The 143,044-nt window shown below is 33.9% G+C and overlaps 12 protein-coding genes, 1 long non-coding RNA gene and 1 other non-coding gene across 29 annotated transcripts; 9 read left to right on the top strand and 5 right to left on the bottom strand.

Moving 5' to 3' along the window:
- The first annotated feature begins 4,464 nt into the window (after window positions 1-4,464).
- Window positions 4,465-14,468, top strand: LOC146918790 (DNAJ heat shock N-terminal domain-containing protein). The gene is made up of 10 exons (XM_085712011.1): window positions 4,465-4,749; window positions 4,862-4,921; window positions 5,035-5,117; window positions 5,205-5,364; window positions 6,478-6,607; window positions 6,927-7,085; window positions 13,213-13,391; window positions 13,487-13,567; window positions 13,644-13,799; window positions 13,949-14,468. Exons 1-10 carry the CDS (start codon window positions 4,663-4,665, stop codon window positions 14,057-14,059), a joined length of 1,206 nt encoding a protein of 401 aa, XP_085568137.1. The 5' UTR covers window positions 4,465-4,662; the 3' UTR covers window positions 14,060-14,468.
- A 302-nt stretch (window positions 14,469-14,770) lies between these two features.
- On the top strand, window positions 14,771-17,805 carry LOC146918791 (protein FAR1-RELATED SEQUENCE 5-like). 2 transcript variants are annotated; one of them, XM_085712010.1, is made up of 3 exons: window positions 14,771-15,421; window positions 15,831-15,912; window positions 15,996-17,805. In XM_085712010.1, exons 2-3 carry the CDS (start codon window positions 15,841-15,843, stop codon window positions 17,202-17,204), a joined length of 1,281 nt encoding a protein of 426 aa, XP_085568136.1. In that variant the 5' UTR covers window positions 14,771-15,421; window positions 15,831-15,840; the 3' UTR covers window positions 17,205-17,805. The 2 variants fall into 2 exon arrangements, with proteins under 2 accessions (XP_085568136.1, XP_085568135.1); XM_085712009.1 differs by having other exon boundaries at window positions 15,193-15,421; window positions 15,828-15,912.
- A 7,070-nt stretch (window positions 17,806-24,875) lies between these two features.
- Window positions 24,876-26,000, bottom strand: LOC146918792 (uncharacterized). Its single transcript, XM_085710530.1, has 2 exons — window positions 25,351-26,000; window positions 24,876-25,206 (listed from the first exon to the last, which is right to left on the bottom strand). Exons 1-2 carry the CDS (start codon window positions 25,998-26,000, stop codon window positions 24,876-24,878), a joined length of 981 nt encoding a protein of 326 aa, XP_085566656.1.
- On the top strand, window positions 25,528-25,634 carry LOC146918793 (small nucleolar RNA R71). Its single transcript, XR_015013014.1, has one exon. It is a non-coding gene; the product is annotated as a small nucleolar RNA R71 (small nucleolar RNA).
- Window positions 26,001-30,622: 4,622 nt separating the features above from the next.
- Window positions 30,623-33,318, top strand: LOC146918794 (UDP-rhamnose/UDP-galactose transporter 2-like). 3 transcript variants are annotated; one of them, XM_085712013.1, is made up of 6 exons: window positions 30,623-30,824; window positions 30,922-31,300; window positions 31,435-31,622; window positions 31,899-32,099; window positions 32,446-32,607; window positions 32,686-33,318. In XM_085712013.1, the coding sequence occupies exons 2-6, from the start codon at window positions 31,165-31,167 to the stop codon at window positions 33,064-33,066; spliced, it is 1,068 nt and encodes a 355-aa protein (XP_085568139.1). In that variant the 5' UTR covers window positions 30,623-30,824; window positions 30,922-31,164; the 3' UTR covers window positions 33,067-33,318. The 3 variants fall into 3 exon arrangements, with proteins under 3 accessions (XP_085568139.1, XP_085568140.1, XP_085568138.1); XM_085712014.1 differs by having other exon boundaries at window positions 30,975-31,300; XM_085712012.1 differs by having other exon boundaries at window positions 30,623-31,300.
- Window positions 33,319-41,196: 7,878 nt separating this feature from the next.
- Window positions 41,197-44,695, top strand: LOC146918795 (neurofilament light protein). Its single transcript, XM_085712015.1, has 3 exons — window positions 41,197-42,185; window positions 42,654-43,340; window positions 43,994-44,695. Exons 1-3 carry the CDS (start codon window positions 41,268-41,270, stop codon window positions 44,567-44,569), a joined length of 2,181 nt encoding a protein of 726 aa, XP_085568141.1. The 5' UTR covers window positions 41,197-41,267; the 3' UTR covers window positions 44,570-44,695.
- Window positions 44,696-47,082: 2,387 nt separating this feature from the next.
- Window positions 47,083-53,452, bottom strand: LOC146918796 (histone deacetylase 19-like). 3 transcript variants are annotated; one of them, XM_085712018.1, is made up of 8 exons: window positions 53,317-53,452; window positions 51,718-52,259; window positions 50,345-50,785; window positions 49,411-49,641; window positions 48,574-48,641; window positions 48,444-48,501; window positions 47,813-47,884; window positions 47,083-47,595 (listed from the first exon to the last, which is right to left on the bottom strand). In XM_085712018.1, the coding sequence occupies exons 2-8, from the start codon at window positions 52,252-52,254 to the stop codon at window positions 47,503-47,505; spliced, it is 1,500 nt and encodes a 499-aa protein (XP_085568144.1). In that variant the 5' UTR covers window positions 52,255-52,259; window positions 53,317-53,452; the 3' UTR covers window positions 47,083-47,502. The 3 variants fall into 3 exon arrangements, with proteins under 3 accessions (XP_085568144.1, XP_085568143.1, XP_085568142.1); XM_085712017.1 differs by having other exon boundaries at window positions 51,718-52,268; XM_085712016.1 differs by lacking the exon at window positions 53,317-53,452 and adding an exon at window positions 52,452-52,659.
- Window positions 53,453-55,837: 2,385 nt separating this feature from the next.
- Window positions 55,838-61,615, top strand: LOC146918797 (uncharacterized). 8 transcript variants are annotated; one of them, XM_085712008.1, is made up of 8 exons: window positions 55,838-56,188; window positions 56,301-56,393; window positions 57,188-57,292; window positions 57,666-57,988; window positions 58,548-58,635; window positions 58,717-58,844; window positions 58,956-59,046; window positions 61,383-61,615. In XM_085712008.1, exons 4-8 carry the CDS (start codon window positions 57,796-57,798, stop codon window positions 61,399-61,401), a joined length of 519 nt encoding a protein of 172 aa, XP_085568134.1. In that variant the 5' UTR covers window positions 55,838-56,188; window positions 56,301-56,393; window positions 57,188-57,292; window positions 57,666-57,795; the 3' UTR covers window positions 61,402-61,615. The 8 variants fall into 8 exon arrangements, 5 of the variants coding, with proteins under 5 accessions (XP_085568134.1, XP_085568133.1, XP_085568130.1 ...); XM_085712007.1 differs by lacking the exon at window positions 61,383-61,615 and adding an exon at window positions 59,120-59,310; XR_015011216.1 differs by lacking the exon at window positions 61,383-61,615 and having other exon boundaries at window positions 57,666-57,737; window positions 57,872-57,988; window positions 58,548-58,844; window positions 58,956-59,310.
- Window positions 61,616-63,535: 1,920 nt separating this feature from the next.
- Window positions 63,536-66,031, bottom strand: LOC146918798 (uncharacterized). The gene is made up of 2 exons (XR_015011220.1): window positions 65,894-66,031; window positions 63,536-63,740 (listed from the first exon to the last, which is right to left on the bottom strand). It is a non-coding gene; the product is annotated as an uncharacterized LOC146918798 (long non-coding RNA).
- Window positions 66,032-67,499: 1,468 nt separating this feature from the next.
- LOC146918799 (Tetratricopeptide repeat (TPR)-like superfamily protein) lies at window positions 67,500-80,538 on the top strand. 4 transcript variants are annotated; one of them, XM_085712019.1, is made up of 20 exons: window positions 67,500-67,622; window positions 67,697-67,774; window positions 67,859-68,269; window positions 68,350-68,400; window positions 68,487-68,579; window positions 69,515-69,655; window positions 69,855-69,935; window positions 70,125-70,372; window positions 70,446-70,620; window positions 70,807-70,922; window positions 71,013-71,073; window positions 74,046-74,111; window positions 74,934-75,146; window positions 75,227-75,278; window positions 75,617-75,990; window positions 76,100-76,194; window positions 77,958-78,200; window positions 78,465-79,108; window positions 79,526-79,729; window positions 80,085-80,538. In XM_085712019.1, exons 1-20 carry the CDS (start codon window positions 67,596-67,598, stop codon window positions 80,264-80,266), a joined length of 3,555 nt encoding a protein of 1,184 aa, XP_085568145.1. In that variant the 5' UTR covers window positions 67,500-67,595; the 3' UTR covers window positions 80,267-80,538. The 4 variants fall into 4 exon arrangements, with proteins under 4 accessions (XP_085568145.1, XP_085568147.1, XP_085568146.1 ...); XM_085712021.1 differs by having other exon boundaries at window positions 71,016-71,073; XM_085712020.1 differs by having other exon boundaries at window positions 70,449-70,620.
- Window positions 80,539-83,015: 2,477 nt separating this feature from the next.
- LOC146918800 (presequence protease 2, chloroplastic/mitochondrial-like) lies at window positions 83,016-91,520 on the top strand. The gene is made up of 17 exons (XM_085712023.1): window positions 83,016-83,268; window positions 83,337-83,837; window positions 83,916-83,986; window positions 84,081-84,164; window positions 84,445-84,535; window positions 85,538-86,055; window positions 86,141-86,305; window positions 86,401-86,619; window positions 86,705-86,832; window positions 87,264-87,453; window positions 87,571-87,654; window positions 87,758-87,855; window positions 89,335-89,602; window positions 90,163-90,325; window positions 90,400-90,580; window positions 90,735-90,806; window positions 91,158-91,520. The coding sequence occupies exons 1-17, from the start codon at window positions 83,028-83,030 to the stop codon at window positions 91,297-91,299; spliced, it is 3,216 nt and encodes a 1,071-aa protein (XP_085568149.1). The 5' UTR covers window positions 83,016-83,027; the 3' UTR covers window positions 91,300-91,520.
- A 1,119-nt stretch (window positions 91,521-92,639) lies between these two features.
- Window positions 92,640-102,818, bottom strand: RAD54 (DNA repair/recombination protein). Its single transcript, XM_085712024.1, has 20 exons — window positions 102,248-102,818; window positions 101,949-102,035; window positions 101,610-101,850; window positions 101,410-101,535; window positions 101,278-101,334; window positions 101,093-101,179; window positions 100,717-100,812; window positions 100,462-100,512; window positions 99,334-99,408; window positions 99,149-99,235; window positions 98,724-98,815; window positions 98,509-98,641; window positions 96,000-96,119; window positions 95,777-95,890; window positions 95,582-95,665; window positions 95,388-95,465; window positions 95,243-95,301; window positions 93,608-93,785; window positions 93,313-93,411; window positions 92,640-93,138 (listed from the first exon to the last, which is right to left on the bottom strand). The coding sequence occupies exons 1-20, from the start codon at window positions 102,781-102,783 to the stop codon at window positions 92,731-92,733; spliced, it is 2,808 nt and encodes a 935-aa protein (XP_085568150.1). The 5' UTR covers window positions 102,784-102,818; the 3' UTR covers window positions 92,640-92,730.
- A 24,613-nt stretch (window positions 102,819-127,431) lies between these two features.
- On the top strand, window positions 127,432-131,069 carry LOC146918802 (wax ester synthase/diacylglycerol acyltransferase 11-like). The gene is made up of 6 exons (XM_085712025.1): window positions 127,432-128,171; window positions 129,591-129,663; window positions 130,056-130,123; window positions 130,258-130,473; window positions 130,569-130,706; window positions 130,831-131,069. The coding sequence occupies exons 1-6, from the start codon at window positions 127,464-127,466 to the stop codon at window positions 130,978-130,980; spliced, it is 1,353 nt and encodes a 450-aa protein (XP_085568151.1). The 5' UTR covers window positions 127,432-127,463; the 3' UTR covers window positions 130,981-131,069.
- Window positions 131,070-138,825: 7,756 nt separating this feature from the next.
- On the bottom strand, window positions 138,826-140,914 carry LOC146918803 (uncharacterized). The gene is made up of 7 exons (XM_085712026.1): window positions 140,757-140,914; window positions 140,568-140,672; window positions 140,377-140,503; window positions 140,214-140,285; window positions 139,590-139,647; window positions 139,193-139,490; window positions 138,826-139,105 (listed from the first exon to the last, which is right to left on the bottom strand). Exons 1-7 carry the CDS (start codon window positions 140,809-140,811, stop codon window positions 139,083-139,085), a joined length of 738 nt encoding a protein of 245 aa, XP_085568152.1. The 5' UTR covers window positions 140,812-140,914; the 3' UTR covers window positions 138,826-139,082.
- Window positions 140,915-143,044: the final 2,130 nt, after the last annotated feature.

Here is a 143,044-nt window from a genome sequence, read left to right on the forward strand (position 1 = left end):
CCCGGAACCCGAACCCGAAACCCGCACCCGGAACCCCGGAACCCGGAAACCCGGAACACGGAACCCCGGAACCCGGAACCCGAACCCGGAACCCGTAACACGGAACCCCGGAACCCGGAACCCCGAACCCCGGAACCCCGAACCCCGGAACCCGAAAACCCGCACCCCGGAACCCCGAAACCCGGAAACCCGGACCCCAGAACCCCGAAACCCGCACCCCGCACCCCGGACCACGGACCACGGACCCCGCACCCCGCACCCCGGAACCCGCACCACGGACCCCGGACCCCGCACCACGGACCCCAAACCCCGCACCACGAACCACGAACCCAAATCGCGAACCACGAACCCAAATCGCGAACCCCAAACCCAAACTCCTAAAACCAAACCCCAAACCCAAATCGCGAACCCCAAACCTAAACCCTAAACCCTAAGCTTGGCGGTAAGTGGACGGAATTCCTGCCATGGTAAGATACGAGATGTAACCTTCGACGAATCGGGAAATAGATGTCGGATAGAAAGCTACCAGGATTTAATAGACCGATGGGAGCATGGTATCAGAATCCTTTAATGGAATGTTGAAGACGCAGATAGGCTAACACTGGGATATAATAGATAAATAGGCTACAGATTAATCGGAAAGTTTTGTTGGGAATTATTTTCAAGATTCGGTTATACGAAAATCGTCTCTAGAGCGAAGAAGTTATGAATCTAGTTAAGTATTGTGGAGTTATGTATCCTGAACCGATGCATTTTCTTGTGCAATTATTTTTTGGAGACTAAAGGAGTGATTTCATCAATTGGAATAAATTATCGAATTGTGGAATTGAGGTTGTTCCTTTTGAGAGCGTAAGTGTGAATATAGCTACGGACAAGAATGGATTGGTTGGAAGTAAATCTCAAACAGCCAAGTGTGTAATAGTTAATGAATGATGTGGATATGGAATTATTTTAAAGGACGTCTTGCGAGAATAAGTATGCAGCGTATGACAAAAGGGAAATGTGATATCCATAACTGACACGTTAGTGATATAAGTTGGTGTTTCAAGGAGTATGTAGAATGAAGATAACCCCCTTGTTATTAGCATGTAAGTTGGGAGACTGAATTCTTTTGAAATCTTGACGAAAGTAAGTTTAAATAAGTAATGGTAATGGGATTAGGCATGCCAATGGCGCGGAGTGGGGACGGCTTTTACCTTCCCCATCCGCATACCCGATTCTTATATACTTACCTGCTACCCTACCCATGCCCAATGGGGATGAGAAATTAAATCTCATCCCCGTCCCCGACGGGTTCGAGTATCCCTGCCCCATCCCCGCAATGAATAATTTTTTTAATAAAAAATAGAAGTTTTTTTGCATCCCTAAGAGCAACGTTGTAATACATTATCCAACAATATGCTCACTTTAACATTTGTTAGACAGAATGATTTAGTTGATCCTTTAAATATCAATGGTAGTTTTTATTAACATGACAATTATCAAACAAAATAGCGACATATCAACATAAAGTAATTTTTTACATTTGGGACGGGTTTGGGTATGAGTTCGGGTTGGGTACTTATATACCCGTTACCCGTCCCATACCTGTGTTTTGAAAGCGGGAAAAACCCATACTCATACCCAAACCCAGTCAAAACGGGAAAAACCCAACAAATTGGGTTTGGTTCGGACGGGTAACCGCAGGTATGGGTTTTGTTGCCATGCCTAAATGGGATCGAAAATAAGTAACTTGTTATAAAGTGGTTTTCATCTTGATGAGTGTGAAATCATAACGAAATTGAGTTAATCGCGGAATCTTTTAGTATGCCGAGCAAAGTAAGTTGATACATCAGAGTTGCGCAGCAGAAATTAACTAAAAATTTTGAAAATAGTCATGAGTTTGCAAAATTTTAAACGGTGCTTACAATATTAACTAAAAATTCATTTAATAGACACACTACATTAATTAATGTTGATATTTTGAAAATAGTCATGAATTTGCAAAATTTTATCATATCGACTTTCGCAATATGTATATAAAAATTTGTTTATATATATATATATATATATATATATATATATATATATAAATATTTAAAATCTGCAACAGGAATGGTGCAAACATTGAACGGTGTTTTGCATATAAAATAAAAATTTAATTAATAGAAACATTGCATTAATGTTGATATTTTGAAAATAGTCACAATTTTATCATATCCATTATCACATATCGGTACATAATTTTTTTTCTCTGGATATATAAGCATATAAAATCTTCAACAAGTGCGGTTTAAATATTTAACGATGTTTTAAATATAAAATAAAAATTTATTTAATAGACACATTACATTAATGTTAATATTTTAAAAATAGTTGAGTTTTCAAAATTTTATCATATCGAATTTCTCATATATGTATAAAAAAAAAAAATTGTTTATGCAAATATAAGATCATAAATTCTGCAACGGGTATGGTGCAAACATTGAACATTGTTTTGCATATGAAATAAAAATTTATTTAATTTAAACACTACATTCATTTTGAATTTGAAAATAGTCATGAGTTTTTAAAATTTTATAATATCGACTTTCTCATATATGTATATAAAATCTTATATGCATATAAAAATTTGCATATGTAGATATAAGTACATAAAATCTGCAACGGGTGCGGTGCAAACATTAAATAGACTTTTTCATATAAAATAAAAAATTATTTAATAGAAACTTTACATTAATTTTTGATTTTGAAAATAGTCATGACTTTTTAAAATTTTATCATATCAACTTTTCATATATCTACATAAAAATTTGTTGTCGCATATATAAGTAAATAAAATCCATAACTGGTGTGACTCAACTATTTAACAAAATTTTGCATATATAAGAGATACAAAATATTTAATAGAAATATTATATTAATACCGATAATTTTTCATTTAATATTTATAAACATTATACAATATTAACAATTTAAGTATTTATTTTTATATAATTATCGCAATGTTACGTGACCCGTGCGAAAGCACGGGTTTTATACTAGGGGAAAGGATTGTCTCCAGTCAAATTTTCTCCTGTTTTCTCCTGTGAAGCAATCTGAGCCCTCCATTTCTTTTTAATGAAAATCAATGGCTATTAATTAAAGCAATTAAAATCAACATAAATTTTGTCTATTTCATTTCATTTCCTTCCTTCTTCCCTCGAGAGACCAGCTACTGTAAAACACAAAATTGTTTCATCTTCTTCAGTAATAACAACACAAGTTACAACCCAGTGAACACCATCTATATTGATGATGCTGTCTTTTGTTTGCTATGTTAGATTATGTATAACTCCAAGCAATTGTCATTACAAAATGAGAGATCACTGTTTGTATAACTCCAACCATTTGTCACGACAAAATCAGTGATTTTCAAGCAATTACCATGCCATAATCTGAACCCAAGCAATTGTCACTATTTCCAAGCATGTAAATTTGAAATTCAAATTGATAATGAACCCAACCATTTTGCATCAAGTAAATTCGAAATTAGGTTAATCTATTAATAAGAAATGAAAATCAACCTTAAACATCAGAAAATATACCCAGAGAATGAGAGAAGGAAAGAAGAGGGGAAAATAGAGAAGGATGAAGGAAGGACATCGCTGTTTTTTCGTATGAGAGAGGAAAGAAAAGGGGAAAATAGAGAACAAACTTCAATCGCAAAAATGGTTTGTGAAGAAGGAGATAAAGTGAGGATGTGTGAGAAAGGAAATAAACAAAATCCATCATAATTAATTGGTCTTGTTTTTAGCCGTTGATCTATCATTAAAAGAAATGGAGGGCTCAGATTGCTTCAAAGGAGAAAACATGAGAAAATTGGACGAGACAATCTATTCCCTTATACTAGTTCTGAGATAAAATAAAGGGTTAAATATGTTTTTAGTTCCTATAAATATACCAACTTTTCGTTTTAGTCCTTCTAAAATTTTCCTTCAACTTTTAGTCCCTATAAAATTTTCAATCGCTACTTTTGGTCCATATTTTTAAGTTAATTTTTGTATTTTTAAGTGAAATTATGCAGAAATGTGTAGAATATTGTAAAAAAAATAGAATTTTTTAACAAAACATGAATTAAATATGAATTTTTAACCATAAAAAATGTAAAAATTCATATTAAATTCATGTTGTGTTAAAAAATTCTAATTTTTTTTGGGAGAGATTCTTATAATATTATGAATTTTTTTGAAAATTTTTATTAAAAAATATGAATTCTACATATGGTTTTACTTTAAAAGAGGGACCAAAAGTGAAAATGGAAAAAATTTTAGGGACTAGAAGTTGAAGGAAAATTTTAGAGGGACTAAAACGAAAAGTTGGTATATTTATAGGGACCAAAAACATATTTAATAAATAAAAATATTCCAACAAAAAAAAAAATTGGCACGTGGCATGATTGATTCTTCAGATTTTCAATTGAGACCCTATCAGCTGGCTGGCTGGCTGAGTTGGTAAAAAGAGGGGAGCATCCCACCGAGAGAGGAGAGGCGAAAATTGCAGGCAGTAGTCAACTTATTCATTTGATTTTTGGTCCGTCCGTCGACTTGGAATTGGAATTGGAATAATAATAATTGATTTTGAGTATACATAGTGGAAACCTGATTAAATTTAATTGTAAATCGGAAATCGGAAAGATCAATCATGGTGAAGGAGAGCGAATACTATGACGTGCTTGGTGTGAGTCCAACCGCATCCGAATCTGAGATTAAGAAAGCTTATTACATCAAGGTAACAAACCTGCTTCTTTCTTTCTTTTTTAATTCATTTCAATAGATCCACCACACCCACCTGTTTGTGTGATATTGATGATGATGGATCTGTTCAATTATTTATTTAACAGGCAAGGCAAGTGCATCCGGATAAAAACCCAAATGACCCTCTTGCTGCCCAAAATTTTCAGGTCAATCAATCAATCTATCTTTTTCTTATACACCGTTCATCCTTACTCTCAAGGCTTTGTTTTGTTTTGTTTGACCCATCTATCTACCACTGCTTTGCTTTGCTTTGCTTTAGGTTTTGGGCGAGGCTTACCAAGTTCTCAGTGACCCAACTCAAAGGCAAGCTTATGATGCACATGGCAAATCTGGAATCTCAACGTTAGATATTTACTTACTTACCTCCTCTCTTTTTTTTAATTAATTATTCAATTCGGTTGTGCTGATTCCTTCTTCCTTTCTTTGCAGTGACGCCATTATTGATCCTGCTGCAATCTTTGCCATGCTTTTTGGTAGTGAGCTTTTTGAGGAATATATAGGCCAGTTAGCCATGGCATCAATGGCTTCCATGGACATTTTTACTGAAGGGGAACAATTTGATACTAAAAAATTGCAAGACAAAATGCGGGTATCATTCTCTTATCACTACTCTATCACTGCCATCAGCTTCTATTTTAGCTGAAGCCGATCTGTTAGTTTTTACTTTTGTAATGGTTTATTTGCCAACAAGAAATTTGAAGGAAAAAATGATAACGTGAATTAAGAAATTGATTAGTTAAAAAGAAATTAAGTTGATTTCATTAAATTTATCAATAGGGGAAAATACACTCACATTCTCTTTTTTATTATTATTTTATTTATCAATTTTTTTTTTACTCCCTCCGTCCCTTATTCAAATTACTAGATGCATTTATTATTATTTTCCTAAACATACCCCTAATTAATACTACCAACTTGTCTTGAAATGTGAAAAGTCAAATTTAATACAAATACAAACAAAGAACAATTTAGTACTCCCTCCGTCCCTTAATGTAACCACCCATTTGATTTTATTTTTGTCCCTAAATGTAACCCCCTTTTCAAATTACTAGATGCATTTATTACTTTTTTCCTAAAGATACCCCTAATTAATACTACTAACTTGTCTTGAAATATGAATAGTCAAATTTAATACACATACAAACAAAGGACAATTTGGTAATATTAATACACAAAACAGACACATTAATTACACTGATAACTTTTCTTAAGAAATGTGAAAAATGCAAAGGGGGGTTACATTAAGGGACGGAGGGAGTAATATTCACACAAAAAATAGACACATTAATTGCACTAGCAAATTTTCGTAATAAATGTGAAAAAGGTAAAGGGACTTATGAATAGGGACGGAGAGAGTATTAAATTTTAAATAAGATTTTCTGTAGTATAAGCAGGGCTTTTTAGTATTTTCGGTCAAAACATTAAATCTTTCTCATGTTTTCCGTCTATTCATGCTTTGATACATATTTGGTGTGGGGTCCATGTTCATGATTTCTTTCTCTTGCCTTTTTATACTGCACAAAATCGTGGAATGATATTTTTTTTCATGCTTCCTTTCCGCTTTCATACTTTCCTTTGAGTTTTTTCGCAAACAAACCATGTAAACTTTTGCCATTGTCGTCTCGAAGGTAGTTTATATTTATTCTGTCTTAGGTTCAAAAAAATTATTTTGCTGTTTAAAATAAATTTATTCTTCCGCCAGGTTGTTCAGAAGGAGAGAGAAGAAAGGCTTGTAGAGATACTAAAAGGCAGACTCAACCAGTATGTCCAGGGAAACAAAGAAGACTTTGTTAATCATGCAGAAGCTGAAGTAGCCCGGCTGTCCAATGCAGGTACGATGCCCTAAAATAATTTCTGATATGCATGGTACACGAGTGAATGCATTTTGTTGCCGTAAAATTACATTACAAGAATGCAATGTTAGTGGTTACAGCTCATTTGGATGCTTTTCTCATCACAAATATCAACCTGTGGTTGTAGCTTGTAAAAATTCATTGAGTTTATAGTTCTCATGTTTAAAAAATCATGAATGGTCAAAAGATTGTCTTTACATGACATTGGAAAATCCTTTACATGTTCTCAAGTATTTGAATAGTTAACTCTTACGATAATAAGGCACTTTTTCTGAATATATTAGTTGTCATTATACAGCTTATGGGGTTGATATGTTGAATACCATTGGCTACATATACGCAAGGCAGGCAGCAAAAGAGCTAGGGAAGAAAGCGATTTTTTTGGGTGTGCCTTTTATTGCTGAGTGGTTTAGAAACAAAGGGCACTTCATCAAATCCCAAGTTACAGCGGCAACAGGTGACTGAACTTTCTACTTGGAAACTTGAAAGCCTTTCCCGGTTCCGTTATGTTTTCATGATTTAACTTTCATATAAAAAAAAAATCTTACTCCATTTAATTTCCACATTGCATGTTTCTTGAGGCTTTGTGGATCGAATTGACCTTTGGTATTGTTGAGATATGCAATGATTCAATTCTTTATTATTAAAATATACTCTTCCTTGTATATATTAGTTTTTTCCATGTATATAATTATGATTTTATTAGGATTGATATATTATTTAGTCCAGATTAATGCCCTTAGTTAAGGGATTCTCCTTGTACAATTTTGATTATAAATAATATCAGGTTGAGAGCCAATCTCTTAAGGTATTCAGGACCAAAACTTTGTACTAGGAAACTTGAAAGCCTTTTCTGGTTCTGTTGTGTTTTCTTGATTCTAATTTTCTGATTAAATTTTCATATAAAAGAAATTTTAATCCTTTATTTTCCACATTGCATGTTCTCGAGGCTTGTGTAGATCGAACTGACCTTTGGTATATTTGCTTTGAGTGATGCACTTTACCTTTTCACTGTCAAGTATATCATATCCTTTAATTCCTTTGATGGCTGTGTATTTCTCGCTTTTTCTTAATAATTTATTGTACCAAGAAAATATTGACCTTGCCCCCTTTTTTGAGTTTATTCATGGTTGATTTATCAATATCAAGGGGCGGATTTATACTTTCTAGTCAAGACTACATTGTTGTGTGGGATTGAATAATAACACTGAAGTGCCAACAGGAAAATAGGTCCAGGGTTGAGAATTTGAGAATTTTCCAATGGATGAGTGGAATGAAAGTGTGAGAAAAAAAAAATTTATCAAAAAAGTGTGAGAAAGTTCGAATAACACCTGTTAGAATATGTGAAAATATCTTATAATATCTTTTTAGAGTATCTTAGCTTATCTTGTAGGATCGATTCATTATCATAGATTATCTCTTAAGTTATTATCATGATTTGTTTTTTTCTTATTTCTCAATTTATTTTGGATTTAGAGTCTTGTATTGGTATAAATATAAGAGTTAAAACTTAGTCTTTTGTATTAACTTAGTCATGAATCATAATACACTTTGATCATATTACATTGTAATCGTATTTCAAATGTCTTCATTCTTTCTCTTCTCCTTTTACCTAAAACTCACAACTTCAAGATGGTATCAGAATAGTACCATCCTCCATAACCAGTCTTGTAATTATTTATTCATACGCCGAGTTCCCCAAAGTATCACGTAACTTAAATCACATTTTCTGCCATACATAAATTCCTGCCTTTATTCTCTCCTCTGTTCTATCATCCTTTCGAAGTGTTTTGATGCTCCCATCTGCCATGTTTCTCTTTTTTGGTGTGTCCATTACCATTTCTAACCATCATCCTCCAATGTTGTCTGCTGCGTCCTTCAAACCTGCTGCTTTCAGCGTCGCCTCTTCATCCAGCCAATGTCTTCCTAGACATCATACAAGTTTTTTGCTGGGATTCATCATCAAGACCGCCTTCTCTTGATCTATGAAACTCAAGTTTCACGTCAAGAAGATATCCAGCAAGGCTAGGGGTGGTCTGCGCCCTCATGCGCAGTTCCTTTAAGATGTGATTTTTGCATCTGCCCATCATCTCAGTTGCGCAGCTTGCCACATTTCCGGTCTTCTCAACCTGTGCTTGGGTTGCCAGACCACCCCTAGCCTTGCTTTAATGTTTTGGACCGCAGTCACCTACTTGTTTCGGAAAGGCTCTTTCGTGTACTATATCTCTCTTGTTTTTTTTTTATTTTTATTTTTTTATGGCTGGTCTGCTTGTTGTCGATACTGTTCATAGAGGCTCTCTACAACAGCTCTGATTTTTCGTTTGTCGCCACGCTTTCGGCTTATCCTCGAGTTCTATTTGTCTTGGCTTCAACGTGGTATTCAAAATTGACACAATTTCTGGTTTGGTTTCCCTTCTGGTTGTTTTCTGGCTGTGGGTCCCCTTGTTTCCAGTGCATTTTTGGTGCCGATGTTTAGTTGTGCCATAGTTGTTTTTAGACTCCTACTTCTACTTTGTATTTTCAGCTTTGATTAGTATTGTCACACCTTCAAGCCAGGGCTTCAGCTGCTGTAAGCACCGGCCAATATTGTTTTGGTTTGATTTCAAATTGGGACTCCTTCCAATAAAGGCTTCAGGTTTTGAAAGCTTTGGCCTAGTATTGTGGTTTGGTTTGCTTGTTGTCGATGAAAGTTAGCTGTGATTGTCACTAGTTTTGTCTTGTATTTTCTTAGTTTTCTCTTTTAAAGGGTATATTTGTAACAAGTTTAAATTTGATAAGCTATAACATGAAGGTGAGTGTTAAGAGTATATAAAAATATCTTATAACATCTTAGAGCATCTTATCTCCTATGCTTGGTTATCATAGAGTATCTCTTAAGATTAGTTTTCATATTTTATAGTTATTATCGTGATTAGTTTATTGATTCCTCTGTTCATTTATGACTTGGAGTCCTTTTGTATCAAGTTAATTATTGTTACTTATTCTCTATTAATAAGCATTGATATAGTTTCTTTAATTTTCTATTTTTCCTTTCTTGAGAGATTCTCTCTTAAGAATAAGAAAGAATCATACCTCTTAGGGTCTCATCAGAAAGAGGTTAAAGGCACACTCTTCTAGGAGGGTAAAAGGTGGGACTTGTGGCAATGGATTCCAAGGGTAGTTAGTTGTTATTAGTGGCTGAGTGGGGGAATCTTTGTTGGTTTCGGGAGAGGGGGAAGCAGTTATAGAAAGAGAGAGGAGGAGTGGGGGAAGTAGGAAGAATTACCATTGTAGCGTTGGGCATGGTAACACCGGGGTTCCTTGAATTTCTCAGTCATTTTTCATTTTCAAATGTGATCCTGTAATTACTCATTGCATCTTTTAGTGAGAATATTGCGAACTATTTAATTTCCTCGAGTATTGTGGATTATTGTTCTTATTTTTCATTGTAGTTTCATATCATGTTCCATGTGTACGGCTTTTATAGTAGTTAAAAATATTACAAACATGTAAGCCGTATTCATATGATACAGCATACTAAAAAACAATAAAAAAAAAAAAAGAGTATAAATCGCATTTGAAAGATACAACTTCACACAAAATCTCGTTAAGGAATATTTTCATAGATCTCAATTACAATTTTGCTTTAGTATTTCATACATCAGATGTACGACCTACCCCACAATGGTAAAAAGATGTGTATTTTTCCTTGTTTTATTTGAAAGAGGAGAGTAGTTTGTCTTTATGTTTCTAGGAAGATGTCTTGTTCCAGGGTGCCAACCCTAAGGGTCCTTTTGGGAGTTTGGAGGGGAGGGAAGGGGATGGCTTTAGGTGGAGTTGAAGAGAGTGAAATAAAGATAAATCTTTCACTTTATTTGAGAGAGTGAGTGTGTAGATAACGACAAGAGAATGCTAATGATCAATATATTTTTAATCTTTAGAGTATTATAACAACATGGAAAGGATTTGAAGAATATATCTAAGCCCTCGGAAATCCTCCTCCAATACTCTTTTTTTAGTTCCCCAAAACTAGATGGATTTTGTATCATGAAGAAAAATAAACTCTCCAATGCCCCCTTCCTTCCATTTCCTCATTTCTTTTTCCCAAAGCCCTTTGTGAGGGACAAAGCCGCCCTTTGTGAGGGACAAAGCCAGGAATTTTAAGTGGTGGGGGAAATATATACATTTATATAAATATATAGAATTCAATATATATATATATATATATATATATATATATATATATATATATATATATATATATATATATATATATATAACACTTCATTTTTTGAAGAAAATTTTACATCATAAATGTTTTGTGATTTTTCATATTTTGGAAACATTGAATAGTTTTCTTCTTTTCAAGGTCAATAAAAACATTTTCTCTATATAAGTGATTAAACAACCATTTTACCTTTAATCTCTCATGTGATTTTGCATCCAATTCTTAATAATATCCATAACAGATAGAACAACATTTGTATATTTAGTATTCAAAAAAATTAAAAACAATATCTCGATTTCTATATACATCAAAAGTATTGAAAAAAAGAGTCAAAACTTAGTGGGAGCTAAGCACCCACGCCCTTCCATGTAGGTCTGTCCCAAACATTGTCTAAATATTTTTATCTTCGAGTAGCATGTCTCAACATTTTTCTGCTGAAGGCTTCTATTGAAAGTTTCACTGCTGAATTTGCTAGTGGAACCACAGGGTAGTCTTGGGCCAACTGGGCCTAATGCATTTCCCGAGGCGAGAGGTCAAACGCATTAAAAAGCCTCTTCTATGGATGACTGTTTTTTATTGAAGAGACCCGGCTCCTCCCTTGCATCAGCGCATGACATAAGAAAGTAGAATAATAGATACTCTTTCAGTTATTTCCATTACGTTTGCAATCGATCCATGTAAAAATGAAACTAAGCTAGAAGTTGAGCTCTTCGTCAGTGAATGACAGCAGAAAATTTAAAGCCTTAGGCTCCCTGCCAAGGGGACCCCGGGTAAAAGGACCAATCTCTATGCCCGGAAGCAACGCGTTGTATAGCTCGAGATCAATGTCAAATGAGCAAGGGCCGGTGCATCGTCAGCTGGATGCAGTAAGAAATAAGCAAGGGGTCCCACATCTTCGTGAACAGGTGCGGGTAAAGAAGTTAGTTTATGAGAATAAGGTTTGTTTTGTAACATGGAATATTGACACTCTTATAAGAAAATCTATGGAAGTAGTGGACACTATGACTTGGAGGAGGATTAGTTTTATGTGCATACAAGAAACTAAATGGGTAGGTGAAAAAGCGGAAAAATTTGATAGTTCAGGATTTAAGCTTTAGAGAAGAAGGGGGTTAGGATTACTTATATTAATCGACTAGTGTGAGGACGTATGAGGGACCTAGTGATGATTTTCCCATAACAATAGGATTGCATGAAGGATCAACCCTAAGCTCTTACCTTTTTATTTTTGTTTTGGATGTACTTGCGGACCACGTCCAAGAGTTAGCAACGATATGTTTGTTTTTTGTAGATGATGTAGTCCTGTTTGGAGAGATGAGGGAGGAATTGAATGGGAAGTTGGAGACATAGATACAAGCCTTATAAGCGTATGACTTCCGCTTGATTAAAAGCAAGACAAAAGTATATGGAATGTAACTTCAGCAATAGGCGAAGTAGTTATACCTTCGAGGTGAAAGTTGGAGATCATATCTTATCATAATACAGAATGACAGAGAAGTAGAATCATATGTAAATCATCGTATTCAAGTTGGGTGGTTGAAATGGAGAAGAGTCTCGAGTGTTTTAAGTGATAAGAAAGTAACACTTAAGTTGAAAGGAAAATTCTATCTGACAATAATCAGACAGACGATGTTGTATGGTACGGAGTGTTGGGCGGTTAAGAACCAACATGAGAATTAAGTAAGCATAGCGGAGATAAGGATGTTGCGTTAGATGAGTGGTAAAACTAGACGAGATAGGATTATGAATGACACCATTTGAAAAAGAGTTAGGGTAGCACCTATAGTAGAAAAGATGATGGAAAATAGGCTTAGGTGGTTTAGGCATGTAGGTAGGAGACTTGTAGTACGAAGAGTAGATCAGATGCATGAGAGTCGGATCAAAAGAGGTTGAGGAAGACATAGAAAAATTATAAGAAAAACTTGGGAAAGATTTAGAGGTTAATGAGTTGGATCCAAATATGGTTTATGATAGAACACTATGGCGTAATTTGATACATGTAGCTGGCCCCATTTAGCTAGATAAGACTTGGTTTTTGTTGTTGTTTCTTTCTATAATTCTGATCCTAATTTATAGAGCAACTCCTGCTCTAAAGGCCAAATCCTTGTGACATCTCTTGCCTTTGATATTGGTACTGAACTTTAGGTCCTTCAGCTACTTTTACCCATAAATTCGTTTTCCTTTTTTTTATTTTCTCCCCAATATCTAGCTGTCTAAATTTTTTCTGGGATTTGGCTGTGGCTTTTATTTAGACTGATAGATAATAGGTTGACACTTGCACTAATGATCTATTCATATTGGCTCTCTCCTTCCATACATTTGCTGTTGTGTAGAACTTTCGCATAGTAGGATGATAAATGCTTTTTCTTTATGGTTCAAGGGGCAATTGCATTGATCCAACTGCAGGAGGATATGAAGAAACAACTCAGTTCAGAAGGGAACTACACCGAAGAAGAGCTTGAAGAATACATGCAATCTCATAAGAAATTAATGATTGACTCTCTGTGGAAGCTTAATGTGGCTGACATTGAGGCCACTCTTTCCCGTGTCTGTCAAATGGTTGTTTTTGCTACTCCAGTGTCTCATTGATAGATAGCTTAATGTAGATTTTAGGGCCAGGTGTTTTTTAATTTATGTTGTGTGCTTCACTTTAGGTTCTTCAAGATAGCAGTGCCAAGAAAGAAGAACTACGTGCACGAGCAAAAGGGTTGAAAACTCTTGGTAAAATCTTCCAGGTGATATTTCATTCCCTACTCTTAATATAGTGTACACTAATGATTAAATGATGTTTAACTCGCAATTTGAATGTAGACGGTTAAGACAGCCAATGGGAATGAGAGCGAAAATATACCAAACAAAGCAGTACATAAATTGAATGGAAGTGAAACTAGCAATGATGTTTGTTCTCCTAGTACCTCACCCAAATCTTCAAGTACTGGTGTATCAACCCATGCTGTCGCATCGCAGGTGCAATATTTCTAGCCGACATCTATCATCTATTTTTTTCCAGCCATGTTCATGTCATTGTATTCTTTCATTGTTAAACAAGTTGAGGCTTTCTTGCTATATTGTTGAAATTAATGCAAGTTTATGTATTTTGATACAAATGAATGTAGAGCCCCTACGTGGAGGCCCCACACTTTGCAGGCATGCAATTTGACTACAACTTCCCTAGGCCAACCGCCCCCCCAGGTGCCCACAGACCTGCTCCAACCAGCAAGGATTGATGATGGTGTTTGTTGCCCATGTCCTTTTTTGTATGTATTGCTCTTGTGGTGTTCTGTTGAATATTTTTTTACAAATGTGTGCTGAAGATCGCATCTGGTCCGCCACATTGTGCCGTGTGGTTACTATGCATGTTTAATATTTTTATATGTAGATGAGGGATGATAGTTTGAAGTAGCGTTTTCGTTGCTAGAAGGCGTTGATTGGATGGCTGCCTTGTCACTTGAATTATGCATTTTATTAGGTGTTTGCATGTAGGTTCATTTATTCCTTTCTTGTGTTTTTTGTTTTTTCAGGGATAGTGGTATTACAATTTTAGTAGGGATTTGTGTATACTAATTGGCCAGCAACATTAAATGCAACATGAATGAACAAGCTATGGCATTGGCTAAGGAATTTATTGTGCTAAAATTTTGTATTAGATCTTAAGTGCTGGTAAAAATGCACGTAGTCTTTCTTGTCCTAGATGGTAGCTTTTGTATCTCACATAAGACGTACACTTGAAAGAGCAATTCCATGATTTTATGTTACATACTCACCTTTTCAATGTTATAAAATCATGGAATTGCTCTTTTTATACTATCTTTTTTTTAACAGAGGTCATTACCGTCTATTAGAATTTTATTTTCTTTTATAATTGTTAATAAATTTGACAAAAGAAAAGGTAGTAGTAGTGGTAAAGTTTATTCACATGCGTAGTATACTTTTTTCAGTTAAACACTTGAATACGGGCGAGTCTTGGATATACACCGAACCAACCCAACAATACCTAACAAATTTTCAATTTTGTCACCCGCCAGTATCGACCGACCCTCAGAACATATAAATATATGAAAATGCTACTTGTATTGAAAAAGGCAATCGCGAAAACTTCATGACATTGTAGTTGCTAAATATCCCTTATGGTGGCATTTACCATGGGAAGGGCTAATCCCTTCCCACCATGGGAAAGGTGGTATTTTACCTGCAACTGCCAGTAAAACAGGTTGACATGCTTTGTTTGGTATTTCAATTCAGCCAAAAAAATCATTAAATGACTTATTATACTAAATTGTGAACTACACCTCCCATTTAAAAAAAGTACTATCCACACCACAAAATCCACACAAAAAAACAGACTCCACTCTTCTCTCCTCCTTGTTCACACGAGTTCAGCAACAACACCCATGAAGAGAGGCTTGAAGAAAAATCATGAAAGAAAATCTCAGATCTTTACTTGTTTCCTAATTGCTTCTTGAAGAGAGACTTGTTATCTATCTTCTTCTGGTTGTCGAAAATTCCACACCTTCATCCACTTGCTTGCTGAAAATCTTCAGATCTGTTAAAGAGAACCCATTTTTGCGCTCATCAGATAGTTGTTGAAGGTAAAAATTCTCATTTATCTGTAGTATGCTGTCTATTGTGTAAATCATAGAAAATATTGATTTTTAGTTGGTTTGAAAATTATTAATTTTTTTTGCTTCGATTCTTTTTTTGGGTGGATTTTTTTGTGTGGATTCTTCTTCTTCAAATCGTGAGGCATTATTAATTCCAAGTTTGGGTGTTACTTAGATGCTCTTGGCTTAATAATACTTTGGCTGATTCAAAAAATAGGATTGAACCAACCATTATCCATTATAATTGATAATTTCCGGTTTAATCCACTGGTGCAAAAAAAAATATGTTTTTCTTCTATGTTTTTCTTCTATGCTTTGCCGGTAATAACAATTAATTTGACTAGCTGAATAAAAAATGGAATTCTAACTTTGACTTTTTTTTTTGTTATCTTAGTAGAAACTGCATTATGGATTTTGATGAAATCCTTAGTATTTTTGAAGTACCACGCCACAATGAAAATGCTCAGAGTGACTTTGAGGTATGTTTGTTATTGTGTAACGTATTTCTGGCTTTGGAGAAGTTGAATTGGTAACAAACATTATTTTGTATTGGTTTGTATAGGGCGTGGGTGATAATTCATTACCAGAGAGTGGTGCCAACTCTTCTGAAGATGATTATGAAGGCACCAATGACGAGGATGCAGGATGCAATTTTGAAGATGAAACCGCTGTGGATTCGGTTGCTGATTTAGAGAAGATTAACTTCAAAGAAATCAGTATTGAGGAAGTAATGAGATTTCATTTTCTAGATCTCGAAGTTGCCTTTATGTTCTATAACTGGTATGGTTGTTTTCATGGGTTTGCGGCTAGAAAGAGTAGAGTTATTAGAAACATCAAAGGTGAAGTGGTTCAGCAAATATTTCCGTGTCATAGGGAAGGCGTTTGGGAGGAAAAATACATCAATTCAACATCTCGTAAGAGAGAACACAGACCATTGAGCAGGTGTGGATGTCAAGCTAAAGTAGTCGTTCACATTGATGTGAGTTGCGACCGTTGGTACATTAAACTTTTTGATGATGAACATAACCATTCCTTTGTTGAAGAAAAGTTTGAGAGGATGCTTCCTGCACACAGAAAGATGAGTGAGTATGATAAATACCAGATGAACACAATGAGAAAAGCAGGAATTGGAACTAGTCGAATCCATGGTTATTTTGCGTCTCAAGCTGGTGGGTATGAAAATGTTGGTTACACTAGAAGATACATGTACAATGAGCAATTCAAGAGAAGTAGGTGCAGTATTTCTGATGCTGAACAAGCTGTTGACTTTCTGAAAGATATGTCATCGAGGGACGATATGTTGTTTTGGAGGCACGTGGTAAATGTTGATGGATCACTCCGACATTTGTTTTGGTGTGATGGTGTCAATCGCACGGACTACTCGGTTTTTGGTGACGTATTAGCCTTTGATGCAACGTATAGGAAAATAAAATACAATACACCGTTAGTCATATTTTCTGGAGTAAACCATCACAATCAGAGCGTTATTTTTGGCAGTGCAATTGTGGGTGATGAAACTGAAGACACGTATGTTTGGCTATTGGAGAATTTTGTTGAAGCAATGGGAGGGAAACTTCCGGTGTCAGTCATCACTGATGGAGATACGGCGATGAGAAATGCAATAGTAAAAATTTTTCCAGATGCCCATCATCGTCTTTGTGCTTGGCATCTGATACGAAACGCCACTAGCAACATAAAAAATCTACAATTTGTTCCAAAATTCAAAAATTGCATGTTAGGTGATGTAGATGTCGATGAGAAATTGCAATGATTTGTTGCTTGATTTGGTTAATGTCCTATGGTGGAATAGTTTGAAAACAATTCCTTGTATGAAGAATTAACCAGCAGAGACACAACTGTAACTTGTGTTACGCGCATAAAATGTTAGAGTAGTGGAGAGTGGAGTAGTGGTTCAACAACGACTCTTTTTGATGTGCTGACAATCATCAACGTCTCTTTCGCACCTCTGTATAAAGGAGTGAAAACTTGAAGATTGTAAGAGACTCAACACCAATTTACTAGATCCAAAACTCTGCTGAAATTGTTGCACATCAAAGTTCACTTAGAATTTCTTAACAACTTTCATATCTTAGAAATTCTAGAGTTTTAAGAGTCTGTATCAGATTTGTTTTGTGAACATCGCTGATTGTATATCAAGTGTTTAACCTCAAACATCTTTCTGTGTACTTCTGTTTGATTAGAAGTCTATTGCTTTTGTGCTTGAGCGTATGAAGTCTCTTGTGTGTGTGCTTGAGCATGGGAAACCTCTTGCTTTTGTGCTTGAGTAGTTTGAAGTCTCTTGCTTTTGTGCTTGAGCATTTGTAATCAGATATTGATTTTAGTGAACTCTCCTTGGAAGTGCAAGGGTGACAGAACTACTTCCGGACTATGAACTCTATTTGACTCTGAACATTGGACTTAGTTTAAAAAGAAGAAAAAGCTAACACAATTCAACCCCCCCTTTCTTGTGTTTTTCTCACCTTCATTATTGTCCTTCAGTGTCCTTTGTCTGTGGATAAGCATCAAATGTCTTCCAATTCTTCAGAAATATCCATTGCATCAGTCTTCTATTCCTTCTGCACATTTGTGTCTTAAAAAATAACTACCTTCAGGTTCTTCACTTCAGACTCTGACGATCAGCTTCCGATGGTCTTCAGACTATGATGTCTTCAGACTCAGACTTGCAACTACGCTTCTCTTCTAAATTCTAATGGGATAATTTGTTCTTCAATAACCAATATCTTTGAGACCTAATACATTGTGTAGCTCTCCAGTTCTCAAGGAGATGGGTTGTGATAGGGCCAAACCGCAAGTGCACGGCCTATCGAAGTAATAGTAGTAAGTAAAAGTATTGTTCCGCTAGGGAGTTGTTCAATTCAATTAACCTTTAGTGAATGATTAGAGGGAGAGAAAGTTTAGTAAAAAGGGGTTTTGATTGTTGAAGATAAAAACAATATTAATAAAAAGCCTCGGGATCATTGGTTCATCATAATGACAAATCCTTCACTAGACAAGACCTAAACATCTAATTTCATGGTTTACACACTAATTTCTAAAGACCGGTTTCCCTTAGCCCCTCACCTTTCCGATGAAAGTCCGGTGAGAGTTTACTTCTAGCAACCAAGCCTATTTCGCTGACATGATTACTAGAAGATGCATAGAGGATTGAAACTACTCTTTGTCTCAATAATTGCAAAGACTATTTCACTGTTTTGCAATTATTGTCTAGATTCACTTGCTCCAACATCAAAACTCCGCTCTCGCTTTATGAATTGATGTTTGGGATGATGGATTAACGATTATCAAACCCTCCGCTTTCGCTTCCACAGTTTGATAATTGTTAATCCACGTTAAGACGGTGAATCTAGATTAGAAATTAGGGTTACATAGAAATTAGGGTTTAGGCTTGTTTTGTTTAGGATTGAGTCATTAGACTCCCCAACAATCCCAAGACGAAGAAGTCTACTCACTCATGTTCATCGTAGACAAGGAGGAAGAAGAGAGAAAAACAGTAAAATAAATTGTAAAAGAAAGTAAAAAGGAAATAAAGACTTTTTATTGAAATAATGCTTGAAATAAACAAAGTAAAAGGTGAATGTTTATGGTGGAGAGCTACTCTATTTATAGGTTTACAATTGACTTAGAAACTAAGCAACTAAAGGGATAAAACGGTAAAGCTGCAACAGGGTAACTTGGGCCCAAAGAAAAGCAGCAAAAAGGATCCTGGGGACAGGCACGGGCCGTGCCAAGCTTCTGACTTTGGGGGAACATATTTTTGTCCCGTATCTTCATATTCTTGCGCTGTATTTGCTCCAGTCCTCTTTCTTTTGCTCCAAGGCACCTTCCACCATATATTCATTCCTAAAATAAAATAAAAGACAATTTAAAGTAAAATATCCTAAAAGGAAATAAAATGCAATAAAATCAAATCAAATCTTATTTAAAACTAAACTAAATAAAGCATTAAAATATACTAATCTATGACTCATCAAACTCCCCCACACTTAAATCTTTGCTTGTCCTCAAGCAAAAGGCAATAGACATAGCAGCAACAAAAGATTTATTCATGGCAATATTAAGAACACATGTCTCAAAAGAAAGGCTTTGCTTCAAGTACACTAGTTACAATTTCGAATGCTTCTCGTGAACCTATTCTGCCCAACATCAAGTCTTAAGTGAGTGTGTGTGTGTGTGAAGTCCAACCCTTTTCTTGCTCCTGTATAAGACAGATATTATGAGGAATAGGTTCTATCCTTAGTGCTAAAGTAACCGAGAAAAGTCCTTTCTTCATTTCATATAAGAGTGATAGGAATTCAAGTTAAAATTAGATTAGATTAACAATTAAGCACAAGGGGTTACAGATGCTTAGGGGCTATCTATCCTCGTAGGAAGTCTTCTCGGATGTAATTGTCCTTTCCCCCTAGATTCAAAATCACCCTAAGCAGTGCTGCAAAATTTTATTTGTTTCATCTCCGCGTAGGAAGTCTTTTTGGATGTAATTGTCCTTTCCCCCTAGCATTGATGAATTTGTTTCATTTTAAGTTCAAATTAGGGAGTCACCACCACAATTAGGAAGTTAGGGATTGTCCTTTCCCCCACATGTTGGTGCCATTCTCCCGCCCCATTACAACTTTTAACAATTCAAGAATATAGCAATTAAGAACATTGATTAATTTCCCACACAAACTTATACTACTTTTACTCTTACGACTTTAAAGGGTCTAAGTTAACACTAAAGCTAGAACGTGTTCCTTAAAATACCTATTCATACATTTGCTCAAGGATTGCAACCGGGTGCTTTTCTCATTGGAGAATTTCACAATAAAACAAGACATGGGTATAGCAAGAACATAAGAAACACAAGAAACTACTTTTATGTACAAGAAGCGACCTTTAAAGAAGAGACAAAACAAAAAATTTCATGCCATTTTTTACATTAAAAACAAGCTACTAGTCATGCCTCTTGCTATAAAAACAAAACAAAAAGAATAAAGTTCAAGGGAGTTTGGGACACTACGACTCTAGACGCTTTATTAGCCCCCCCCCCCCCCCCCCCCCCCCACACACACACACACACTTAGGGGAAGCATTGTCCTCAATGATTCAAAAAGAAAAGAAATTAAAAAGAAGAAGAAGAAGGGGGTGCAGAAAGCTCACAGTGTGCTATAAATAGCAAAAAATGTTGATTTTTGGAATCTGCAAGCTGGCACGGCCGTGCCAACCTCAGCACGGGCCGTGCCAACATTCTGTGGCAGCCCTCCTTTTTTTTTGCTTAAAAACCATGGCACGGCCGTGCCATCCTCAGCACGGGCCGTGCCAACATTCTGGTAAGGGGACTTCAAAAAATTTCAATTTATTGACTTCTTGTCAAATCATACTTGGACAATTACCTACAAAACAACTTAAAAGAAAAACAAAACAAAAGCAGTTAAATGCGTGGGTTGCCTCCCACAAAGCGCTCTTTTACCGTCATTAGCTTGACGAAAAGAAAAAAAAACAACTTTAAGGCGGGTCAATAAGTCTCCAAGCAGCCACTACTTCAGTCCCTTCTCCTACATTGTAAACTTTTAGCCTTTGTCCGTTAACTTTGAATGGTCCGGTTTTTTCAGAAAAGATTTCAATAGCCTCATAGGGATAGACCTTGCGGACTTGAAACGGACCAGACCACCTAGACCTTAGTTTTCCTGGAAAGAGCTTCATCCTAGAGTTAAAGAGCAGCACAAGGTCACCAATTTTGAAGTCCTTTTTAAGGATATGCTTATCATGCCATTTTTTAGTTCTTTCTTTATAAATGCGAGCATTCTCATAGGTATCTATCCTAATTTCTTCTAACTTACTTAGTTGAAGTTTCCTTTTTTGACCGGCTAAGTTGGGGTCCAAGTTAAGGTTCCTAATTGCCCAATAAGCCTTGTGCTCGAGTTCAACCGGGAGGTGACAAGATTTCCCATAAATTAGCTTAAAAGGAGTCATTCCAATGGGAGTTTTGTAAGCCGTTCGATAGGCCCAAAGAGCATCATCAAGCTTACTTGACCAATCTTTCCTAGAGATAGAAACTGTCTTTTCAAGAATGGCCTTTATTTGTCTATTTGAGACCTCGACTTGTCCACTAGTTTGTGGGTGATAGGGTGTTGCGACTTTATGTTTCACTCCATATTTTTGTAAAAGATTTTCAAAATGTTTAGAAATGAAGTGAGACCCTCCATCGCTTATGACAACCCTTGGCACCCCAAACCTTGGAAAGATAACTTTTTTGAACAATTTCATAACTACATGCGCATCATTGGTGGGGGAAGCAATGGCCTCAACCCATTTGGACACATAGTCAACAGCCACTAATATGTATTGATTACCAAAAGAGGAAGGAAATGGCCCCATGAAATCAACACCTCATACATCAAAAATTTCCACTTCAAGGATATTGTTCAAGGGCATTTCATTCCTTTTAGTAATATTACCGGTGCGTTGACAATTGTCACATTTAGAAACAAAGAGATGCACGTCCTTAAAAAGTGATGGCCACCAGAAACCAGATTGAAGGATTTTGAAAGAAGTTTTTTGACTACTGGCATGGCCACCATAGGAGGAGGAGTGACAATGGTGAAGAATACTACTTACCTCGCTTTCAGGGATGCATCTTCGAAAAACCCCATCCGAACCTCTTTTGAAGAGGTAAGGCTCATCCCAATAGTAGTGCTTGAGATCATGGAAGAATTTTTTCTTTTGCTGGTAGTTCAAGTTAGGCGGTAGTACTCCTGCTGCAAGAAAATTAACAAAGTCTGCATACCAAGGTGTGTTAGTTTGCGCCAATAAGAAGAGTTGGTCATCCGGAAAAGAATCATCCAAAGGCAACTCGTCTTCATTGGGTTCCCTAAGACGGGACAGGTGATCAGCCACAACATTTTCAGTGCCCTTTTTATCTTTTATTTCAATATCGAATTCTTGGAGGAGCAAAATCCATCGGATCAACCTCGGTTTGGCATCTTTTTTGTTTAACAAATATTTTGTTGCCGAGTGATCTGTGTAAATAATGATTTTTGATCCTACCAAGTATGGCCTGAATTTGTCAATAGCATAGACTACTGCTAACAGTTCCTTCTCAGTTGTAGCATAATTTACATGTGCCTCATCAAGGGTCTTACTTGCATAATAAATGGCGTGCATCTTCTTGTCTTTTCTTTGTCCCAACACAGCTCCAACTGCATAGTCACTTGCATCACACATTATTTCAAAAGGTAAGCTCCAATCTGGTGGTTGTATGATTGGGGCAGTGACCAGGGCTTCTTTTAACCTGCAGAATGCTTTTAGGCATGCATTATCAAACACAAAATCTGCATCCTTAAGGAGCAAGCTTGTTAGTGGCTTAGTGATTGAAGAAAAATCTTTAATGAAACGGCGGTAGAATCCCGCATGTCCTAGGAAGCTTCTAACTTCTTTGACCGAGGTAGGAGGAGACATTTTTTCAATAATTTCAATTTTTGCTTTATCTACCTCTATACCTCGTTCAGAGACTAAGTGTCCTAGGACAATTCCTTCTCTTACCATGAAGTGACATTTTTCCCAATTCAACACTAAGTTCACCTGTTCACATCTTTCCAAAACTTTTTCCAGGTTAGTCAAACAATTATCAAAACTAGATCCATGCACAGAAAAATCATCCATAAAAACTTCCATTATATCTTCAACAAAATCAGAAAAAATAGACATCATGCATCTTTGAAAGGTAGCGGGGGCATTGCAAAGACCAAAGGGCATTCTCCTATAGGCAAAGGTACCAAAGGGACATGTGAAAGTGGTTTTCTCTTGGTCATTAGGGTGAATGGGTATTTGGAAGAATCCAGAATAGCCATCTAAGTAACAAAAGTGTGAATGCTTAGCTAACCTTTCTAACATTTGGTCTATAAAGAGGAGTGGGAAGTGATCTTTACGGGTTGCTTTGTTAAGCTTCCTATAGTCAATGCACATCCTCCAACCGGTGACGGTTCTAGTTGCAATGGATTCATTTTTATCATTTTTAATAACTGTAAGACCACCCTTTATAGGTACTACTTGAACCGGGCTAACCCATTTAGAATCAGAAATTGGATAGATAACACCTGCATCTAGGAGCTTTAAGACTTCTTTTTTCACAACTTCTTTCATGTTAGGATTTAATCTTCTTTGGTGTTCAACGGAGGGCTTATAGTCCTCTTCAAGCAATATCCTATGTGTACATAATGAGGGATTTATTCCTTTAATGTCATCAATGGTATAACCTATGGCTTTAGGGTATTTCTTGAGAACATAAAGCAATTTTTCAGTTTCTACCTTATTCAAGCTTGCATTCACAATAACAGGGTAGGTTGAGTTAGGGCCTAAGAATTCATACCTCAAGCTTGGTGGAAGTGGCTTGAGCTCCACCTTTGGTGCCTCTTTTGGTAGAGGGGCTGCTTCCTCCCTTATTAATTCTTCCATTCCCAAACCTTGCATGGGAGGGTTTTCATTCAATAACTCCTCGTAGGTCTTGGCATCTCCTTCTAGCTTTGTACCTGCATCAATAACCAAGCACACCTCCAAGCCATCATGTGTAGTTGATGCTAAGGAGCACCCTTTCACACAATGGTCAATTATATCTAACATGCAACAAGAATCTTTAATGGAGGGATTTTTCATTAGTTTAGCAAGTTCAAATTCAACAGTATCTTCACCAACATTAAATTCCAACTTCCCATGTTTAACATCAATTATAGCCCCAGCGGTAGCAAGGAAAGGCCTTCCCAAAAGTATTGGTACTTGGTTATCCTCCTCTATTTCCATCACAACAAAGTCCGTAGGGACATAGATTTCTCCCACCTTGACAGGGACATCCTCTATGATTCCAGCTGGATACTTAAGGGAACGGTCCGCTAATTGTAGGGTCATCCTAGTTGACTTAAGTTCCCCCAACCCCAATCTTTCGTAAAGAGATAAAGGCATCAAACTGACACTGGCTCCTAAGTCACACATTGCCCTTTTTACTATTTCAGATCCTATGACACAAGGTATGGAGAAACTTCCTGGATCCTTAAGCTTGGGTGGCAACTTATTTTGGATGATGGCACTACATTCTTCCGTAAGGTTCACCGTTTCACTTTCCTCAATTTTCCTCTTTTTTGAAAGAATTTCTTTTAAAAATTTAGCATAGGTAGGCATTTGAGTTAGAACATCGGTGAAGGGAACATCAATGTAGATTTTATTCATCATTTCAATGAACTTTTTAAATTGCTCATCAAGCTTAGACTTGGCAAATCTTTGAGGGAAAGGAATTTTTGGTTTGAAGAGGGGTGGTGTAACTTCCTCATTTTGTGGTTTCTCACTCTCTTCCTTAGTCATCTCACCTTGTGGTTCACTAGTCTCTTCCTCACTAGGCTTGACTCTTAAGGGGTCTTCTAACTGCTTACCACTTCTAAGTGTAATAGCGTTCATTCTAGGTTGGCAAAATTGAACAACTAGAGAGCTGAGCCTCTAAGACTTTGTTGTGAGAGGAAATAGAGTCTACTTTTGATGTAAGTGAAACAAAAGAGTCATTCAAAAGTCTAGTTTGATTTGCAAGCTCCTTGAGCTGCTCGGATTGGTTAAGAAGATAGTTTTCCATTAAAAGTTCAAGATTAGACTTTTGAATAACCGTTTGATCATTAGCATAACTTGGTGGTGTTGTTCCGTGAGCCAGGGGATTTTCATTAGGGCTTTGGTCAAAACTTACCCCTTGGTTGTTTTGAATAAAGTTTATTTGCTCAACACTACCTAGTTTGCATTCACTACATGTTTTACAAGGAGATGTAGAAGTAGTATCACTAACATTAAGTTTTTCAAATTTGTGGGTTAGTGCATCAATCCTAGAAGCAAGGTGGTCATAGTTAGAGACTTCGTACATACCTGCCCTCTTTTTGGAGGGTGAAGACTTTGTAGAGAATTCTTCATCAGTCCATAGAAAGAGATTTCGAGCCATGTCTTCAATCAAGGCATAAGCTGTTTCGAAGTCCTTGTTCATTAGAGCACCACCTGCAGCTGTATCAACAAAGATTTTAGTGGCCTGAGATAAACCATTGTAGAAAGTGTGGATGATCAACCATTCCTCTAGTCCATGGAGGGGGCAAAGTTTAAGCATATCCTTAAAACGTCCCCATGAATCATGAAGGGATTCCCCCTCTTTTTGAGTGAATTGAAAAAGCTTGGCCCTTAGTTGGCCGATTTTTAAAGGGGGAAGGAAACGGATAAGAAATTCACGCTTCAATTGGTCCCATGAGGTGATGGAACCAACTCTTAGGGAATGGAACCAATTAAGGGCCTTGTTTTTTAGAGAAAAAGGGAAGAGATGCAGTCTCAAAGTTTCTTGGTTTTTCTTATATGTTACGGTGAGCCTCCAAAAAGTTGAGATATGGAGATTGGGATCCTCATCGGGGGATCCCGAAAAATAATTTTGCTGCACCATCTTAAGTTGGGCAGGCTTAATTTCAAAATCTTCATCTTCAACCGTTGGATACACAATAATAGCATATGGCTCTTCCGTTGAAGGAGTCACGTATTCTTTAAGAGCACGTATTTCAGCCATGTTTGGTATTATTTTTATGCTTTCCAAGAAGTTAATGATGAAGGAAAAAAATAAAAAGTTAAAAATAAAAAAAGAAAAGAGAAAGAAGAAGAGAGAATTCTAATCACTAAGAAAAAGCTAATTAAATTAGTTAACTCCCCGGCAACGGCGCCAAAAACTTGATAGGGCCAAACCGCAAGTGCACGGCCTATCGAAGTAATAGTAGTAGGTAAAAGTATCGTTCCGCTAGGGAGTTGTTCAATTCAATTAACCTTTAGTGAATGATTAGAGGGAGAGAAAGTTTAGTAAAAAGGGGTTTTGATTGCTGAAGATAAAAACAATATTATTAAAAAGCCTCGGGATCATTGGTTCATCATAATGACAAATCTTTCACTAGACAAGACCTAAACATCTAATTTCATGGTTTACACACTAATTTCTAAAGACCGGTTTCCCTTAGCCCCTCACTTTTCCGATGAAAGTCCGGTGAGAGTTTACTTCTAGCAACCAAGCCTATTTCGCTGACATGATTACTAGAAGATGCATAGAGGATTGAAACTACTCTTTGTCTCAATAATTGCAAAGACTATTTCACTGTTTTGCAATTATTGTCTAGATTCACTTGTTCCAACATCAAAACTCCACTCTCGCTTTATGAATTGATGTTTGGGATGATGGATTAACGATTATCAAACCCTCCGCTTTCGCTTCCACAGTTTGATAATTGTTAATCCACGTTAAGACGGTGAATCTAGATTAGAAATTAGGGTTACATAGAATTTAGGGTTTAGGCTTGTTTTGTTTAGGATTGAGTCATTAGACTCCCCAACAATCCCAAGACGAAGAAGTCTACTCACTCATGTTCATCGTAGACAAGGGGGAAGAAGAGAGAAAAACAGTAAAATAAATTGCAAAGAAAGTAAAAAGGAAATAAAGACTTTTTATTGAAATAATGCTTGAAATAAACAAAGTAAAAGGTGAATGTTTATGGTGGAGAGCTACTCTATTTATAGCTTTACAATTGACTTAGAAACTAAGCAACTAAAGGGATAAAACGGTAAAGCTGCAACAGGGTAACTTGGGCCCGAAGAAAAGCAGCAAAACAGGATCCTGGGGACGGGTACGGCCGTGCCACATGTTGGCACGGGCCGTGCCAAGCTTCTGACTTTGGGGGAACATATTTTTGTCCCATATCTTCATATTCTTGCGCTGTATTTGCTCCAGTCCTCTTTCTTTTGCTCCAAGGCACCTTCCACCATATATTCATTCCTAAAATAAAATAAAAGACAATTTAAAGTAAAATATCCTAAAAGGAAATAAAATGCAATAAAATCAAATCAAATCTTATTTAAAACTAAACTAAATAAAGCATTAAAATATACTAATATATGACTCATCAGGTTGCACGCTCCATAGCCTGCATGCTCGTCTCATTTCGTTGTTGCCACATTTTCAAACTCATGCGCTTCTCCACATAATTGTAACAAACAAGTCACTTTGGGCTGAGGGTAATTGTTGGAGAAGGTAAAAAATCAAGGCATCCATATTATAATTTGAGTTTCGTCAATCGTGTCCCATAAATTTGCATCACGCCCAACCTGAACAACCCCTGGACATTCTAACAACACATGAATGCTATCTTCATAATTACTGCCTCAAAGAACACAATCAATCGGACAATGTACTCGTCGACTACTAAGACGTGTACACGTGCAAAAGCAACCCCGATACACTCGCCACACATTTCTTTTTATCTTAGGCATAACCTTCAACTTCTAGATTAGGTTCCACCTAACCGAAATATGTAAATCAGAATTATCTATAATTTCATTCACACAAATTCGATATGCACTGCGTACATAATAATTACCATGCTTTTCATCCTTTCATATCAATTTATCTTCACCCACCAGAGGTTGGAGAGGAGTATTCAGAATAATTTGGACAATCTGGTGATAAAAAAAGATTAGAAATGAAAGAAATATTCCACACCTTTGCCGTTGGTTCAATGATATCCTTGACTTTGACATGAGATAGACTCACATACACGGGACTATTAGTTGTAAGAGAGCGCCCATCTTTGAGCCAAGGAAGGCCTAGCAAAGGAATGTTAGCGCCATACCCAATCCTCCTTCGTGCCCTCCGTTTTCACCACATTTTAGTACTAAAAATACTTCACCAGGCATAACTGGGATTAGCTCCAAGTCTAGAACTCAGGAAGTCACCATTAGAAAAATAATGTGTCTTATACGATGTGAATTATTAATTTTTCTTTTAAAACATAGAAAAATTATTATCAATTAAAATGACATTAATCACTACTCCCTCCGTCCCATAATATAAGCAAAAAAAACTCATTTTCTTTGTCCCAAAATATAAGCAAAAAAGACAAACTTTTATCATATTTAATCTTGTTTTTTTAAAAAATCTCTTTTCCAAGAAAAACTTTTGTTTATTCTCATAAAATTAAATGCAAGTTGCATTCAATTTTCTTTCTCTTTCATTTCTTCCATAACTAATAGCCAATTAAAATTGTTTTTACATTTTCCTATAAAACTTTTTCCAAAGAAAACACAAAAAATTATACTCCAAATTCTAATGTTTTACTTTTCTTAATAAGTGTGATTTTTTTTTCTTATAATTTGGGACGGAGGGAGTACTTAATAAGCATTAATTTTCTCCAACCCAGCACCTCAAAAGAAATTATTAGATATGTCTCACAAATAATTCTATATCATCACATTTCAACAAAATTTATTTAATTTATTAAGATTTATTAAATAGGACCAACAAAAAAATGAAGAGAGAAAGGGTGCTTCCATAGCCACCTTTCTCCATAGGCACCCATATAGTTTACGCCTATTTAATGTGGTGCTAAATAGGTTAAGCACCCACCATTGTAGATGGCCTAAGGACTTGTATCATGCACCGGTGAATATGTTATTTTCAAATTTATATTCTTTAAAAAAAATCAAAATTATAATATTTAATTACAAATTGTGATAAATGCTTTTAAAAAAAATAGAAAACTATTTGATAGGTTGAGTCTTTTGACGTTACAAGGTCAAACTATTTGACACGTCATAAATACGGTTTATAGGTAAGGATACCGATGAAGAATCTCTCTCTCCCCCCCCCCCCCCCCCCCCCCCCCCCCCCGTAATCTTAGCCGTCACAACTTTTTTTCTTCTTGATCTACCGAAGACGAAGGATTTATGGTCAAGTTTTACCCAAAATCACCATTCCAATTAATTTTTCTGTCTCTTTTAGTTAGATATGTGATTTTCCACATTTTTCCAGTCTTCGTTCATTTGTTTTTTGAATTTGTCACTCTATTTTTATTTTTGAACAAGCTTAGCACAACTCTGCCCTTTTTTATTCAAATTGAAAGATTACTTTTAATCAAATGTAGATTCAATCAATGATTTTGGTGTCGTCAACGTTGCAGATCAGTAGATATAAATATTTCGTAGAGTTGAATATAGTCTTTATAGGTAGGCATATGTACTCAATTGTTTTATGTTATTAACATGGTTGTCATGAGTTTGTTCGCAAATTCGTCCTTTTTTATTTTTAGTGATTTTGAATTTGTATTTTATCGATGTACTCTATCAATTTAAAAAAATGAATATCGTTTATTATTGTAAAAAAAATAAATACGAGGAATTTAAACAAATTCGACATTTATATCCATACATACATACATACATACATACATACATACATACATACATACATACATACATACATACATACAAAAAATAGGATACATAGTTTTTGTGTAGTACTTTTTTCTTTCAATTATATCCTTCACTTAAACTATTGTGTTTGCCATTTTATTATCTTTATAATTTTAAATTTTAATTATAAAAATATGTTAAATTTTATTAAAATAGGAAGAATCTTACTGCATTGGAACAATTTTTTTAAAAGGTATTGGAACAATAACAATTTATTAAAAAAATTGAACAATTGGAACTTTAAAGGAACCTTATTATTTGCCAAAATTATTTGGTTTAAACAAGTTTTTAATCCCTATAAATATTTTAAATTTAATTTTTAATTTGTCTAATTTTTCATCAAGTTTTGGTCCTACAAACATTTTAAGTCTTAACTTTTGGTCCATTTTATTAAATAAACTCATGTGTATTCTTTTTTGAAGAACTCATGTGTATTCTTAGAAGTTATGAATTAGTACTTTTTACAGTCATATATGTTTATTGAATTATATAAATCTCTCTTGCAATTTTTTTTTTTTTTAACAATGAATCAATTAATCAAAAATTAAATTTTCGTGGGAGAGATTTTTATAATATTATAAATATCTTTGTAAAAAAAAATTAATTGTTTGAAAAGGTATACATGAGTGGACATAAAAATAAGGACCAAAACAATGATGAAAAATGTTTGGGGCTGAAACTTGCTGAAATTATTTAAAGGGACTAAAATTTAATTTGAAATATTTCTGGATATTTTTTTGATGGGGACTTTTTATAATTTTGCTACTTATATAGTATATAAATGTATAAAAAATTAATAATATTCTATGTTTTTATTTTTATTAACAAAATTATATTTTATTCTTAAGTAATTTTCTTTTATTTTTCACTGTCTTTTCTTTCCTATATCTTTTTTACCATCAATCATATAAAATATAACTTTTGTGAAAAAGGCAATAATTTATCCTTTAATATCCATCCATTGAGCAAACACGGGCTTATTTTGCAAAATTTATTTACCCTTTACGCATACGGAGAGAATGGTGGCGTGAAGCGGTGAAGGAAGGAACGGCAAATATGCAGGGGGAAGAGAAAAGAAGTGTGGTGAGATGAAGAGGAATAAATGGTGTTCATCTCCTTCCCTCGGGTTTTCTTTTTTTTTTTTTCTAATTAATAATTCTGTCTAAAAAGAAAAGAAATCTTTGTTTTGATCCCAATCACAGACACAATTAAAGGTAGATTTGATTGGATTGGATTGGATTGGATGCATTTGCAGAGAGACAATGCACGCGTGCTGTGAATGAAGAGGAGGGAGCGGTTATCCTTCAAATTGATTATTATCATTAGAGAGAGAGAGAGAGAGAGAGAGAGAGAGAGAGAGAGAGAGAGAGAGAGAGAGAGAGAGAGAGAGAGAGAGAGAGAGAGAGAGAGAGAGAGAGAGAGAGAGAGAGAGAGAGAGAGATAGAATGGAGAACGTAGTAGTAAAGAAACAAGCATCTTTATCTAATGTTGGAGCATGGGGGATGAACATTGTCAGCTCCGTCGGAATTATCATCGCCAACAAACAACTCATGTCAAACAATGGCTATGTTTTCACTTTTGGTCAGCCACCTTCTCTCCCTCCCTTATCTCACACAACCATTCATTGCTGATATATATATATATATATATATATATATATATATATATATATATAGCCATCCATCTCAACAATATTTTCTTTTTTCTAATTTCAGCTAGCATGTTAACTGGCTTCCATTTTGCTGTTACCGCTCTCGTTGGTATACTCTCCAATGCTACCGGTTACTCGTCTTCATCAAAGCATGTCCCTATGTGGGAGCTTCTTTGGTTCTCTATGGTCGCCAATTTGTCTATCACTGCCATGAATTTTAGCCTAATGCTAAACTCTGTTGGATTCTACCAAGTATTTTTCTTTCTTTCTTCATCAACTACTTTCATTCACTTTTTATATGTATTTTGTAAGAGCCGTCATACTTGGATAACAACCGATATGCTATACACCTAGGATACAAAGTTGTTAATTATAACCTTTTATGATCACTTGATTGAAAAATGACAATTTGTCACATTCTTTGTCACTCACTTTTAATAATATGTCTTCAACACATAGATGATAGTCATATATTCATGTCTTCACTTCTTACCGCTTCTACCGATTTCACATTATGCATGTTCACAGATATCAAAATTGAGTATGATTCCCGTGGTTTGTGTCATGGAAAGGATTCTTCACAACAAGCACTTTTCAAGGAAAGTGAAAATTTCAGTGGTGGTTGTGGTTATTGGTGTTGGTGTTTGTACTGTAACTGATGTAAAAGTTAACCTCAAAGGTTTCACATGTGCATGCTTAGCAGTTTTCTCTACATCTTTGCAACAAATTGTAAGTATTATGTACTATTTGTGTTTTATATTAAAATTTCTGCTATTTCTGTTGCCACATTTTTAAGTTTTTACCATATATACACCATTTAATATATCATGAATTGGTGATAAGTTTAGATAATGGCTGAAAAGGACTTCACTAGCTAGATTTAGAATCATTAGTACCGAAAGCATTGTTTTTTACCTTTTAATCGTCATTATTAAATAATGAGTATGAGAGAATATGAGAACTCACGTTCTACTATTACATTTATATATGTTCTGTGGTTGTATTTATTTATACGATGCTTTTGGTATTTACTTTTTTTTTTATCATCGACTCTTTCTTCACCTTTGTGTTGCAGTCGATAGGTTCTCTTCAAAAGAAATATTCGATTGGATCTTTTGAATTGCTAAGTAAGACTGCCCCCATTCAAGCTCTTTTTCTTCTTACTCTTGGTCCATTTGTTGATTACTACCTGAGTGGCAAATTGATAACCAACTATAAGATGTCTTTCGGTGCCTTTGTAAGTTCCCATATTAACTCTAGTTGGCTATATATGTGTTAGATTACTCAATTAATCTTTTTTCTTTAACCTCTGCAGTTATGCATTCTTCTTTCATGCTCGCTAGCTGTATTCTGCAATGTGAGCCAGTACCTTTGCATCGGGCGCTTTTCTGCTGTTTCCTTCCAAGTTTTAGGCCACATGAAAACAGTATGTGTTCTAACGTTGGGATGGCTGCTATTTGATTCAGAGCTAACTTTTAAGAATATCATGGGAATGGGCGTCGCAGTTATTGGCATGATGATTTACAGTTGGGCGGCGGAAGTTGAGAAAAAGTCAAATGAAAAGACCTTTCATCATGCAAAAAATAGCCTAACTGAAGAAGAAATGAGATTATTGACAAGTGGAGTAGACAAGATTCCTTTGAAAGATGTTGAATTTGGTGAAGATCAAGAATTAAACTATGATGATAAAATTTGATGAAATGAGTGCATACAGTTATGTTATGACACACATTGCTTGTCTAGTCAAGTATCCGCATCTGCTTGCACTTGCACATATCCATTTATGCTGTGCTCATGTTAATATAAATGGTTGATTTATAACATTTCTTTTATGTTGAGCTTATTTATTTGGCTTGCCGAGAGATTTACAACTACGATGATAATACCATTAGGATGTAAATAGTTCAATAATACAATATATCAGCAGATACAATTTTTTGTAATTAAAGTCTTTTCATGTTGTCCACTTAACACTATTCATATGAAAATATGAACGAACAAACAATTGTATTGGCAATGGAGTAGTGGTGGGTCTTTGGCGCCCTTCGTGAAAAGATAATAAAACAGACACATTTGAAACACATACTAATAGATTTGGTGCATATTTCAGTCAGGGAATTGTTTTTCTAGTGAGATTTGGTAATAGAGTTGTCTTAAACAATTGCTTTCAGTGATATTATATGAGATTTGTGGTTTGTGTCTTTTGCATACCATATGGCCAGAGTTAGTCCTCTGGAGTGTCCTAAAAGAAATAAGCATACTATTATAGATGGTTCTTTTTTTGAACAAGGCTATAAATGATTCTTAATAGTGGCCTCAAAGCCAAAAGTAAATGTACCTATTTTTCATTAGAGGACTTATCATACCCTCTTTTTGGTATGTGTAAAATGTCAAGATGATACACCTCATGTCCATAAAGACTGCTTCCACAACAAGTAAGGGTAGTAACTAGTCTTTTTCCCTGCTCATTTTAGAAATACTTGCTCATGTGATCTTCGTGAATGGATGTTGGCGTTCTTAACTCTAAATCACGAAGAGGAGGGGAAAGGTTATTGATCATATTATCTTTAACCTTACAAATTTCATTGAGTTGACTGTTGAGTCTTGTTAAGAGTCTAAATGTCTGAGAAATATCAAGAGAGAACACGAGTGTCATTGTGTGAGAGAGTTTTGTCTTCAAGTATCGTGGTGAACTAATTATATGCCTAAGTATATGATCAGCAATATGTGTAAACGATGGAACTTTGGATTTTGAGGGGAGGAATCCCATAAGAAGTCCCTTATAGGGGAGTCTTGATCCTTATTTTTTTTTCTTCTGATTTTATGTGAAAGTTTCAGAGCAATCGGATCAAGTATCCCGAATATCGTATTTTTGAATACGAATAGCTAACAATGACCTAAAACATGAGGATGATAGTTAGGAAAATTAATATGGTCCTTGAAATGACTATCCGTGTTATAAGCATGTTCATAATTGGTGCCGATACAGTTTGGAATATATAATCCGAACTGTTTTTCCCTTGAAATGGGTGTTTAGGGGGTGTTCGGATTCTATAATCCGAAGAAAAAAAATCAAGGAACGTGCTATTTATTGAGGTTTTCGGATTATAAAATATGAATTGGTGAAAAACTCTTTTTTTACCTTGTAACAAAGGAAAAACTCAGTTCGGATTTTAAAATCCGAAAATCACAGGGGCATTTTTGGAAAATTAAAAGGGCACGCGAGAATGACATAGGGTGGAAAAAATAATAGTCTTACTTAAATAGGTCAGACTTGGGTATAAAAATAAGTCTATCAAGTCTAATAGGCCGGCCTACGTGTGTGTATATAATTAAAAATCAATATTAATATGTTCAATACTTCTATCCCTCAAAAAAAAATGTTCAATACTTCTATGCTATGAATATTTTCAATAAAGATGAAATTTTATGCCATAATAATACATTAATAAAATACTTTATATTAGCATTTTTTTAATATTAGTAAATTTTAGAAGAGAGTTGTATTGCATAGAAATCCTATAATTTAATTTTTTTTTTTCCCCTCGATTGCTTTTATCAAATATAAACTCCTTTAACTATGGCCACAATCATTTGAACTACTATTTTTTGCAACAATTTCATGTATACAACATTCTTGTCGTTTATTTGATGAAGATCATCTATAGAAGTTAATAAAAATGATCTACTTAAAATATTTGAGTTTAAACCTTAATAGAAAGTAGGCTTTTATATAGGTTTTTGGGTTTGATAGGCCTTAGAAAGGTCGGGTAGATCTACTTAACTCACGCACTTTATAAGTTCTGTGTGACTTACGTCACGCACCACTGGCCTGGGCGCGAGTTAACTCACGCACGTTGGCCGGTGGTCTGAGCTCATGAACAAACGTTTTTTGGACCGTGGTCAGTTTTTCAACATTCAATCTACACGTTTTTTTTTACTAGATTTACATGTTTTTTTGACCACAATTATGGTTGTTATAACCTATACTACCATTCCCACCTATAAATACCCCTCCATACTTCCCTATTTCCTCACATCATATCACTTTCTCTCCCTCCTCACTCTCTCCCTATTTCTCTTCTTTTTTCTTGTTCAATAGTCTCTAGTCACTTGCGGTAAATGGTGGTCAGTTTTGAGGTAAATGGTGAGTAGCCAACTTGGAGGAAGTGATCAACCCTTGGAATAAAATTAAATTTGCTTCTTTTTACCCCCAAAAACTTTTTACCGTGGGTAAAAAGAATCTTCTTAGGGTATAAAAAGAACCAGATTTAGATTTAGCCCAAAGGTTGATGATGTATTTCCCCTAAGAAGGCTGCTCACTATTTACGCCATGGCTGATCACTATTTACCCCAGAGGGTAAAAATAAATAGATTTAGTGAATTCGAATAAATGTATCAATTATTGTATGAATTCTATTAATAAAATGAGATGTTGTTATATGTATTAATTTTGTTCATTTTTTTATATTTATATTTGCTTTTATTTTCTGATTTTGTATTTAATGAATAAATTCGAATAAATATTAATTTAGTTCATTTCTTTTTATTTATATTTGTATTTATTTAATGAATAAATTCGAATAAATATTTATTTTGAGTGCATAAATAAATTAGAATAAAGGAAATAAATAATTTCGAATAAAGCAAATAAATAATTTAGAATAACGTAAATAACTTAATTTGAATAAAGTAAATAAATAAATTAGAATAAAGTGAACAAATAATTCAGAAAATAAATGAATTAGAATAAAGTACAAAAAATAAGGGTGTGGTTATGGTGCATAAGGAAATCCTTATACACCGTGCATAAATCCCAGCCCATTAACTGGTAGCCCAACATAATTGCTTTCTACACCCCAAGTGAAAGCTTAATTCTAATAACAATTAATATCTCCTTATCTCTACAATTTTTCTTGCTGAATTGATGCTAAATTCACCCTCCAACTTTGGATCAACAACTTTCTGTATCAACACAAATAGAATTATCCCAAAGTTGTAGATATCATTTTTTTATTTGTGTTTCTCGTTCGCTGATAACTATTAAGAAAACAAACAAATATACTGCATATGTACTCCTTAAGCTTATTATGTTTTGCTTCTTTTCAATTTATTCTTGGATTACACAAATGATTGACCAAGAACAACAAGAAGCACATTGGTAAATTTATTTCAGCTATTTAGCATCAATATTTTGCATCCAAATTCAATCACTAATAAATGTTTTAGCAAAAGAACTTTCTGCACACTATCTGTTACATAATTCTGGCCAATGAAATCTTTGTATAATCATCTTTTCACAACTCCAGGCACATAATTATGAGTATGGTTATTTTACATGACACAGAAGAGTTTAAAAGAGTTCAGAAATTTTTTACACTAACATGTAAAAACCTCAACATGTCTTAGATAAAATGAAAACATGTAATAAAAAATGAAAACCTGAAATTATGACAAAACCATTTTGTTGTGGAAATGGTTTCTGTGAATTGTTGTAACACCCCGTTGTCCCAACGTATAAATTTCTTAAATAAAAATCAGAGTTCAACAACTTAAACGGAATGCTACACTTCTTAAAAATTCATAAACTGAATAAATAACAATTTATTCTTCAAAGTCATTCAACATAAGTATTTCTAAACTTTGCAGCGGAATTAGTTCAACATCATAAAAATAGTCTTTGGCACGCAGGCCTCAACATAAAAATCTCATAAGTCTTGTTCAACATTTATTCATAAAAATCCATAAGTAATACGTAAGGAATAGAAATAGAAGACATAATCACATCCCGTTACGTATCAGAGCACCTAAGACACACTTGTGAGGAGTCCACTCACGACCGCAACTAATCCTGATTACCTGCAAGTTACACATACGAAGAGCAACATTTCCAAGCAGAGGGGTGAGATTTCTCAAACAATAATATTAAGCATATAAATCATATAAAGTACATTCAACAACTTAAACATCCTATAATTCATTAATCATATCTAGCAACTTAAACTTCCTTAACTAGTATCATTAATCTTCCTATATTAGTCATATACTTCCTATCATATCATCATATAAATATCATCACATATCTACAAATATTGGTCATAAGCATTATCATATAATCTTTTAATTATACTGTCATACATCATCTTAATCATAGACATAAACATCATCATATAACATCAAGTACTAATCATAACCATAATCATCAAATCATAATCATCAACTCATAAACAAACATCATCATCAAAACAATCATGAACATCAACAACAATAATCATGTAGCATCTTATAATCGTCATAACAGCTTCTTAATCAAACTCATAATCGACTTCATAATCATAGTCATAAACAACTTCATGATCGACTCGACTCTTGACTTGACAATGCGACTCAACTCGACCATGCAACTCTTATCAACTTAAATCATCTTGAATCATCATGAAAATGCAAATGCATGTGGTACCAATCTAGGGCATAAGCCCTCGTCGCTATTGAGCAAAAGCTCCTAGGGCATGAGCCCTCGTCTCTGGTTGAGCAAAAGCTCCATCGTCGTGGTTGAGCAAAAGCTCCAGGGCATGAGCCCTCATATTTAAATGAGTATGCATGGACTCAACATCTTACGTCTTAGAAACTTCATGAACATCTATGACATCTTAACAACTTGACGACTTCATAACGACTTGACGACTTAACAACTTCATATCATCTTAACGTCTTAACATCTTAACATCTCAGCATCATGACAACATATGGATCACATAAATAATTCATGTCATATCATAATATAATAATATCAAATAATTATAAACAACATCTTAAAACATCATATTCATCAATCATAAACAACATCATATAACATCATATTTAAACATCATCAATAATTCACTATGTATCTTTGTAAAAACATAATAAATTATCCACAACATATTTTCATGTCAAACCAAAGCTACTGGAAAGGTATCACAAATATCAACAGCTTTCATGTTTACAACAAAGATCAATTCAAAACAGAAACATATGAACAAAACGCAAAAACATGAAACAGAGAATGCTGTCACCGTACAATTTTGCTAAGACCTCCCTGTAGTATTTTCATCATAACACAAAGACCAAACATCATTTTCACGTCAAACCAAAGCCACTAGAAAGCTAACAAAATTATCTAAAACTTTCATGTTTACGCCTAAGACCAATTCTGTACCGATCAGTACCACTTTTTATTTTAAATTCGGAAAAGTTGTGCTGAAAGTCCATAAAAATTCACTATGACCTACGTGCAGTAATTTGACCATAACTCAAGTTCTATAAATCCTATTGACGTGAGACCAACGGCATTAGAAAGCTAACATCCATACCTACAACTTTCGTGTTTACACCTAAACTCAGTTCGGAACTTAAACTTGTCAAACTGAGACAATAAAAACACGTTTTGCACATTGACAGCAAAATCGCAGTTCAGCTGCGATTTCGCTTTGGGGAAATCTTTTCCACTTCGTATTCGATCCAATACTCTCCAAACTTGACCCTAATCATTACCCTATGATTACCCTATCATTAGAACACTAATTATTCATCAACTTACTGTATGCAAATTCAAAGGGTTCTCAAATCTATTAACAACCTATTACAATTATTAAACCCTAATTCTTAAACTCACCAACATCTCATCCAATTCCATGGTTCTAACCTCAAAACTACATCCAACGATCATCATATGGGTTATCTAAGGACTGTATACAATTTCTACATCAATTCAACAAGTTTTCATCATCTAATCATCAAATCTCTCTCAAAACCCTAATTCTCAAATTCTTTCAAACTTTCCCCAACTTGTTAGATGCAATCTAATGATTTAACAACTTAATATTAATGCAAGATAGTCTCACCCTCACCTTAGATTAATTCCTGAATCAGCAACAGCGTTCTTCTTTCCTAAGGTATTCTCCTCTTCTCTTGACTTTTCTCTTCTCTTCTCTTCTTGTTCTCCTCTTTTCCAAAAAGCGGTTTCAGGTAAACTCTTTCTAACCTAAGCTTCTCTATTTATAATACTAAAATATTCTTCCCAAATCTATTTAGGCCCAACAACTTATTCTTCTTTCTATTCTAACCCCCAAATCCACTCACACTAATAATCCTCATATTCTAATAAATAATATTTCTCTACTAAATATATAATAATACACCAAATAACAAATATATATTTATAACAAATTAACAAATATATTTCTGCACCAAATAACATATATATTTCCACACAAAATAACAAATATATTTCTACACTAAATAACATATATATCTCTTCATCAATTAACAAATATATTTCTACACAAAATAACCCCACAACTTAATTTTTATTTTATTTTCGAATCTTATTTTATTAAACAATAAAATAAGTCACAACGTCTCATAAATTTCTCTAAAATCATATAAATCACATAAATCTTATAAATCACACTAATCATATAAATATATAAATATATTCTAAAACTAATTAAAATAATTAAATAAAAAGGAGGGCGTTACAATTGTACTCCAAAATCATTGGATGTAATTAATGGTTTCCAGCAGGTGAAAAAAACTAAGGACCTAGAGTCATTGCCATCATTCAGTTTTGGACTGACACAATTGGAGGAGGGGGAAAGAAATTGTTTCTGTGAGTTGTACTTCAAAACCATTTTGATGTTTTTGTGAGTTGTACGTCAAAACCATTTTGCTGTGGAAATGGTTTCTGTGAGTTGTACTCCAAAACCATTTTGTTGTGGGAATGGTTTCCAGCAAGAACAATATGAACAATATTTTCCAGCAATTCATTTTTTGAGCTTTCACTACAAATCCATCAAACACTTTTCCAGCAAACAATCATCAGATAAAAATTTCCAGCAACAATCTTTTTCTTTTGATTTCAAGAACAACACTTATCTCCATCAATATTTTTTTCTTATCTCACAAATAACAACAACCTTTTCAAATCGTCATCATCTAGAATAACACAACAAATCCGAACTCAAGCAATCACAACACAATCCGAACCGGATCTGTACAAAACAAAGTCGGTTCTAGATCTAGAAGAAGAAGAAGAAGAAGAAGAAAGGAAAGGTAAAACCGTGATCTATTTTTCTAGATCTAGAACAAACCGTTGAGTTTTCGAAAAATCTAAGGTCATATTCATAACCAGCGCGAAAAAGGATGTCGGAAAGTGTCTTCAATTTTTAAAAAAAAAAGGAAGTAGAATTTTCCGGCGCGGTGGCGCCGCCCTGTTGGGCCGGCCACCACCGCGCCGGCGTTTTAATGTTGATCGAAGAAGATAACCTTTGTTGCAGAGCTTCTCTCTCTAAAATAATTTAGAGAGAGAAGCATTTTAACTTATGTTTCACTTTTCCTTGATTTGGTGTAGTTTGAGAGGAGAAGCTTAGGATTATTACACATATACACTAGATCTAATGGTTGTGAATGATTTATGCACGGTGCATATAACTTTTGCCAAAAAATAAATTAGAATAAAGTAAATAAAATAATTTGAATATAGTAAATAAATTTAAAAAAGTGAGTTAAGTCAATCTGCGTGACTTAACTCATGCCACATGACTTAACTTGCGTAAATTTTTACACTTGCGTTAGTTAACTAACGTAAGGGTAGTTTAGGTATTTCAGCAAGCGAAATTCACCGGCAGAATTCCGCTTTTTTAATAAGTGCTCAGGCCTTATAAAGCTTTGCCGCATGACTTATTTCCACCTGAATCTTAAAAAAGAGTTTTTTTTTTTTTTTTTTTTTCTCTTCCTATAATAAAACAAATAATTAATTAGTGAGAGAGAGAGCTAAAAACACTGTATTGATTGAGTTGGAATTGGAATTGGGGGATCGAATCTGAATGAACATGGAAGGTGGCGGAGATATCAGATATGGATTCACTGTTTGAAGGGATGGTTTTGTTCAACCCTGCTGCCCAAATTGAACAACCAGCGGAGGAGGAGAAGAATCAACAACTCAATCAAAGTGATGCTCCTCCTGCAGCAGCTGCATCAGCTTCGTGTACTCAGCCCCTTGACGAGAATATCTTCTCTGACCTCACCCTCGTCGTCGATCCGCTTCAAAACTACCATGATCTTCTTCAATCTCAATCTCAATCGCAATCTTCTTCTTCGCACCAACATCAGAGAAGGAGAAAACGATCTGGCTTGAGGATAGGTTATGGAAGAGATAGAGACACCACCGTTGATGTTGATCTGGATGTGGATCCTTCTCCTTCTCCTTCGCCGGCTCCTCCTCATATTCCCGATTCCCTCGTCGTTAGTACTGTTACCCAACAACCATCTAGTGATAGTACTAGTGAGTCAATCACCACCACCACCACCACCACCTCCATTGATGTTGCTCCTGCTGTTAGTGTTAGCGCTACTGAATTGAAAAATGAAAGCAGAGACGCAGCAAACGATGAAGAAGAAACGTTCCAGAAAATAAGGGAGACGATACATGAGAAGCTTAGCCATGCTCGTCAACTGCTCAACTCTGCATCTTCTGCTCGAAAGGATGCCATCAGGAGTAGAAGAAAGGCCTTTCAGAATTCTAATCTTGCTTCTCTTAAATACATGGAACTTGAGAACCAATTAGAACAAGCTTGTGAAGCTGAAGATTTTGAAACCGCTGAAATGGTTAGCCAACACCTTTCTGCCGCTGAGAAGGACAAACAAATCTGCGCCGAATCATTGAGACAAGCTGATGCCTTTATCGATGCTTTAGATTTGAAATTGCAGCATGCCCTCGACTCTCACATAGCTGCTGAGGAAGAATCTGCAACATTACTCCACCATTATGCAACGGTCAGTATATTCTATTCTTTTGAGACATCTATGTATGTCTACTCTAGCCTTGGGTGTGAGGGTGTCTACTCTAGGTTCATCTCATTCCAATTAGTATATGCCTTTGTCATCCCCGAGTGTCACAGTGCAACACGGTAGGAAAAATTGGTGTATGTTGCAAAATTAAAGATGACCAAGTGTAATTTTAGTTCCTCTAAAAGAATGGAGTGCATTTTACCCAATGATATAAATAAATTCCTTATGCATTTTAGCTTTGCTTCTCATAATGCCATTACTGGAAGACTTGTTGATACAAGTGTGTGCGTAATAGATAATCTTATTTAATTGCTCTATGGGGTTTTGCTCAAATGCTATTAAGTCTCATCCATCCTTTTGTATAATTTTGTATCTGTTTGCTGGCTTATTTCTCTAGGCTCTTTATTTAAGTCATGGTTAGAATTTGTAACATGTTTATATTCCCTTCTCTAGAATGCTGTAAATAATGCAGACTCTGCCATGAAGAAAGCAACATCATTGCATTCAAAAGAAATGGAACAATGGTTTTCATCATCAGAAGCCTTGGAGGTTAAAAAGATGGAGTTGGAGATTGAATCACATTTTATAAGTGAAGCTCATACAGAACTTAATAATAACATTGAGCTTTCAATAGAGGATGACAAAAAAGAAAAAGAGATCCTTTGTAAAAGAAAGAGTGTGCTAATGGATGAATTGGAAAAACTTCTTGCTTTAGTCAAACAGAAAGAAAAAGAGATAGCTGACAATGATTCTGATTTAAAAGCTGTAGAGCATAAGATAAATAATGTCGTCTCTGGATTTAAAGAGATTCAGTCAACCTATGAGGTGAAGTATGGCAAATTGCAATCTGTTCTTGCTCAAGTGAAATTAGAGACCGAAACTCTGTCACTGAAGAAGGACAAAATTGATAACCTTCTCGTTCAGGAAGAAAGAATGGGAGCAAAACTTAGGGAATTTGCTAGGGTTTCTGAGGAGGAAGCTAAAGGATACAGGGATATAATCAAATTAAGAAGAAGTTTGATGTCATCTATACTGAAGTCCGGGGAGGATAAACTGAGACTTACAAACAATGAGGAAAAGCTCTCTGGAGAAGTGAAATTGTTTCAGCAGGAAGTTTCTGCTGCCAGAGCTTCCTTGCAGGTTAATTCTTGTACTTATTTTTATGTGCTTGGTTTTGAATTGTGCAATTAGCTGAAATGTGATGAAACAAAGACTCCCTAGTTCCTACCTTTAATTTGACGTGACATCCAAGCTCAAGCTATGTTAGGTGAATATAGGTTGAGAGAATGCTATAACATATGTTCAAATGCAAGTAGCTTATTTTTGTGTTTTTATCTTAAACAAGCAATGTCTATTGATGTCTTTTTCCTCTGAAAGTAATAGTTTGGTCAATATCTCTAGATATAATGGAATTGTCAAAACTCCCAACACAAGTCAAGGAATGAGACAATTTTTTACCACCCATGGTTGCATTTCTTCTATTCCTATTTTTATTTATTACTATAGATAAAGCATTGTAGTTTATTATATATAAAACAATGACCAAAAAGTGGACACATGTCAAACACTTGTTCATTTCCTCAATGGGTTTTTACATAGGTTTGTGATTTTTTCCAGACCTGTGCTTAAGCACGGGTAAACACAGTTAGTTCTATTGTTAAAAACGTCTTAATGGCAGCTTTGTAGTTTTCATCAAACATTTAGACAATTAAATTGAATTGTTCCTGTTTGTTTTTTTCCATGCAAAAACACAGACTCTAGTTTTTTCACAAATGTCATCACATTGTTTTTAGGAACTATCTTCAAGAAAGTCGAGCATCCAGCAAGACATAGCATCCTTCAAGCAGAGGATTATTTTCATAGATAAGAGAGTTCCAGAACTTGAAGCGGAAAAAAAAGTTGCTACTGCTGCAAGGAATTTCAAGGAGGCTGCCCGAATAGCTAGTGAGGCTAAATCACTGTGTGTTGAGAAAGAGAATATCCAGATGGGAATGGATACAGCCGCTTCGAATCTTGAAAAGCTTGAGGAAGAAATTAAAGGCACCCTTGATAAATTGCAGGAGACTGAGGGAATGATCTTATTGAAGGAGAAAGAGTTAGCAATGGCTAGATATCAAAAGCTACTTTTGACAGCTGCTACTGCTAGAGCTGAAAAAGCAGCTGCCCAAGAAATGGGTGATGTCGAAGAAGCTAATCTCCTGCTTGCAGAAGCTGAGGCTGCAGACTGTGAAGCTGAGAGAATTCGATCAACATACAATTTCAAGGCGGAAGACATTTCAAATTTACGGAAAGATTTGATTTCAATGGACCTTGTATCAATTCTTGATAAAAAGCAATTGGAAAAATTAGTTGTCACTTCATCTATTTAGCTGATTATCCAAACAAAATTTTAGTGGATTTATTGATAATCCAGATGCGTGTGCTCCTAAAAATTACTGAATGCAGCATGAATGTCCAATTTTGTGATACGTGTTATGCATCTCTACATTTTGATATATATTGTGTACGATATTGGTGCAATTTACCACTTTTAATATTTGAGGTGCTCTGCGTAAACCCCCAACTTAAAAATGATATTAGTAACTTTGTTTAACCATGGAGGTATCATTTTGGTATGAAGCTTTTGATTATTTTCAGTGGTAGATTGAATTCTCTAGAAGTTTCCATGCAGTCATATGCTAAAAATATCGTCCTCGTGAGCTTAGCTCAGTTGGTAGGGACAATGCATAATATATGCAAGGTCCAGGGTTCAAACTTCGACCACCACCAAAAAAAAAAAGCTAAAAATATCATGACTTAAATGAATGAAATTTAAGAGAAAGAGGTTCGCTTATGCAATTCGGTAGAGATTTTTAACGATGAGACATATCCAAAAAGTTTTTCCTACACTTGAAAAGGATGCGTGAAACGACATACCTACTATTTGACAGTCGGAAAATTTTAAAGTTTTTCCTCTATGCGGAAATGATGTCATATCTACTTTTTAATGATGGGAAAAATTTAAAGAGTTTTTCATCCTTTCAAAAAGGATGACCGAGTTGTGCTGTCTATTATTTTAACTATGAAATTCAAGGTTTTTATTAGAAAAATTATGTTGATAGGCGTAGGTTGATAAAAGAAATTCAAACTACACAAAGCAGCATTCATACGTAAAAGATGTTTTGTGATACAAACACAAATTAGAAAATTTGTTTCTACTTGCAAAAGAAACAAAATATGTTAAATTCCATCATCACTATCTATCGATACTAAGGTTGACAAATCATTATTTCCTTCATCAATATGTTGCGACACTTTGTCTATTATGTTTTTCACAATTTTCTCGTTTGTTTGTTTTCCACGTAATTATTTTTAGGCTTAAATATGATATTGGTCCCTGCAAAATAGGCCAGTTTTGGTTTTAGTCCCTGCAAAAAAATTTTATAGGTTTTGATCCCTGCAAAAATAGGTCAGTTTTGGTTTTAGTCCCTGCAAAATATTTTTATAGTTTTTGGTCCCTGCAAAACAGGTCAATTTTGGTTTTAGTCCCTGCAAAATTTTTTTTTATAGTTTTGGTCCCTGCAAAAATTCTGGAAAAATAAAAAAATTAATACAAAAATATTAAAAAAATTTGGAAAAATAAAAATTGATAAAAACTATTAAAAAATTCGGGAAAAATGAAAAATTAATAAAAAAATTGAAAAAAAAATTTAAAAATTCTGGAAAATTGAAAAATTAATAAAAAAATTAAAAAATTCTGGAAAAATGAAAAATTGATAAAAAAATTAAAAAATTCTGGAAAAATGAAAAATTAATAAAAAAATTGAAAAAAATATTAAAAAATTCTGGAAAAATAAAAAATTCAAAAAAAATATTAAAAAATTCTGGAAAATTAAAAAATTAATAAAAATGAAAATAAAATTTTCGAAATTTTAACAAAAATTCTAAATAAAATTTTAATGAAAAATAAAAATTCTGGAAAATATCTAAAAAATTTTGAAATTTTCGAAAAAAATTAAAAAGATTAATCATTTTTAAAAAAATGAAATTTTTTAAATTTTCATTAGTATTTTTTGAAATTTTGATTAGTATATATTCGAAATTTCCCTTATTCTCGATTTATAAATACACAAAAGTTCCCGGTTTATAAATACACAAAAATTCCCTTATTTTCATTTTTATTAATTTTTCAATTTTCCAGAATTTTTTAATATTTTTTTTCAATTTTTTATTAATTTTTCATTTTTCCGGAATTTTTTAATATTTTTTTTAATTTTTCAATTTTTCAGAATTTTTTAATATTTTTTTCAATTTTTTTTAATTTTTCATTTTTCCAGAATTTCTTATTTTTTTTTATTAATTTTTCAATTTTCTAGAATTTTTTAATATTTTTTTCGATTTTTTTATTAATTTTTCATTTTTCCAGAATTTTTTAATATTTTTTTCAATTTTTTATTAGTTTTTAATTTTTCCAGAATTTTTTAATATTTTTTTAAATTTTTTTATTACATAATTGGGGTCAGGGACTATTTCCAAAAACAAAATATTTTGCAGGGACTAAAACCAAAACTGACCTATTTTTGCAGGGATCAAAACCTATAAAAAAATTTTGCAGGGACTAAAACCAAAACTGGCCTATTTTGCAGGGACCAATATCATATTTAAGCCTTATTTTTAAATGAGATTATCTTCATCTTTTCATATTCATCTTGTGTTTTCCAAAAAAGAATTATGAACTTTACCAGTCTCATCTTCCCTCTTTAAATTCATCTTCAAAATACTTTTTTATAACAAACTCGAATAATTTAATTATATATTGCCTACCTTAATATAATAACCACCATGGGGCGACCCGTGCAGATGCAAAGCTATTTTACAAATTTCAAACAAAAAGAAAACATAATTAGTAGCAAATAGAGTGGGTGCTAATAGTTGCACTCAATAATAACAAAGAACGCTGTTGTTTCATCGTTTTCACGAGAAACTCAAGATGGCTGATCACACCTTCATCCCAAAGATCCAACAAAGAGCTACTCAATTTTACAAGATAATTTAATAAAGTCTTGCAGCAAAACCATACCTAAAAAAAACGGAAGAACGCTAAGCACCGCCATTAGTTGTAATCCGGCTTAATATTACAGTTGGAATGACATCAAAAGCTAAAGCAAGTTTGCCCTATATCCCTTCATTTTCCAGATGAAGCAAAATTTTGAAACACGGTAAACATCAATGAATGACAGACAGCTGTAAGAGGAAACTATAATTTACAGGTCGACAGACACTAGTTGTCTAGGTGGGGGCTTGACCCGTGGATATTACGGCTTCATCTTGACTTGTGATCGTCGATTAAGCTCTCCTGCTCTTCTTTGATGAATGGTCCATCCACAGCCATTGAATCCACCCCGGACCCTGTCACCTGAAGACATGCAATTTTAACACCACTAGACTAGACAGGTCTTATAAAAAGACTAATTTTAGTTTAGTTTTTTTTTTTTTTTGTCAGGTAGCCTAGTGGCTAGAATTCACCTTTTTCAAGGTGAATAAGTGGGGTGTCCGGGGTTCGAACCCCGGCCCCTGCATATCACAATGCATGTCCCTGCCAAATTATAGTTTATTAACGGACAAAACATTACCTTGGAGCATGCAATCTCCTTGAAAGGTGTAGCAATATCTCTTCTACTCTCTAGATGATTACGATAGCTTTCCTGAAAATCAAAACAAGTTTCAACTTTGTCAGCCAAAAGGGATCAATTCTTCCCAACATTGTGCAACTATACAAACCATTGTGCCATCATTTAGTAAAATACAGATAAGGAGACAAGAAACAGAACTTGCGTCCGGTCCCAAAATAAATAAACCAAATAATGCCATTTATTTATCTTGATTAAGTTGGGGATTTTATACAACAGTAAGAACCAGTTCTGTTTTCCACTAGGTAGGGAGAGGCTACTACATTGACGATTTTATAAAATACATATTTGATTTGTTTGAAAAAAATGCATATCTCACTTTGATAGTACATTATAGAAAGTAATCTTTGATTAAGAGTCCAACCGAGGGTGGACTAATCCTTCATGGCTAAAAATTCTAAACTGCAGCAACAAAGCTATCAGGAAAAGTATTAAAATGAAATATCCATCCCACTATATTGTACTCATTACTTATTCTAATGCCTGGGTATTAGACCTGAGGTCATAATGTTGAGATGATTGTTTGGAAAGAATTTTTGTTGTTGCAAAGCAAAGAAAACAGGTTAGGACATACCATGTCTTTATGCTCAGCTTCAGCATATTCACTTTTCACCCTTCGTGCAAGAGAATTGCTGTAAAAAGAAAACTATTAAGAGCCTTGAAAGACAGACTATCAAGATGGGACTCCAGAAACACGAGAATACCTATCAACATCCATGTCAAAATCACGATCCCATCTTTCATCTCTATCATCTTCTTCGTCTTCATCTCTCTAAACAAGAAAAAATGTCAGAAGTTCTCAATTATTACACAATAGTCCTATTCATTCAGTTCAATAATTGTAAATGAAAAAAACCAAAACTAACTATGAAAATAAAAACAGAGTATGGATCATTTTAATGTTACATATTGATGAACAAGTGTTTTTGCTTTTAGCCATACAGTGTATAATTATCAAGACAGACTTCAGTATTTGCACTCCTCATACATGTTTATGGAATGCCCATGTTTGGTCTGCATGCCATGATTGATTTTTCCCAATAAGCTGTAGCGATTTTAACTATGAAAATATGCAGACTTATCTATGAATTATACCATAGAAACGATCTAAATGTTTCAAATGCAACTTTGACAGTTTGGATATTAAACAAAGTTAAACGTGTTCCATCCACCTGGATTAACAAAACGCAGTAATGGAGTGACTTTATAGTTTGCTCCTATAAGATTTTCATTTTACCATTGAAGAAAAATATATATTCCATGAACAGCAAAGTTTGCACCATAAATGATATTCAATCAATTTTCCATGTAAAAGGATATTCAAACACTATTTCAATGAATGATCACGTGAAGATGATCTACTTTAGCGAGTATAAGGTTGGCTCGGCAGTTGAGGTGGGGGAGTTAGGGATGGATATACGAAGGTCAATACTAACTATACAAACATTTTTCATTCAAAAATAATATATGATCTACTTAAGAGCAATGGAGTATTAAATTAAGTGTAAAAAAAACAATATATATATATATGCAAAAGCAACCTCTTGAAGCTCAGTATTTGGAGGTCTCTCTTGGAATGGAACACTTGGCGCATGTTGAAGCCTAGATAAATTCTCAAGAAGTTTTGCTCTTATATCATCCAATAAAGGGCGAGAGTTCTTGTTTTCCATGTTACTAGGAGCAACGTGAAGAGCATAGTCTGGACCAAAATATTCATAGTACTCATGCTGAGGCATCTTATCATCTAGTTCAATCCCGAGAGCAACACCTGTCTGATCAACATCCAATAGTGTTAATATAGAACGGTTGCCTCCTTAAAAAATAGAATACTGCATTATGCACGCATATTATGTATAAAGCAAATCAACACTCAAATGTGCTGCATATTGATTCCTAATATATTAGATTAATATATTAGATTTTAAAAGGACTGCTAAATGTTTAAAACCACCTGAAGGCATTAGTCCATTTGTAATTTATTGCTATGTTGCTTTGCTGTTTTTTTCACTAAGGAATACTCCAACTATACCACTCCTAATTATTGTTGTGATTTTGCCATTACTACAATTACTATTACTTGGTGAACATATGCTAGGTTGTCCATGACTGTATGTAAATTATAGGAATTCGAATAATTGTATCATTAGTGCCATTACTAGCTGTTGTACTATATATGGATGGAATCCAATCAATGAAAGGGCAATGGAACATAAACTGATGGTTTTCAGTAACTTTTTTTCACAATGCCGTAGAATTTAACATCTCCCGCTAATAGTCAGTTGTGAGAATCATGGCAGATTTTTCTCATGAGCTATTGTGTTATTTTCATCAACATTTCAGAGCCTCTATTGGTTATAAAACCAATGATTTCCAGGCATCAATACTCACTGTTTGGGATGAAGGTGGTCCGTAAATAAACCAGGAAAGTCAAATTTACCAACAATAAACTAGGAAAAGTGCAGAAGAACATAATACCTCATAACACCAACACCGTGCCACATTTCTTATTGTATAGCCACCTCCACCGAGCAACAGAAGAGGAACATTGAAGGATCTCATATATTTGACACACTCTGCATGACCTTTGATCGAAAGATTGAAACAACCTAACCTATCTCCAGATAAAGAGTCAGCACCACATTGCAATACCACAGCACCAGGTCTAAAAACCTCCATCACCTTTCCCATTAATGGCTTAAACAATGAATGGTAGCTCTCATCATCAATTCCATCATCCAAGGGAACATTCAGTGAATAATATTTTCCTTTACCATATCCAATATCACGAACATCTCCTGTTCCAGGAAAGTAATCCCCAAACTTATGAAATGAAACAGTCATGACCCTATCAGTTGTGTAAAAGGCCTCCTCTACACCATCACCATGGTGGATATCGATGTCCACATATAGAACACGCTGCCCAATCACAAAGGTAATGCAAATTTCAATCAAAGGCACTTAAGACAATATTTTAATATAAAACATCGGGTGTTAATAGAATTCTAGAACGCAGTGTCTTTCAGAAGCTGCATCATAAATAAGTTCCAAAGTAACCAGCCACAGTAAAGACTAATCGTCAAAATCTGTCTCATTGAAGAAAGAGCAGAAAATCACAAGTTTCCTTCAAAGATATAAGGGAAACTCTAGTTCAAATGCCATCAGCAACAAGGGAAAAATATTCATGTAAAATGTTGACATAAAAGTAGGACAAGTTCTTTTGGCAGTTGTATAAGAATAGTCAAAAGTTTCTTGAAATGAGCAACATGGAAAAATACCAAATAACTGTGTGATTAGCTTGAAATCATCTAAATATGTTTACGAAGAATCCCACAGAACAAACCCGCAACTCAGATATAAGTTGAAAATAGGTAGCAATTACGCGGCAAAAAATAAACTACTGGCTTGATATCTGATACTTATTAAGCACGATGAAGGAAACAGTTCACAAAAACCTTCATCTATTATGAGAACCCCAAAATTGTTTAAATTTTACGCCTCTTAAAATATGTATTAATTAATTCTTAAGATAAGATGTCAATGCTAAAAACAACATTCTGAATACAAAAATAGTAGCCATTTATGCGAACGACATATCAATACGATTCTCACATGATCGCATCACATATTAATGTGCAAGGGATTATAAAATTCACATTGATATCTAAAGCAAAGAAAATCAGTAAAGGTAAACCTCTAAAAATGGATTACAAATTACTGATGATGAAAAGGAATATCACGTGCAAGCCATAGAAATGTTGGTCAAGAAAAGAATAAAGTAAATCCAAATTAAAATCCTGTAGCACAACCATAAATCAACAAGATAATGCAGGAAAGGAAATTTGTAAAACCTCGTGTATCTTGAGAAGTTCCAAAATAGCCAGCACAATATCATTTACATAGCAAAACCCAGAAGCCTCGCACTTTTTGGCGTGATGTAGTCCACCAGACCAATTTATTGCAATATCACATATTCCATGGTTCAATTTAAGAGCACCGCCAACAGAACCCCCTGCATATGTCTGACAAAAAGAGTAAAGACCATCAAACACGGGACAGTCTTCACCAACATTAAACCTCTTCAACTGTCTAATCTGATCTTGCTGTGTTTCAGGGGTGATGCCCCTCAAAAAAGCCACGTAGTCATCAGCATGGAACTTGCAGAGGTCCCTGTCTTTAGCGGCAGTAGGTTTCACGACCTGCATGTGTTGAAGCAACCCATAGTGGGCTAAAAGAGCGTGTGTCATTCGAATTCTATGTGGTTTCATCGGGTGGCCCTGCCCATAATAATAGTTTCCAACCTCTGGATCGTAGAAATATGAAATCTTTCTCTTCACACCATCTGACCCTGATGGAAGCGAGTTCCCTCCACTAACACTTTCCATCATCCAACCTATAACAACTATATAGAATGTTGATCAAGAAGAAGAATATTATAATAAATAATAATAATAATAAATAATAATAATAATATAAACAAACATTCAGCAATTATTAAGCATAATGTTTGAGTATTTACGAAGAATATAAGACAACGGTGGAATGTAAAGATCCATAATAACTATAGTTGCCGACAAATTATTACCCTGACTGCTTAACACCAGCATAATTGAATACAAAACACCTAGCCTTTTATAATTTACAAATTGAGGATGATTAGCATCACAGTTAGCAGAAATATGAACCCATCATTATTGTTGTATTTGGCTGTCCGTTGAACTACTATAGTCGAATAGAACAATTCAAGCCGAACAACTTCAAAGATGCTTCAGAGCTCGGATATCGAGCATAAGCTACACATCAAAACATGTGTGGGCATGACAAAAGCATACATGCAAAACACGACAAAAGAACGGATGGTTTTTATTTACTATCAAAATAAAGGATGGTTTTGATTTGGTATATTTTCATCCTTTTAGCTATTCAAATTCCGTTGACAAGGATGAGCATATTCATGAAAGAGAAATAATAAATAAAACACCGCACCTGGATGTATATTAAAATATATGTTTTGAAAGAAGAATTAGATCATAAGTTGCTTTATATATGAAATGGTTAAACTAGCAAATCAAAAGGATAAACTAAACTACTTTAGGGTTAAAATATACGTTTTGAAGGAAGAATTCAAAACACACAACACAAGCATACTCAGAACATTTTATTGTTGTTGTCAGGTATCCAAGTGGGTGGACTCACACACCTTAAGTGTGGAGAAATAGGGAATCTATGGCCCTTGCAGTTCTGATTTGAGGGACAAAAATTATACAATCATTTCCTCAACAAATAAGTAAGTAAGTAATGAATGATATAGAGCGGTAATAATGATTTTTGAGAAAGAGTTAAAAGTATACATGAAATGAAAACATAGCAATGAAAAGCTATATCAACAACACAGACAGAACAACGAAAAACAAAACATTTAACATAGAAAATCTCGGTCGGTCGGTCACCTGAAAGGAAAGAGACCTAGATCCTTGCAACTTCTCTCTCTCTCTCTCGGCTGCTGTAAAATGTATGTAAGAGTCTCTCCTTTTTCTATCTCATTCTCACCGATTTCTTTCCACTCTTTTTCTCGAACGAGGGTTTCTTTTTCTTCTCTCAAACAACAATATATATGCAAGTGAAGTTGGGAAAGCTTCAATTTCTTCCTTCACCACGTCACCCTTCCTAAACTCCTCTTCTCTTTTCTCCCCCTTTCATTGGGCTCTTCCATTGGGTTGGGCCCATCAACACAATGTTAACCAAAATTTGAAGGTTACTCTTCACACTTTTAAAATTTCTCATTTCTATTGTTCTCATCTCCAGTGATAGTTAAGTGTTGTTCGGTGGTTTTTAGATAGTCATAGTATACATCACTTTTTAAATCAACTTCGAAAATTCTCTTGAACTTCCGATAAGTGCCACCGGAAGTATTTTGATATTTTCATGGTGGCTTAGAGAAAGAGTAGAAGTGAGAAGAGTAATTTTCCCAAAATTTTGATCAGTTCTTCAAACATAATTAGAAGAATGTTAACAAGACTTTTTTTATCACTTTCGCTAACTCACACTCCTTTATTTGATGAAATCCGTGTGGGTTCCACCATTTAATGTAAGACTCGTGTAAAAGGTGTGAGACTTGCATAGTTTTTACGCAATAAGAATGAGAATGTTAGAGAAATTGTTCCAAAAAAAAAATGTTAGCACTCCTCTTATAATTATTCATAATATTCTCAAATAGCAGCATTCATATGAGTAGTCATTCATGGGAACTAAACAAAAATACAACATTCAATGAGAAGCGTGGAATAAAAAGAAAAAAAATATACCATAATTTAAATGCAATGCATATATTGTGGAGCTTTTGGAAGGGAATGAATTTCCTCTTGTGAGACTCTCGACGGTTTTCTCTAGTGTGAGTATGCATTTATACCATTAAACAATTTATTTCTCCTAATCTCTGCATTTAATTCTCTATGTTTTTATTTTTTTTCAATGACCATGATTTTACTAGATTCTGAGAATCCAATCCCCCTTTGGGAATAATATGAAGGGTTAAGGTATGCAAGAAGGTTGGAATTTCAAGTTGTTTAGGTGGATTCTTTGTTGGTTGCATGTACTCCCAACAATGACAGGGATGGTAGTCTAATGGGAAGAGCCTTGGTTACAAAGATTTGTCTTTTTAGACATATTGGGAGGCGGCGGTGCATTACTCTTATCGGAAAACAATTCAACGTGTGGATGTCATATCTAATCTTGAATATTGATATTTGTTATTACGAGTGTTGTCCGAGTCAATTTAGTTATCTGGCAGCTGATGCCTTCGCGATTTTTGTCACTTGATCTATTTCATAGTATGTTATTTGGTAGCCTTCTTTGTAATTAAAAAAAAATGTGCTAAGTGATTAGTTCATGTTTTCACCAAAAATGTTCAATTTATGTTTTTTTTTTCTACCAAAATCATTTAATAGAAACACTAAATTAATGTTAATATTTTGAAAATATTTATAAGTTTTCAAAAAACGTATCGTACTGACTTCCTCATATTTGTATTTTTTTTCGCAGATATAAACAAATAAATTTTGCAACTAGCACAGTGGAGATATTTAACAGATTCTTACATAAAAAATACGTTTAATAAAAATATTACGTTCCCCTCCAAAAATATAAATATTACATTAATGTCGATGATTTTCATCTAATACCTTTAGGGCGTGTTTGGTTGTGAGAAGAAAGCGAGAAGAGAGAAATATGTGAGAGAGTATGAGAAAAGAGAATAGATGGGAAATAAAGTAGATTTGATGGGTTATTTGGTGTGAGAGAATGAAAAGAGAAATATAAGAGAAAGAGATGCTACTATTTTTTAAAAAGACAAAAATATCCTTCAATAAAAACAACATATAATTTATGATTAATTAATTTTTTTATAAAGATTAAATTAATTTATTAGCCAATTTAATTTAATCCATCAAATAACTATTATTTCCACTCAAAAATACTATTATTTTTATATCAGCTCCACATAGATATCTATAAAAAAAACTTAAAAAAGCATTTGATTTTTCACTATTAATTAAATTCAATAATTACTATTATTGTCACACCACAACCTTTCTCTATTATACACAGTCTAAGCAGTATATATGGAGATAATAGAAATAGTAGCAACCAGGAAAAGCATAACGAACAAAAAGATAACTTGCAAGACCATTTTCATTCATGTTTTTTTGTCTTGACACAATGAGAGGATAGAATTGGAAAAGCATAATAAGTTGCATCTTTCGTGTGTTTCTTCCCTCAAGTGGGAAGGCTCTAAAAATTGTGGTGGTCCACATGTTCTGACTCTCTCATCTCACTTTCTCACCCCTACCAAACAAGAGAAGTGTTGGATTTTTCTTCAACTTCTCTCTTTTCAACCTCTCTCTCCCCTTTTTATCCTCTACCAAACAGATTGTTAAAAATTTAATACTTGTTATGAAACTATCTATCTATCTATCTACTAACAATATATAAAAACAAAGTACTACCAAAATTACTTCTTACCCACACTTTAAGTTTTATTCTGCTTCACAATGCAGGGTTATTTTTGACAAATCCGCTGCCAAGAGTAATAGTTTTACTTAAGTACCCATACCTATTTTTTCACTATCATATTTCCTTCATTAATCACAGGGTTACTTTTGTCATTTTCAACCCTAAAAGTTGCTTTTCAGACAACACTGTCACACGTTCTCTTTCACTCTTCTTTTCTTCCTTATTTCATTTTCTCTCACTCTCTCCCATTTCTTCTCACTCTCAAAGTCAGATTCAAAAAAAATTGAATCCATCTTCATCTTTCTTTACCCAGTAACAATCACTTCTTTTTGTTTTCTGATTATGTGCTTATGATTTTGTTTATTTCTCTTTAAAGAAATTCAATTTACTTGCTTTGTTGTTTGCTTTTGTTGTTGTTGAAAAGGAAGGAAAGCACAAGAGAAGGAAATCAGGGGAACATATATTTGCACCCAACAAGGAGAAGGAAAGTATGTGAGAAGGAAGAACAAATTTATGGGTTAGTTCAACAAAATTAAACCTATTATTATTATTATTATTATTTTAATATGTTCATATTTCTAATAACCAAGTTGTAGGCTTGGAAAGTAATTTTGTTCATGTTTTTAATTATGTTCATGTTTCTAATAACAAAGTTGTAGGCTTGAAAAGTAATTTTGTTCATGTTTTTAATTATGTTCATGTTTCTAATAACAAAGTTGTAGACTTGGAAAGTAATTTTTTTTCATGTTTTAATAATGTTCTGTTCAATTTTAAATATGCACACCAAGTGTTTGATAAAATTTTCGTACTTGAAGGTTATTGGTTATTGCATATTTGCATGACTACTATTTGAAAATAAGTTTTCAACAAACCCAAAATAAATAAATAAATAGATAAAAAGCATAAACAACTCAGTTCTATGTTTCTCTTAAAGCTGCTTTGTGAAATTTCTGTTCAATTTTTTATAATCACAATGTTTTATTTAGGCGTCATTGAGATTATAGGAGTCATGCGATTGTTGATCTCAAATTTGAGATTAACATAAAACATTGTGATATAATCTCAAATTGAGATTATAATCACGATTGTAGGAGTCATGCGAGATTATAATCACGATTGTAGGAGTCAATCGTGATTATAATCACGATTGTAGGAGTCATTGAGATTATAATCACGATTGTTGATCTCAAATTTGTTTTATTTCAGTTCTACTGTTTGATAATCACAATGTTAAATTTGAGATTAACCTTGTTATTGATCAACTAAATTTGAGATTAACATATTTGGTTTTAATACATACTATGATTGTAGGAGTCATGCAAAATAGAGCTTTGCTAGATAGATGAAGAGGCAACCTCAAAAGTAGATATGATGTTTGCTTTAATATGAGTTCTAGAATAGTTGATCAATAACAAGGTACGCAATATTGATTACACTTTCATTTTCTTAACTCTCATTGTGATTGTTTGTATTGTGTTTTTTATTTCATTGTTGCAAGGGCAACAAAGAGTTGACATATTCCTTTTTTTATTTGTTGAGCCCAAATAACATGTAATTTTGAATCTTAAGCCCAAATAACATGTATGTTCTATTCTAAAAAAAAAATATGTGCACTATTTTTTTATGGTGTTTTGTTTGTTTTAATTTTTTGTTTCTATAATTTAAAAGAATTTTTTCAAATAAATAATGCATGTTAGTTGTTTGAATGTATTCTAGCTTTGAGAGACTGTTGTTGTTGATCAAAGGTGTGCATTTATTTGCAATTAACTTTATTTGATTTGCCTTGCAGGTTTTATGCTTAACCCGTGATGTTATATCAAAGATTTTGGAGAAGGCCATTTTCAAAAGATTATTCACATTGGTAACTGTTTTGTCTATTTTTTTTCTTTGAAATAGAAATTTCTTTACTCTCTTGAACCATGTCTTTTTGTGTTAAATGTCTCTTGAACCACGATGTTGTGGTCAAAGCTTCGACTCATCCTTTCAGACCTGCAGTTTCAGGAGCAACCATTATCACACCAGTTGATTTTCCTGTCATCCCTTTAGCCTCTTTCAGATTTAAAGACTTTGGAGAGATTCTAGCTGGAAACTACATGAATGATCTGCTCATAGGTTAATATTTTAGTTATTTCTCTGTTATTGTGCATATAGATGTATCAACACTTATATGGTGATGTGGTGGTGGATGATATGGTGGAGGAGATTAAAAGGTTATCTTGGAATTGGAGTTTAACATGGCTGAAAATTCAACCGTGTTTGTTCTATGAATGACGATGGAATCCGAACTGGTGCCTTGGAGTGTTACGCGGCTGATAGGTGTGTACCTGGAGCAGTTTTTTGCTACTGTGGGTGTTTGCAGCAGTTGATGCAGCTGTTGGGCTTATGCGGTTCTGGTTTTTTGGCACTTCTGCTGTGTTTTGGCTCTTGATGCAGCGGTTTCTGTGTTGTTTTAGGACAACAGCAGTAGTAGTTGTTGGTGTAGCTGCTTTTGTAGGCTTTGTGTTGTGTTTTTTAGGTCCTGTCTGGCTGTTGGATTTGGACTTTAAGGGGGTTTTTTATTGAGTTTTTCTTTGGTGGTGTGTTGTCGTTTGTTATAAGGCACTTAATAATTTTTGCTGGTTCAAAAAAGACTCACTAACACTTATATTTTGTGTGTGTGTGTGCTTACCAGATGTCATTGGAGCTTTCCAAGATATTACTAATATGAACGAGAAGGGAACAATCATAAGATCAATCACTTTTCTTCTTAAGGATGCTAGGTGGTTTTTAGTTAAACTTATTAATTTATTCATATTCTAAGTATAAACTAACTTTGTTTCATATCATGTATATAAATACAGTGGCCTAATGATTCATGCCACACTTTGGGATGAATTTGCAAAGCAATTCTTCGATGCTTTTAACCAGGTAAATGGACCTGAAACAATTTTCATTGTTCTCAAGCATGTGAGGGTTAGAGAGGCACAAGGTTCACATAATAATCCTTAATCTATTTATTGTTTTGCAAGGATAGTCTCATTTACTTTACACCATAATTATCATCGTAATACTGTGTCTTGATGTCTATTTTGTCTGTTAGGTATTTATCCTTTGTGTGTTACCAATACCTGGTCTGGAACTAAGGTCATAATCAATGCTGAGATTCCTGAAATTGCTGAGTTTAAGGCTAGGTATGTTTTACACAGTTTTTCCCCTATATTTTCTAGAACATTTGTTACTATGTTTTTAAATACTTCAACACAGATTTGCAGAACTTCCAATTGATGTAGTCAAAGGATAAAATGTTTGGTATTATTCAATTATAAAGAAGCCATTTATCTCCCTTTTGTATTTCTCTAAAAACTACAACCTCTGATTTGTTTCTTGTGAGTTTAAGACTGTTGAATTTCAGTCTCGGTTGTATATAAGTTGGATGAAAAGCTTAGGTACTCTAATTTATCTTTGATATTTCACACTACTGTAATATATTGCCTCCATTCCATGATGGAGCCAAATATTATGTTACTTTGGATTAGGACCCAAAAAAATAGTCATGAAGCAAACAATTTCTACTCTAATTAATTATTTGGTACACATATTTTAGAAACCGCATCAACACATAAGATAAAGCTGAAAACAAGATATAATAGATGAAATAGTAGCCTATCGAGAGTTTCTTTTGGTATGAATAAAATGTTTTTCATGTATTTCTTAGAATTGATTTATAATTCATAGCACAAGTAGATATAAATCCACAATGAATATGCGCTTGAAGAGAATGAGGAAAAAATGTTTCTAAATCAATGCTCAACATATGAATTTTGTCATTCACAAAGAAATTGAGTTTATACTCATACTAATGAAATTAATAGATCATGTATAACATGATTACAATTTTCTTTTATTCTTGGTTTTTTCCCTACTTTATATCATTTTTGAAAAAAAAAAATCAAATAACAATTTTAGTAACTACAACGAGTGATCAGTTTTAATTAGTATTTTTCAATATCTCTATTTAAACACCGTGACTGCCTAAGTTTTATTAATATATTATTAAAATATATGTGGGTGTATGGACTATATATTAATTTTTTGAGGAATGGACTATATATTAATAAAAATATATATGAGTATATGTTTGTTTTACGGGAATATATTAGTATATTCTTATTTCTGAAATCTAATGGGAACTATATATTGATAAAATATATACGAGTGTATGGACTATATATTAACAAAAATATATCTCACTGTATTTTTTTTTACGGGAATATGCTAGTATATGTTTATTTATGAAATATATTTTACGATAACGATAATATATAATACATTAATTATGATTTTTCACGGGATGCATATCAGTATTGTTCACACTAAAACTTATTAGTAAATAAAATCTATGATTATTTTTATTTATTAGATTTTTTAATATCATCAATACTAAAATTTAATATATATTTGTTCATATTAAAATTTAATTATTTTGTCATTTTTTATTACTACCGATCAATATATACATTATTATGCTTTAAATACTTTACATATTTTCACTATTGAAAAAAATCACTATGCCAAGCACAGCGGAGCCGCGACACGCGGCGAAGCCGCGCTACCCGTGATGTAGCACGGGTATCTCGACTAGTTAAAATAAGAACAAGAAAAACAAGATTAAAGAAGAGAGAATAAAGAGAGAAGAGAAAAGATTATATTATTCACTTGTGTTGTACAATTGTGTTACATGTCAACTCTATTTATATAGAAATATGTGCAACTTTATTTATATACCTAGGTATTTAACCCGTGCGTTGCATGAGTTTTATTAGAATGCATTCATATAATATTATTTATGTATTATTTGATTTTATCAAATTTGGGAATTATTGAAAATTGTGAATATTATTTATTTATAAAATAGAAGTTTTTTTTCTAATAAATAGAAGATTTTTTTGAATGGAACTTGTACAATGACACATTATACTTGAACAATTAAATATATTTGACTTTAACAACAAAATTTAACAATCCATGTAAAATGGTGTAAAAAATAACGCAACCTTATACAATCCACATTGTTATAAGTTTTTATTTAATTATACTCAATTTTTGTTTGAAAAAAATACTAATTCATTTATTTTATTTAATAATAAAAAGATATCACTCACAAAACTTTTTGTTCTTAAGCAAATATTGGTAAGGGTGTCAGACAGATACATGTTGAAATATCAAATTTATAGTGTAAAGAATGTGTTGATAGTTCTTCTTCGTGCTCGTTGGAAAAGCTACTGAAAAAAAGTTAAAATATGTGTAGAACTTATGCTTCCTTTGTAACTAAAAAAAAAACACATCTTATTTATGTGGAAAGACACTTAAATGACTCAAAACACAAAAGACAATCCTTTAAATTTTTCAAACAACTTGATCCCTAATATATATACAGTGCTTTAAATTAGGTTAAGCATATTTCTACTTTAATCTTTGTTTGAATTCATCTACGCCACTAATTGAATAGTGGGCTTTTAATTTCTAGGAGCCTCACAATAGATTGATGAAGGAGATGACAGTGCAGGTATACACAATGGAGAAGGAGATGATACACTGATACTGATATTGCAGATAGAACCATAGAATGAAGAGGGTGAGGGTTCACGTGCACACTTTAAGTGAGTTAATGACAGCCTTTAGATTAAATAAAATTGATGGTTGAGATTTGGTGTCAACGAATTCATTAACATCAGGTGTCAATGGATCCTGACTCATATATATAAAAGACAATTAACAATATTATATCAAAAGATGATTTTATATATATAACGTGTAAGTAGTATTTTATATTCGATAAAATAGTTTGTTAATCAAATAAAATTCATAAATATCACTCAACCATCAAGTTAGGTACATTTTTTTTTATAAAAGTTAGGTACATGATATTTAATAAAAGTATGAAAATAATGTATTAGAATAACCTTCAAGTGTAGTTTCATTGATATACTTCTTATATTACAACTACAACCCCCACATCTTGTTAGTAACTACAGTACACTTTAAAAAAACTAAATCATTTTTCGTTTTGTTTCTTCTCCTCCTTTTATTGATTGCCTCCAACATCAAATTTCTCTTGATTTACAATGAGCTGCGTGTCATTTGAAATAAATAAAAGCAAATGTTGAATAAATAAATTTAAATTATAGAGACACACGTATATTTGAATAAAAAATATATTTTAATTTATATTTAAAAATATTAAATTTATCTATGTCATCTTCCGCATAATAAAGTTTAATAAAAATTCAACAAACTCTTAAATTACTCTTTTAGTCATTCTTTGGCTTGAATTATGTCTATGTGTCAACTCTAAAACTCTTTTATTTAGTCAATATCATTTTCACCATCATCTCTATCAAACTTATCATTTGTTTTATTTAAATTAAATCTAACTGATGATAATAATAAGAAATTTGGGTTTAGCCAAATTTTATTACAAAGAACATCATCATAGCCATTAATCTAGGTTTACAAAAACATAACTAAACAAAATTCAAAGCCCTATTTTACAAAAAAGCCCTTTTTTTATTTCTCTCTCTAAACTCCATAGCTACAACCTTCGCTTTTCTTCTTCAATTTTCAGGACGGCGAAAAGCGAAGCAATTCCGCTGAATTTACGTGTGGTGCTGCTACTGAGTCGCCACCGCCGCTCCGGTAACCGCCGTTTCAACCACCACCGTATCAACTTTTAGATCCGCCGGCAAACTATCACCACCATAAACCAGCACCACTTACGTCGTTTCCGCCGTTGCATTTCCGGCGATCCCTGATCTTTCTCGGTTTCTCTCTCTCGATCCCTCCGGCGTTGTTGAAGAAAGCAACAACACATAGAAGGGAAACAATGAAACCAGAAAGGCATAAACCAAAGACGAGAGAAATCCCAGCAACCACCAATAACCCCAAAACCAACATCATCATCTTTCTCGAACCTAATTTGATGAAATCGAACCCAAAAATCAAAAGCTTCGATTTATTGTTTGAAATCGAATTTTTCCGTGTTCTTTAAATTTGCAATCTATCAAAGCTTTAATTTTGTGTTCGAATTGTATTTGGAATAGTTGGGATTTGATAGCTGTGGTTTTGTAATGGTGGAGGAGGCAATGGTGGTTGGGTGGGGGCGCTGGTGGGAGAGAAGAGAGAAGGACGAAAAAGGTACATAGAGAGAGTGAGAGAAAAATAGGAGTTATCATATGTTGTGAGTCCACAGTATGCCATGTGTGCTTTTCAAATCCAACCATTGATCACCAATCAAAACTGACATGTGGCAAAGGTTAACAGTTTTTACAAAAAAACTAACGAAGAGGACCATAATAGTAAACGGTGTAAGATTTAAGGGACCAATTTGAGACAGTTTAAAGTTAAGGGACCAAAATGAAACGCAAAAATAAGTTAAGGGACCAAAGTTTGTATTTACCCAAAAAAAAAAACTTCAACTATTTGCCATATTCCCTCTCTCTCGCTCACTAACTTCTTCATTGTAACACCCCGTTTTCTCAACATAAAAATTTCATAATAAATTATCAGAGTAATTCACATAAACGGAATGCTACATCTCTTTATCATAAAATCTTAACAAAATAGATAATAATTTATCCTTCAAAAATTCATCAAGATAACATTTAAAAACTTCGCAGCGGATTTAGTTTAACAATAGAAATAGTCTTGGCACGCAGGCCTCATCATAAAAGTCTCATAAATCTTAGTTCAATAATAATTCTTAAACTTCAAAAGCAATACGTAAAGGAACAGAAAATAGTATCAAAATCCCCATCCCGTTACGTATCAGAGCACCTAAGGACACAGTGAGAGATAGTCACCCACGACCGCAGCTAATCTTGATTACCTGTAAGTTACCCATACGAAGAGCAACATTTTCAAGCAGAAGGGGTGAGATTTCTCAAACAATAATATTAAGCTCATAAATCATAAATTACATTTAACAACATAAACATCTTATAATTTAACAACTATAATTAAACACATAAACATCATCATTTATCTTAGCAAAATATCATCATATAGCAGTCACAGTCATCGTCACATATCATCATACTAAAAGACATCACAAAGTAATTCGTTAAAACATCACAACTTAACAACTTGACTTGACAATGCATCTAAACTCGACTATGCAACTCTTAACGTCTTAAACCATCTTGAATCATCATGAAATGCAAATGCATGTGGTACCATTTTAGGGCATAAGCCCTCATCGTCGTGGTTGAGCAAAAGCTCCATCGTCGTGGTTGAGCAAAATCTCCATCGTCGTGGTTGAGCAAAAGCTTCAGGGCATGAGCCCTCATCTATAAATGAGTATGCATGGACTCAACATCTTACGTCTTAGAAACTTCACGAACCTCTATGACATCTTAACATTTGACAACATAACATCTTAACAACTTGATGACTTCATAACGACTCGACGACTTAACAAACTTTTTGACTTAGACCAACATTTACATCTTAAATAAGATCAACAACAACATATGCAACACTTATAAAGTCACATCATATCAGCATCATAACTTAACAGTATCAAATGATAAACATCAACATCTTAAACATCACATCAACATAAGCATCATAAATAACACATATTTAAATCACACATCTTAAATAATACATCTTTAAATATCATCAAATACTAATCTTAAACATCATTATATATTAATCAAAAGGACCATGAAGGCAATGTGAACTAAAATAGCACGGCAATGGTAAAAATAAGGAAAGAGCTGGATTTGAACACGGCACATGAATTAAAGTAGCAGCAATATGAGTTAAATGGCACTAGACATGGTTCAACAATTAATAAAGTCTTTCAAGTGATAGCTTAAGGTATAACAACAAGTAGTTAATCGTAATTTAAGGGAAGCTAATAATCAATATAAATTATAGCACATCATGCAAATTTACTAGTTGTAGATCACCGAAGCACATACACACAACAATAAAATCTAATAGCACATAGGAACAGGAACATCACTAATTGAATTCACCTATTGCTATACATGGACACCAAAAATCAATTACGAACATGCATATCATATACACGTCATGGAATTTGTTTGAAATAAATATGGTAATAATTCTTCCAATAGCCAAATTAAGTATTCATTGGGATGTATAATTTAGCGCTAACAGTAAGGCCTATAATTCCAAAAGCAAAAGAAAAATCATCTTTCAAAATTCATATGCAATTCAAAATCATGGTACTGTGCAAAACCTTTAGTTTAGAACGTGTACATAAAAGAAACAAGAATGTTCTTCCATGTGCAATTGAAATCACGGTACTGTGCATTTGAACCGTTTAATCATGAATTTAGCACATAAAAATAATGAATTCAGAGATAGAATATACACAAAATCAGAGCAGCAAATTAAAGCACAAATTTGACATGAATTCATTAAAAGATCATGAAAACAATAGAAAACAAAAACTCTTCACTACCCATATGTTCATACAACCCTTTATGGTGAATAGAGACTCTCCCCTTACATCAATTCAATGGTTTTTCATCACCTAATCATCAATTCTCACTCAACCCTAATTCTCATAATCTTACAAAACTCATCCTAAAACACGTTAGATGCAATCTAATGATCTACGGACTTAATATTAGTGAAAGATAGTCTCACCCTTACCTTATATAGTTTTTCTGAAATCAAAGCAGCGTTATTCGTTCCTAGGGTTCCCTCTCTTTCTGAGTTCTCCTCTTTCTCCTCTTTCTCCAAAAAGCGGTTTAACGTAAAACTCTTTTAATCTAAGCTTCTGTATTTATAATACTAATCACTCTTCCTAAATCTATTTAGGCCCAATAACTTATTCTTCTTTCTATTCTAACCTCCAATTCTACTTTCACTAAAAATTCTCATATTCTAATAAATAATAGAATAATGCCACTTAATAAAATACTAACACATCACATATTTAAATAAATCACATAAATAGACTCTAACTTAATAAAAATAATTAAATAAAAAGGAGGACGTTACATTCATCCTCACATTACTCCACTTTGCTCTTCTCGTCTCAAACAAGTTTTGGGTTCAAATGCGGTTTTGATTTAAGCGGATCTGGAGATGGGGTTATCTGATTTGGTTTGTTGCTACCCATTTTTCCACAAATCAAAAACACTCCTTACTTTTCATCCCTTTCTAAAATCCACCCACCATAAAAAAACCAAATCACACAAGAAGAGATACAAAAGTCGTTTTTTTTGGAGAGTTTCACAATCAAATAAAAAACCCTCAATTACCAAGAGAAGAATAAGGGAAGATGGGGAGGAATTAGGTTGTTTGGTGTTCGATGGTGATGAAAGGATAACAAGAGAAGAAAATGAGATTTTTCTCAAGTGGAACAAAAACATAAAGAGAATAAGTAGGTGTTCGATGGTGAAGAATAAGTAGGTGAAGAATAGTGAAGGATGAACATAATTTTCTGTGTTCTACTTTTGTGATATTTTTAGTTATAGTTTTTTAAACATTTAATTGTTTTTATATTTATTATTCTTTGCAATTTTTTTATTTTATTACTATTGTAATTGTTGTTTTTAAAAATTTGAATTTGCTGGCATGTTAATGTGTTTTTCATTTATGGTTTGATTTGTCAAGTAAGCACTTTTTGGTCAACTTATTAAAAAAACTGGACACATCAACGTTTTTTTGGAGGCTAAACAGGGAATAAGGACCAAAAGTGCAAAAAAAAAATAGGCTAAAGTGCACTTTTTCCCCCTTAACTTTCAATAACTTGCAATTTTGACCCCTTAAGTACAAAAACTACAATTTTGGCCCCCTAAGATTTAGCCCCATTGCAATTTTAATCCTTTTGGTCAATTTTGACCGGTCAATGCTTACGTGGCGTGCCACGTGTGTAATTATTTAATTTAAAAAAATTAAAAAAAAATATAAATAGAAAGGCAAGATTGTTTGATTTTAAAAAGGGGGACCAATTTCGTGAGTTGGATAAAATAAGGGGACCAAAAGTGAAATTAAACCTTAATAATTTTAAAGGGTTTATACGTAATTGTTTTTAAGGTTAAATATATTTTTGGTCCTTATGAATACGTCAACTTTTTGTTTTAGTCACTCTAAAAAATTTCTTCAACTTCTAGAACCTCAAAAGTTTTTCATCTTCACTTTTGGTATTTCTTTTAAAGTAAACTCACATGTAGAATTCGTATTTTTGAATAAAATTTTGCAGAAAAATTTATAATATCATAAGAATCTATCCAATAAAAAATATTAGATTTTTTTAAACAAAACATGAATTAAATATGAATTTTTATATTTTTTGTGGTTAAAGTTTCATATTTAATTTATGTTTTATTAAAAAATTCTAATTTTTGTTTTGAATTTTATTTTACAATATCATACATATTTATGTATAATTTCATTAAAAAAAATCCAAAAATTTACTTAAAGATAGGGAACAAAAATAGTAATTTAAAATTTTATTAGAACTAAAAGTTGAAGGAAAAATTTAAAAGGAATAAAATATTCATAGGGACTATCGAGGGTAGTTTTACAATGGGTACACCGTACACTAATCCTTATGTGGCTGGCAGCCATTAGATGAATCACATTTTCCACATGACATGACGTTTTATTTGTTTCTGAAAAACTGAAACGACAAGGCTCCGAGACCTCCTTCCTACTCCGCCACGGAAGCATCCGGTGAAGAAGACCTCACTCAGTCATGGACTACGAAACTCAGCAACATACAGTGCGTTCTTAATTCTACTTGTTCTATTTGTATCTTACTCTTAAGACTTAATTTGGTTCTTAATTCACTTGCAGGATGAAGAAGAAGAAGAAGAACATCTGTTCCGACGCTTGCAGGATTCCCCAGACGACGCCTCTCTACAGTTTGATATTGTATGTCTCCTTCTTCTTCTTCTTCGTTAATTCACTTCACTTATTATACTAATCAATCAATATCAATATTGAATTGCACTGTAGGGCTTATTCTTATGGAATAAACAACAAGATTCCAAGGAAAAAGCCGCTCAGCATTTTATTCTATCCGCCAAATTGAACCCTAATAATGGCGATTCTTTCAAATATCTCGGCCATTATTATGCACGCGTTTCCCATGATACTCAAAGAGCCATTAAGTGTTATCAGCGAGCCGTTTCTATCAACCCTCATGATTCCGCCTCTGGGGAACCTCTCTGCGATCTACTTGACCAAGCTGGGAAGGACACTTTGCAGCTTTCACTATGCCTTCAAGCTTCTCAAACCTCGCCCAGGGCTTTCTGGGCTTTCCGCAGATTGGGTTTCCTCCTCGTTCATCAAAACAAATGGTCTGAAGCTGTTCAAAGCCTTCAACATGCCATACGAGGCTATCCTACTTGTGCTGATTTGTGGGAAGTAATATCATCTCTCTTTCCTCTGTTATGTTTCCATTCTCATACATTTTTTAATAAATAACTTTTTGTTCAAATTGTTAGGCTCTGGGCCTTGCTTATCAACGGCTGGGAAGGTTTACTGCGGCTGTTAAGGTACAATTTTTTTGCTGGATTCCTTTTATATTAAAGTACTGATGATTGATCCCTAAACTACTTTTTTACTTTGGATTCTCCATCAGTCTTATGGTCGTGCAATCGAGTTGGATAATCAGATGGTCTTTGCTTTGGTTGAAAGTGGAAATATCTCGTTGACACTTGGTCAGTTTAAAAAGGTACATTTTGCTAATCATTAGTTGTTATTTTGATGTCTTTCTTTGTCCACACTTCTTGTTCTCAGTGGTTCTATTTATTGATAGTAAACAGTGATTCAAGAGAACATCAATTTGAGAAACGATAGTTAATTTATGAGAGTTAGGTCTTTATTAACAAAAAATGATCTCTACGTGATAAGTTAGGTCCATCCAATCCATTAAATGGACTAATAGATGGATTGGATATCTATCCATCAAAATGGGTAATTAATGAGTTGGATTTTTTTTTTTTAAAATTAATGGATCCAAATTCATAAATGATTGATGGTTTATTTTTTTATCCCTCCATTATTATCTAGTTCAAAATTCATCTATTCCATCCATTGCCACTTTGGAGTATAAAAGCAAACTACTTCAATATTGGACTATGTTTGGTTAAAAACCAAGTCAAAATAGATTCTAAATATTCAAAATTTTGACAGATTCTAAGTATTCAAAAAAATTCTACGATAAACATTTTCCTTCTCTAGAAATGGCAAGTTGACCCAGTCCTCAAGAGCCACGATTGCGTAACTTCCCTGTTAATCCTCTAATTCCTTACAGAAAGTGATTGTGATTCAGGAAACATCAACCCTCACTATCTTGAGAGCCATATATGGCTTAAAACAGGCACCAAGAGTTGGTTTAAGAGGCTAAGGGTTTAAAGCAAGTTGGTGTGTATCCTTCGCTTCTCATTTAACTAATCATCCTCACATTGTTTATCTACTTGGTCATGTAGATCATATTTTATTATAATCACATGCAATTCATCTCAGGTTTTTCAGTAGCCAATCACAAGCTACACTTATCAACCAACTATATAGACCTCCGTTATATGATGTTGTTTGATTAGTGTCGATCTGTTTCTATATATTAAAGAAATATGTAAAATTGCCTCCCTGTCTTTCTTCATGAAGGGGGTTGAACAATATAAACAAGCTTTGGAGATTTTGCCAGACTGCGTGCCTGCACAATATGGACTTGCTTTGGGGCTGCTTAGTTTGGCAAAAGATTGCATTAACTTAGGAGCATATCAGTGGGGCGCTTCATTGTTAGAGGTTTTTTCTCTTCCGTTCTTTTTAATAATTGTACAACATTTGAATATTGCCTGAACACGTGTTTATAAGTGGGTGCAATCCTCACCTCACAAGCCGGTTTTGTGGGGTTATGTTTGGCCCAACCACGATTTCTAAGAGCTATCAAGTTGAACTCTTCTATTTTGGCAACATTGAGTTAACCTCGTTGAACTGATTGCAGGAAGCATCGGAGGTTGCCAGAAAGAGTGCTCATTCTTTCAGGAATATCTCGTGTATTTGGAAACTACATGCGGATATTCAGGTATCATTTTCTTTTTCATTTTTTAAAGGTTTCCATTTTTTTTTTTTAAATCTCAGTAATATTGGCTGCAGCAGTCCTTTAATATGTCAATAAGTTAGTATCACAACATGGATTTTTCTTCGCTGCTTTTTTAGGTATTATTTGTTGCTCATGTATTATTATATGCTATTTTATTTTGATCTATGGTAGCTTGCATATGCAAGATGTAATCCTTGGATTGAGGAGGTCCAAAAATTGGAATCTAATAAGGAAGCCTTCAGTGCTTCTATCATTTCATGGAGGAAGACCTGCCTTTTGGCTGCAAGACATGCTAGGTTTTCGTACCAACGAGCATTACACTTGTCTCCATGGCAAGCAAACATTTATAGTGACATTGCAGTAACTTCAGATCTTATTACCTCATTGACCCAAAATTACAAACAAGACTTAACTGCACGGTATAATCTACGTAATATGGTTATTTTTAAAGATCTTCTCGACTATTGTGCTCCCTCAACCTAGTTGTTTCAGCAGGCAGCTAGGAGAAAAGATGTCTATCGGAGCCTTGGTACTTGAGGGCGACAATTATGAGTTCTGGGTGGCATTGGGGTGTTTGTCTGATCATAATGCACTAAATCAGCATGCTTTGATCAGAGGACTGCAATTAAATGTGTCTCTAGCTGTTGCTTGGGGATATCTTGGGAAGGTACTGTCTCATGTCATCAGTAAATAGTAAAAATCCAATTTGATAGCTATTTGTTGCTAAGTAATGTATAAAGAACTCTTTTTTGACATAATAGCTGTATATTCCAGCAATATTATTATTTTTCTTATTTTTTACATTGAAAATTCTTTATGTGGAGATTTCAGCATGGTTTTGCCTAAATTTCAGTTGTATTTTAAAGCGGGCGAAAAGCAATTGGCAAGGCAAGTGTTTGACCGTGCGCGGAGTATCGATCCTGGCCTTGCATTGCCATGGGCAAGCATGTCAGCTGAGTCTTGCGTGAGGTATTTATCTTGACATTATCATGTAGCATGTAAATGGTAATTTAGTCTATTAGTTCACTGGTTTTCTAACTATTTGCCATCTTTATATAGCAGGGAGCCTGCACCAGATGAGGCGTTTGAAAGCTGTTCCCGAGCCGTGCAGATAATGCCCGTAAAGTTCTAATTTCTGTGACTTAACATGCATGAAGTTGGAAATGTGTTTATATTTCCCTGCTGTTGGTGTTTGCTGTTTATTTATCACCACCCTTAAGTTTAGCCAAATATATATATATATATATATATATATATAGAGAGAGAGAGAGAGAGAGAGAGAGAGAGAGAGAGAGAGAGAGAGAGAGAGCATATACTATGAGAATGACATTCTTATATGAGAATAGTGAGAATGAATAAGAGTCATGAGATTAAAAAGCATTGGTTGAGATTAAAACATTCCTAAATGAGTCATTTGTATATCATTATATAATTATGTTGTGTCATTAGTATTCCTTTTTTAAACATTCCTAAAATATAATTCGGAATCCTCATTAATCAAACTTCATAGAACATTTGCTTTAAAAAAAAAACGCTTCTTAGAACATATTTTTTATAAAAAAAAACTTCGAACAGTGAAATGAGTATCAAGCTTCTTCCTCGTGGATCAAACTGGATCACGACAAAATAGAATAAAAAAATGGTTGCAATTTAGAAGGAAAAAAAAATTGAAATCAAAGAAAGGGATGAATGTGTGTTTCTATGGTGTGATAAGAACCGAATTCTAAAGGAAACCAATCAAGCATTGATATCTTGAAATGGAAATTAGGAATTTTTCAATGGAGGAGATGAAGACCATGGAGAGAGATGATGACCGAAATAAATGAATATTAATGACATCCTTTTTTAAAAAAGAATATTATTGATACAATAAAAATCACAATTATATCATGATGTTAATGACAAATGACTCATTTAGGAATGTTTTAATCTCAACCAATGTTTTTTAATCTCATGGCTCTTATTCATTCTCACTATTCTCATATAAAAATGTCATTCTCATAGTATATGCTCTCTCTCTCTCTCTCTCTCTCTCTCTATATATATATATATATATATATATATAGGGGTTTGCTAGGATACACCCACTAGTTTTTATTAAGGTGTGTTTTAGCAAAGATATAACTAAAAAGTTGTTAAATACACCTTAAGGTGAATGTTGCTAAAACACACCTTCTAAAAAATAAGTGGGTGTATGTTAGCAACTCCTATAGGCATTTGCTAGGATACACCCACTTATTTTTTAGAAGGTGTGTTTTAGCAAGTTATAACTAAAAAGTAGTTAAATACACCTTAAGGTGTAGCTTGCTAAAACACTCCCACATAAAAACTAGTGGGTGTGTTCTAGCAAATCCCATATATATATATATATATATATATAGGCAGGATCCGTTGACACCAGGTGAAAGTCAAAAGACTTGCACCGAATCTCAACCGTTAAATTTAATTGATCGCACGGCTAAAATTATATAACATAATAACAAATAAAAAGACAACACACCAGATCCCGTTCCTTCTTTCTTCTTTCTATTGCTTTTCTTTGCCACAACAAATCTGATCTGAAAGAAAATCCCATCGGTGCCATGAGAATAAACTAGGATTTTGTCAATTGTTTTAGGCTAAAAAGCTACCGTAACAATTGGCTACCTCAATTATTTTAGGTTTGCTTCCTCAATTAAATGAGTGTTGGCCAAAATCTCAAAGTGGCACTCAGAATATTATAGTAAATCAAAATTGAAGATGATTGCTTGATTATCGGTGTCGATTACCTTGTTGTATTTGAAAGCTTCTTCCTTTTTGCTCTAACGCAAATGATGACAAACAAAAGGACTTTACGAATGAGATTGACTGTGCTGTGTTTTAGATTTTTCATGGAACCGATGGGATTTTCTTTCAGATCAGTTTTGTTGTGGCAAAGAAAAGCAATAGAAAGAAGAAAGAAGGAACGGGATCTAGTGTGTTGTGTTTTTATTTGTTATTATGTTAAATAATTTGAGCCGCGCGATCAATTAAATTTAACGGTTGAGATTTGGTGCAAGTCTTTTGACTTACACCTGGTGTCAACGGATCCTGCCTCATATATATATATATATATATATATATATATATATATATATATATATATATATATATATATATATATATTATTTCAATTCTTGAATTGTTTCAACTTGTTATCACAAAAGAGTTTCCAGATCTTTTTATCACAGTATATACATGAGAATGAAGTTATTGGAATCTAAACTAAAATTAACCAAAGAAGTACATCTTTGGGATCTATCGGAAGTTTTCAAAAACACTTATATAGAATAAAAAATTGAGACACTCTAAAGATTACTATGATTTGAAAATTGATTTATATCCATCATGATGATCATGAGTGTATGTTTTCTGCCGTTTTGTCATGATAAGGTTTTGCAGTATTCCAGTGGAGAAAATAATTAAACCTCACATTACTATTATTCAACCCTAATCATTAATTGATATTGAAATTAAAGGTCATGATTTGGAGTAAGTTTATAGACATATATATATATATATATAGGGTTATGATAGAAGACACCTTTTATGAAGGTGTTCTTTTATCAAGTTACTCTATGAGCATTTGCGAAAAGACACCAACTTACTTTTATGAAGGTGTCTTTTAGCAAAGTTATAACTAAAAAGTGAAAATCACACCTTAAGGTGTGACTTGTTAAAAGACACCACCAAAGGGTGGCTTGTAACAAAACCCATATATATATATATATATATATATATATATGGGTTTTGTTAGAAGCCACCCATGAAGGTGTGATTTCCACTTTTTAGCTATAACTTTGCTAAAAGACACCTTCATAAAAATTAGTTGGTGTCTTTTATCAAATGCTCATAGAATAACTTGCTAAAAGACACCTTCATAAAAGGTGTCTTCTAGCAAAACCCTATATATATATATATATATATATATATATATATATATATATATATATATATATATATCAATGCCTGTTTTGTAGATTTGTGGCACATTATTTTAGCCAAATAATTTTCTCTGGTTTGTTAAATTTTTTATTACCTGCTTTGAAATATTTGTTGGTTACTACTGTGCAGTTAGCTGAATTCCAAATTGGGCTAACTAAGCTTGCTTTGCTGAGTGGCCATCTTTTATCGTCACAGGTTAGATTATATGGTAGATTAATGATTTGCTGTGCTGATTACACATTTTCTTTTGCCTCTTGTTAGTTTGTGATGACTGGGAAGATACAGAAACTGTGAGAAAGTTTGCTCTGAATTTTGTTCTGTATTTTCTAATTCAACCTATGGTTATAGCAGGACATCTAACCCTACTTTTACAACAACTAACTAATAACAGAATGATGTTTGTTGTCAGCAGTTATGAACTCTACAAGATTCTAGTCAAACTTCAGAGACCAACCTAGTGAGTTTGAGCGGCACATCCTACACATTACCTGAAACTTGGGGTGGGGGGGCTAGAGGCTTTGCACTCCTAGTGGTCACTGATCTTAAGGTGTCACATGAATAACCTTCAGCTGTTTCCTATGTCCAATTCTATGTTTACTTCAGGCATTCATGGCGAATTGGATCATGACAAAGAGTTATGGTGTTCTACTGTCACAATAAAACTAGGTCAGCAAAGGGAACTGAAGGCTTTGAAAGGAGTCTGTAGCCAGAGTTTCTGTTGTTGCTTGAGCCGAACTTGCATATTCCACAGGAGCATTTTGCAAACTGTACCGTAACAGAGCTAATTCTAGATCTTGTAGAACCTCTTCTTTAAACTTAGAAAATCCACCGAAAAAGGGCTCATAGAACCTGCATTAACACGTATACTCCAGATTTCTCAAGAAACTGAAGCCTAGAGACTAAACTATATTGATTTTGAGCTCTAAAATCTGCACTAAATGATACTCCCTGTTACACCTCTTATGAAACAGCTGCCTACCCAGAAATCCATGCTGATGCTACATCTAACTGTCACAGGTTTTTGGAGCTATTCAGCAGGCTGTTCAGCATTCCCCTCACTATCCTGAATCCCATAACTTACATGGACTGGTATGTGAGGCTCGAAAAGATTACAAGTCTGCTGCTACGTTTTATAGGTTAGCACGTCATGCCTTTAGCATCGGTTCAGAGAGTAATCAAAACTCACATATCAGGGATATTTCTATCAATTTGGCTAGATCACTTTCCAAGGTAGATATACTAGAGATCTTAGTCCTATTTATTTTATAAAATCCTGTGATTATGTTCATTAACTTGACACTTTTATTTAGGCAGGGAATACTGCTGATGCTTTGCAGGAATGTGAAAATTTGAAGAAAGAAGGTTTGGGTTCAAATTTTTTTTTTTTCCAAAGTTTTAAAGCCTTATTGTTGGGATTGTATGTTAAATTAATGTTACTATTTTGCCAGTTAATTAATGTTACTATAATTATTCCTGTTCAGTCTAAATTTTCTAACCGATTTTTGCTCATAATTCCTGAGAATGAATTATGAAGTAAATAAAAGCTGTGTATTAATGACACATGTTAAGCACGTGATTCGGGCATGCTACGCTCGTGTTATAGCCTGTGATTTAGTTTTTTTTTTTTTTTTGAGTATGGTGTGAAAATTAGTTGAACTTTTGTCACCCTCTTTACACATTTGTTTGGTATGCTGTTCAAGGGGTGCTTGATGAAGAAGGTTTGCATGTGTATGCTTTCTCGTTATGGCAACATGGTCAGAATGATTTGGCTCTCTCTGTAGCAGGGAGTCTTGCTGCAAGTCTTTCTTCTATGAAAAAAGCATCTGTGGCGGCATCCATTTGTTTCATCAGTAGATTAGTGTACTTCATATGTGGACTGGATGCCGTCATCACTAGCATTGCCAAGATGCCAAAGGAGCTATTTCAGAGTTCAAAAGTTAGTTTTGTTATGTCAGCTATCAATGCTCTTGATGGACAAAATCGTCTCAGATTGGTTGTCTCAAGTACCCGATGTTTTCTCAAATATCAAGAAGAAATTTCTAGGATGCACTTTTTAATAGCGCTTGGGAAATTGGTATTTTTTTAGGCTCTTGACTTTGATTCTCCATGTCTCCTCGATTCCCCAGTAAAAATGTTTTAAAAAGAAGATGAGAGGGCAAAATGTAATGGTATGATTTTGACAGGTGAAAAATGAATCTGATGGCTGCCTTGACATTAAAAGCGGAGTTGCATACCTCAGGAAAGCACTGCACATGTTTCCTAACTGTAATTTGATGAGGTAGTTTTTTTTATAAAAAGTTTTGTACAAAAATAGTAGTAATTTGATTTAACCGATTTTTAGTTTAAGTTAATCATTTAGTCGCTTGATTCTTTATTTTGGTCCATGTTAAGGGGATTATGGGTTGAGCGGTTTAGGATTAGGAAAGAAGGAAAAGAGAGAAAAGTTATGTTTGGAACTCAAATAAAGTGATGGAAAACCGGATAAAAAGAACCAAAAGATTAGAGTTGTGTTGCTGAAAGCTGAATAAAAAGAAGGGGATGAATTTTTTCCTAGGGTTTCCCCTTCATAAATGAACTCTCCTTCCCCTTCACAACTATCAAAATATGCTCAATGTGTTTCCCCTAATATGATTTCCCATTATTCATTTAGATCTAATCAATCCCCTTTCAGTCCCTTCTAACCAAACTAGTATTGAGTAACTAACAAAACAGTTGTCCTTATTTTACACTAATGATAGATCCTAACAAGTTAAGGGTAATATACTGAAAATATTATTGATAGGATGTAAATATGATATAATAGATGAAACCTTATACTCCTATATACAGTATTCATTAGGTCTAGTATCATGATAGGTGGACTCTTTAGTTAGTTATAGGATTAGGCTGTGATATGTGGGCATGGTTCAGTTCGGTATGAAAACTGAACTGAACCCTGTTTGCATTTCGAACTGAACTGTTTCAAACCGAACTGAACTGTTCAGATTTGAACTGAACTGTTATTATTGATACCTTTGAAAAAAAAATATGAAAAAAAACAAATGAAATCGAATTTTAGTTTCCGAACTGAGATGAACTGTTCCGAACTGAACTGAACTGTTTCGAATCGAACTGAATTGTTTTGAACCGAACTGAACTGTTTCAGTTCTGTTTCAGAACTGTTAGTAATAGTGCAGTTTTTTTTGGTTCAGTTCAGCTGAGCAGTTCAGTTCGTTTTTTTGGTTTTTTTGCCCACCTCTAGATATATATGTATTTAAAAGGAAGATCATGAGAGAGAGGGCATCTTGTCATTTGAAAGAGTTAAGGCCTTTGGCTGGTGAAGTGAGGACTCGCAATTCGCACCATAACACAGTTTTTTCTCCCTCCCTATTCCAGTCTAATACATTTTAGTTTGTAATTGTTTCAATTAGTATCAGAGCACAAATCGAGAAATGGTCCTTACACCTCACTTAGTGGTATAAGGCTAGGTTGATGTTGAATTGTATCAATTAGTATCGGTACTCTTATCTTGGAGCTGTGGGGATCGCTCTTGAAAATGATTCCGACATTTGATGAAAGGAGGCTTATTGGTGGCTGATCAAGATAGAGCTGTATTTTGGGGATAGGGGAACATCGGAGGTGATAAAGTTACTTTTGGTGGTGGCATTAGAAAATTGTTAGGGAGGAATAAGTTAAAAAGGAGAGGCTTGATTAATTATAGTAGCTTGTGTTTTAGACTCGTTTGTAAGAGTGATAACGTGTAGTGATTCAGATAGATTCTTTGTATCTTAGGAAATAATACTTCCTTTAGTTTCTTTACTTGTAAATTGTATTCATCTTGTATAAAAATAGCATTATGCTGAGTGTGTTGCTTACTGAAGTGTATTAAAAAGTTTTTATCTTTTATCTTCATACTCGATAATACCCCTTAGCTTTCAAGTTTCAGGGAAGTTTTTTGGTCAGTACTCTCTGACCTAATTTTTTAACCATGCATGTTTTGACCTTGCTTGCTTTGTGTGGAGTTCGCTAACATCTTTTCTGTTGCACATTTCACTGGGACAGGAATCTTCTGGGATATCTCTTGCTATACTGTGAAGAGCTAAATAGTTATCATGTGGCAACTAGGTGTTGTAAACTAGACCATCCTGATATGTCTGATCAAGAAGGTTTAAAATCAGCTTATGATATTCATGGCGCTGGAGCAGTTGCATGCTATGCCACTGACAACAATAATCCAAAGTTTACTTTTCCAACTTGTTCAAAGAAGTGTTCTAGTCAACCACGAGCTGTCAAATACCTGCAGAAGTACTGCTTTTATTTCCCCTTGTGCTTTATCACCTTTAACTGCCCAGAAATTTGATCCCTTTTTGTTATTGTTTAAAATTCCTTCAAGCTAGGCTATGAATATATCACTGCTAGGTCAAATTGTTTTTTGTTAAATCAGGAAAATAAACATTCTTTTACGTTAAATTTTAGTATTGTTGTAGAGCTTTCTATTTAAAGATATTGAAGCACTAATAACCCCACAACAAGGATGATCATATTGCATTTTCCCCCTCAAAATTGCAGATACATTCATCAGAAACCATGGAGTCATGATGCCTGCTTCTTACTTGTTCTTAACTATCTTCAGAAGGCACGTGAACAGAGATTTCCTCATCATCTATGTAGCATACTAAATCGTCTAATCCAAACTGCTCTTTCAAACGAATTGTATAGCGAGACAGAAATACGTCATCAATATAGGCACTTCCAACTTCTACTTTGTGCTTCTGAGATCAGTTTACAATGTGGGAATCACATGAGCTGTATCACTGATGCCAAAAAAGCTTCTCAACTAGTGCTTCCTAATGATTATTTATTCTTTGCACATCTACTACTGTGCCGTTTGTATGTCCTGAAAGGTGATCGTCTAAATTTTCGGAAAGAGTATGCAAAGTGTTTGGAGCTCAGGACAGATTGCCATATTGGTTGGATCTGTCTCAAACTTATGGAATGCCAATATGAACTGGAAATAGATTCAAATGCCATAGACTTGAACTTCGAAGAATGCATTAAAAGGGACGGAAATTCACGGAATATGTGGATGGCTGCATATAACTTAGCGAGAGGAATGAATTTGTTGCAAAAAAGGGATTTAGTCTCAGCCGAAGAGTTCGTGGCACAGGCTTGTTCGTTGGCAGGTTTTGAAAGCTGCCTCTATTTATGTCATGGTATGTATTTGCTTTGGGTGAGAGCTTCAAAAAACTATCTTGCATGAATTCTAAGTGGTATTACATTACCACTTGAAATACTCGGTCAATTACTTAAATTTGAAATCGACACCAAAGGTTTTTTTAGAGGATAAGAAATGTTACGGGTATGATAATTGTTCTTAAGTCTTGTCTTATAAATATTTCTTGACAAGTATTTTTGTTATTAGCTAATTTATCGCCCCCAAATCCCAAAAATAATTTATATTATTTTATTAGAATAAAACTCATTGATCTCCTTTTTTGCGTGAATGGATACTGTCAATTGGCAGTTAGTTGTCTCTCGATCCTTTTTGCCCTCATCTCTACCTCCTGTGCATCAATGATGAACATTTTGTATTAATATCCATAGGATCATATTGTTTTATTTTATGTCAGGTGCCATCTGTATGGAGCTTGTCAGGCAGCACAATAGTCCTCACTTCCTATCACGGGCTATCAATAGCCTTACCAAAGTTCATGAGCTTTCGCTGATTCCCTTACCTTTTGCCTCCATATTGTTGGCTCAAGCAGAAGGAAACCTCGGTTCTAAGGAGAGATGGGACAGAAACCTTCGCCTTGAATGGTACAATTGGTCAACAGGTTTGATTTCTATGCTTTTTCCAAAAATTATAATTTTTTAAGTTGCGAGTGAGGAATGGAAGAACTAAGTATAGTTCAGTTTCTGTTGCCTTCTTCCTTATAAGAGTGTCACTATCATTGAATGTTGGGGCTGTGATGCGGGATTATTTCTTTCAGCCAATTCAAATGAATCAATTCGTTAACGGGTATTTGCAAGGTTGAGTTGGAATGCCTTTTGATTTATGAGTGGACTCCCAATAGATCAGCAGAATCTCATGCAATAATTGATCAGCAGAATCTCATGCAATAATTGATATTGGTTTTTATTATTCAATAATTGCTAACCTCTAGATGAATGTCTGCTACTTTTGTGTAGAAATGAGGCCTGCAGAGGTTTACTTTCAAATGCATTTGGTTGCACGACAGTTGAAAGTTGGGCCAAGCTCTATCTCTAGGATGGAGTCCTCTCAAAGTCCTGAGAGATGGGTTATCCGGGCAATACACATGAATCCTTCTTGCATGCGATATTGGAGGGTTTTACAGAAGCTAATGGAATAATCTTGAAAACAAAAGGAACAAGTTTCACGATAGGGAGTGATCTGTTTCTTTGTATGTTTAACTTTTATTGTCTTCTATTTGAGAAATAGGTTGTTTGATAAGTGGAAATGTGGAATTTCATATCTTGATCAAAGCAAGAGTTAAATGATAACAGTTTGACTTGATAGGAGTACTTTCATACCCGAGCAAACAAAAAAACATTAAATGTGCATTATAGAAGGAAAAAAAGACGATTACTTGCATATTAATTAAACTGATTTCTTGTTAGCAAATGAATCTTGCATGGTGGTTAGTTTTTTTTTTTTTTTTATTGATGTTTGTATTAGTATTTTTATTTTTATGGGTTTTCTTTTGGGTATTCCGTCTATATATGATGCTTTTATTTTGTAATTTCTATTCGCCGGTCTCTGTTCATCTCGTGCAGGACTTTGTGTTAATAATAAATTATGTTATTAAAAAAATATGAGTCACGTTAACAAGTGTCAGTGTCAAGGGCAATTGTTAAGGACCCCAACTAAATGAAGTTTTGCATTGAAAAATATACTTTTTAGCCTGAGAATTTATCATACAAATTCCAAGATATTATTATATTAAATCTTTAACAAATGTCCCTATAATATTTGTTAGCATTTTCCTACAAATGTTGGTGACACTATATATATACTATATATTACTCCCTCCGGTCTTATATATAAGAAAATTTCTCCAAATTTTTTTTGGTCCTAACCATAAGAAAATATTACAACTTGTAAGGTGTAATTATTGTTTGAAAGACTTTTCTACCTTTATCTCAATAGAGTATATTTGTAAAAATATTTAAAAAGTTACACTAATGATTGCATTGGTTTTTATGTGTTTTGGTTTTTCTTCTTATAATAAGGACCGGATGGAGTAATAAAAGCACAGTCAATAAGTTAAAGTTATGCACTGGTTAAACATTTGAGAATTGGTCGGTAAAGCACAGTCAATAAGTTAAAGTTATGCACTGGTTGAACATTTGAGAATTGGTCGGTACGACGTCGATTGCTATTTCCCATAACTTGAATACGAAGCACTTGACAAAAGTTTCTCGCTTGTATGGTGGCCTAGTCTTTTGGAGCTATATATTGAGATTTTCATTTGTTGCAATTGCAATCAAATGACATGCTCTACATCTTGTTGAGGGTATCACTCTTTTTGCCACTGCACCCTTTAATTTTTTTTAATTATTACTGCAAAAAAGCTGTTGTGTAACAATCATCGGTTAACTATTAAGATTAAGTTCTTTGTCAAGTTGGGAATATGTTTCACATATTTGTCCACAATATCGTTAAATTGCTCATTACCAAGATTGTCGAGGACATAATTCTAGATTTTTTTCATGCTTAGTGGCATGAAAGGATGTTGCAAAATTTAACACCCAAGACTCTTCCTTTCTCACCAAACAACATATCAGGGCATCACATTCCCCTAAGGTGGAAGCAAGTTTGCCTCATCCTTCGCCTCCTTATTCATTGGTGGATTCTAACACTTATTTTTTTGTGTACATCGTCTTTTCACAATTCCAACACTCGGTAGTTTTTGAGAGACCGTCTATCCTTTGATTTACAACATCCATTTTATTTGGTTGAATTTCTTCCTCTTGACTATGTATGCAATATTGAAGAACATGAAGATTCACTCAACTATTCATTTGATTTTTTCATTAAGAACCATATCACGAACATCATCAAATTTTAACTTTTTTTTTGTTTTTCGACGAACTACTCACAATTGTTGCACTCCAGTCTTTGTCAAAATCGATTCCAACTGAACTAAACTGGGTTGTGATGATGTTGAGTTCATTGAGATATTGAGCTGTTGGGACTTCTGTCATCCGTAACATAAATAATCGCCTCAACAAATGAAAGATATTTGAGGTTGACTACTTTTCATACATACTTGTAAGAGCCGCCATAAGACTTGAAGTGGTCTTTTCCTTTGCAAAGTTAAAAGCAACGTTAAGAGCCTACAATAAACGAATAACACTTTGAGCTTGTACGTTGATAAGCTTTCACTCGCCATCCTTCATATCAGTTGATTTCTTTCTTGAGTGGGGTTGATATAGCTTTTTCTTATACAAGTAATCCTTGATTTGCATCTTTTAAAAGTCAAAGTCTGCACTGTTGAACTTTTTCAGTTGTCATATTTTCTTCGTTTACAACCATCACTCCCAGTCGAATTTGACTTTTTCTTGATTATTTATTATGATGAACCAAAGCTCTGATACTAGTTGTTAGGAAACAACGACAAATTCTTTGTAGTCAGATTAGTTTTTTTTTTTTTAGGGAATCAGACTAGTGAAAAACAATAAATGCATAATAATAAAACACAAATTGATAATGGGTGAGCAATGCTCTAGCTAAGTTTACTTCATGGTCGGACTTTATTTCTTGGTGGATAAGTAAACTTGACCACTAAGTTAATTTTAACAAAACTACCACTCAAATGATAAAAAGTTACCGTGAGTATGATGACTTGAGCACACAACCTTTCACTTCTAGAGCTTTCTCTTCAAGAGAGAAAAACTGTGTGTTTTTTTGTTAAGTAAAAAAGAAAATAAGTGAGTAAAATATAGGTGAGGTTTTGTCTAAGTAATTTTGATTATTTGTGGTTGCGATAAAAGGAAATTGAGAATTATTATATTATTGTAGGGGAGATGTATACACGATGGAGGCAGTATAAACGAGTTGTCGGAAATATAATGGAGATAGGAGGAAGTTGTAGGATTAATTCAACTTCAATGGAAAGAGCGGCACTCGTTCGTTCTCTATCTACCACCAGATATTTCTCTCGCACCCCCTCCGTTCTATCCCCATTCACTCCCACCGCCGCAAGGTTCTCTCCTCCGACTCTCCTCCGCCGCCGCTGCAGCCTCTCCACTTCCACTGCAAGATTGCTTTCTTCTTCTACTTCTCGTCCGCTCTTTTACTTTCGTAACCGCAACCATTTCTCCACCAGAGCTTCCCTCGTTTCTTCTCCAGGTATGTATCTCTATCTATTTCTCGATTAATTAATTGATTATCCATAATAATAATGATGATTTTGGTAGATATTGGTGGTGGCGAAGTAGTGAAGGATGAAGTTGCGCGTGAACTAGGGTTTGAGAAAGTTTCAGAAGAATTCATTCCAGAATGCAAATCAAAAGCAGTACTTTTCAAACACGTCAAGACAGGTGCACAAGTCATGTCTGTTTCAAACAACGATGAGAACAAAGTCTTTGGCATTGTTTTCCGAACTCCTCCCAATGATTCCACTGGTATTCCTCACATTTTAGAGCACAGTGTTTTGTGTGGTTCAAGAAAATATCCTCTCAAAGAACCATTTGTTGAGTTACTCAAAGGAAGCTTGCACACTTTCCTCAATGCATTCACTTATCCTGATAGGACTTGTTACCCTGTCGCCTCCACCAATACCAAGGATTTTTATAATTTGGTTGATGTCTATCTTGATGCCGTTTTCTTTCCTAAATGTGTCGAGGATGTTCAGACTTTTCAACAGGAGGGTTGGCATTATGAGCTCAATCATCCTTCTGAAGATATCACTTATAAAGGTTGCTTTTTACTATTCTATATAGATCCATCTTTGCATTTTTCACTTACTTATAATCAATGCTTTTCACTCATTCCAGGTGTTGTGTTTAATGAGATGAAGGGTGTCTACTCTCAACCAGATAATATACTTGGACGAGCTTCTCAACAGGTGAGGCCAGTTTATATTTCAATTACCAACTGCGACATTTTTTTGTAACTTAAGCTCTGTGCATTCATTATTGGTGTATGTAACTTTGTTGCAGGCTCTTTTCCCAGATAACACATATGGCGTTGACAGCGGAGGTGATCCTCAAGTTATTCCTAAGTTGACTTTTGAGGAATTTAAGGTATGTTTTTAAGAATAATGTTGAAAAATTATTATTGCGTTATATAGAGATAACTAATTTGAACAAGGAGGGAATTCTGTTTAGTTGTTAGGTGTTTGTGTCTACTAAGTCTAACATTGATTTTTGTAGTATGCTGGGTAAAATCGTACATCTTTGTAGGAACTCGTACCTTGTAACTTTTTTACCTTCGTATAGTCTACTGTAGATCTCAATAATACCAGCTATTTCAAAGATTTAATTGTTTTATTTAAGAAATTTTCATTTTAAACTCAATTGACAGGAATTTCACCGCAAGTATTACCATCCCAGCAATTCACGGATTTGGTTTTATGGAGACGATGATCCAACTGAGCGCCTCCGCATCCTGAGTGGTAATAAGATTTGGTTTAAATTGCTCTTTAAATGTTGAGACTGAGAATTGGGGAGAGCCATTTGTGATGCCCTTGTAGATCTAAGCCCAGACTCCTGATTAAAATGAATGACTAAAGCATTTGGCCTGACTTGCTGTGCAACCCATTCTACGACAATGTTCAGGATATTTTTGGTAGCCAAGTTAGGTCTTTATAGTTATATGCCAAGCCTAGTAGCTCCCTCCCGCATTCTTTCTCAAATATAAATAACAAAGATAGCTTTATGGATAAATTTCATGAGTTATTTTGTATCTTTTTTTGGGGGAATGTCTTATCCTACTTCTAGTTGCACTTCCCATTCTCTATTATAAAGAATTGAACACATAGTTTTGACAGTCTAAAAATGATTGATGTTTATGTTCTTTGAAATATTGAGGCAGGTAGAGAGAGAGAGAGAGAGAGAGAGAGAGAGAGAGAGAGAGTGAGGGAGGGAGGGAGGGAGGGAGGGGGGGGGGGGGGGGGGGGGGGGGAGGGAGGGAGGGAGGGAAACAGACTTAGGTGGTTCTGACATGTAGAGAGAAGACCTATAGATTCCGTAGTAAGGAGAGTAGATCAAATGGAGGATGGTCAGATCACAAGAGGCAGAGGAAGACCTAGAAAAACTATTAGGAAAGATTTGGAAATTAATGAGTTGGACCAAAATATGGTGCATGATAGACCATTATGGGAAAAGACTTGGTTGTTGTTGTTATTATTGTTGTACACTTATTTTAGAAATTAGAATGAGCGCGAAACTGTATTGAATTCCCTGTTGAAGATCCTGAATTGTCCAACAGCTTCCTCTTATGTTCCTAGATTTATCTTCCTCTTATGTTCCTGAATTGAGAATATTATTGGCATCATGGCATGGTTGCTCTGTTTTCCTAATAATGTTCAATATCTCAAATCAGTTATGAAAGATGATTTCAGAATTCTTACCAGCAGCAATTAACCGCTAACTTAAGTCTCTTATCTGTTTTTCAGAGTATTTAGACATGTTTGATGCAAGCTCATCCCCAAACGAATCAAAGGTTGAACCACAGAAACTGTTTTCAAAGCCAGTCCGGATTGTTGAGACTTACCCTGCAGGGGAAGGGGGTGATTTGAAGAAGCATATGGTTTCCCTTAACTGGTTGCTCTCTGATAAGCCCTTAGACTTGGAAACTGAGCTAGCACTTAGTTTTCTGAATCATCTTCTACTGGGCACTCCTGCTTCGCCACTCAGAAAAATTTTGCTAGAAAGCAGGCTGGGTGATGCCATTGTTGGTGGTGGGTTAGAAGATGAACTACTCCAGCCTCAATTTAGCATTGGAATGAAGGGTGTTTCTGAAGATGATATTCCTAAGGTAGAAGAACTGATTGTGAATACACTTAAAAAGTTGGTTGAAGAAGGTTTTGATACAGATGCCATTGAGGCCTCTATGAATACAATTGAATTTTCTCTGAGAGAGAACAATACCGGGTCATTTCCTCGTGGCTTGTCCCTCATGCTCCAGTCCATTGTAAGATCAGCTAAAGTTTTTTGGTGTGTGAAATGGCTATCTTTTGTTGATTGATATTTACAATTGTTTTGGTTTGCATATTTAGGGTAAATGGATTTATGATATGAATCCCCTTGAGCCACTGAAGTATGAGAAACCTCTCCAAGACCTGAAATCTAAAATAGCAAAGGAAGGCTCTAAATCTGTTTTTTCTCCATTAATAGAGAAATTCATCTTGAACAACCTTCATAAAGTAACTGTGCAAATGCAGGTACTTATTTATTTTAGCCTTGAAAACCTGTGTTTGTGTGAGAAGCCATTTTGCACTCAATATGTTAATAATTGATGAAAACTTTTCATTGTCAGCCGGACCCGGAGAAAGCTGCTCGTGAAGAAGCAACGGAGAAACAGATATTGCAGGAAGTTAAAGCAAGTATGACAACAGAAGATCTGGCAGAATTGACTCGTGCTACTCAAGAGCTTAGGCTTAAGCAGGAGACCCCTGATCCACCAGAAGCTTTAAAAACTGTTCCTAGTCTTTCTCTTCAAGATATCCCTAAAGAACCTATTCATGTTCCCACTGAGGTTATCATTGCTTTCCCTTGGGTGAGAGTTGTGTGTTTTCCTAGTAGCCTGTACAGATTCACGACTACTTGAATGTTAAATGTAGGTTGGGGATATCAACGGAGTAAAAGTTTTGCAGCATGATCTCTTCACCAATGATGTCCTTTACACCGACATAGTGTTCGACATGAGTTCATTGAAGCAAGAGCTTCTTCCTTTGGTACCACTGTTTTGGTAATCATGCAACCTCTTAAAGATGTTTTACATTTTGTTTCCATGGTTCCTAACATTACATGCATATTTAATTTCTAGGATAGCAATTTAATCGGTACTTATTTTGTTATTCGAAACATGGAATTTCATTTTTCATATTTAATTTCAATTCAGAATATGCTTTGTCTCCTTATAGGTTTCATGCTATTGTGATTCTTCAAAACATTAGATTTTGTCATATACTCCTAGCCAAATTCTTTACTGGATTGTCTTAGTTCTCAACATGTTTTAGTAGTATTGATAGCTATAATTCTATTTATTTTTCCTTTTGGTGTTTTTATTCTTCTATTCCTCATCACGTGTATATTGGAAGCACCTTCTTGATAGATAAATGACAAATCTTTATGTTCTCACATCAAGCTCTGTACCTCTCTTATGTTATTTTTTTATAGCCAATCATTGCTGGAGATGGGCACAAAGGACTTGACTTTTGTCCAACTAAACCAATTAATTGGGAGAAAAACTGGAGGAATTTCAGTTTATCCATTCACATCATCAGTGCAGGGCAAGGAAGATCCATGTAGTCACATGATTGTTCGAGGCAAAGCCATGGCTGGACGTGCTGAAGACCTTTATGACTTGGTACATTTTTTTGTCCAAACTTCAAACATTTCATCTTTCAACACTCAATACTTTGCATTATTGGCCTAAAATATTCCATCATGTAAATCCTAATTTCACACTGCTACTGAACTCCAGGTTAATTCTGTTCTTCAAGACGTTCAATTTACAGACCAACGGCGTTTCAAACAATTTGTTTCCCAGAGTAGAGCAAGAATGGAGGTAATTACCAAAATGTTTTATGTAAAGGACCAAAATTATAAATGCTCATTGTGCAGAACCTCCATGCTGATTATCAATTTTGTGCTTTTTTGTCTTTTGTTAGAACCGGCTAAGAGGCAGTGGTCATGGAATTGCAGCTGCAAGGATGGATGCAAAACTTAATGCAGCAGGCTGGATGTCAGAAAAGATGGGTGGTCTCAGGTTGGAATTTTAAGATGCCTTTATGGTTTAATATGAGGATACATTTGCATACATTTTTTTCATCCATTCATAGTTGTTAGGCGCGCGAGTTAGATCATGAGATTGTATGATCTCACTCGTCATCATCCCTCAACAGTGTTGGATCGGTGTGAAGATCGCTGTATACGGCGGCGCGGCTGGCATGCGGTAGAAGAGCGTGAGATGAGCTTTTCTCCTGCGCCGGTGATGAACGTTTACGACACCGTCTGCCAATTTTATTGTTCACAAAGTTGTGGTTTCCGGGTCAAGTTTGCGACCTGGTTCGTTGAAGACGACAACTTAGCATTAAAAAATACCCTAAAAACTGTTATTGATACGTTGCATTTCACTTTGGCATTTTACATTTTTTCGCTTTGCTTTCTTCATTCTTTCTTTTTACTCTATTTAATACACATATAACTTGATTTCCGTTTTTTTATTCTGTAATTTGCTTTCTTCTTAATTTTAATATAACATTTTTACCAAAAATGTTAGTGGTTAATTGCTAATGTGATTTAAAATATTCAGGAAATTAATAATAATAATATAAAATGAAATATGTTATGCTAAATTATTTTTTAATTGATAAGTATAAAATTATTTAAATTTTTTAAACATGATATATTTTTTTTATAATCAATAAGTATATTGTGTTTTTTTGAAGTTATATATATATATATATATATATATATATATATATATATATATATATATTCCAGCTCTCTGTGTGTGTGTGTGTGTGTGTGTGCATGTATGGTTGATTTTATATGCATATACATGTGAATTTGATAGGATCTTACGACTCGTGTTACGATCCCACAATTTACGATTTTCCTATAAACGATCTTAGGTCAAAAGAGACTTATTTAGGCGATTGTGACTGGAATATTTTTTTCCCCTTCTTCTGGGCTTGTCCTCAACGAGGTCGGGCCTCTGATACCAATTGGATTATGGCACATGGCCAATTGGAGTATTGGAACATAGTTCATATTTAGTGATCCTATGTGCGTATTCTTTAATTTGCAACAATTTATAATAGTCAAATAAAAAATAATATAATTTTTAATATTATTATTAACTATTTATAGTTCTTTTTGCAGAAAAGAAAAAAAAACTATTTATAGGTTTAATTATAAAATAAAACGTTAATTTTTGCATTTATAGATACGAGGTCATTAAATATTTAAGAAATATTATTTTTACTAAGAATTATAAATAGAATAGCGGTCATCCCTCACCATGCTATCCCGCTATCTGGGATTGACAACATAAATCCATTCTTGTCATAATAAGGGCTTCTGACATAAGTCAACTTATTATGACACCTAGGCATGACATTATCTGTGCAAGGTTTTAAAGTTTCACGATTTTCCTTTTTAATCTAATTTTATGTTTAATGCTGAAATGGAAGTGTCATTCCTGTTGTATGCATTGATTATATTTCTGGTATATACTTTCTAGCTACCTTGAATTCCTTCAAACTCTTGAAAAGAGAATTGATCAAGATTGGGCTGATATCTCATCATCTCTTGAGGAAATTCGCAAAACTGTATTTTCCAAGCAAGGGTGCTTGATAAATATCACCGCTGATGGGAAAAACCTTGCGAATACGGACAAATTTGTGAGCAAATTTGTTGATATGCTCCCTACTAGCTCACCCATTGCTACACCAAATATTTGGAACGTTAGACTTCCGTTGACAAATGAAGCTATTGTGATTCCTACTCAGGTAAGGATTATTTCAGTTGTCATTCTTGTGTACATAATTTTAAAGGAAATATCCAAATCGGTTGTACATAATTTTGAAGTAAATATCCAAATTGTCCGGAAAAAACTAGAGACCTATTGGTCTACAAGAAATGAAAATTAATTATTTGGTACATAAGAATGTCAAATGTAAAATGGCTTGGGATCTGGGAGTGTGCTCTTCCTCAAGGTCTCAGGTTCAATTCTCCCCAGTGCCAATTTGGGTGGGCTAATTTAGCTTCTTAAAAAAAAGAATGTCAAATGTAGGTAAAATTAGTTATTTTTTGGGGACATATTAGTCCTTGAGAATAATTTGACCCACATTAGACATTCTTAAGTATCAAATTGGTATTTTTCATTTCTTAGAAACATATAGGTCTCCATGTTTTTTGTCAGGGATCAATTTGAGTGTTTACCTACAATTTAGTTTATGTTATGCACTTTGTACAGGCAGTGCAGTTACCTAAAGCCCAAATTTTATTTTATTTTATTTGCTGCATTTATTTTTTTTTCCCTATCTATAACTCATGTTTCTTTCTACAGGTTAATTATGTTGGGAAAGCAACCAACGTTTATGATGCTGGTTATAAGCTTAATGGTAGTGCATATGTTATTTCCAAATACATTAGCAATACATGGTTGTGGGATCGTGTACGTGTTAGTGGTGGAGCTTATGGAGGTTTCTGTGATTTTGATACACATTCAGGTAACTTCTATTATACTTGGGTGTAATTATTGAGTAGCATGCTTGCAATCTTACCTTTTCGCTTCTTTTTCTAGGAGTGTTCTCCTTTTTGTCTTATCGTGATCCCAACTTGCTAAAAACACTTGAGGTATATGATGGAACTGGTGACTTCTTAAGAGAATTGGAAATAGATGATGATACTCTTACAAAAGCCATAATCGGGACCATTGGGGATGTAGACTCCTATCAACTTCCTGATGCCAAAGGTTATAGTAGGTATGAATGAGCTAATTGATGCTTTTGTAGTTTGTTTACTGTAGATTTTTTTTTAGTTCTTCGTTAAATTATTAGTGATTCCTTCTAAATTTCCAAATCATGCTGCTTTTTTATTATAGTTGCAAATTATGCTTGCTTTTCATTTCATTTTCAGTATGTTGCGGTATATACTGGGTATCACAGAGGAAGAAAGGCAAAAGAGACGTGGAGAGATATTATCTACGAGGTAAATATTCTGATTGAATGATAATCCATGCATGATACATGACCTTTTGATCCACTGCTATTGATAAAGCAAAATAATGCAGTCTGCTTTCGATGCCAGTGTTTATTGCATGGTAGTGCGCTATTAACTATCCTGAAACGACTTTCTGATTACAGAATAAATTTAAATTTTCAGTTGATTTTGTGTAAAGATTGTATCATTTTACATTTAGTGTTTCTGCTCCTAAAGATAATTTTCCAGAATGTGATGGTGTTAGACAGCTTGATAGATATATTTTGCAAGAGGGCTGTAAAGATTGTATCATTTTACATCTAGTTGTTCTTATTCAGTTTAATTATTTTATTCCCTCAGCTTGAAGGACTTCAAACAATTCATTGATGCAATGGAAGCAGTTAAGGATAAAGGGGTTGTGGTTGCAGTGGCATCTCCAGATGATGTAGATGCGGCAAACAAGGAGATTTCCAACTTCTTTCAAATAAAGAAAGCCCTTTAAATTCAGGATTTACTTTGCAAGGATTGATAATTGCATCTTTTCTTGTTATAGATTTTTCCTATTTTGAGATAATTATTTTATTCATAATAAATTATTATAGCTGCTTGTAGATTTTTTTTAATTTTTTAAAGGCGTAGATTGCAAAATAGTTTATTATCTAGAAACTTTCTTGTATAATACTCATTGAATATACGTCAATAATTAAAAAATATTTGATATAAGATTGGCGGCTTCTTTTATTTTTTTGACGGTTATAAAAATGTTGGTGGCTTCTTCTATAATACTCTGCCCCTTATTTTACAAAATTCATTGTTATTAAGAAAAGTTATTGGAGTAATAAATTTGTCTGAATTGTATGTAATTATACTAAATTGTCTTTAATTTATAAATATATTCGATGTTGATTTTCATATTCTAAGACAATCGATAGTATTAACAAATGGTATAGTTAGAAAAAGAGTAACGAATGCATCTAGAAATTTATAGATGATCATAAATTTAGAGACTGATGGAGTATTTTATTTTATTTTTCTCTTCATCGGAGAAATTTGACATGGCAAAGTGGGTAGCATATAAAAATAGTAAAAGCAACTTAAATATGGGAAAACATATCATCATTATTACAAGGTACCTTAACTTTTTGGGAAATGTTAACTTGTGCCCTCAAGGCACAAGTTTAGAAGCTAAATGTAGAAACTTAATTTTGAAAATCGTGCATTCAATGTCTTGAAAGTTTAAAAACTTATTTTTTTCAATACAAACTTTATGTTTTAATTCCTTTTTTAGATTCTTAACTTAGGGCACAAGTTAACATGACCCTAACTTTTTTAATGAAGTAACTTAAATATGGTACACTAAGTACACTATCCTTTTTGAGGAATAAATATGGTACAATATCAGCATTAATGTTTGCTTGCAAAGTGGCCGTCATATCATCTTATTACAAGGTAACTTCACTTTTTACTATTAGAGCAAAATGTATATGAATTGCTTAAATATGATGTAGCGTTGTAGAACCCGTTTACTAGTAGCGTATGAAACTAATTAGATTCCTTAAAACAAGACCATAAACTTATGTGTTTGAACTTATGTGTTTGAACGAGAGATTATAAGCCCATCACCAATTACTACATCACTAGAGATCAAACTTATATGTCAGCCAAATTCATTCTTTTAGATAGAGCAAATTAACCAATTGGAACCAAACTCGTGGCTACATTGTATGATTCCTGAAAGAACAAGACAAACATTAGTTCTTGTGGGAACAAAAGTGTTTGTCCATTTTTTGTTGAGGTAAATTTGGCATTCTATAAGAAAAAATAAAATTAAATGCAGTTAAATTCCGTAAACATATGCTGCCAATATTACGTTAATGTCCAAAATAGATGAGTGTGAATACATCAAACCAAACCTGGGCAAAAACATGAAGTATTACTCAAAATTTTCATCATTGTTATCAACATGACATGCTTTTTTCGGTGATATTTCATTTACAAGAGAGTGGCCATCATTGGAATCAGCAGGGTATGATCTTTTCTGTCTTGGTAATTCATTTACAAGAGAGTGTTTGGTGTTTAATGCTACACTCATGGCGATATTTTGAGTAATTCTTTCACAATTCTTTGCCTTCTTCGTCCAAGCAATCGAAGATGAGCATGACACATTGGCAATATTGGATGCAGAACGTAGTGGCACTAGCTTATTGCGTAAAGCAAAAGGGGTGGATTTTCGCTCGACGTTGCGGCTTGGCTTGTGTAATTCCTTTTTCTGTAGCTTGGGACTTATGGAGTCAACCGGTACCAGCTTTCCATCAACTTGGTTTGTGAAGACAAAAGTCACCTAATAAATATAGAAAAGCAGTCAAATTCAATTATGCATCAAATGGATTTTTTTTTTTTTTTTTGTGGTGACATTAAATGGAATATGGTTATTGAGTTAAATTACTTTTCTATAAATAATTAAAAAAGGGAAGGGGGTGGGAATGAAAATGTGTAAAAAAGCTATGGCACATACCTCATCACCAGCTGAAGCCTGAAAGACACCGTCTGGTACAGAGGTTGGGAAAAAATGATGTCCCCAACTACTTAAATCTTCTTCTAATGGATTCCCTACCTGCAAAAAGAATATTTACAAGAGTCAAAACCACAATAATTTGTTCTTTTTGTGTATTGTATAGTTGTATTCCTTTAAATCAAGAGGTGAGATAGACAGGAAAGCTAGTAGGTGGTAGATGAAACGAAGAGTTGAAAAGAAGACCTCCCACTCAAAAGAGTAAAACAACTTTTATCCAACAAAATACAAAAGCAACCTGCTTTTCTGATGTTTTCAAATTCCCTAAGCAGCCTGCAATCTCAGCAAATCCACCTATATCAGCGGTTTCATCATCACCACATTCGCTATTAATCATTGATGATAAGACATCAGTGTCTTGCAGCCCATCATTGTTTTGGCAACGACTGCATCCCATATTTTCATGAATCTCTGACCTAAAGAAATATAAACAAGCAGACATTAGACTGAGAGAGTGAGAGGTTATGATAGACAGTCGTGAATATTGGAGTGCCTTTTAACCCTACCAGACGATCAATATCAACATTACTAACATCACAAAATGACCAGCTTCTTTTATGATTATCTTATGTGTTTCCAAGTTGATTCAATCAACTACATTTATTAACTAATTGAATTGGTAGAGGATACAGACGCAAAAACAGATATTCAAATGTATAATCCCATCTCATGGAAATAGTACATCAGAAAACCAGATCCCTATCGGATGTTAGTTTCAATAGAGAATCCTCATCGTTGTCAATGATTATAATTAATGTAATTAGTAGAAATTAGTCTGTATTAGTTGTCACAGGCTCATTTGTCCAGCCCATGTATTAGTATTGGCTTATAAATATAGATTAGCGTTTGAACTTTGATTACAACAGCAATTTTAAATAACACTCATAAATATTTTCTACATGGTATCATGAGCTCCTGACTTTGGGGGTCTTGCTTCCGAGTAAAAACCCTAGCCGCGTTCTTTGCAGCCCTTTGGGCTTTAGTGCCCATTTGTTTCCTGTTGGTTGTCTCCCACAGCAACAAGTTCCCATTCGTTATCATTCTTTGCACACAACCAATGTTCGCTTGCCGTCAGTCGCCGCCTTCGCACCGACCACCTTACCCAGATTTTTTCCGCCCAGAGATTGGCCGGAACCAAGAAGCATGTAACCAGGGACATCAGACGGGCCCACATGTGCCACTACAGCAGCAGTCGGTTTCTAGTGCGTGATAGTCACACACAGCTCTCGATTTTGGGGTCAGTTTTCTCATCGGCACCTCGCCTTAACATTTTGGGGTCAAAATCACGATTTGAGATTATTTAAGGAATAGCTTAGCATTATAGATAACTAGCGATCATTGTGATCACCATAGAGGTTCTGCACTAGATTATGTTCCCTGTAACTGAGTAACTGTTTAAACTGGCAACTGCCAGTCATCTAGAGAGTGTGACTGACACGTGTCGGTCACTTAGAGGTCATTAGCTTTATAAATAGACTCTTCATCCTCTTGTAACTGCAACCAAAAATCATTCTAACAGAATTGAATAGAAAAGTTAGTTACTACAGAGAAGCAAAAGCTCTCTGGAATCTTCCATTTACAGTTTTCTATTAGAGAGTTTTTTCGTGGGGATTCTTGAAGCCCGTCATTTGTTCTCCATTGTCGTTGTTTCGCTGGTTGTGGTGGTTAGTACGTTGTAGAGCCTCTTGTTGAGAATAATATGTCTAAAAATCTTGAGAAAATTATGTAGATTTAGATTTTGGAGCCTCGTGTTGAGAATAATATGGCTAAAAATCTTATTTCAACATCACAAGAACTTTGATAATTTGACCGAAAATTTCAGATATCATAACACCAATAGTATATATAGATCAAAAGGAAAAGAATGCATTACTTGATGTTCTCATCGAAAGTAAACAAATTGCGAAGATCCTCTGTCGAGAGAAAGTTACCCTGAAAACCATAAACAAATTATGACATGAGTAGGATTTTAAAACATGGAATAGGCAGCATTAACTTGAACACAGGGTAGAAGCAACCTGTGCCGCGACGCTGTCGTTTTGCTCCCTCTGAATGACCTTTTGCAGCCCTTCTTTTGCCATCTGACGCTGGTAGACCTACAAATAACTTAATAGATTCAGTGACAGAAATAGCTCAATGAAGGAACTGATTCCAAATCAATAAAATGCACAAGATACATTTCTATTCACTCAATTATCACAATAATGCAAACCTTTTCTTCTATTGTTCCGGCACTCAAAAATCTATAAATGTAAACTCTTTTCTTCTGTCCATCCCTCCAAACTCTTGCTGCGGCCTGTTAATGGTTAGGAATGGTAAACAAATGAAGATCAGTTAGAGAGAGAGAGAGAGAGAGAGAGGTGCATGTAAAGATTTCAGCTGTTACAATTGAAGCCAGTGTATTTACTTGTTTATCATTTGCTGGATTCCAATCAGGATCAAACAAGACGAGTCGATTTGCCCCAATCAAATTGAGTCCACAACCACCAGCCTTGCTGCTTAAGAGAAAAACAAATTCGTCCTGCAAATAAGTCAAAATGTTTTTATCAAAGGATAATCGCATGTATTGGTGAAATTTCAAGAAGAAGAAACAACATTAGAATTTAGAAATTTCAAGGTGACCCATTTACCTTAGACGGGTCGTTCAAGCAGTTGACCAACTTTTGCCTTTTACTGATTGATGTAGCGCCATCAAGCCTCAAGTGAGGGTACTTTCGTTCCCGGCACAATTGAGCAAAAAGATCAAGAGTCTGTTACATGGGAGATAGTTTAGTGTAGCACCAAAGAAGTAGAACAGCAATAAAGGTTAGCATGAAAGATTCAATTAGTCATGAGGAAGATTGAGAAATGTGAATACGCATCTAATTGTAAGGTTGTGAGCTTGAACCCATATATACCGGGTAGAAAAATATGATTGTCACTGTTGGGTTTCAATATTCTAGTTGCTATTCCTTTAATTAAATATTCCTTTTAGTAGTATTCAGTGCTATAACTGAAAAATATTACCCAGCAAGCTTTTGTCTGATAAAACCAGAGAACAGTCAAGAGAAAATATCACATATTTCATTTTCCCTCATTGAGTTTATTTACTTTCTTCTCTAATAACATGATAGTCAAACTTGGGCTCCATTGTAGGTTGTAGCTGTGATCAAACACGATTTTTCCTTCATGATCAATTGCATGTGGTGCCTTGATTCAACTCAGAATCTACTGATCGAAAACATAAAGGAACCCCACAAACACAACAACAACAACAACAACCAAGCCTTATCCCACTAAGTGGGGTCGGCTACATGGATCAAATGACGCCATAGTGTTCTATCATAAACCAAATTTGGATCCAACTCATTGACCTCTAAATCTTTTCTAATGGTTTCTCTAATAGTTTTCCTAGGTTTTCCTCTACCTCTTTTAACTTGAATCTCCTCCATTTGATCTACTCTTCTTACCACGGCATCTACGGGTCTTCTCTCTACATGCCCAAATCATCTAAGCCTATTTTCTACCAACTTTTCTACTATAGGTGCTACCCCCACTCTCTCCCTAATGGTGTCATTCCTAATCCTATCATGTAGAGTCTTACCACTCATCCAGCGCAACATCCTCATCTCTACTACACTTACTTGATTCTCGTGTTGACTCTTAACCGCCCAACACTCCGTACCATACAACATCGCCGGTCTGATTGTTGTCCGATAGAACTTTCCTTTCAGCTTAAGTGGTACTCTCTTATCGCACAAAACCCCTGAGGCTCTTCTCCATTTCAACCACCCAGCTTGAATATGATGGCTTACATTTGCTTCTCTTTCGCCGTCATTTTGTACTATGGACCCAAGATATTTAAACCGTGTAACTTGGGGTATGATATGATCTCCAACTTTCACCTCCGAGGTAGACCTACTTCTCCTTCCGCTGAAGTTACATTCCATATACTTCGTCTTGCTTCTACTCAAGCGGAAACCATATGCTTCTAAGGCTTGCCTCCAGGTCTCTAGCCTCCCGTTCAATTCCTCCCTCAACTCACCAAGCAAGACTACATCATCTGCAAAAAGCATACATCTCGGTGCTAACTCTTGGATGTGTTCCGTCAGTACATCCAAAACTAAAGTAAAAAGATAAGGACTTAGGGTTGACCCTTGGTGCAATCCTATTGTTATGGGAAAATCTTCGGTAGCCCCATCCTGCGTCCTCACACTAGTCGAAGCTCCCTCAAACATATCCTTGATAGCCCTAATATAGGCAATCCTAACCCCTTTCTTCTCCAGGGCTTTCCACAAAATCTCTCTCGGAACCCCACAAACCAACTGAATTTTTATTGAGATGAAAAGAGATTGGGTATCATAAAATTAAAAAGAAGCATATGAATTTGTAAATCCCAATGATTGGAAAAAGAAAAAAAAAAGTGTTCTATTTTGTTTTGCAAGCCATGCTGACTAACTAAACTATGCAACCAACATGCTTTTCATGTTCATTATCATTAGAACTTAGAGAGCAGAATTACCTCACCAGTATATGTTAAGAAGAAATAAGGATGGCTTAAAGAGCCAAGTGTGCCGCTTCTTTTCAATTGTTAGTTAGACCTTGAAGGTTAAAACTATTAGTGGTAAAGTTGTTGGATTCAGTTAGCACTCTGACTGCTGTGGCAGAGGATGGAAGGAGAAAATTAGGAAAAAGCAATTGGCAAATTGGGTAGTTTTGGGTGGGAGGTCAGGTACTCAAATCAATGGAGGTACTGTTGTAAGCCATTTGCATCTCTGCATTTTGGACTTCCATAATGCAGAGTAAGAGGAGTCAGTTCAATAAAATTATTTTCTTTTCTGTTAATTCCTATTGTCGAAAACAGTATCGTTCACATTACCATTAACAGCTTTTCAATTTGGGGGAGACACTATCAACACTTAATGCGATCTAGATTCACCCAGGTAGAATAGAATAATAGATGTGATTTATATCTGTCAAGTTAGATTAAAAAAAAGGCATATGTGTTGTATGAACAGAAATCCTAGCAATATACAATAAACTTGCTAAGGTAAGTTCTAACCAGCCTGATATGGATACAGCACATTGACAAATATATGTGATATAAGGGTGTCATTGCTGGTTCATCATCAATTAAATATCCAGATTGTTACCATATACCTGAGTATAGTTTGAGACAAGGACAATGCGATCATTTGTTCTCTGGCGTAATTGATGAAGTAACCTTGCCAAGACTTGCATTTTACCGGAAAGCTCAACCCAGCCTCCATCCCCTCCTGTCCATGATCCAGACCTACAAAGAATATCCCCCTTAGAATGACTAAATTGTGGCACCAAATGTATAAGTCTAACTGAAACAAAAACTAAACATCTACCGTCCAGATAACATATTTGGAGGGAAGAATCGGATGCAGTCCTCAAAACCTGAAGTTCCTGGGCTCCCACTTCGTATGGTATCATATATGAGCTGCAAGACATTATTATTGTGAGGATGAAAGTGTGTCAACAACCAACCAGAAGTGTAAGGAGAAGATGGTTTCCTTCACAATTATTTTTCTTTAACAAAGGATCATAAGTTGAGAGAAGGAAATGAATGAAAATAAATGGTTATAAATAGTCTACTTGCTAATTTAAATGACACCTATAGAAGAGCTTCACGAACTATTTCTAACATATAAGGGGAAAATTAACTTAGTTTACAAAGTGAATTTCATCCAAGCAAACAAAATGTAATGTCTAGTTTACAAAAGCAATAGAAACTCCTTCCATCATCCAAAAAACAAAATAGTCTAAATCATACCTTTGGATGATTGCATAACTTTTTTAGAGCCGTAATGTAGGCCAAAATCTTCGATTGCTTCAGTTCTTCAGTAATCGCCCGTTTAACCTGCGTTTGAGGAAACAGATTTATCTATGCAGGCTCGACAACTTTGTTACTGTCAATCTTATGAAAAATGTGTTTGCTCAATCAAAACTAGACATTACATTTTTGGACTGTATAAAATGTTTATATAGATCTGATTGTAGCGGAGTCAACTTGCAGCAAACAACTTCAATTATCTGTACCACAAAAGTAAAAGGCCACGGTTACGAGATTAAGAGGAGCAGATAATTATCAATTACCAATACAGTTTCTTTTCATGTGCTTTAAGGACCTTGTATTCAGTCCAGGTGATAATATATATATATATATATATATATATATATATATATATATATATATATTAAAGGGTTTTGTTACAAGCCACCCTTTGGTGGTGTCTTTTAACAAGTCACACCTTCAGGTGTGATTTTCACTTTTTAGTTATAACTTTGCTAAAAGACACCTTCATAAAAGTAAGTTGGTGTCTTTTCGCAAATGCTCATAGAGTAACTTGATAAAAGACACCTTCATAAAAGGTGTCTTCTATCATAACCCTATATTAAATACTAGACATTGGCTGAAACCTACCTTCTCATGGAATCAGATGTCGTTACCAAATCCTAAAGATTTCTCCATGTGTAAAAACTATTTTACTTAATCTAGCTACTGGGAATCAACACCAATTCAATACTAGACATTGGCTGAAACCTACCTTCTCATGGAATCAGATGTCATTACCAAATCCTAAAGATTTCTCCATGTGTAAAAACTATTTTACTTAATCTAGCTACTGGGAATCAACAAAAGCCCAAAATCAGCATAATTATCTCTAATGAGATTTTATATTGGATGAGAAACTTCCGCGGGATAAGAATAAGATTAGGCTTTGACTTCTACTTGTGTATAAGTATAGCACATGGTATTTTTACTAGATGTTCTCATGCAGATATCTTGAGGGATTGGACAGCTTGGATTCGTCGATTTTTGTTCACTTTTGTTTTTGTTTTTTTTTTTTTGTCTTAATGAAATTTATTTTGTCATATCAAAAAAATGTGTATAGTTTTGAATCTTTCGATTATCTAATGTATGGCGTAGGGAAAGAGACTTCTGTTTTTTAAGGACACTGCAATTGAAAATGCAGAAGATAAGATTGGATGTATATAATTATCATAATATTTTAAAGAAAGAGTGAGTGATAGAATAATGCAATATTTCAGACAGTATGGCAGACAGAAAGTAAAATACACTACCTTCGGTGGTAAGTGATTTGATAGCAATGCATTAGTCCTTCTTAATATGAACTGCAAAAGCATATTAGCAAGTCAACTTCAGGAGAGTAAACACGGTAGCACTGCATTGTCATTTAGCTACTAGTTCTACATAACACCCTTTCCAGTTTACCAGCAGGGTTACAACATCAAGGACTAGTGATGGATATTAATACAGCTTTCTGAAAGTACACAGTGGAATCTAATTCACACGCTCAGGCCAAGAAAAAATATTACCTGATTAACTTTGGCACTTAATTCTGCAGTGCGTTCAGCACCGAGTTTCTTCTCTTCTGCAGTAGCAGCAGGTTCTCTTCCGCAAATTATTGGAGCCTTTATGATGCAGAGCAAGTAGGCCACAATCAAAATCAGAAACACAAGAGAAGGGTAAACTCGTTCTAGCATCATATATTCTGGAAGCTTTTTGAAGTTGGTTTGACTTGTCGTAGTAATAACAGTAAAAATATGCGGTACATACTATTGAATATTGACTATTGTTTGACAACTGAATAACTCCTTAATTTCTAGTATATTCTGACATTATATGAATTAAGAGCTTAAAGCTTTTGGAACAATGTGCAATTAAAATCTAAAGTGTGATGTCTAAATGTACCTCAAAGTAACGTCGAAAATGTGCAATGCCGCCCAATATTCCAGGATTAGTAAAATTAACCATTGCAAAGAATTCTTCCAAGTCATTCTGCAAGTGGCACATGCCATATACATTTAAAATAAAATAAACAACGATTTGAGATTGTAACTCACAACACAGACAGGTAATTGTGGATAGATCCTCACCTGCAAAGGAGTTCCTGACAGCAAAACTCTACGTTTACACGGGAGAGCAGCCAATGCCTAATCCAGGAAGTATTTGTGAATGACTCAGAAATATGCCTGTAAAGAGGAAGGAGAGAGGAGATTTAATAGTACCTTGTTTGTTATTGTCTGATCATTTTTCAGTCTGTGAGCCTCGTCACAGATGAGGAGATCACAGGAGCCACTAGAGCTAAACTTCTCTGAATGCATTCGGAATGTCTCGTATGAAACAACGAGCACCTGTAAATCGGGAGTTGTTTTTATTTTCCTAAGTACGTAAGTAGCTCGTAATTAAGAACGGTTGAGAATTTAACCTGGAATTTGCCTTGGGGACTTGTAAAACTGTTAATCCCGGAGATAACATCTTGTCTTGTGGTTTCACAAAGAGCAACAAGGCGAACTCTATCTCCAACCCACTTCTTAATTTCTGCTTCCCAATTGCTAACGAGACTGGTAGGAGTGACGATGATGGCCTTTCTAACCATAGGCTTCCCATCGAAACCTTGACAAATAAGAGTATATAGTAATGTGATGGACTGCAGTGTCTTCCCCAAACTGTGCAGCGAGGATCAAAGGCAGGCAGCCCTAGGTAAGTGCGCAGAAATTGAAAACAAAACAAAAGATTTCTTTGTAAAGAATAAGAAGTTACCCACCCCATATCATCTGCCAAAATGCATCCATTGATATTGGGTGTCTCACATAGTCCAGCGACACAATCAAACATGAATTGAACCCCTTCTCTGCATCAAATAAGTAGAAAGGAATAAATAGTTATTAGTATGATTGAAGATATTGTTTATGCAGTTTGGCCAAGTGTGCCTGCCTCTGCAACTACATAGCAGTTGAGTGAATTAGGGTTTATAGTGTAACAAGACATATGTATAATACTACAGTCTAGATTACAACGATACACTGTAGTCAATAAAAGGAATTGATTGAGAAGGATTAGTACCTCTGATGTGGACGAAGGAAACGAACAAGCAAAGGATCAACGGCTATTGTTGTGAAATTAGAATTAGAAGGAAGAGGTTGCCAGAGTATTAGAGGATCAATTCCAGGGGGCAGGGGCGGCGAGGGTTTCACAGCCTCCTCTTTGTGATCGGAGATATTCAAATCCAACTCAGTCAAAGGTGTGGCGGAGGTGGGAATAGAAATAGGAGTGGTAGAACCCCATGGGACAAACCTTTTGCGAGCAGAAAGCCTACGAGCAAGATCTTGTTTACTGTTATCGTTGTAAGCATCAGATGGTGGTTTAAACGGTTTTCTGCAAATAGCGGCAGCTCCATTGGTGGAATATACTCTCGGCAGCAACGATTGTCTCTTGACGATAAGGTTACCTTTGATTAGGGCTTCTACATTCTGAGATTTCCGTTGTGAAACTTGTTCAATTTCGGAATCAGAAGAAGACGATGACACTTCAACTTCTTCATCGGAATCAGATGAAGACGACGATGACAACAACACTACGTCTTCGTCTTCCTCCAACATTCTCTCTCTTCCCCCGCACCGCCACTTTTCAATTTAATTTTCCTTTACCGCCAAACCAATCAATATACTCTTTCTCTCCCTCAAAATCAATCAAACTTTTCATACCATTTAATTTAATTTAATAATACTGTTTTATTTTAATTTATTAACTACACCCTCCGGTCACTAATATAAGCAAAAATCCATTTTCTAGATTCATTCAATAAATGATGTATGTAGCCTATAATAAAGACTACATACATCAGATGTATGTAGCCTATAATAAAGACTACATACATCATTAATTGAATGAATCTAAAAAATGAATTTTTACTTATATTAGTGACCGGAGGGTGTAGTATTTGGACCCGTGCGATGCACGGGAAGTTGTTTATATCATTGACTAATAAATGTGGTAGTTGATCATGAAATGAAATAATAGTTGTTGTTGAGCATGAGTTAATACTTCCAAAAGACGACGACAACAACAACCAAACATTATCCCATTAAATGGGGTTGACTACATGGATCGAAATATGTCATATTGTTTTATCATAAACAATATTTAGATCTAACTCATTAATCTATAAATCTTTCCAAATAGTTTCTCTTATGGGGCGTTTGTTTTGGGGAAACACAAATTATTCCCAAGAATAACATACCTGGGAATGAAAATATGAAAATTTGATTCCTGGGTATTTGTTAAAAAAAGTGTTTGGCAAATAACTTGACATTCCTGGGAAAATTGGAAGTTACAATTTTTTTTTTCTTCAAATCAATGCAGAATATCATGGGAATGCACATTCCCATCTCTTTAGATGGGAATAATGGAAGTTATGGGAAGTTACTTCATTCCCAGGAACCTTTATACACATGAATATTTTTTTCTCAACCTCATAACAAACATGAGTATAATCATTCCCTAGCCATGTTTTCCCGGGAATATCATCCTTAACCTTGAAACAAACACCCCCTTATGGTTCTTCTAGGTTTTCCTTTACCTCTTGTAATATGACTATCCTCTATTTGATCTACTCTTCTTACTATTGAATCTACAGGTTTTCTCTCTAATTGTCCAAACCACCTAAACCTATTTTCCACAATATTTATACTATAGGTGCTACCCCAATTATCTTTATAATGTTGCCATTTCTAATCTTATCCCATCTAGTCTTACCACACATCCAACACAACATTCCCATCTCCGCACACTTGCTTTATTCTCGTGTTGGTTCTTAACCGCCAATACTATGTTCCATAAAACATCGTTGTTCTAACAACTTTCCGGCATTTTTGCACTTCAACTTAAACGGCACGTTTGTATCACAAAAAACACATGATGCTCTTCTCCATTTCAACCACCCAACTTGAATACAATAATTTACAGTTTCTTTCATTTCTCCGTCATTTTGTACTATGAACCAAATATTTTTTTTGTTGAAAGAATGAACCCAAGATATTTAAACTGTGTAACTTGAATGATATGATCTCTAACTCTCACCTCTAAGGTCAAACTACTTCGTCTTTTGCTAAAATTACATTACATATACTATGTCTTGCTTCTACTCAAATGAAATTCTTACGCTTCTAAAACTTGTCTCCAAGTCTCCAACATCCCATTCAATCCCTCCCTCGACTCTCCAATTAAGACTATATCATGTACAAAATCCATACATCTTGGTGCAAGCTATTGAATATGTTTTGTAAGTACATCATAAACTAATGTAAAAAAATATAGGATTAGGGTTGACCCTTGGTCCAATCCTTGTTATGAAAAAATCATTCATATGCATTAGGGTTGACCCTTGGCCCAATCCTTGTTATGAAAAAACCACTGACAATGCTTCCAAAAGACAAATAACCAATCCCCCAAAGTAATTTAGACTTCAACAACATTTTTGGCTACAAAAAGTTGTCTAAGACACTTAAGAACTTTTACAAATAATATATAAGATACACAATCATTTTCTAAAAAATAGAGAAACGGCAAAAAATTAGAAAGGAAACGTGCAACAACATTTTAGACTTAAGAACTTCTAAAAAAAATAAGATATTTAAACTGTGTAACTTGAATGATATGATCTCTAACTCTCACCTCTAAGGTCAAACTGCTTCGTCTTTTGCTAAAATTACATTACATATACCATGTCTTGTTTCTACTCAAATGAAATTATTACGCTTCTAAAACTTGTCTCAAGTCTCCAACATCCCATTCAATCCCTCCCCCGACTCTCCAATTAAGACTACATCATGTACCAAATCCATACATCTTGGTGCAAGCTATTGAATATGTTTTGTAAGTACATCATAAACTAATGTAAAAAAATATAGGATTAGGGTTGACCCTTGGTGCAATCCTTGTTATAAAAAAATCATTCATATGCATTAGGGTTGACCCCTGGTCCAATCCTTGTTATGAAATAACCGCTAACAATCCTTCCAAAAGACAAATAACTAATCCCCCGAAGTAATTTAGACTTCAATTAAGAACTTTTACAAATAAGATATAAGATACACAATCATTTTCTAAAAAATAGAGAAACGGAAAAAAATTAGAAAGGAAACGTGCAACAACATTTTAGACTTAAGAACTTCTAAAAAAAATAAGATATTTAAACTGCGTAACTTGAATGATATGATCTCTAACTCTCACCTCGAAGGTCAAACTACTTCATCTTTTGCTAAAATTACATTACATATACTATGTCTTGCTTCTACTCAAATGAAATTATTACGCTTCTAAAACTTGTCTCAAGTCTCCAACATCCCATTCAATCCCTCCCTCGACTCTCCAATTAAGACTACATCATGTACCAAATCCATACATCTTGGTGCAAGCTATTGAATATGTTTTGTAAGTACATCATAAACTAATGTAAAAAAATATAGGATTAGGGTTGACCCTTGGTCCAATCCTTGTTATGAAAAAATCATTCATATGCATTAGGGTTGACCCTTGGCCCAATCCTTGTTATGAAAAAACCACTGACAATGCTTCCAAAAGACAAATAACCAATCCCCCAAAGTAATTTAGACTTCAACAACATTTTTGGCTACAAAAAGTTGTCTAAGAGACTTAAGAACTTTTACAAATAATATATAAGATACACAATCATTTTCTAAAAAATAGAGAAACGGCAAAAAATTAGAAAGGAAACGTGCAACAACATTTTAGACTTAAGAACTTCTAAAAAAATAAGATATTTAAACTGTGTAACTTGAATGATATGATCTCTAACTCTCACCTCTAAGGTCAAACTGCTTCGTCTTTTGCTAAAATTACATTACATATACTATGTCTTGTTTCTACTCAAATGAAATTATTACGCTTCTAAAACTTGTCTCAAGTCTCCAACATCCCATTCAATCCTTCCCCCGACTCTCCAATTAAGACTACATCATGTACCAAATCCATACATCTTGGTGCAAGCTATTGAATATGTTTTGTAAGTACATCATAAACTAATGTAAAAAAATATAGGATTAGGGTTGACCCTTGGTGCAATCCTTGTTATGAAAAAATCATTCATATGCATTAGGGTTGACCCCTGGTCCAATCCTTGTTATGAAATAACCGCTAACAATCCTTCCAAAAGACAAATAACTAATCCCCCGAAGTAATTTAGACTTCAATTAAGAACTTTTACAAATAAGATATAAGATACACAATCATTTTCTAAAAAATAGAGAAACGGAAAAAAATTAGAAAGGAAACGTGCAACAACATTTTAGACTTAAGAACTTCTAAAAAAAATAAGATATTTAAACTGCGTAACTTGAATGATATGATCTCTAACTGTAACACCCCGTTTTTCCAACGTGAAAATTTCGTAAATAAATCAGAGTATTCATCGTAAACGGAATGTCACATTTCATAAAAATCATAAATTGAATAAATAAATATTTATCCTTCAAAATTATTCAACTTAATCTTTAAAACTTCGCAGCGGAATTAGTTCAACAACATAAAAGTCTTTGGCACGCAGGCCTCATCATAAAAGTCTCATAAATCTTAGTTCAAAAATAATTCTTAAACTTCAACCTCATCATAAAAGTTTCATAAATCTTAGTTCAAAAATAATTCTTAAACTTCAAAAGCAATACGTAAAGGAACAGAAAATAGTATTAAAATCCCCATCCCGTTACGTATCAGAGCATCCTAGACACGATGTGAGGAGTCTACTCACGAACACAGCTAATCTTTATTACCTGCACATTACCCACGGTCGAGGCAACATATACGCAGAAGGGGTGAGATTTCTCAAACAATAATATTAAGCTTATAAATCATAAATTACATTTAACAACATAAACATCTTATAATTTAACAATTATAATTAAATACATAAACATCATCACTCATCTTAGCAAAATATCATCATATAGCAGTCACAGTCATCGTCACATATCATCATACTAAAAGACATCACAAGGTAATTCGTTAAAACATCACAACTTAACGACTTGACTTGACAATGCATCTAGACTCGACTATGCAACTCTTAACGTCTTAAACCATCTCGAATCATCATGAAATGCAAATGCATGTGGTACCATTTTAGGGCATAAGCCCTCATCGTCGTGGTTGAGCATAAGCTCTCATCGTCGTGGTTGAGCATAAGCTCTCATCGTCGTGGTTGAGCATAAGCTCTCATCGTCGTGGTTGAGCAAAAGCTCCATCGTCGTGGTTGAGCAAAAGCTCCAGGGCATGAGCCCTCATCTATAAATGAGTATGCATGGACTCAACATCTTACGTCTTAGAACTTCATGAACATCTTAGACTTAGACCGACACTTACATCTTAAATAAGACTCAACAGTATATGCAACACTTATAAAGTCACATCATATCAGCATCATAACTTAACAGTATCAAATGATAAACATCAACATCTTAAACATCGCATCAACATAAACATCATAAATAACACATGTTTAAATCACACATCTTCCAAATAGCACTTCATTATATAACACATCTTTTTCACATTATCATTAAATCATACATCTTCAAATAACACATCTTTAAATATTCTCATCTTCATATAGCACATATTTAAATCACACATCTTCAAATAACAGATCAATACACATCGTCAAAAATTCATCATTAAAACTTATTATTTCAAACACATTTAAATAATAGTAGGAATAATTTTCATTATAACAATTACCTCAATAAAGTAACTTAAAAATAATATATATAATTTTGAGCTGATAGTGACAAGTCTCGACTGAACATATCCAAGTAAGCTTATGCTACATATAATAAGCTTATAAGGGTAGTTTAAACTAATAGTAGGTGGCAGATATTTCAACGTCTTTGCAACTTTGGTGAAATTAGACCATGGGCTATGAAGCTAAATAGGAATTGAGCCTCATCTAAATTCTACTTTTGAATAAGGATAATTTAATAATTTGCCTAAATAAATTTCGAATAATAGGTCGTATGTTATCAGGTAAGGAATTTCATATTAACTAATCTCATGAACAATTATGAGAAAATCTATCTCTGGTCTTTTAGAAAACATGCCAAATAACTATAATTCTTAGGGCATGTTGTCATCTAGTCAATGGCCATTCTATCACTAAGTGTACATGGCTATCGAGATTCAACAAATAAAAAGGGACTAAATACAGAGGTGCCTATTTGGTCTTATAATTTTATCAAATAAAGGACATAAATGATGATCAAGAGGGACGAAACAAATCTGTTAGTCGCGAGAGAGGAGAACAATGAGAAAAATTGATGAAGGCTTTGAAAACTCACAAACGGGATTAAACAAGCTTCTGCGAGTGATTCAAGTGGTGGATAAGGGAAAAGAAAAACACTTTGAGGCATTACTAGTAACAACCATGATATTTTAAACAGCCCTAGGATATGATCCGCTTGGCAGAGACATCATTGAGGTTCTTTTTCAAGTATCACAAATTTATATTCCTAAAGACAATCATACAAAACCTGCCGATCCAAATCATGAAGGAGATGACTCAAAATAATTCATAATAGTAATACCAAATATCGATCATGAATTTAACACGAAACATCACAATTTAGAAAAGAAAATCAAACATATAATTACAGTGACATAAAAGAACAGAAATTTAATCATAGATTCATCAAAAGAATTAGATAACAACGAAAATTAACCCTTCACTATCCATATGATCATGCAACCCTTACCGATGAATAAAACACCCCCCTTAAAAACTCATCCTAAAGCATGTTAGATGCAATCTAATGATTCACAGACCTAATATTAGTGAAAGATAGTCTCACCCTTACCTTAGATTGTTTTTCTGAAATCAAAAGCAGCGTTTTTTGTTCCTAGGGTTCTCTCTCTGAGTTCTCCTCTTTCTCCTCTTTCTCCAAAACGCGGTTTAACGAAAAAACTCTTTCTAACCTAAGCTTCCTTATTTATAATATTAATCACTCTTCCTAAATCTATTTAGGCCCAATAACTTATTCTTATTTCTATTCTAACCTCCAATTCTACTTACACTAATAATTCTCGTATTCTAATAAATAATAAAATAATGCCACATAATAAAATACTAACACCTCATATATATAAATAAATCACATAAATAGAGTCTAACTTAATAAAAATAATTCCTTTCAAAAAAAAACTTAATAAAAATAATTAAATAAAAAGGAGGGCGTTACAACTCTCCCCAACTTAAAAGAATTTCGTCCTCGAAATTCAAAGCACAAGAGAAAATAAATTTAGTTATTGCTTCTTCAACAAAACACAAAAAACCACATCAAAGTTAGTCAGTTAAACACGATCACATAATAAAACATAACTATTAACTAGAAAACATGACGAAACGACTCATCTACTTGGCCGGACGGACCAACCAGGCTCTGATACCAATTGTAACACCCCGTTTTTCCAACGTGAAAATTTCGTAAATAAATCAGAGTATTCATCGTAAACGGAATGTCACATTTCATAAAAATCATAAATTGAATAAATAAATATTTATCCTTCAAAATTATTCAACTTAATCTTTAAAACTTCGCAGCGGAATTAGTTCAACAACATAAAAGTCTTTGGCACGCAGGCCTCATCATAAAAGTCTCATAAATCTTAGTTCAAAAATAATTCTTAAACTTCAACCTCATCATAAAAGTTTCATAAATCTTAGTTCAAAAATAATTCTTAAACTTCAAAAGCAATACGTAAAGGAACAGAAAATAGTATTAAAATCCCCATCCCGTTACGTATCAGAGCATCCTAGACACGATGTGAGGAGTCTACTCACGAACACAGCTAATCTTTATTACCTGCACATTACCCACGGTCGAGGCAACATATACGCAGAAGGGGTGAGATTTCTCAAACAATAATATTAAGCTTATAAATCATAAATTACATTTAACAACATAAACATCTTATAATTTAACAATTATAATTAAATACATAAACATCATCACTCATCTTAGCAAAATATCATCATATAGCAGTCACAGTCATCGTCACATATCATCATACTAAAAGACATCACAAGGTAATTCGTTAAAACATCACAACTTAACGACTTGACTTGACAATGCATCTAGACTCGACTATGCAACTCTTAACGTCTTAAACCATCTCGAATCATCATGAAATGCAAATGCATGTGGTACCATTTTAGGGCATAAGCCCTCATCGTCGTGGTTGAGCATAAGCTCTCATCGTCGTGGTTGAGCATAAGCTCTCATCGTCGTGGTTGAGCAAAAGCTCCATCGTCGTGGTTGAGCAAAAGCTCCAGGGCATGAGCCCTCATCTATAAATGAGTATGCATGGACTCAACATCTTACGTCTTAGAACTTCATGAACATCTTAGACTTAGACCGACACTTACATCTTAAATAAGATTCAACAGTATATGCAACACTTATAAAGTCACATCATATCAGCATCATAACTTAACAGTATCAAATGATAAACATCAACATCTTAAACATCGCATCAACATAAACATCATAAATAACACATGTTTAAATCACACATCTTCCAAATAGCACTTCATTATATAACACATCTTTTTCACATTATCATTAAATCATACATCTTCAAATAACACATCTTTAAATATTCTCATCTTCATATAGCACATATTTAAATCACACATCTTCAAATAACAGATCAATACACATCGTCAAAAATTCATCATTAAAACTTATTATTTCAAACACATTTAAATAATAGTAGGAATAATTTTCATTATAACAATTACCTCAATAAAGTAACTTAAAAATAATATATATAATTTTGAGCTGATAGTGACAAGTCTCGACTGAACATATCCAAGTAAGCTTATGCTACATATAATAAGCTTATAAGGGTAGTTTAAACTAATAGTAGGTGGCAGATATTTCAACGTCTTTGCAACTTTGGTGAAATTAGACCATGGGCTATGAAGCTAAATAGGAATTGAGCCTCATCTAAATTCTACTTTTGAATAAGGATAATTTAATAATTTGCCTAAATAAATTTCGAATAATAGGTCGTATGTTATCAGGTAAGGAATTTCATATTAACTAATCTCATGAACAATTATGAGAAAATCTATCTCTGGTCTTTTAGAAAACATGCCAAATAACTATAATTCTTAGGGCATGTTGTCATCTAGTCAATGGCCATTCTATCACTAAGTGTACATGGCTATCGAGATTCAACAAATAAAAAGGGACTAAATACAGAGGTGCCTATTTGGTCTTATAATTTTATCAAATAAAGGACATAAATGATGATCAAGAGGGACGAAACAAATCTGTTAGTCGCGAGAGAGGAGAACAATGAGAAAAATTGATGAAGGCTTTGAAAACTCACAAACGGGATTAAACAAGCTTCTGCGAGTGATTCAAGTGGTGGATAAGGGAAAAGAAAAACACTTTGAGGCATTACTAGTAACAACCATGATATTTTAAACAGCCCTAGGATATGATCCGCTTGGCAGAGACATCATTGAGGTTCTTTTTCAAGTATCACAAATTTATATTCCTAAAGACAATCATACAAAACCTGCCGATCCAAATCATGAAGGAGATGACTCAAAATAATTCATAATAGTAATACCAAATATCGATCATGAATTTAACACGAAACATCACAATTTAGAAAAGAAAATCAAACATATAATTACAGTGACATAAAAGAACAGAAATTTAATCATAGATTCATCAAAAGAATTAGATAACAACGAAAATTAACCCTTCACTATCCATATGATCATGCAACCCTTACCGATGAATAAAACACCCCCCTTAAAAACTCATCCTAAAGCATGTTAGATGCAATCTAATGATTCACAGACCTAATATTAGTGAAAGATAGTCTCACCCTTACCTTAGATTGTTTTTCTGAAATCAAAAGCAGCGTTTTTTGTTCCTAGGGTTCTCTCTCTGAGTTCTCCTCTTTCTCCTCTTTCTCCAAAAAGCGGTTTAACGAAAAAACTCTTTCTAACCTAAGCTTCCTTATTTATAATATTAATCACTCTTCCTAAATCTATTTAGGCCCAATAACTTATTCTTATTTCTATTCTAACCTCCAATTCTACTTACACTAATAATTCTCGTATTCTAATAAATAATAAAATAATGCCACATAATAAAATACTAACACCTCATATATATAAATAAATCACATAAATAGAGTCTAACTTAATAAAAATAATTCCTTTAAAAAAAAAACTTAATAAAAATAATTAAATAAAAAGGAGGGCGTTACACTAACTCTCACCTCGAAGGTCAAACTACTTCATCTTTTGCTAAAATTACATTACATATACTATGTCTTGCTTCTACTCAATTGAAATTATTATGCTTCTAAAACTTGTCTCAAGTCTCCAACATCCCATTCAATCCCTCCCTCGACTCTCCAATTAAGACTACATCATGTACCAAATCCATACATCTTGGTGCAAGCTATTGAATATGTTTTGTAAGTACATCATAAACTAATTTAAAAAAATATAGGATTAGGGTTGACCCTTGGTGCATTCCTTGTTATGAAAAAATCATTCATATGCATTAGGGTTGACCCTTGGTCCAACCCTTGTTATGAAAAAATCACTGACAATCCTTCCAAAAGACAAATAACTAATCCCCCGAAGTAATTTAGACTTCAATTAAGAACTTTTACAAATAAGATATAAGATACACAATCATTTTCTAAAAAATAGAGAAACAGAAAAAAATTAGAAAGGAAACGTGCAACAACATTTTAGACTTAAGAACTTCTAAAAAAATAAGATATTTAAACTGTGTAAATTGAATGATATGATCTCTAACTCTCACCTCTAAGGTCAAACTGCTTCGTCTTTTGCTAAAATTACATTACATATACTATGTCTTGCTTCTACTCAAATGAAATTACTACGCTTCTAAAACTTGTCTCAAGTCTCCAACATCCCATTCAATCCCTCCCTCGACTCTCCAATTAAGACTACATCATGTACCAAATCCATACATCTTGGTGCAAGCTATTGAATATGTTTTGTAAGTACATCATAAACTAATGTAAAAAAATATAGGATTAGGGTTGACCCTTGGTGCAATCCTTGTTATGAAAAAATCATTCATATGCATTAGGGTTGACCCTTGGTCCAATCCTTGTTATGAAAAAACCACTTACAATCCTTCCAAAAGACAAATAACTAATCCCCCGAAGTAATTTAGTCTTCAACAACATTTTTGGCAAAAAGTTGTCTAAGAGACTTAAGAACTTTTACAAATAAGATATAAGATACGCGATCATTTTCTAAAAAATAGAGAAACGGCAAAAAATTAGAAAGGAAATGTGCAACAACATTTTTGGCTCCCAAAAGTTGTCCAAGAGACTTAAGAACTTTTATAAATAACATACGTATAAAAGGACCATCACGACTTTTTTTTGACGTTAAAAGACAATTTCATTAATGATAGTCTGGCAATAAATGAAATGCCAAGACTGCATAAATACAAGGCGGAGTTTCTTCAATCCATATGCAATCTAAATTCTTAAGAGCATATTTAGCTAAATAATGAGCAGCTTGGTTGGCTTCACGCCTAACATGCAGAAAATTTAAACTACGAAAGCTACCCTTAAAGCTAATACAATCTCGAATAATAGAGTCAACATAGTTGGGAGGTTGTTGATGAGCATTTAATGCTAAAACCACATTAGAAGCATCTGATTCTGCTATAAGATTCAGAAAACACGTCTTTTGCAAATTCCAAACTGTTTCTCATAGCTAAAGCTTCTGCAACCTCTAAATCTGGTAATGAAAAGACTTGCCAGGAACCAGCACCAACGACAACACCTTCATTATCTCTCACCACAACACCAATACCCCACTTATCACCCTCTATCGGACCTGCTGCATCAACATTTAACTTATAGAAATCACTAAAAGGAGGTGTCTAATGAACGTTAGATATTGGCAAAATTGGACCTCCACTTAGTGTCTCCACCAACATTGTACCAGCACTCTTAAAATTCACAATAAATCTATGCGCCCTTTGAATAGTGGCAGTCACATCAACATCAGTCCCCTCAAAACATTTCTTATTTCTAGCACACCATATCTCATAACACAAGGCCAAAACATGGACTATAATATCCTCATCGACATCAATAATATTTTCCTCCAACCACTTATTAAAAGGAATGTACTTGGGATCATGCGAATTAAATACCACGCCTAACGAGGAAGCAAACCATATATGCTTTGACCAATGACACTCCATAAAGAGGTGTGAAATTGTCTCATTATGTTCCCCACAAAGAACACATAATGGATCGCTACTTATTCCTTTTTTAAAAAGATCATTTTTTACTGGTAGTTTTTCATGTAGAATCCTCCAGAAAAGTGGATGTGTCTTGGAATACTTTTTATTTTCCTTCATTTTTTCCACACTTGGTGATTATTGTCCTGCGTTGAGCTATGTGAATCATCTGCTTCACGCCCTGCCTTTAAGAAATGGTATGAACTTTTTACAGAAAAAATAGCTGGCCGTGAAGCACCCCACACAAATTGATCTTGCAATTGAGAGAAAGAAATTGGCAATTGAAGAATTTGTTGAGCCTCAAAAGGGAGAAAAATTTCATTAATTAAATGAGCATTCCAACATCGAATATCATGAGGAATGAGATCTGAGACAAACATAATATCACAGTTAGGGGGTTTAGGGGACCAAATCTTGTGCCTATTTTGATAAGGAAGCGAATTATCCTCTCATACATTAATTAGACGACCATCTCCTACTTTCCAAATACCAGCTTTCTCAATAACATCCACTCGTGCTTGCAAAATACTTCTCCATGTATAACATGGGCAGTAACTAGTTGAAGCTTTTAATAAATTGCTTTTAGGAAAATACCTTGCTTTCAAACATTGTGAGATCAATAAGTCATCGTTGTGCATAATACGCCAACCTTGTTTAGATAACATTGCAAGGTTAAACTCATGAAATGTTCGAAATCCTATTCCACCTTTCTTTTTTTCCTTACATAATGTCTCCCATTTAATCCAATGAATTTTACGCTCACCTTGTTTGCTACCCCACCAGAACTTACTAATCATACTTTCAATATGCTCACATAAACCCATCGGAAGTAGAAAACAACTCATCGCATGTGTAGGAATAGCTTGAACCACTGATTTGATTAGAACTTCTCTCCCATAAGTTGATAAAAACTTTTCTTTCCAACCTTTCAGCTTCTTCCACACCCTATCTTGGACAAAATTGAAAACTTGTTTCTTAGACCTACCAACAAAAGCAGGCAGCCTAGGTACTTTGAATGACACTCAACAACCTTAATTTGCATCCAACCTTGGAACAAGATTTTACGATCACCGGGTACATTTTGGCTAAAAGAGATTTCAGATTTATCCAAATTAATATGTTGACCAGAAGCATATTGGTAAGTATTAAGAATTTCTTGAATGGTCTAAGAGGACCATAACGACTTATAATTTAAGATGAATGAAGTTTTAACTTCTATCGACTTAAAGGACTGGTCTCTACAATTACATGTAGTGATATCTTATTCACGCACAAATATATATATATATATATATATATATATATATATATATATATATATATATATATATATATATCTGTGTGTGTGTGTGTGTGTGTGTGTGTGTGTGTGTGTGGGTTTCGCTAGAAGACACCTTTTATGAAGGTGTCTTTTAGCAAGTTTATAACTAAAAAGTGGATAATCTCACCTTGATGTGTGGGTTGCTAAAAGACACATTTATGGGTGGCTTCTAGCAAAACCCTATATATATAGTAACTTGTTTATATCTCACACCAACAAATATTTATTTTTCTTCTAATTGGGTTTAGTGTTTAATACTTCTTCCTCTCTAACATGGGATCCTTTATATATGGACCTCCAAAATAAGGGTCCGTTGGTGGACCTGTGCAGATTACCTACTACAACCCCATCATCAATTTGGTTCTTTTTATAAGGAATCGTCAATTTAGTTTTTTTTTTTTTTTAGGAAGGAAGGGATCGTCAATTTAGTTAAAAAGTTTAATTTAATTAATTATCCCTGAGTGTATCCTCTCCAATCCATCACTATCTTTCTTTCATTGCACAACCACTTTACATCGTTTCACCTTTCTCATTGTAAGTTCATCCAACTCTACCTCACCCTTCTTCAAGCACTCGCTAGCGTGAAACAATTCTCCATGGAAATCGATTTATTTAGTTTTTTTATACATTGGCAATCTTGAGCTACTTCCACACCAATACAGTTTTTTTCATGAAACAATCTTGAGCTATTGGACAAGAAGAAAAAAAGAAAGGTTCAACACAGAATAATGACTATGAAGTCCAATCACAACATATTTGAGTAGGAAAATATTTCATGGTTATTTTTTACTCTAGAGATCTGGATGCAAAAACCCATTCCCTTTCCTTACCACTAACCCTCGCAAGTAGATTCTTCAATGTTATGTCCTCGTGAGCTTAACTCAGTTGGTATGGAAAATGCATAATATATGCAAGGTCTGGGGTTCAAATTTCGGCCATCACAAAAAAAAAAAGATTCTTTAGTGCTCTGCAGGTTGAGAAGATTAGAAGCACAGGAATTTTTTGTTGTTTCTGATGTTCTCGTGGGGGCCGCGTCGAAGGAACCAGGATAAGATAAGTACTGGTATTTCTAGTAACTAAAGTGACGGTAACCGGTTGCAGTAGGTCATTTGGACAGGTCCACCGATGGACCCTAATTTTGAGGACCATATTAGGGGCTCCCCTCTAACCTAACTTGATTATATAAATTCATCTCATTTTTTTTAAAGTTAACTGATGACACAACATCATATAATATTTTGGCTATGTTTTTAATACTGTTTCTTTGCATTTGAAGACAAATAAAATGAGAGTTAGAGAAGTTGTTAATGATTTTAGGAACATATTATATTGTTTTCACTCGAGTCGTTGTAATTCAGCTTTATCTTAGATCATGCAACTCCATAGGTGTTTTGAGTGTTTTGTAGCGAGGAAACATGTAAATCATAAAATCAAGACACCATGTGAAGGATCAAGGATGAAGAAATGGGGTGTGGTTATGGTGCATAAGGAGATCCTCATGCACCTTGCATAATTGCTTTTTACACCCAACATAATTGCTTTTTACACCCCAAGTGAACGTTTTTTTTATTTTTTTATTTTTTATTTTTTTATTTTTTTTATTTTTTTTTCAAGTGAAACCATAAAACATGAAGAACATTAATAATTTATTATAATTAAAAAAACATTTTTCATTGATTTAGTTGCTGATGATGTAAAACAAAATACCTTCAAAACCAAAATAATTGTCTAATGGTTTTGCTATGAGTATGGTTTCTGTGAGTTGTACTTCAAAACCATTTTGCTGTGGGAATGGTTTCCGTGAGTTGGACTCCAAAACCATTTTGCTGTCGAAATGGTTTCTGTGAGTTGTACTCCAAAACCATTAGATGTACTTAATGGTTTTGAATTTGGGGTCCGACATCTTTAAGGCCGCACTGAAACCCATATAAACACCATTGAATAAAACGGCAGCCTCAAAATTAAATCAAAATCTCTTTTCTCTCCAAAATTTCTTCTAGAACTTTGAAGAACACTTTCCCAGATTATGAAAATACAAACACAACATACTTAAGAATCAATTTCCAGATCGCAACAAACTCTTTCATGATCCAAAACGAATATGAGCTTCAATCATTCTTGAATTCGGATCTGATCTGAAGCTCAAGAACAATCCAAAGCCACAACCGAACCTGCAAGCAACAAATCTTTCACCAACACACGCATACAAACACACAAAGTCATCATCCTTTTAAATTGAACCTAACAGTCACCAAACTGAGCTTCATTCGTCAACAACACAGAACCGGCGTGAACAGTACAACAACGTATTTTGAACCATAGCAACAAATTCGCGAGGAAGAAGAAATTCAGAAGCGAAACAGATCGTGAAAGCAAGTGAACGAAGCTGAGACATAAAAGGAGCGGATCAGAGATCGGCGGTGGAGGAATGGAAGTGACGGCGATGGGGTGGACGGAGGATGGAGGGTGTGGTGGAGGTGGTCGGTTGAGAGAGGAAGAGCTGAAGCTGCAATCTGAATGTTTGTAATGTCCCTGATCTGACGGTTGTGATTAACTTATGCATGGTGCATAAGTTATGGCTTATGCACCATAACTTTTGCCGAAGAAATGAATATCAAAGTTTCTTAAAAGGTTGTTGAAGACAATACAAAGTTAAGAAAATTAATTTCAAGTTCCTAAAAGTTTTCAGACGGAAGAATGACCGAAAGCGGGAAGAAAACACAATAAATCGCACCCGAGGGGATGTACCTGGGCGCCCTCCGCCTAAGAGTGGCATGGGGAAACATTTCAATGCTGCCCTAGGCGCCCTGCGCCTAGTACCGGGTCAGAAGTCACTTTTTCCTTGTTTTCCAAGCTGGATCGGCGGAAAAAGCACAATTTTCTCGACTTGAACCCCAAGCAACCTTATGATATAAATAGAGACCCTTGGACATTGTTTTATTCGTTCATAAACATTGACGGTTCAGATCAAGGATCAAGCATCAGAGATTCAAAGCGGAATTTGTCCTTCTTTTATTCTTGCTAGGGTATGTTTTTCTTTTGTTTTGTTACGATGTTTGTTGCCATGAGCAACCAAACCTCTTAATTAGGGTTTCGAGATGAATCCCTTCTTCTTTGTTGGAGTTTATTAATAATTTTTTTATTCAATTTATTTCTTTTATTGTGCTGAGATTTAAATTAAATTGTTGCATTTCTTAATGCTTTTTGCAATTGGTTAACTACGAGAGTAACTGTGTAAATCGATCTGTAGGGTAAAAGTAAGCATTGACAACTCGAAATATCCAAGCTCATTGGCCTTTTTAATGACTTTGCACTTTTTTAGGTTAAATTTGTGTTGTCTCGGTATGCTTTTCCTTTGTCAGCATAGTACACGACTCCGGTTGGTCCTACACAAGTTAACCTAGAAACTTAAAATGAGTAGTATCGTCGTGGCACATTAAATCAATGATCACGAAATAAATTATTTAATTTCTCGAACGGTAAATTCCATTCAAAGACGAAGGGAGGATTCTAGGAAACCATAATCTCCGTTAGTCATCTGAATCTGGAAAACCTAATCTCGCATTGGGCAAGACAATTAAACTCTGCAATTCTAATCATCTTTTATTATTTTCCTTTTTAAAATAATTTTTTCTAATTATTGAGTTGAACGAAAATCTCTATGGAGTACGGAAGGAAAATCGAATTACAGAATAAACAGCGGAATAAAAAAATTTGATTTTCTTTTCATAGATCATCACAAATTTGTCATGAATCAGTGGTTCAATTGTTACCTCGAAGTGTGCAGTTTGGAATCTCGATCACAGCTCAGCAAGCAGCAGAGCCTTTAGCAAGTCCACACGAACAGTGCCCCTCCAAGTCTCGGTGCTAGTCAAGGAATGAGAATTTTCAGAGAACTAGGGTTTCTCAAAAACGTGTAACAAAGATTTCAGCACAAGGGTTCTATTTATAGAACTCCTAGTGTGCTCTGCAAGTCAGAAGTCACTAATGGACTTCCGTAAGCCCAATAACCAGTTTAGTCGTTTGCTAACTAATTAACGTTATTTACTAAATGCACCCATCATATAAGTCTTACTTATATTTCTCTTTTGACCGTTCTTTTTTGTGTGACTCCATAGGTTCTAGTCACGTTGGCAATAATATTAAATCTAATATTTAATATTATAAACAATGAGCGGTATCTAGCAACACATCATTGCTACTCAAGTGACAAGAGTGTCAAGTGATCTGACGAAACAGTTTCCATGATAATATTCATGTGTACAATTACTCATTTGTCCTAATATCTATATTGATCACAAGACATAGATTTTGTCACCCTTGTATAGATCAATATTTATATTTCTTTATCCCGAAATATACTGAACAACGAATAAGTTCAATATCTCATATTGACTTAGTTCGGCATGGTCATGCAACTTTACAATCATATTTCATCAAGAGGCCTAAAGATATATCTTCTGTTAGGAGGAGGGACAAATCCCATCTAGGACAGTCATGTCCCTCAGCATGATTTATCAAGTACCCATTGACCAACGTTATGGTTATCTTTTTACAGACAACGTTAGAATGACAACAAAGCACTTGAGTCCACATCTAGGGATCATAGTGGTTTCAGGTCTAAGAGTGATATACACCATTATCATTGTAAGAATATCTTATGACATTTTCATAGGATAATATGTAGTATTCTCACGGTGGACCAATCCAGTATAAATCATTATAAATAGGGTTAATTATGTTTCTAGTCCCTATAAAATAGCGACCTTGTAAGTTTAGTCCCTACTTAACTTTAATAGCATTTTTAGTCCCTATAAAAAAAATTACTTATAATTTTAGTCCCTGCTAAAACAAAGTTTGATTAATTATCCTTAAACTCTTAAATTTTTGAACGATTTTTTTGAGACAAGAACACTATGAAAGGTTCGTTTACTAAAATTTAGAATTTTCTGACATGAAATGAATTAAATATGAATTTTTTAAAACGACAAAAGTTAAAGATAAAAAGTAATAAAATCTGGATGTAGAAATCAAATTTTGCGATAATTTTTTGCGGACGAACTTTTAGTAATGTTCTAAACATGTCTGCAAAAAATTGTTCAAAAATTTAAGAGTTTAAGCATAAATTAAACAAATTTGAATTGAGTAGGGACTAATACTCAGTGCAGAAAAACAAAATTAGGGACTAAAAATGGTATTAAAATTAAGTAGGGACTAAACTTACAAGGTCGCTATTTTATTGGGACTAGAAACATAATTAACCCTTATAAATATTACTCCTAATATTTATACATATGTATATACTTAATATCTCATATTTATGACTCATGAGATGTGATCATCTGTCTACATACATAATAGTTTCTACGCTTTATTATTATCTCAATTCATATTAAAGCTTGACTACGGATACATTTAAGAATATCGTTATTTATGTCAATGTAATCTCATGATTAAGTCAGACTTAATATACCATTACACGAACTATCTATTCCAGAGACTTTATTAACATTATAACCAATACAATAAAGATTGTCATATATTATTTAATAATAAAAGTCATGATACATAACATAAGTTTAACATAAACCATTGACCTCTAAGACTTACACCAACAAGAACAATACACCTTACTATTTTACGACTTGTTGCTAGGTGCACTTGTCAACTCCGTCTATCATTAACCATAATGTTCTAAAGAAGAGAAAAAAATGTTTGATAAAGATGAAATATTTTCAGAAATAACAAAAAATGAAAGCACTGTTCAATTCAACAATCGTTTAGAACATCTTTGATGGTCTAACTTGTTTAAGGTTCTTTAGATGACCTCAACAATGTCGTGTCACTACCAAGCAACTCTCTAGTTTTTTTATTTTCATGATAGAACTCTAAAACCTAAACTTGATGAAAGAAGTTTTTTGGATGATCAATATTTAAAGAAAATATCCAGATGGACTAAAAAAAGTTGATAGTTTTATAGTAAAGAAACACATGTTTAATTATTATTTTCTTACACGAACGTGTTTAACTTTTAATTAGTTATGTAATGTGATGACAAATCATTTTACGTTATTCTTAACATGTTTTTCACTCATTTTTAATAGGTTTTTCATCCACAATAGAGGAGTATTAGAACAATTGCTTACGATTTTAGGACATTTGTAATGTTTTCTATATTTGAGTCATGTAGTTGTATTTTTCCTGAAACATAGAAATTCTAGGGTGTTTTGATGTAATTCAAGAAGAAATCGTGCAAATTGCAAAGCAAGATATCTAAAGACTTGTGAAAACTTTGGGAAGATCATGAATGAAGATTCAAGAGACATCGTAAGACATTACAAATGGAGGAATTATGTTCCCAAGTTCCAAGACATCTTACATGAAAGCAAACACCTAAAAAGACGAAGAAACATGCATTTAGGCATGGGAATGCACTCTCATGCGCCCCGAGCATGGGCTAGGCTCCCTGAGCATGAAAATCTTCACACTCATGCGCCCTAAATATGAAGAAAATCGGACAGAACTGTTTTTTGCTAATTTAGTGGAAAAACTCAGTTTTTAAGCCTAACTTTAGGTGGAAACTCTCCCTATGAATACCATTACTCTCATTCATAGTTTATCGTTCAGAACAAAATGGTTCAAGAGAAAGTCAAGCACGAGGAGCCCCTATGAAGGAGTTTCTCTCCTCACTTTGAGTCTCTAGGGTATGTTTTGTTTCTTTTGTAATTTGTGTTTAATTACCATGAATAACCAAGTCTTTTTAGGCTAGGGTTATAAGATGAACCCATATTCTGTTTGTTGGATGTTTTATTTAATTTAAAGTCTTTATTAAGCTATTTTTCAAATCCTATTTAATTTTACTGTCATGCGTAAGATCTGTCTCCTCTAAAGCGAATCACCCTAAGATATAAGTACTTAGAGAGGTGACATAACTAATATTGGTGAATACCTGCCTAAATCTGGAAGTAACTAAGGTAACAAATACAATAATTAGCGAAACACAATGCCTTCATGACTTAAATTAGCCCAATAACTTCACTCTTCTTTCATCCTTGGTAAGGTAGACGAGATATGGCTACCCGTTTGAAGAATTACCGAGAGAGAGAGAGAGAGAGAGATTCAATAGATGATGGTACCTTTAAGACATTGGAATTTAGGAACCATAATATCCATTATTGATTCAAATACCTTTGAGAAAGTAAGAACATACACATACCTCTATGCACGTAAGTGATGTAGTAAATCCGCAAGTGCACGGTTTACCGATGTAGTAATAAGAGAGTATCGTTCCAACAGGGAGTTGTTTAATTCAATTAAATTTTATGAATGATTAGAAGAGAGTTTAGTTGAAAAGTTGGGATGTTTAACGGTTTAAAAGTAATAATAAAAAGCGCCTTGGGATTATTGGTTCATCTTGGTGGCAAACCCTTCACAAACCAAACCCTAAACCTAAAACTTTATGTTGGACCTATTTTCTAAAGACAAGATTCTCTTTAGCCTATCACATCTCCTTTCAGTTTCAGTGAGTGTGTTCCTCTAGCAACCAAGCCTATTCTCATGGTTGATTACTATTGGAATCCTTGAAGAACGAAACTTTATTGTCTCAAGGTTTGCTAGACTATTCTCATGTTTCACAATCCTTGTTTAATTTCACTTGTTCCAATATAAAAACTTTTTCTTTCGATGCTTCGCTTTGATATTTGTGATGATGAATTAACAAGTACTAACCCTCCGCTGTGTCATTATGAGTTTGATACTTGTTAATTCATTATAAAAACGGTGAAATTAGATTAGAAAGTAGATTTACATAAAATTAGGGTTCGAGGCTTGGTTTGATTAGGATTATGTCATTAGACTCATCCAACAATCCCAAGACAAGAAGAGTCTACTCACTCATGTTCATTGTAGACATAGAAGAGAAGAAGGAGAATAACATAAAATAAAATAATAAAAAGAAGAACTTTTATTCAAAGAAACAATTGTCACTATTAATTTCAGAGAAAAAAAGATGATTATACAAGCTTGATGGCTGCTCTATTTATAGTCTAACAATGACTTAAGCCCTAAGAAGTAAATCACTAAAGTGTTGCACAAGAAACCACGGGCTTTAGGTCAAAAATAAACTAATAGGCAGCTTGTCCGGGAAACCAAAAGCAGCAAAAGGGACTCTGGGGTGTTGGCACGACCGTGTGGCTGGTGGCACGGGTCGTGTGAAGCTTCTGACTTGGGGGCTTCATATTTTTGCATTCAATCTTCGTATTTTTAGCCCGAATCAGCTCCAAATCTCCTTTCTTTTGCTCCAAGACTCAATCTTTAGAATATTCGTTCCTGAAATTAAATAACTTACAATTGAAGTAAAATAGTTCTAAAAAAGGAAATAAAAACAAATAAAATAGACTCAAATAATATATTAAAAACACTAAATTATTGACTAATCAGTACGTGTATCTCCCTATAGAACTGACAACCTTAAACACTGAAACTCGTAGAAACTTCGGTGGAAGGTTGCAACTGACAACTGGAGGGAAATGAACCCATACACGTACGTACCCGTGTGATCAGCAGGTGCAAGCTGATAGCTGATAGGTAGTAAAACCTCACGAACTCATCACTTAGATAAAAAAACTCTAAAAGCTGAATAAGACTTGGCTGTTAAATAATTCCAACAAAAAAATAGAAGGAATTCGAAAAATCCTAACCGCCGTTAACATTCTGCAATCAAAACAAGTAAATCTTACACTGTTGCAAACATATCAAATTGCAAAGTCCACTGACCTTTATCTTTTATTGTTTTATATTATTTTATTGTTCCTAAATATGTAACGCGAATTGCTAGTTGAAACGACAATCTTTGTGAATACGGTACTTTACTTACACTTTATTGCTTGGTAAATGATTTGGTATACCTTGCCTAAATCCGACTTATGATGATTGATCTTTTTTTAATCTTATAATTTTCTTGCCTAAAGCATTTAGTTTGTGATTGTCATTTTCATTTATTTTCTTACTTAGTATATATAGTAATTTTGTATAGGAAATAGGTGTCACAAAATCATTTATACAATTGTGAAATTTCCATAATCCATGTTAAAACGATAAACGAGTGTACCCAGAGAAATGTATGATTCTGTGCACTAACTTTCTTCATTTATTTAATCAAAATGTTGTGTATTTTAAGATTACTTGCATTTGTCTTTAAATTTTCTTTTACTCTGAAACTTATTTCGATCTAGTTGAATTAAACGTTTATCTTCATTTTTTTTTTAAACTTACAAACAATGATGAACATGCAAACTTTTATGAGAAACTATTGCACAAATATGTCTTATGATTTTTAACTTGATCATGCATGCAATTAATCTAAAACTAGTAATTGTTTACCAAAAACACAGGTAAACACAAAACATCAACGAGTGAAACTGTTGTAGCAAATTCATGTTCAAAAGCACAAATGTGCAGGGATCTAAGCCTTCTAACCGGGTAGGAGGCCAAAGCGGTGCAACATGGTGGTGTCTTCGTGTGTGTTTGGTTATGCGGTGAAGAAAATTGATTTTGGTTGAATTGATTTTATAGAAGTGATTTTGATTAAAAGTGAGTTGAATGAAAAGTGAATTGTGTTTGGATACCTTTATAATAGAAGTGATTTGTATGAAATATGTTGTTTGGATATTTTGTGTCAAAATTGCTTTTGGTTGTGTAAATGACCAAAATGGGTTTCTCATTTGTGTGCATTTAAAACATATTCCATTATTAAATTTAATACAATTGTGTAAAGATTATTAAAAAAAACTATCGGTAATTAACTACTAAGATTCATATTATTATTTTATAAAATTTTAAATTATTGGGCTTTAAGAAGGATTTCAGATGGGCCTTAGTGGAACAAGAAAACAAAAAGCATCACAAAAAACGCCTTCTTCAACCTTTGTCCTTGAAATTTCTGCAACACAAAAACAGTATCTTCACAGCTGCAAAAAAATCACGCATACCATCAGTAGGTTTCTCAGGTAGGTGAAGGGATTTTTCAAACTTAAAAGGTATATAAAAAAAACTGATGAGATTCAAGGGCAAAAGAGTCAAATGGATGATATGTACTTCTGCGGTGGAAAGACTCGATTTCAAGAAGCTAGGGAGAGCAGCTTCTTTAAAAATCGATTCTGAAGAGGAAAACGTGCGACGGCGGTAGAGTGTTGGTGGAGAACCAAACACCTCGGAATCGCGTTTGAAGGGTAAGACGTGCGTTTAACAGTTCACACCGCGTAACCAAACAGGGACTTCATATGATTGGACCTTGGTGTTTGGGTTTTGAAGAGAACGAAATAAGATTTCATGCGGTTACAGTAGGATGTTGTAATACAATATTAGTCGTTTGATCAAAATTATATGGTTAAAATTGTTTTAATTAAAAAGACACAATTTTCTTTCTTAACCATTTGATTTTAGATGAACGGCAGAAATCGTAAAATTGTGTACATTTATTATAGCAGCTTGTGTCTAAACCCAAATCCTTCCGAGCTCTTCAAAATTCAACTAGCAATTGTCGTTATCCCGTAGTTGAATTGAATGCATTGGGTGGGCACCGGGGATAGGGATCGAGAAGATGAAGCATAGACGAAGACAAGTACACACACATCCATTTCTGGCTAATGGATGCAAAAAATAGCATGGAATATTGGTGTCCACACATACACATACTGGTAACGTAAAGTGTTTGGTTTGAGTTATCCCCACTCCTCATCTTCTGTCGCTATGTACGCCATTTGTCAATTTCCCAACGTTTTTACAAGGGACATAGGCAGATGACTATAGCTTCCTTCCGCATATACTCCATATTACAGTAATTAATTTCTAAAGAACTAGCTAACTACTCAATATAAATTTTGTAAAGAATTACACGTGACCATTATGATGATTTTTGATGAATCAGTAAATAGCAGCCGGAGCTATACACCTAATAATAGTACAAACAAAAAAAGTACTGGAAAAGAAAATGAAATGAATGTGTGCCCTTTTTTTCTCATTAAAACAAAGGAGTAATTAATTGTAACGAGTTTTTGGTAAAGGGGAAGGAAAGTCCTACCAAATCCAAATCATACCATTCAATATACTATATCAAACAAATGAATTATTCAAAAAAAAAATGAAAGCACTGTTCTGTTCTGCGGCGACTTTTATTAATTACAGAACCAACAAGGTGACATGATAATGATTTATAAAGAAAAGTCCTACCTAGCGGAAACGGAAGGATATCCTAAGTAGAGTAATACAGAATACTACCTCCGTCCCGTATAATTGACTTACTTTGGTTTTTCACACATATTAAGAAAAGTGTATAAATAAAGGGGAAAGTGGAATATATTGTATTGGGAATGATAAAAGTAGTATTATTTAGTGTTATATTGTATTGGGAATGATGAAAGTTGTATTGAAAATTGAAATGGGTCAGTTTTTTTGGGACACTTTTTTTTAGAAAATGGGTCAGTTATTCCGGGACGGAGGGAGTACTTTATTTTTTTATTATTTTCCTAAAAAAAGAAAAAAGGTTTATTTTGATTTACTAGTATTACTATTTCTATATGTATGACTATGAGGTGGGCATAAGAGGAGAGGATACAGAGAGATGATGGGTGAGGATGATGAACCTCTGACCCCAGCGGGGAGGTTGTTCCTACAACCAGAGATGAACCAAATAATCCACTGTGTCATAGGGTTGAAGAATCCAATCGATGTTGATTCAGTAAAAACACAAATCCAGAACTCAGTTATGCTTCAACATCCAAGGTTCACTAGCCTCATGGTTCGTGACCATCGAGGTGTTGAACACTGGCGTCCAATCAAAATTGACCTCGACCGCCACATCTTTGTCATCAACGATTCAGTCTCCTATGATGATGAATCAGCAATCAGTGAGTATATGTCTGATTTATGCACAGAATCAAAACTGAGCATGGATAAGCCACTTTGGGAGATGCATATTCTGAGAGCACACAAGTGTATTATATTTAGAATTCATCATTCACTTGGAGATGGAATATCACTCATGTCGATGCTCCTTGCTGGTTGTAGGAAGTTGCAAGATCCAAACGCTCTTCCAACCATATCTCTTCCAAATACTAAACCTCCAACAAGAAATTTATGGAGTATTATGATTGCTCTGTATTTTTCATTTATATATGTCATCCAATTCATTCTGAGGGTTCTATGGATTCGTGACCGTAAAACCGCTATAACAGGCGGAGAAGGGGTTGACCTTTGGCCCAGGAAGATAGCAACTGCTACTTTTTCATTGGAACACATGAAGACTGTCAAGAACGCTGTTCCTAACGCGGTAACTTATTCATTCCTCTTTCAATGCAATCACTCATTCAAACCATTTCTGTGTTTCACTCAAATTATTATAATTACTTTTTAACACCACCACAAATCACTTTTTGTTAAACGCTCCTGTTTTCTGACTTTTTTTTTTTTTTTTTAATGAATAGTAGTCCTTTCTCGCGTGAATTTTAGAAATGACAATACACAAAAAATACACATGTCCAAATAATCCAATACTTTTTGAGCACAAACAAAATTATATCTGTCCAAATCAAACTAGTTTGACTTGATACAAAATTTTAGTTTCGATTTTTTCCCGATGTCAATATCAATTTCTATGGTTAGTTTGGTTTTTTCAAATTTTAAGTCCGATCTCTATGACATAAATGTTTTTTTTTTGAGAGACATGACATAAATGTTATATTCCAATAGTGTGAAAGAAAAAAAAAAACCACTTCATTTTTTTTTTTGAGAGAAAAAAAAAAAAAAACCACTTCATGAACATATTTATAAACTATGCGTGTGTTGTGGGCCACATTTAGGTGATACACATTGGTCTATATTAATAATTGATTAGTTAAACTAACAAGCTCATGGGTAGGTAGGTGTCTTTCATGATTGAATTAGGTTAATTTATTCCAAAAAAAGAAAAACATCCTATCCAATTTCTTTTAGTTTTGTTGTTTGGCTATTGCATTGCCATTGGTTTGATTGAAAATAAACATTAGTGCATATTTGATTTTGCTCAAATAAATTATTGATTTTGAATTATGTAAAAGTGACTCAAATGCGACACTATGTTTAGACTTGAAAACTACAAATACCAATTTAAAGGTAAAATAAATTCCAAAGACAAAATCAAATTTATTTGAAAATAACCCAACGTATCAAAATCAATTTTACATCAACAAACTCGATTATTTGGCTGCTCGCAAGAGTGGAACCAAACATAGCCATAGTGTGTCAAGACTTCCGATCCAATTTAATTTGATTGTGTACATCCATTTGTTTTATTTATTTATGACACCTTTTTTTTGTTTATTTCTTTCACTCTACATATACGCGGTGGAATTATGGAATCAAATTGGGTTCAGTTTCTGTCCTTTTCGATTCAAATAGCTGTCAACTCGTCATTCAATAAATTATGTAGTAATTGGTAGGTCTTGCTAATTACTAACATGCCTTTGGTTTGTTGGGTTGCACTTAATCTGGATGAAAACAACGTGTTAATGGAAGACAAGACACAACCTTGTATTTGCAGTATTAATGTGTTGTTCACCACTCAAAGTACTAATGTGACAGGAAAAGTGAATGATAAACGTAAAATTTATGAACATTAATTACAAGCCACATTGACGTGTGAACATACTGATAAAATAATTTTTGAGAACTTATTTTCCTGTGATTGTTAATTTTTATTTTTGATCTGCAGACCATAAACGACGTTCTATTTGCAGTTATATCATCTGGAATATCAAGATACCTGGACTTCAGAGAACCTAATGGTAAACACATTTGAATAAACATAATTCCCACACATTTACGAAAACCAATTACGACTGATTAAGTGTATGTTTGGTTCTGTGTTGACAAAAATTGATTGAGTGAATTGATTATGTGATATTGATTCTGACTAGAAGTGAGTTGAAGGTAAAATGATTCATGTTTAGATACATTCATGTAAATGTGAGTTAAACAATACACACGAGTGTTAAAAATCAATTATAAAATCAAAATATTCAATTTCTAGCTTGAAGTAGAATAAATTTTGGAGGCAAAATCAACTCTATTCCAGAGCAACCAAACATGCAAGAATTCTACACATTTAGAAGCAATTTTTCCCCCCTCTAGAATTGAAATCAAACATACACTAAATGTTTCTTTGTCGTGCTTTAAGGGCTGCAAGATGGTGTTCAGCTAACAGGATTAGCTATGGTCAACTTGAGGAAGCAGCCAGGATTGCAGGTAGTCCACTCTCCCCAAATTTACTTTATTTATTTATGAATAGTTATAAGCTGTGCTTAGAGTATAATACATATATAACAAGAGTATAATATTGATTGATGTTTGATAAGAATGAGCATTACTTATTATATCAGGAACTGTCCAATTTGATGAAAAGCAATTCAGGGGCAAAATGGGGAAACAAATTTGGTTTGTTCCTACTGCCTATATATTATCATAGAAGCAACAGTTCAGATCCTTTAGAATATTTGAAGAGAGCTAAAGCAATGATTGACAGAAAGAAACGATCTTTGGAGGCCCATTTGTCATACAAAATTGGAGATTTAGTAATGTCAACTCTTGGTCCAAAGGTGCTTTAATTTCTTTCTCCCCTTATTATTTCTGTATAAGCTTATGGTGGTGTGGTGTGTGAAGTATTTATTATATAATTATTTCAAAATTGCAGTTTGCTAGCTTGCTGAATTATCGAATACTCTGCAACACTACCTTTACAATCTCAAATGTGGTTGGCCCTCAAGAGGAGATTATGATTGGAGGCAATCCTATAACGTTCTTAAGGGCAAATAATTCTGCCTTGCCTCATGTACAACCCCTTAACTCACTCTGTTATTTCTTTACAACATAGAGTATTTTATTATTTCTACCTTTTTGTTGAGTATAAATATAATGGAAAGGTTCATGGCCGGTGGTTGTTATTGTTATTCCAGGCACTTGTTTTGAATATGGTGAGTTATGCTGGAAAGGCCGACATGCAAGTGCAGGTGGCTAAAGACATCATTCCTGATCCTCAATTTCTTGCTAAGTGCTTTGAAGATGCATTACTTGAAATGAAGGAGCAGGTTACAAACAAAATATGACATTAATTTGGAAAATTGTATTCATTGGATGTGGGACAACAAATATTATTAACATTGCAATGACTATTAATTGATGAGATACACACAAACAATGAATCATCCACTCCTTCCATCCCTTATTACAAGATATTTCAACGTTCTTCAACAAAGAATAATGCTTAAGGTTACGACAAACACTAGCATGAATTTAGACAATTGGTCAATATTCTTTTTATTTTTAAAATCCAACTAGTTAAACTCAATTTCTGAAAAGTAAAGTAAATGCCACCATCTCCCATAACTTTTTCAAGGCTTTTTGGTGCTTCATCTCTCTTCTTCGTACTGATGATAGAAAATAGGGTTAATTATGTTTTAGATCTCTATAAATAGGCGCGTTTCAGCATTAGTCCCTACTTAAATTTTATTAAATTTTTGGTCCCCAACGTTTTTTTCCGTTAGCAAAATAGGTCCTCGCTGTTAATTTGTTGTTGATTGAGCAAAAGGTGAAGTACATGTGGATGCCACATCTGACTTTTTTTTGTTGGATTAAATATGTTTTTAGTCCCTATAAAATTGAGACATTTTAAGTTTAGTCCTTACTTAATTTTAATAGTTGTTTTAGTCCTTACAAAAATACTATGCACTCAGTATTAATCCCTGTTCAATTCAAATTTGTTTAATTTATGCTTAAACTCTTAAGTTTTTTAACAATTTTTTGTAGACGTGTTAAGAACATTACTAAAAGTTAATCCGCAAAAAATTATCGCAAAATTTGATTTATATGTCCAGATTTTATTACTTTTATCTTTAACTTTTATCATTTTAAAAAATTCATATTTAATTCGTTTCATGTTAAAAAATTCTAAATTTTAGTAATTGAACCTTTCATAGTGTTCTAAACTTGTCTCAAAAAAATTGTTCAAAAATTTAAGAGTTTAAGGATAATTAAACAAACTTTGTTTTAGCAGGGACTAAAACTAAAAGTAATTTTTTTTGTAGGGACTAAAAAACCTATTAAAATTAAGTAAGGACTAAACTATAACTTGAAAAGGTGTTTATAAGTAGAAGGCATCCCTCACTATACAATCTGATTTTGTAGAATTGAATTAAGCATTACTCTTTAGTTGATATGTAGGCATCTTGTATACTGCCACTAGTTTTGCATGAAATAGGAGCATATGGGTTGGTTCGAATTAATATGGGTTTCATAATTCTAGGAATTGGTTCTAACGATGAAGAAAAAAGTTATCTACATGACAAAGAGCTTGACGGTGCCTCGAAATATTCTCACCAATTTGAGTGTAATAGTGTAATGTTTTCCGAATTTGTGTCCGTATTGTTGATTTTTAATGTATTTGTGTTTTTGTAATTTAACGATGAATTTGGGTCATTTTGATCGTTTATGTGAGATAACGCAATTTTAGAAATTTATGGACAAATTTGTGTAATTTCAATCGTTTACGTGTCATTAAGTGTGTTTAAGTGATTACAGATCATTACCTGCGAATTTGTGTAATTTGGACCGTTTGGATCGTTATGTGTGATTATGTGATTGTGAGAAAAACAATGTTTTTGTGTAATTATGTCGTATTATCCGATAATCTTGTTAAACTGTCGTGATGAAAATACTATCATAACTAGTTTTAGTAGGTTTTTTAGTCCCTACACAAAAAAAAAATTACTTCTAATTTTAGTCCTACTAAAACAAAGTTTGTTTAATTATCCTTAAACTCTTAAGTTTTTGAACGGTTTTTTTGAAACAAGTTTAGAACACTATGAAATGTTCAATTACTAAAATTTAGAATTTTTTAACATGAAACGAATTAAATATGAATTTTTGAAAACGATAAAAGTTAAAGATAAAAGTAATAAAATCTGGACATATAAATCAAATTTTGCGATAATTTTTTGCGGAGGAACTTTTAGTAATGTTCGTAACACGTCTACAAAAAATTGTTAAAAAACTTAAGAGTCTAAGCATAAATTAAACAAATTTGAATTGAGCAGAGACTAATACTGAGTGCATAGTATTTTTGTAAGGACTAAAACAACTATTAAAATTAAGTAAGGACTAGACTTAAAATGCCTCAATTTTATAGGGACTAAAAACATATTTAACCCAACAAAAAAAAGTCAGATGTGGCATCCACGTGTGCTTCACCGTTTGCTCAATCAACAACAATTAACAGCGAGGACCTATTTTGCTAACCGAAAAAAATGTTGAGGATCAAAAATTTAATAAAATTTAAGTAGGGACTAATGTTGGAAATGCGTCTATTTACATGGACTTAAAACATAATTAACCCTAGAAAATATGGAAGTGGATGTGAGGTTGGCGGTCGTAAGCATGTGCAACGACAGCTTTTATTTTTTATTTTTAAAGTAATATGCAATGACAGTTATATTGGATTCTACATGGGAGCATATTTCATTTTTAAAATAATTAAAACAAGCATGTAAATTGTACTTCTTTAAAAATAAAAAACATGTAAATTGTACAAAAAAAACATGGAGTAAATAGGCAATTTCCCCACTGAAATTGTAAGTTTCTTTAATTACCCCCTGAAATTAACAAAACTTCAATTACCCCTTGAAATTGCATAACGTTAATCAATTTACCCCCTCCGTCAATTTTTCTGTTAACTGTTTACAGTTATGATCAAATACCCCCCTGAAATTTTGCACTTATGTGCAAAATGTCCCCTAAACTTAAAAATTTATATTTTTTTCCTTACCAAAAATCATACATTCAGTTCTTCAAGTAATATATTGTATCTATTGTCATCAAAATTCTATTCACAAGAACATGAATGAATATATGCCAAAGAAATAATAGTTTTGTCATGTTGCAGCCTTTTCATTCATATTTCATATTCATCAACAAGGAGCAAGATACTTTTTTTACAAAGAAGGTAAAACTAAAAACCAAACATTAAAAAGATATCAAGCGGTTGAAATAAACCAAGACAAGAATGCCATAGCAGCAAAAAATTGATATCTATCACATAACTTTGTAGGACAATGTGATCTACCGGCTTCATGCAGAAGATCTGTGACACAATCTATTTAACATGGTGCAGCTAATAGATATGACATTTCGTGCATTATAAAAATTATATCATTAATTAAGTTGCAAATTCACAAACCTAAGCCTTGTTTCTTCTTCCTTCTGCAGATATTAACCTATGAATTTTCTTTATGGACACACAATTATCAAATACTTGTGTACTTTATGACTGCATACTCTAACATAATTACCAACTTGTGTAAAAAAAGTCTTCTATATATGTATATATTTAAAACACATGAGAGTAACATACCTTCCATAAAGATTTATATGTCCAATAGCCGCATAAATATACATTCCATAAAGATTTATATGATCAATAATTGTTAATTGTTTGTCTTTAATATCTTTTGAGTCAATGATAAAAAAATAATATAAATTTTCAAGTTCATCGGGCATTTTGCACATAAGTGCAAAATTTTAGGGGGGGGTATTTGATTATAACCGTAAACAGTTAACAGAAAAATTTGACGGAGGGGGTAAATTGATTAAAGTTATGCAATTTCAGGGGGGTAATTGAAGTTTTGTTAATTTCAGGGGGTAATTGACGAAACTTACAATTTCGGGGAGAAATTGCCTATTTACTCAAAAAACATGTAAACAAGCGGTCGTGCATTTTGTGCGAACAATGCTTCGCACCATATAGCACGATTCTTCAACAAAATTCACTTGTATTAAAAATGTAGTGTTGGTAATAAATTTGTCAAAAAGTTGAATTAGTTTTACAAATTTATCCTCATAATAATTGATATCAAAAGAGAGAAAAATACAATTTACCTTTAACAAAGGTACTTTAAATAGGAGTATCTTGTATATAAATCATTAATGTATGTTGAATTTTGAAAAATGTCCAGTATTAAAGGATAAAGGAAAAAAATAATCAAGTGATGTACTCAAATGGTTAATGAGCTCCACCAAAGAACATATCATTTGTGAGAATCTGAATTCAATTCATAGGTGGAACAATTCTTAACTGTACTATATTCTTATCTTATAACCAAACTTTGAATTACCAGAATCCCTTATAATTAAGGATGAAGGGAGTACGCTGGGATAATATTTTCTATTTTAAATGTTATAAATGGACTAATTTGTGATCAACCCATTACCACCTTTCATGTTTTTAATCATTTATAATAACCTGCATATTTAAAAATATGCCTTTTAGTTTTAGCTATGGCAATTGCAGTGTGGGAGGTGGCCTATCCACTACCCTGACCAGAGTTGCAAACTAAACTTTAATTATCATAATAATAGTCAGTACTATATATTTATAGTTATAGACTGCTGGAGCGGCAGCTTGCTGTGAAGTTGGTTGGTCCATCAAAATGCTTTGTTGGTCGTTGGATGGTTGGATAGCAGAACTTCATTCATGATCTGAGGAGAGGGTTAGGTATTGTTTCATAAGCTATAGACAGAAAGAGAAGGAATAGCAGGCAAAGCGATCTAAATGCTTAACAAATGGACCAATCCAAAATTGGGGAATGCTATCGACAACTGCGCTTACCTTAGAAAAATGCTCTTCTCCCAACAAGTTTTACTCACTCCCAATTGCACTTTCGAAAATATTTCGGCCGTGAGTTAACTCAAACTGTGTGAGTTAAATCACGCATGTGTTAAACACTTGCGTGACTTAACTCACGCTGGAATTAACACAGTTAAGTCACGTTGTGTCTGTGCAAAATACCATAACAACATAAACTCAATTTTCCCTAATTTTCTTCATTCCTTCATTCATTCATACATCCATTCAGTCAATTGCATCCATTTTCATCATTCATTCAAGCATTCATTCAATCATTCATTCACTCATAATTAAAATACGCATAATAAAACCAAAAATTACGCAAAATATCATAAAAACGCAAAAGCGCAAGTGTAAATATATTACATCCATATCCGACAAAATGTCATAAAAAAAACTACAAATATACAAAAGTCATAAGATAAGACCCTACTCCTGTGGACTATGACTCCTACTCCTCCTCCAGCACGTTATACTCGGCCCGGATGCCCTCCATAATGCCGAGAATGATTGGATTTGAAAACACTTCAGGAACCCCCATTGCACTCTCCACTCTGGCTCTGATGTTTTCGATGATCTAGAATGGGTCAGGAGGTTGTCTGGCCCATTGCTGCTCAACAATAACCTCCTCGTAGGGAGGGACATGAGCTGTGTAGTCAGGAACGGCTGCAGGGGCGATCATAAGAGGATGTGATACTTTGTAGAGTCATTTCATGTACCCTTTTGAATGCTTCCACACCTCGTCCTCCGGGACTGGATCACCCCTCTCCTGCTAGCTAAGGACATGGACAACAAACTCCATAATGACCATAACCACCTCCGCTGACTCAAGATCCGCAATGGTAGTGGGAGGTCTGGGAGGGTGTATACCTTTTATGTTGCTTGTCTAGAACAAAGATCTTATCATTGGAAAATCTAGAGTGATAAAGAAGCTTTGAAGATACTAGTAAGTGGATCTTATCAAGAAGTAGAGAAGCAAAACAGCAATTAGCGCAAATTTATCAAGGAAAACACTAAAATGCACGATAAATAATTCGTTAAAATTGCACGAACGCTTTTATTGTTGTCGTGTATTTGTTTTTCTTTGAATTTTTTCTCTCAAAATAACCAGTTTCGTTTCTAATGAATTTTCCATCACAATCACCTTTTCACTTTGTGAATATTTTTATGCACCACAAGCCAAATATTACCACTGTCAGGTCAACCATTGGCTGGATATGTTTGATAGATATTTATTCTAAAAAATGTTTTTTTTTCCTTCTAAAATACTATAATACTAGCATACAAATATCATTAGTAAACGAGGAAGAGATCCATAATTAACAAGTATACAAATAGCATTAGTAAACAAACATAAAATCCATAATTAACAAAAGCGAATTGTGCACGAATGAACAATCATGCGATTTTTGGGACAAAGTCTTTCGTTTCATTTAACAACACTCATTTGTCAAAGAAAATATGAACCTTTTTCGAGTCAAGATCCTCTCCATTTACAATTGTCTCCATTTCCTCCATTTAGAGAGATAAAAACACAAAAAAATCTTGAATAAAGTATAAAGTAATTAATGATGGTGAGACTAATTTAATTAAAGGGTCTTGCTAACCAGTGTCATCAGGGCAATGGTTAAGGAAACTAAAAGTAGTAGTTTTGCATTGGAAATTACAACTTTTTTACTTTTAGAAAGTTGAATTCAACATTTTTCACCATTTTTTAACAAATTATTTCTATTTATGTTTTCTTAATCAATGCCCCAAAGACACTCTTTAACATTTCTCTTAATTAAAATATCCACTATTTCTTTTTTGTGTCTATCTCCCTCCAAATTGTATTCTCCATTTATTTTGACAAATGAAGATGATCTTAACTCCCCTTTTCCATCCAAGGACGCACTCCATCCGTCCAATTCTCAAGAGGACCAACAAAAACCAATTCCCAAGAGGACCAACAAAATCATGCTTTTGCATAGTCCATGAAACAAATCACTCAATGAGGAAGGGATTCCACTTATGTACCATTAAGGTACCAATGGTATATATCATTGGCCAATTAGAGAGTGTCACCTACCAATGTTACTTTATAAATGCTTTATTTAATATATTTTTTTAAAGGGTGTGTCACATGGCACATTCTAATTGGACAATGGTATATACCATAATGGTACACAAGTGTTATCCAATGAGGAAGAACCCAACCAAACACTCCCTCCGTCCTTATATGTAAGTCCCTTTTGCATTTTTCACATTTCTTAAAAAAAGTTGTTAGTGTAATTAATGTGTCTGTTTTGTGTGTTAATATTACCAAACTGTTCTTTGTTTGTATGTGTATTAAATTTGACTTTTTATATTTCAAGACAAGTTAGTAGTATTAATTAGGGGTATGTTTAGGAAAAAAAAATATAAATCCATCTAGTAATTTGAAAAGAGGTTTACATTTAGCGACAAAAATAAAGTCAAACGAGTGCTTAGATATAGGGACGGAGAGAATATAACGCTAAGAACCAATTTGAGGATGAGTCACAAGATACACCCAAAAGACCTAAATCCTCACCATACGCTAGATCCACTTCTGGTAGAGTTCGTTTACACAATAACAAAAAATACTTAATTGATCACAACCCAAATAAAAATATTAATGCGCACACACAAATTATAAAAATTAAAAGAGAATTAATTAAAGAATGGTGATAGGTTGACACCCTTAGGTGGCATACCACCCTTGTACACGCTTCCAAAACACAAAGTTTTCTTATAATTAAAGGGTTAAAAGGTGTGTTAAAGAAAAAAGAGGACACTTGTCACAAATGTGTGTGGAGGTTAAAAAGGGTGTCAACCTGGAAGGAGATTCTCTCCAGTGTAGTGTAAAGTGTCTGCAGTGAAATCAAGACCACACAATTATTTTTGCAACAAGCAGTTTTATAAAAAATAAAGACATTGAAAGGTGTGGATCTTCACAGAACAGCCTCCAATGAATTTTTCATCGGAGAGGATCTGTACCCGTGTCAACCTATCATTTTTCTTAATTAAATGATGTTAAGAATACATTATTTTTGTTTTAATTTTTTCATTTTACCTGGGTGTGCCTAAATATTTTCCATATGAGATTGTTCCCATTGAAGACTTGCTCCTCCATACCATGGACGAGTAAATATTTGTGGTTATTCCCTACGTCTGACCAAATTGGAAGTTTACTCGTGTCGGATTCACCCAACACTGTTATTGCATAAATCTTCAGTTGGTTTACAAATTGTTGTAGTTGATAGCACATAATGACTTTCGAAAGCAATTAACAATTGATATGGTGCCACATTGTCACTATTTCACATCTTAGTTTTAATAGAATGATAGATAATAAATAAATAGAAAGATAGAAAGTCATGCCAACAAATTAAAAATGGTTTTTTATGCATTACAAATTAAAAACTTAGACAAATGCTCCAAGGCAGAAATCTGGGCAAAGCTTGTAAAAACTAATCATCAACGAAAGCGAAAGCATGATGGTTCTGAGAAAGTAGCATAATGTCACAGTACTCAGTATGGCGGAGGATAGAATCCTGAAAGAAAGAAAGAAAGAAAAGTGATTAGAAATTAAGCAAGAGATGAAAATTGAAATGGTTGGCAGAGAAACAAGAATTACTTACCAGCGTTTGGAGGATAACCTGGAGGTGGAGGGTATGAAGGTGGTGGATAGGCTGAAGATGGAGGATAAGAGTGGGGAGGAGGGTATGGCGATGGTGGTGGTGGATAGGGTGATGGATTGTGTGAAGCAACAGGGTAAGATGGTAGTGGTGGATAAGCAGCAGCAGCAGCAGCAGGTATTGCTGGATTGTGATAATTAGAGTGTGGTTGTTGTGGGTAGTAGGACGGAACCTGATTATATGACGAGACTGCCGGTGGTGTTGCCATGTATGGAGTATGGCTTGAGGAGGAGCCTGGTTTCTGCAATATATTACCATCACAAACACACTTATTAATCATCAATTCCAATCCTTACATTACATGTATGTAAATAAATATTGATGTAAATAGGTTACGTACCTGGTGATTCACTTTGGCATTAGCATAATGCATTATGAGTTTCACTTCACCTGCGTGTCTGCCAACCAGACAGACAAAGGGAAAAGATGCATTATGCATGGTCATATAGTAATAATGCACTATCAAAACTTGAACGAACAATAGTATCGGAGAATCTATCTATGAAAGCCGGAAATTCACAATACACAAATATGAATGAATGTATAATACTTGTAAGGAAAGATGCATTGATAATACTTCATTAATATATAATTACAATGAATTCAAAACAAGCCTTGCTTATATATATATATATATATATATATATATATATATATATAATATCTTCTTTATCATTACTATCTTACATAAAAAAACATACATATAAGTCTACTTCATCAAGAGACAATTTTATTTTATGGACCTATCTCACATTTTTTATATCATTCATCTTTTCTAGGATACATAATTACATATAATATATATGTGAGGTCTCAATAAAATATATTTTGACAAATAAATTAAAATATAATTTTGATGTGCGTGTGTGGGATATGTAGTCGCGGAATATAGTAGTACTGATACAGATTTGGGCTTCATCCTAAATAAATGAATGAGTAAAATAACATGAGGAGTGAAATATACCTGCCATTTTTAGTTTGAAGTGGCCATGCAGAGTCATCAAAACCTTGAGAGAGAACCTTGTGCAATTGAACCCTAATGAAGGAGAATCATATATATAATGTATATATTAGGAATAACAAATTAATGATATTAAGAATTATTGATAGTAAATAATAGTACGTACTTTCCGGTGCCGATAAAATCATCAGAGGTGACAGTATTGTAGTTCCAAACAGCGACATTGATCTCACGAAGGCCTTCAATAAGGGAAAACACGAACTTCTCTTGAAAAACAGGGTTTTTTCCACCATCTGAATCCAAATTGAAGGAGTCAACAAAAAGTCAAGGGTCAAACTAATTAACCTAAGTACGTACCTGTGCACGTTTTGGTTCGGAACTTGTTGGTGGCGTATTCAAGGCAAACATAAGGATCTTGTCTTGAAATCCATTCTGTGTCCTTCAATTTCGAGCAACACACAACTGCAAATCAAATCAAAGGAACCATTCATCATTATCATCATGTCTTAATAATCAAATCAAATTAACTGTGTTATGTTTGCTTACCAGTAACCTCGAGAGGTTGCCCTTGGATCCCCGCTATCGTTCCGCTAGACATCATCGTTTCTAAGGAATCGATTCAATATGCAGCTTTTAGATCCACAACAACGTGTCTTGCTTATAAACCAAAAAAACCATAAAAAATTAATACTATTAATTACCAAAATCATCTCCATTTATTATTATACCACTTCCATTCTTTTTTCACACGTTTACATCATTACTACGCGTATATCCCATTTGTTTTTTCTTTTCAAAATACTTACTACTACTTTACCTTCTTTTTTTTAGGAATACTTTACAATTTAAATGAGGAACAAAAATATATTTTACCATAGGAAAAAAAGGAGATTCCCATAGTTATTTTTTTTTTACTAACAACGAACAGCAAATAAAAAAGGCATAGTCATGTGTGTACCTATTTATATTTCTACTAGAGTATCCTTATCTATCTGGCTATCACCTTTTACAAGAATCTCGAGTTTTTAGTTTAGGAAGAGAAATTATTATAATTATCGACTATATTTTTCCTGGTCATTCAGTCAAATAGATCTATATATATTTTGACAGTGTTCATTTATTTATCTATCGAAGGTCTGGACCAAAGTCTCTCAGCCCTCATCATATCATTATGTTGAGGTGTCCAAAATAATTAAAAGATTAATCTCTAACAAACCTCAAACTTAAATGACTTAGGTATGACTAAAATAATTTAAAGATCAATTTGTTGCAAATCTCAAACTTAAAGTATCCTGGTGTAATTTTTTTTAGTAGTGTACATTTTTTTTTTGGTAGCGTCCCTAGTGTAATTTAGCCTTTAATTTTCATTTTGAAAAGTCCCTCAAAAAAAAAAAATCATTTTGAAAAGAAAATGTGTGCCTTAATTACAATAAATGGACATAAATAAAATAAACTTCCTCAAATCGTGAGTCTTAATTACAATAAATGGAAAACATTTTTTTTTACTCAATATGCACACAAAAAAATATAAAATTTCTACACATAAAAATGGAAATAAACACAAAAAAAAAGATGGGTTTTTCTGACTCAACATGCACACAAAAAAATATAAAATTTCTACACATAAAAATGGAAATAAACACACAAAAAAAAAAAGATGGGTTTTTCTGACTCAACATGCACACATTATAAAATATTTTATAATAAACAGTCAAAATTGAAAAGGTAATTTTTAAGTTAATATAATAGCAAACAACCTTACCTTACTTTTTAAAGCTCGTTTTTTTGAACTTTATTTCAAAAGTAGTTTAAAGGTCATAAAAATACAGGGCCAAAAAAGAAAAAAAATATTTATTGAGACTTTCAAATATAATATATTATTTTTATTTAAAACTAGCATTTAGACGATTTATGTCCGCTCTTCTTATTGCGCTAACTAATACATAAAAAAATATTTATCGACAATGCATAATATATGCAAGGTCCGGGGTTCGAATCACGGCCACCACAAAAAGAAATACATAAATTATGAACGGTAATTTTTATAAAATTTTGACTAAAATTAATTTGATTTTGATTAAAATCATAGATATAGATAACGTATATTTTGTACTCTTATATTGTAAGAAATTATGCTTGTCATTTCAAATGATACCAACAATATAATAATTATAATATTTTTCAAAAAAACATAACAAATATAATATAAATATTATCTTTTTGAATGAGACTAACAAAATAGTATTATAATGATCAAATTTGTTTAAAGTTATAATCAAAAAAGATAGTGTAATTATAAATGTAGACTAAGGGCCCGTTTGTTACATATTAAAATAAAAGTGATTTTGACATAAAATAATTTAGAGATTTTATGAAAAATTAGAATATATTCTGCGTTTGTTTACCGTGATAAAAATCACCTTTTTTAACAAATGATACCAACAATATAATAATTATAATATTTTTCAAAAAAACACAACAAATATAATATAAATATTATCTTTTTGAATGAGACTAACAAAATAGTATTATAATGATCAAATTTGTTTAAAGTTATAATCGAAAAAGATAGTGTAATTATAAATGTAGACTAAGGGCCCGTTTGTTACATATTAAAATAAAAGTGATTTTGACATAAAATAATTTAGAGATTTTATGAAAAATTAGAATCTATTCTGCGTTTGTTTACCATGATAAAAATCACTTTTTTTAATGAAAAAAATCACTTTTTTTAAAATAGATTCTGATTTTTTTTATAAAATCTCTAAATTATTTTATGTCAAAATCACTTTTGTTTTAATCCGTAACAAACGGGCCCTTAGTTGGTTTGGATA

The sequence above is a fragment of the Medicago sativa genome, chromosome 5 (assembly GCF_051527215.1).
Source record: "Medicago sativa cultivar Bolivia chromosome 5, Bolivia_mono, whole genome shotgun sequence".
Lineage (NCBI taxonomy): Eukaryota > Viridiplantae > Streptophyta > Magnoliopsida > Fabales > Fabaceae > Medicago > Medicago sativa.

Bases quoted from the DNA above. Each gene is read 5' to 3' on its own strand.
- LOC146918800 (XM_085712023.1), top strand. From the start codon at position 83,028: ATGGAAAGAGCGGCACTCGTTCGTTCTCTATCTACCACCAGATATTTC. The intron at 84,536-85,537 runs GTAATAAGATTT...TCTGTTTTTCAG, and splicing joins GCGCCTCCGCATCCTGAGTG to AGTATTTAGACATGTTTGAT. The intron at 87,856-89,334 runs GTTGGAATTTTA...TATACTTTCTAG, and splicing joins GAAAAGATGGGTGGTCTCAG to CTACCTTGAATTCCTTCAAA.
- LOC146918803 (XM_085712026.1), bottom strand. From the start codon at position 140,811: ATGATGTCTAGCGGAACGATAGCGGGGATCCAAGGGCAACCTCTCGAG. The intron at 140,286-140,376 runs GTACGTACTATT...CTCCTTCATTAG, and splicing joins GATTTTATCGGCACCGGAAA to GGTTCAATTGCACAAGGTTC. The intron at 139,491-139,589 runs GTACGTAACCTA...AATATATTGCAG, and splicing joins ATGCCAAAGTGAATCACCAG to AAACCAGGCTCCTCCTCAAG.
- LOC146918792 (XM_085710530.1), bottom strand. From the start codon at position 26,000: ATGGCTGAAATACGTGCTCTTAAAGAATACGTGACTCCTTCAACGGAA. The intron at 25,207-25,350 runs GTCTTCACCCTC...TAAAACATGTAG, and splicing joins GATGAAGAATTCTCTACAAA to TGAATGCAAACTAGGTAGTG.
- RAD54 (XM_085712024.1), bottom strand. From the start codon at position 102,783: ATGTTGGAGGAAGACGAAGACGTAGTGTTGTTGTCATCGTCGTCTTCA. The intron at 101,180-101,277 runs GTGAGGATCTAT...TGCCACTTGCAG, and splicing joins TGTCAGGAACTCCTTTGCAG to AATGACTTGGAAGAATTCTT. The intron at 95,891-95,999 runs GTAAATGGGTCA...ACTTATTTGCAG, and splicing joins GCTTGAACGACCCGTCTAAG to GACGAATTTGTTTTTCTCTT.
- LOC146918794 (XM_085712012.1), top strand. From the start codon at position 31,165: ATGGAGAACGTAGTAGTAAAGAAACAAGCATCTTTATCTAATGTTGGA. The intron at 31,623-31,898 runs GTATTTTTCTTT...GCATGTTCACAG, and splicing joins ACTCTGTTGGATTCTACCAA to ATATCAAAATTGAGTATGAT. The intron at 32,100-32,445 runs GTAAGTATTATG...TTTGTGTTGCAG, and splicing joins CTACATCTTTGCAACAAATT to TCGATAGGTTCTCTTCAAAA.
- LOC146918796 (XM_085712016.1), bottom strand. From the start codon at position 52,473: ATGCTGGTGTTAAGCAGTCAGG. The intron at 52,260-52,451 runs GTAATAATTTGT...TAGTTGTTATAG, and splicing joins GCTGGTGTTAAGCAGTCAGG to GTTGGATGATGGAAAGTGTT. The intron at 47,596-47,812 runs GTAATGTTTTGT...GCATGTCTTCAG, and splicing joins AGGAGATTGCATGCTCCAAG to GTGACAGGGTCCGGGGTGGA.
- LOC146918791 (XM_085712010.1), top strand. From the start codon at position 15,841: ATGGATTTTGATGAAATCCTTAGTATTTTTGAAGTACCACGCCACAAT. The intron at 15,913-15,995 runs GTATGTTTGTTA...TGGTTTGTATAG, and splicing joins ATGCTCAGAGTGACTTTGAG to GGCGTGGGTGATAATTCATT.
- LOC146918790 (XM_085712011.1), top strand. From the start codon at position 4,663: ATGGTGAAGGAGAGCGAATACTATGACGTGCTTGGTGTGAGTCCAACC. The intron at 13,392-13,486 runs GTTGTTTTTGCT...GCTTCACTTTAG, and splicing joins TTTCCCGTGTCTGTCAAATG to GTTCTTCAAGATAGCAGTGC. The intron at 13,568-13,643 runs GTGATATTTCAT...ATTTGAATGTAG, and splicing joins CTCTTGGTAAAATCTTCCAG to ACGGTTAAGACAGCCAATGG.
- LOC146918795 (XM_085712015.1), top strand. From the start codon at position 41,268: ATGGATTCACTGTTTGAAGGGATGGTTTTGTTCAACCCTGCTGCCCAA. The intron at 42,186-42,653 runs GTCAGTATATTC...TCCCTTCTCTAG, and splicing joins TACTCCACCATTATGCAACG to AATGCTGTAAATAATGCAGA. The intron at 43,341-43,993 runs GTTAATTCTTGT...CATTGTTTTTAG, and splicing joins CTGCCAGAGCTTCCTTGCAG to GAACTATCTTCAAGAAAGTC.
- LOC146918797 (XM_085712006.1), top strand. From the start codon at position 57,796: ATGTCTTTTTGTGTTAAATGTCTCTTGAACCACGATGTTGTGGTCAAA. The intron at 57,989-58,547 runs GTTAATATTTTA...TGTGCTTACCAG, and splicing joins CATGAATGATCTGCTCATAG to ATGTCATTGGAGCTTTCCAA. The intron at 58,636-58,716 runs GTGGTTTTTAGT...ATATAAATACAG, and splicing joins TTTCTTCTTAAGGATGCTAG to TGGCCTAATGATTCATGCCA.
- LOC146918802 (XM_085712025.1), top strand. From the start codon at position 127,464: ATGATGGGTGAGGATGATGAACCTCTGACCCCAGCGGGGAGGTTGTTC. The intron at 130,124-130,257 runs GTAGTCCACTCT...TTATTATATCAG, and splicing joins GGAAGCAGCCAGGATTGCAG to GAACTGTCCAATTTGATGAA. The intron at 130,474-130,568 runs GTGCTTTAATTT...TCAAAATTGCAG, and splicing joins TGTCAACTCTTGGTCCAAAG to TTTGCTAGCTTGCTGAATTA.
- LOC146918799 (XM_085712019.1), top strand. From the start codon at position 67,596: ATGGACTACGAAACTCAGCAACATACA. The intron at 70,923-71,012 runs GTATTTATCTTG...ATCTTTATATAG, and splicing joins TCAGCTGAGTCTTGCGTGAG to CAGGGAGCCTGCACCAGATG. The intron at 75,279-75,616 runs GTTTGGGTTCAA...ATGCTGTTCAAG, and splicing joins TGAAAATTTGAAGAAAGAAG to GGGTGCTTGATGAAGAAGGT.